The sequence below is a fragment of the Melopsittacus undulatus genome, chromosome 6 (genome assembly GCF_012275295.1).
Source record: "Melopsittacus undulatus isolate bMelUnd1 chromosome 6, bMelUnd1.mat.Z, whole genome shotgun sequence".
Taxonomy (NCBI): Eukaryota; Metazoa; Chordata; class Aves; order Psittaciformes; family Psittaculidae; genus Melopsittacus; species Melopsittacus undulatus.
Window position 1 is genome coordinate 35,619,669 of NC_047532.1, and position 109,104 is coordinate 35,728,772.

At 41.9% G+C, this 109,104-nt stretch overlaps 5 protein-coding genes and 1 long non-coding RNA gene across 9 annotated transcripts; 4 read left to right on the forward strand and 2 right to left on the reverse strand.

Annotated features, from left to right (window-relative positions):
- The first annotated feature begins 5,413 nt into the window (after window positions 1-5,413).
- Window positions 5,414-11,775, forward strand: LOC115947578 (uncharacterized). The gene is made up of 3 exons (XR_004081477.2): window positions 5,414-7,345; window positions 10,822-10,950; window positions 11,173-11,775. It is a non-coding gene; the product is annotated as an uncharacterized lncRNA (long non-coding RNA).
- A 35,476-nt stretch (window positions 11,776-47,251) lies between these two features.
- LOC117436257 (atherin) lies at window positions 47,252-47,938 on the reverse strand. Its single transcript, XM_034063781.1, has one exon. It carries the CDS (start codon window positions 47,936-47,938, stop codon window positions 47,252-47,254), a length of 687 nt encoding a protein of 228 aa, XP_033919672.1.
- TSC22D2 (TSC22 domain family member 2) lies at window positions 47,677-76,095 on the forward strand. Of its 2 annotated transcripts, XM_005141157.3 has the most exons (4): window positions 47,677-49,975; window positions 66,803-66,874; window positions 73,555-73,606; window positions 74,378-76,095. In XM_005141157.3, exons 1-4 carry the CDS (start codon window positions 47,982-47,984, stop codon window positions 74,636-74,638), a joined length of 2,379 nt encoding a protein of 792 aa, XP_005141214.2. In that variant the 5' UTR covers window positions 47,677-47,981; the 3' UTR covers window positions 74,639-76,095. The 2 variants fall into 2 exon arrangements, with proteins under 2 accessions (XP_005141214.2, XP_012986116.2); XM_013130662.3 differs by lacking the exon at window positions 66,803-66,874 and having other exon boundaries at window positions 47,678-49,975.
- A 4,473-nt stretch (window positions 76,096-80,568) lies between these two features.
- Window positions 80,569-82,570, reverse strand: SERP1 (stress associated endoplasmic reticulum protein 1). Its single transcript, XM_034063985.1, has 3 exons — window positions 82,380-82,570; window positions 82,219-82,294; window positions 80,569-82,096 (listed from the first exon to the last, which is right to left on the reverse strand). Exons 1-3 carry the CDS (start codon window positions 82,461-82,463, stop codon window positions 82,056-82,058), a joined length of 201 nt encoding a protein of 66 aa, XP_033919876.1. The 5' UTR covers window positions 82,464-82,570; the 3' UTR covers window positions 80,569-82,055.
- Window positions 82,571-82,695: 125 nt separating this feature from the next.
- EIF2A (eukaryotic translation initiation factor 2A) lies at window positions 82,696-98,691 on the forward strand. 2 transcript variants are annotated; one of them, XM_005141159.3, is made up of 14 exons: window positions 82,696-82,821; window positions 85,487-85,556; window positions 85,877-85,951; window positions 87,380-87,498; window positions 88,677-88,776; window positions 89,153-89,235; window positions 90,448-90,521; window positions 90,675-90,819; window positions 91,733-91,849; window positions 94,177-94,748; window positions 96,074-96,190; window positions 97,040-97,168; window positions 98,095-98,160; window positions 98,245-98,691. In XM_005141159.3, the coding sequence occupies exons 1-14, from the start codon at window positions 82,794-82,796 to the stop codon at window positions 98,308-98,310; spliced, it is 1,761 nt and encodes a 586-aa protein (XP_005141216.2). In that variant the 5' UTR covers window positions 82,696-82,793; the 3' UTR covers window positions 98,311-98,691. The 2 variants fall into 2 exon arrangements, with proteins under 2 accessions (XP_005141216.2, XP_030910796.2); XM_031054936.2 differs by lacking the exon at window positions 82,696-82,821 and adding an exon at window positions 83,215-83,387.
- A 524-nt stretch (window positions 98,692-99,215) lies between these two features.
- SELENOT (selenoprotein T) lies at window positions 99,216-108,901 on the forward strand. 2 transcript variants are annotated; one of them, XM_031054937.2, is made up of 6 exons: window positions 99,216-99,432; window positions 100,417-100,527; window positions 101,680-101,806; window positions 103,216-103,303; window positions 104,738-104,889; window positions 108,424-108,901. In XM_031054937.2, the coding sequence occupies exons 1-5, from the start codon at window positions 99,299-99,301 to the stop codon at window positions 104,860-104,862; spliced, it is 585 nt and encodes a 194-aa protein (XP_030910797.1). In that variant the 5' UTR covers window positions 99,216-99,298; the 3' UTR covers window positions 104,863-104,889; window positions 108,424-108,901. The 2 variants fall into 2 exon arrangements, with proteins under 2 accessions (XP_030910797.1, XP_005141217.2); XM_005141160.3 differs by lacking the exon at window positions 108,424-108,901 and adding an exon at window positions 106,644-107,456.
- Window positions 108,902-109,104: the final 203 nt, after the last annotated feature.

Here is a 109,104-nt window from a genome sequence, read left to right on the forward strand (position 1 = left end):
AGTAATAAAGAAGGTGCACAGCTCACTGTAGTGTACCCTGTGACCAGCAAGTTACAATAGGTAATGAACTGATGTGTTCAAAGACTCCAGGTTTCGCAGTGCAGCAGGATGATATTAAGGTGCTTTGCAGCCAAACTCCCCATCACTCCAACATTTGCCATAGAACCAGTGTAGCCTTTGGTTGCACACATGCACTGTGCATGGGCCTCTTGGTCTTGCTGGCTCTGTACCTGGGTTTCATTTTCATTAAAGCTGCAGCACTGATGAGATGTCTTCATCTTCTCCTGAAGTAGTGACCAAATGTGGCTGTTGTCTTACATACTCTGCAGGAGCCCCACAGGAACCAGTGTCTTCACACAGTGCCTGGTCTGTAACATGTTGAAGCCAGTGAGTGGCCTTTGAACAAACAGCTGGTGCTACAGCTGCTGTCCTGATGGTGCATGCTGCTAAAATATGCAGCTCATCCTCAGCATGGAGGAAATGGGGGGAAGGTGCCATTCATCCTGGACAAAAGTTCTTGGCAAGGGTCCCATCCCCGGGAGGTGGGTGATGGCTGTAGAGTCACAACGGGCTGGCAGCATGGAGGCACAGGAGCTATGAAACTGTGGGGTCCTCAAAACCCCTCTGCTCTCTCTCCTGATTTGGGTGCATTGTGGATTCTGCAGGTCCTTGGGCCAGTCCTCCAGTCTGGAAGGACTGTTCTCAGCTCTACTTTCCTCTGGGCCCAAGGCGAGTAAGCAAAGTGGTGTATGGGGGGAATTCAGACATCCAGCTTTCCAGGAGTGAAAGGAAGTTAAGGACATCTCTCTCAGCTTGCAATTTGAGCAAGTGTCAGAAAGAAAAGGAGTAAGTAAAGCAAGCTGGATTGCACCAGGCCCATTTTCAGATGAACACTAGCTATAAAAATGATTGGTATTTAGTGAACTGTGCAAAGTTGAACTGGTTTAACTGAAGGCATGTTTTGTAAATTGATTTCACTAAGCTGGTTCAAAATTCCCATCAAATCTTGCCCTGAGTTAATACAGAGCTGTCTCTGGAATATTACGTTATGCTCACTGAGAATAACTAAGCTAAAATCATGATCTGATCTAAATATGTCTGTGCTATTCTTTATGCCAATTGAATAGTTATTTTTAGTTTAAGAACCAATGATTGGTGTAACTTGTGGCCCACGGCTGTGATCATGTTTGTGGGCAGAGAGAAATGCTTATGGTTTGATCTAATGAGGCTGATGATTTCCATCAATGAGTCTGAGATACAGAAAAAAGCCACGGAAGAACTCTCCAGACCCACAACATTTTGCACAGAGGGACAGAGGGCGTTCCAAAAAAATGCCACTGGGATATGTCTCAAAGGGTTCCAGCTCTTTCTAGCTGTGTTGTAGCAAATAATGTTCTGTGACATCCTCATGTTTTAACACTCAAAGTAGCAGCTGGGGATAAACCACTCACTTTTGTTTCTGAGCAAGAAATCAGTGGGTGAGAAGATAGGACTGTATTTCAGAGCAGTGAAAAGGGCCTCAGAAAGCTCTGCTTTACCTCTGCTGGATGTAAAGAAGAAGTTGTGATATCTCAGAGGTACCACAGAAGGAGCCAGAGGGTGCCCATAAATTTCCAGAACTCTCTGTGCTTGTGTTTGTCCCACTGTCACAACTCCTAGGCTGTAAGGAGAGCTGAAGCATGTCTGCAGGGGAGTTCTGGAGAGAATGGTTTATATCAGTTATTCAGACTGCACAGTAATTGTAACAGTAAAGAAGTTAGTACAGGTGAAGTTTAGTAGCCGTCTACTTCCTTTTAGCAGATGTGTATCTTCGGGTTAAGCCACTGCTTTGGCATCCTAAAAAAGTTTTCCAGCAATGTTGCTTTGGTGACGTGGATAATCTTTGTGCATCTCCTCCCTTATATAAAACACGGGCAAACTTCCCTTCTCCTCAGCAGACTTGTTTGAGTCAGGGACTGCCTCTGAGGGTAGAAAAATCATACCCAGCACCCTAAAGAACTGATCTCAGAGCTCAGTTCAGCTCTAAGAGTGCTGCTGCAGCAGGAGCATCCAACAGGATGCAGAGATACCAACAGGAACATCCAGCCATGCTGGCTGTGCAATACTTGCTAACACAGAGGGTGAAGGGAGGCTGTTTACCTGACTGCAGAGGCTGATTTTGAGTATTCCTATAAACAACTTTCTCAGAAGCTAAAGTGAAATCTCATGCTCCGAAAGCATCTATTAGTATGTAATAATCAAATTATTTCTTCTTTTTAAATTTTAATGCAAAGGAATATATGTTTTGTACATTATACAAATCCATAAAGGTGCTAGAATGTAAGTACCAATCCTTGATTCTATTAGGCTTCAAAACAGAAATGCTTTGAGTTTTCTTTTAATTTCTATTTCAAGTCTTTTCTGAATTCTGTGGAAGTTTCCCATAAAAGGGCTTTGTTTTCAGCTGTAGTTCCTGCTTTTCCCCGAGAGCGCAGCAAAGGAGATGATTAGGTATGCTGTCACACTGAGTTGGTCATGTTAGTAAATTCTTTTCTAAAAAGAGGTGTCAGGTTGTTCAGCCAGCTGAAGTAATCCAGTTGGCAGGAGAGTGACTTAATTCAATAAGCAGAATTTTAAAAACACTGTGGTTCTTTGTTTAACAGCCAGATTCTACAAAATTAGCTCCAGCTCTGAAATAATTTCTCTCCCCACCCTGCCCATACTATCCCCCTTCTGTCCTGCATGTCACTACCTCTTCTCATTGCCTCATTTTGTCTGGTACTATTCAGCACTGGAGTCGTTCTGCACATCTCCTATGGTGATTTGCTCAGCCCAGAGTCAAATCAAGGCTCTTGATTTCAGCTCAGGGAGCAAGGCAGCTGGAAAGGATACAGGCATCTCGGTGTCCAGTACTGCTGTCCCACTGTGCATGCCCCATGCAATAATTCACTTCTCTCTGGAGAGAGTGCCAGGTGTCTAAAATAAATCCTCAGCTGGAATGCATGACTTGTGCAGGCAGATGACAGAGGTGTTCTAAATCTATCTGTAGACATGGCTGGGCAAGGAGGACCCATGTCCCTTCAGCACTGGGAGGGAAGATTATACACCCGCAGAACACTGCTGATTTTACACGGTCCTAAGTTTTCTACACTGCTGCTCCTCGCTCCTGGGAAAATGCGCTATTCTTTTCTTTTTTTTTTCCTTGTCTATTGGGGTGGATGAGCAGACAAGTTACCTGCCTGGTGCTGCTGGCAGTTCCTGGTAGGAGTAGGCTCCGCTAATGCTCAGAGATGCTTCTTAACATATTCTCTCTCTTTCATATTTTGCCTTTCCAGGGTACAGTTTGTTTGTGCACTGACCAGGTTCACGATTGTACATTTTATATTGCCAGCAGCCCTGGAGCTTTTTTCCGAAGATATTTCTTCCTTTCCCTTAACCTATGCTCCTCTTTGTACCTTTATTACTTTGAGAAAACCATCACTGTTGGTTAGTGTTTTTCTTCTTAGAGAAGAATATCACTTTGATCTATATTGCTTGAAGCCACACGAAGTTTGTTCCAAAGCACATCCTGCAGAAACATTCCCCAGGGAAAGGGCTCTGAGACTACTGATCACAGTTGGCAAGGGCATTTTCCCCTCTGCAGACCTCTGCTGGCTTTCTGTCCCTGCAGTGTGTGTCCAGAAGCAATGGCTGGGAAAATAAGAAATGGTGAAGAAAGATAGTGGACAAAATACCACTCCTTACTGGATATATGTGTATGGCAGGCAGCTCCCTGGGAGCAGCAGCAGCCTGTTCCAGGTCCTCAGTGCAAATCTGCCCACAGGACACTGTTGGAGGAACATCCCAGGACAGTGCCAGGGAAGGTGGGTGAACAGCACAGATCCACATGCTGTCTGCAAGGGGAGATGGCTTCAGGACTGCTCTCACAGCTGTTCTTCCTCCGAATTAACCTCTTTTTCTTGCTCTCCCTACCCCCATGGAAAGCAGAAAGGGATCAAGACAAACTGAAGAGAGTTTTCCTGGTGCTGCCTGCTCTCCCAAGGATGGTAGGGAAGAGTGGCATGTATGTCGCTACTGTGTTTGAGTTCACAAACCAGGAGAGCTGGAGAAGTGTAAAATGTTTTGCTCAGATCAGGTTCCTTCTGAGGAGACCTGGAGAACTGAAGCAGGGTGAATGGTCAGGCCCAGGGCACAAGTGCTCCAGCAGCAACATGCAGAGCAAGAGCAAAGCACCCTGTGCCCTGCAGCACCTGAGCTGTTCCATCATTTCAGGGAGGGGGCAGCCAGCCAGGCTTAGTCCCTTCAGAAGAAAAGTACCTGGAGGGGGTCCTGTGGACTTTTGTTCAGATTCATGAATAATACAAACACTCCTGAAGGTCATATTAATGGAAAATTACAATTTTCCTATTAGCCCTTGTTTCAAGTCATGTAAAGAGCACATGTTCAGAAATAGCACAGAGAAGTATATGACTGTCTTATTTATGTGCTGCCAAATTTTACCGCCCTTTTTATTGAGTGAGCCATTTTCCTGGCTGAATATGGTACCATTGACTGTAAGTATGGCAGAGAGCCTGACTGATGGAGAATGAAGGTATGCAGCAAGTATTGCTTGTCTCTCTCTGGCAACTGTGCTGTTATGATTTGTGTCTGTCATTCACAAATCCTTTACTTTCTTTTTCAAATGTACCTTGGTAATCTTAAGCACAGATGCAACTGAAATTCTAGGCAAAACAGCACTGAACATATTACCCCTTTTGTTCTTTTCTGCTGCTGGCATGTGATTTATCCTTTGCTTTTCATTTCAGGTCTGCTGTTTTGTTGTTGGAGTATATTTTCTAGTCTGCATTATAAGAAAACCCATACATGAAGAAAGGAAGAAAGAAGTAGATATAAAACAAACCACAGGCATGGCCATCGATTTTTCTGGAGAATGAATGACCTGCCTTCTTCAGGTGTCCAGACCTGCTGCAGAATATGCAAGGTAAAATTAGAAAGCAGAATAGTAAAACAAAGAGGGAATAAAGATTAATACAAGGGATGTGGTGGCCTAAATATAGACAATTCTGCTTCTCTCCAGTGACTTACAGTAACAGAGAATATCCTGCAGCCAGCATGATTTGGCCAGTACCCAAAATTTAACAGAGAGATCTGACAGTAGGGATTGCAGCTAGAAAATATGACATTCTCTTTGGCACAGCTGTCATATTATGTTAAGCCAGTTACTTCCCTTTAATCCTAATTAATACTCTCTCTTTCCACTCTGAGCCAGGTTCTCTGGTCAGCAGTAATTCTCGGGGGTCTGCTGCAGCTCTTCCTACAGGAGCTCTCCATCTTCAGTCAGCTTGTTCCTTTGTGCTCCTTCCATAAAGAAGCAGCTAAAATCATTCATTATTTTAGCTGCTTCTCTAATATCAGTTAATCTCATTAACTGATATTAAATAGAACTGGCATCCTCATCAGCAGAAGAAATCAATGTTTCATTCATTAAAGATATCCATACTTATATAGGGAACACATGTTTGCCAGATGGTGCCAGTTCATGGTTGCTGTTAGAGGGAGAGGTCTGCCCCTACTAAAAACTGGTTCCTGTCCTGCCTGCCAAAACCATCCCAGCCGCTGGGTTATGCTGAGCTGCTTGCTTGCTTCGGTGCACCCAGAGCAGATGCCACTGCACCTCCTCAAGCTTGGGCTACTTTGCAACCTCAGACAACTAAGTAATGTACAAAATGATGTTTTGTGGGAGGAAAGAATACAAGCTTATATCTAGTGTCTAGATGCCATACTCTTGTAACAGTGCTGATACAGACATTTTTTTAGTCCCAGCATTTTTCAAATTATGTGGTTTAATGCAGTTTGCTAATACATACAGTAACCAGAAGTTATTTTAAAGGGCAGTGTGTATTTAATAGATGCCAAATATATGTTATATAAGCACTGCAAATGTTAGACAGTGTATTTTAAAGTTTTAGACTGCTGTTAATGGGAACAAACATGTTTGTAGTCTCTGAATACTGAAATGGTTTGGTCTCTATTTCTTGTAATTATAAAATTTCATATGTACTCAGAGTAGATCTCCATGTACATGTTATGAAATATTTCATCCAAACACATGTACAAGATAAATGCAATGGGAGTGCACCTTGACTTGCATCAAGAAATCAAAGTGAACATGCAGGAAAGAGAGTACGGTACACCAAACAGCAGGTTTTTAACCTTTTTAACCTTTCTAACCATGCAGAAAGGACTGATTGAAAGATGTTATGTTTGTAGTTCAGCAGAGAAAACTCTGTGTGTGTGCATGTGATGGACGGCTATAGTATTAGAAATAATTAGAATTAACATACTTTTTCTTGTTTCTTAAAGAGCTTGTATTCCTGTGGAATGTTACGAGTGGAGGATAATGTGAATGTGCACACTGCTCACTGTGAATGACAGTGAGCAGTGTGCAGTGCATGCCTGGGTGGTTTCTTCTTCCCACAGCTTGTAGCCATATGCGTCAGGGCACTACTTAAAGCTGGCAAGTGTGCTGCACTGTGTGTTACTGTCACTTGGGGGACACTCCATCTCATACAAACCTACCTCAGCTAGGGTTTTCCTATCCCACTCACCATGGGAGAAGTCTGGTGATTCTTCCTGCAACTGCAAAAGGTACTGTGCAGCCCACAAATGTAATTTTTCCTGTGTTCCCTGCCACAGCCAAGCAACAAAAGCAGGGGGAGAAAGGAAGTTGGCTGCAGCATTGTGTGGCAAGCCCAATGTCAATGACAAAAGAGGAGGACCAGGTTTAGTGGGCATTTCTTGAGCTTCCCTCCTAATACTGCTAGACAAGTATCTTCAGCACTCCCTCAGCCTAGGAGCACCAGGTCCCTTTCCTTGGAACATGCCTATTGACAAAAGCACCCTGAAAATGTCTCATTCTGCCTCAGACTCTCTCACCTACAGCCCCTTTATGAAGTTGAGCAGTTCTAGCTCATCCACCATCTATTTTGGCACCCAAAGATCTTCCCAGCCATGCAAAGTAGCTTACTTACTGTGACTATTGCGTGGGGCAAGATGGGTCACCCATATGTTGGTATCTGTAGCATTATTTTTGTGTCTATGAAAGCTACCTAATTAAGTCTTTTCCTTAAATGTCTCAGATGGGGCTTCCCAGAAACTGTTTTTGAGCTGATGCTGATTGCTTCAGCCAGCACATGTGCAGGGAGCAGCTTAGCTGTGTGCACCACTGAGCAGCCCAGATGATGGCTGCAGTGCAGAAGGAGTGCCAGGGGAGGCACAGCTCTGAAATGCCATGGATCCCAGTGGCTGAGCCTCCTGTGGAGACATCCAGAGAGGACCATCTCTCAGGAGGAGCACACTTCATCAGGTGAGCAGGAGGATCCATCTCCACTTCAGCTGTCAGCCAAGGAGCAATGAATCAGTAAGCTGAATAACAAACCTCCAAAACCTAGTTTTTTCTTGCTCAAGAGTTCTAGAAGAATGTGAAGCTTGCACCACTCAACTAACTGCTGTGTGAATCTTTGTAAGTCAGCACTGAGGCTGAGAAAGGGAAGTCAGCAGGTGTAGCTAAGCCTTGTGAAAGGCTTCAGAGGTAATCCATTGACCTACTGATTAATGTCAAACTCTTTTACCAAGCAATCTATTTGAGAACTGTGTTTGTGTAATTATCGTTTCTGTTTCTTTATGGTTGGCAAAATGTTTGGAATAGCAAATCCTTTCCATAAGATTGGAAATGATTTTGAGATCTGATGCCTCTACTAGCAATCTTTGAAAGAGCCTGCAAGAATGTGGTTCAAATGATACAGTCAGCCCCAAGTACTTCAGTTGCCTTTCCCTGAGGAGCTGATAATGACAGCTATTGGACACACTGTTGGGCTGGATAAAACTCGGACAAATTGTGTCCCTGTGTCTTCAACAGCTTCTGAAGCCTGAGGCTGTCTGTGTTCTCCGGAAGAGCTCCACACAGAGGAGTCACTTTAATCACGATTTGTGCAGCATTTTCCCAGTAGAGGTGCAGATCTTTGTGCAGTAATGACAGCTTGTAAAAGTTACTTTTTGTGGAAGCTCTAGAAATAATCAACAGCTCTCCATAGTCCGAGGCCATAGGCAGGAGAAGGAAGGAGCAGTGCACTGCTACACTTTATCTTGATTTGCTTTTTTTTGGTACATGGCTTCAAAGGATATCCTTGAGTTTTTCCAGTCATTTTGTCCCTGACAGCTACTCCAAAACCAGCAAATATCCCTAGCAAGCTTCAAATGCCCTGAGAACCAGTGAGTTTTATCTTCAACCCAGATCTGGAGCAACAGTAGCAAAAAAATGCTGGTTTTCTAGATTTGATGAGGTGTGTGGCAGATGACTACTTTGCCCAGTATGGTTGGTAAGACACCTTGATGACTCCACACCCAGGAAGAGCAGCAACAGCAGGTTTGGATGACAGCAAGTAACTTTTGCTGAGCACTTAGCCACATGGATACTAGCCAGCATTAATCATCTGGAGCACACAGAAAGCCTCATGGAGTTTCAGAGGAGAGGTGTCAATGCTCCTTATGCTTCAGAGGTCCCTCAGAAGCATCCCCTAAGAAAACATGGTGAAATGAGTAGTTTAATTCTTGGTCAATAGCGTGTTGCTACTGAAGAGATTTCTTCCAACCTTGAATCTGCTCTTTTCATTTTCTGTCTCTCAGCCAACAGTATCAGTCCCCTTGCTGGGCTCTGCCCTTGCTGTACTGGTGAGGGACTTTTTCCCAGCATTCAGTTAAAGCCCATTGTTCCTTGGGAGCACAAGCCTGCTGGACTTCACTCCGATCACTATCAGTCCTTGCTGGACGCTGCATTCCTTTGGGATAAAGCTTTAGAAGAGCTTTTGTGTGAGCCATCAATGAGGCAAACAGCTCTGACAGCTCCTAGAGCTGGGCTTCATTTGGCCTCATCCAGAGCTTGGCGTCACTCAGCCTAATCCAGATGCGTTGTAATGAGGCAGTAACTGCTTTCCTTTTCTTTACTAGCTTGTGAGGACATTCTTGCAGCTTTGTTATTTTTTGTTAATTCTTGCAAAAGCTCTTGTGAGCAAATCAAGCACAGGGGCCTGAGCTTAATCTTTAAATGGAGTATGGAGTTTTTCTTGTATTTATGTATTTTAAACACAGTTTTAACTTTCTGGCGGGAGTGGACCACCACACTGGGGACAGTGGGTCCAAAACAGTGACTGGGCTGAGTAGGATAAGGCTAGCCTTGCCAGGAGGATGTGGACCTCATTGCAGCAGACACAGGGGAGGTGGGAGACTTCTGGAGGAACAGTGGAGAGGGTCAGGTGAATGGTCCTATGTCCCCCAGCACTGCATCCATGGGGAATGAGTCCACAAGGGGAAAAGGGATTTTGCCAGTTGGGGTTCAGTGCCCAGTGGAAGGTGGAGCTCAGCTGTCATAGAGTGCTTCTGGTGCAGGGCACAGTGTGCAGCTCTTCTTGGTTGATCTGCAGCAGCCACCGTGCTCCCCAGTGCAGCTGTACTGGGGGTTAGCAGTAAATGCACTTGCATTGCATTAAAATTACTTTGTTAAATATATTTGTCAGTTTTCATGTTTTCCTTAATTAAAACAAGCCAATTTCAACATATACTTGCCAATTCACCTGTATCTCTATGCATGTATCTGAGCAGAACTGCCATCATATTTGGGTCTGTGTAATGATTGCTGTCCAAAGTCTTGAAATACTTGTGCACATTCACAGTTACATGCAGGAAAGGAATCCTGTGAAATGCAAACTCTGCATAACTTTTGTAGTGTCTGGAGCAACAGTAAAGAATTTGGGATTGGGAACTCACTGCATTGTTATTTATTGGTACTACATTCCTAAGAGGACAAACCAGGGCCTCTTTGTGCTAGGTTTAGTAATTTAAAAAAGCTTTTGCTTTAATGAATTTACAGCCTAGTGGCATTGTTGTGTTCTCGATTACAAGTTGTTTTTCAGAAAACAAGTTCAGTTTATTAAATTAAAATCTCTCCTAAAATAGAAATTTTATCTAGCAAAGCTGCCCTGTGCTTCCATTTTTAGTATAAAACAGTTATTTAGTTCTGTAGTTGAAACTGCACATATGAAAGTAGAATGTAAAGTTTCTTTGATTTTATTTGATGTTCTTTGTCTAGTTTTGTATGAAGTTAGGATTATGTGACCATCTTGTGGCTGTAACACTTGTCAGTTCATTTAAATAAGTGTCTTAGTTTCATATTTATTATCACAAAGTTCATTAGTTTGATAGTGGTAATACTCAAATTTACAATGTCTGAAAGAAAAAGCTGCAGAGTGGAATCACCTATAACCCTTAACATCAGAGAAATCACGCAGAAGCGAAAATCACAGGTGTTCAGGTTCGCAAGCACTCCTGTTTGCCTGTCTGTGTATCTGTCTGTGTGTCAGAAATTATTTTTAGGTTGTTTTTCGTATCATGACACAAATGAAAAGTAAGCTTTTTTTTGAGAAATCTAAGAAGTGACTTAAAAGTGTAAGAATCTACTAAGAAGTGTGTTTGAAAATCTCATCAGTTCTCAGGGCAATAGTGAGCAGTACAAATTTTGTATAAGCAGGTGACTTGTGAAAATGGGTGTCTTGGAAAGAAAATGTAGAAGGAAATCATGCAAGGATATGGGACAGGCAGGTTCATGGGGCCAGTGAGTTAGAGACTTTTACAAAGCCACCTTGTTCTTTTCCTGGGCTTTCATTTAACAACAAAAGTAGCTGGAAAAATTGCCCAGAAATATTTGACCTTCAAAAAGGCCTCTAAGACACAATTACCTGATGTTCACTGAGCTGGTTCATGTGGTTCCCACTCTAAATTATTTTCTAGGTTCACCCATGTGAGAAAAGGGGTCTGATTATACGGAGGAGGGCAAATGAGTAAAGAAACTTCAGGAAGGAGAGAAATATTCCAGGGAATTCTACTGATAGTGTTTACTTCACCGGAAGGAAAGGGCAGGTAAGTGTAACCAACTCCAAGCAGCTTTTTGGCATTGAGCTTCAAAAGAAAGTAACATATGAGAGATCTGAGGTATCAACAGCACTGGATGTAAGCTGTTTCATGGAGTTGGGTAGGAATTGTAGAATACATCATACTCTGCTTTCTTACCCAGGTGGAAAATTCTTTTTTTCCCACAAGTACAACAAAAATATAACAAAACCTCACCTTATTTTCCCCCAGTGCCTTTCTTTCCTTCTGCCCTTGGTTGTCCTGCACACAGGAGGTCACTTGGCTGCCAGCGTTCACCCACAGTCCAGCCTCTGCAGAGTTCCAGCTCTTTCCACTGCATGCTTCTGACACTGGAACAAAGTGAGCGAGTTATCTAAGGCTGCAATCGCTATTAGGCTCCAGGCAAAATACTTTTTATTTAAGGAAATAAATTCTATGTTTGGCACAAAAGTGCCTCTGCCATGCACTCTTTTCAGTGGAAGATATAACCAGGTGCATATAAAAGTATGACTTCAATAGTTTAGTATTGGCAGAAACACAAAGCAGCATTTTAAATGCTGCCCCTCTGCTCTGAACTGCCAGCAGAATTGCATGGCTATGCAGAGATACAGGCCTTTGTGCAACGTGAAAACAGCAGCTCCTCAAAATGGGAAGACTTTGTGAACCTGGGGAACTGGATTTCCATCTTTGATGAGAGATTATAGTGTGTGATAAGTACATCTGTATGGAAGAAAATTATTTTAAATAATTGGGACCTATAGACTTTCATGAACAAAAGCAAGCAGTCAGTACCCCTCCTATCTGCATTACTGGACAAAAGGAACAAATTCTCTAAGACAGGGTAGAAAGACAAGAGCATCAACATGATGATAATTGTGCCACTGAAGCAGTCTTTCATTATTTGATCAAGTATCTTTATGTAAATAAAATATTCAGATTTCACATTTGGAGTAGTGGCTTGAAAATTGAAACTCTACATGCAGACAGGTAGCAAAAAGAGGTTTTGAATACTGCCATCTTTCAACCTTGTGTTGCAAAAGAGCAGTAACTTCCAGTATCCATAGGGCATTGTAGCCTGTTCTGCCTGAGAAGTCCTTTGAAGACAAGTTTTGACTGTGTCCCACTATGTGCCACAGTGTGTATCTGATGGTTGAATTTTTCTGAGTATTTTAACCATGGTTCACTAAGGACAAGTGGGCTCATACTCCAAGGCATGGCACTGGCACTTGGAACTGCAGATCAGTGTAAAGTTGCCCTGTGAACATAGCACCTGCCAGCATGGCTCCTGCAGCGGCCAGCACATGGCGTGGTGTGCCCTGAGTTGCCCAGCCCTGTTCCTGTTGGGACTCATGCTCCTGGCTCTTCTCTGCATCTCTCTGCTGGGGTGAGACAGCCTGGTGCTGCAGACCTGCAGCAGTAGGGTTATGCTGTGGCTTGTTAACCTGGTACCCGCAGTGCTCAGCTGCAACACGGGAAAACCTGGGATCCCATTTCTTCCGTGGCTGAGAAGGCCAAGGACTTCTGGGCACAACTGGTTTGCACTCTCCAGAGAAAGGAATCAGTCACCACAGCAGACACTGCTTTGCACAGCTATTGAAGCTGTCCACAGGGCTGGAGGCAGCAGCAATACCCTTGGTGCTGCCCCAGGGCTACTGGTGACTTTGCCTGGGACTTCCACACCCTGTGGCAGTGATGCTCTCAGCAATGCTGTGGTGCCAGGTGGAGCATCCACAGTCAGAGGCTGTGTGCTGCACAGTTTCTTGCCTTAGTACTGAGGCATGACTGGAGTGAGCAAGGTGTGGGACACAAGGCCCTCCAGGCAGAGTCTTAATTAGATCCCTGATCTAATCTGATTAGATAGATGAGCTCTATCTAACCTGTGGTCACTGGGCAAGAGGATGTTGCTTGTAGGCTGAGGCACCAACCTGCAGGAGGCACTTCATGGCTGTGAGTGAAGCCTCCATGGGAAGCAAAAGTCTGTGGTGGCAGGTGAGCAGAAACACAGTGAACTGTGGAGCGGCCATCTGAGCACAACTATCCAAAAAGGCTGGAACTATCACACCTTTCTTGTTGTCATGAGATGACTCCACTTGGCACTACGTGGGGTCAACACGCCAAGTTTAATTTTGGATTCCAACCGTTAGTGTTTCCACAGAATTTTGGGACTTTGGAAATGTTCTGTTGTTTTACAGCACAAGCTCATGGAGTAAAATCGTCCTTCAGGGACAAATCAAAATAGATGAAAAATAAGTGCTCATGTAAGGTCTGCAGGTTGAGGCAGTCTCAAAGCAGTGGTCTTTCTGCTTGTTTTCCATCAAGTTCAGGAACAACTCTGAGGAGGATTTGCCTCAGTTTAGGGAGGCAGGAAAAAAATTGTGTGCTTTAAATAGAAGAAGAATCCCTGAATAAGAAGATTTTATAAAAAGCCATTTATTTTCCTAGGCAAGACATCCAGATCAAAAGTGAGTGGTGATTCAGGAAAGTGCTCAAGCACATGGTTACAACTTCCAGACTCCCTCTGACAGCAGCTCCACTGGAAGGCCAGTTTAGTTTTGGTCATTGTAGCATAAATACGGGCTCATGCTTCCTTCGCTTGGAGGCTGAACAATGTGCACATGTCCATGCTCCTGAATTTATGCCTGTTCTGGCAATTGTTTGCCTGATCCTTAAATTTATGTGTTCAGCTTGGTCTAAACCAAGTGCCCCAAGCTCTGACAAAACTATGACAATTAGCAGTGGCCACAGATGGATGCCTTAACTTACCAGAGAGACAGCGTGGAAGCTTTCAGCCTTCCTGCAGTACCTGCTCCTTGTTAACAGCTGATCCCTAAAAGCAGCTGACATAAGGGCACTGAGGAGTATATGGCTTTACAGAAATACCCTGCATTTCTGACTAAGGATATGTGCTGAGTAATTATACTATGGCAGAGACACTGAAATATTTGAGAGGTTTTTACTGGAGTCTGCTTTTAGCTCTGTTTGGAAAAGGGCTGTAGTCAGTACATGCTTTTAGCTTGAATTTGCTCGTCTTAGGTCGTGGAGGAAGAATGGAAGAAATGTTCTGAGAGCAAATTCCACGTACGTCTTCTGCCATCTGCTAATATCATGTGTGAGCAGCTCTGCTGCCAGAAACAGAGGAACAAAGATAACATCATTGTTGAGAAAATTGCACTGCTCAGAAAATGAGACTCTTATTCCAGATGATTTGATAGCTCAGCATGCTCTGGGCCTGAATCTGGGGCCGGGTTCTGGTGACCAACACTTGCATAGGCCCAAGATAATGTCGCTCGAACTGCCGTGAGCTCTTACAGGGGCAACATTATTCCTGTTGAGCCAAAGAGCAAGTAAGTTTTATAATCCATTTAGCATGATGGCCTTACTGGAACCCCAGAAATGAGATTACTTAGGGCAGGAAGAAGGTTGAAAGCTGAAGAGCTTCTCCACTGAAACCACATGCAGGCAACTTGCAGAAAAAAAATGTGAGGAGTCCAGGCAGCAGTGAAACATGGAAGAAACTGTCAGCATTAACCTTCCATGTCTATCTCAGTGTCAAGTCTCATTTGTGCAATGCATGTGTCAGTGCACCCTTTAACACTGCAGCAATGGCAATGGGATGAGAGCCACCCCAGTCCCAGAGCATGAATCCCTGTATGAATGGTTGGAGCCACACACTTGCAGCATGCTGAGCTGCCTCCTTCTTGCTGTACAGCTGGTACTGCAGGGTAGGGGATGATCATGATTTACAGGTTTGAATTCTGACAGAGTATAATGGCAGAGTATGGTAGGTGTGCAGCTCTTCAAAAGTAAACATCCATTTACAGCAGGATCATCAAAATCTTTGAGGCACTCAAAAGCAAGTTGCCTCTGAATTTTCACCCTCGTATCTTCAGGAGTTATTGCTCAATGAGGGAGTATGTGGTGTTTTGTGTGAACCAGGAGGTAATTGTGAACAGCTACTTAAATAGCCCTAATTATGTTTAGAGAAGGTTGTTCCCTGAAAGCAACTAGAATCTGTGGATAGACATATTGCCATAGGTGACCACCTGAGCTATGCATATGGACCTAAAAAAGCCAGTTAGCTAAGTTTAAACACCTCAAAGTAAAGCTGAGCAGACACCAGACGCCAGCAGCAGTCTGTGCTCTGTATGCTACCAAAAGCAGCATTGTACAGGGGCTTTGTAGTGGAGGAGAGTGCAGCTCAGGTCCTTGTGGCATTGCAGACAACCACATAATGTCTAGCCAGCCCATAATGCTCTCCTGGGAGGACTAGTGGGCTTAAAATATAGGCCTTTAAATACCACATGGACAAAGCAAGATGAAGAAGTGACTAGGCCTCATGAATGTGGGGATGGAGAAACCCTATGGCTTATTTTGCTTAGTCCTTTTGCACACACTCAATGCCTGCTGAAGTCCAGGAGAGCTCTCTGGACATGGTGGGCACCCACTCCCAGCCCACAGTTGATGGGGCTGGGTGGGCACAGTCTTGGCCCTGAAGCTACCCCCTCATGAGTGGTGCTCAGACACTGTAAGGCCTTGTAGGGCACCCTACCCAGCCTCCTGGTGAGGCTTGGTGCTTCAAGCAGAGTTGAACCCATCCTGTTCTAGATCACCCTTGCATATAGCACCAGCCTATAGTCTGGCCCTTGGAGAGGGCTGAGACCTGCTCAGCTCTGCCAAGCCCACTGCCAGGCCAGAGAGGCCAGCAGTAGCATTAGTTTGCAGCACTTGGGTAGTGAGCTGGGCTCAGGTGAATGGGGCTCAGCCACAGGACCCAGCTTCCAGCTTGGCAGCAGCCCTGCGCTACCAGAATTTTTGGGAGTCTGTGACAGAGGGGACAAACATGAAGCTGGTTAACGTCTGTGAGGGTTGAAGAGTTCATGGTGACAGCTGAGATAGCGCCAGGCCTGGCTCCATGCCCCAAGCCCTCCCCGCACTACCAGCCTTCTCCTCCTCCTGGAGCAAGCGCCCAGCTGCCTCACCCCACCATTAACCATGTGTGGCTTCAGCACAACTTAAAATTAACAGCTATGTGTAAAATCGGTATATAATTATTATATATTATGACATGGAAGTACACCAGGTTTAGAAATAAACTCTGTGCCTTCTTGAATTAACCTGGCAGCCCTCTGAACAGCTGGAAAAATATTCTTAGTATCGATGGTAGACAGCTACTTTTTGTTCTGTTTAGATCAATAATTGCTTTCAGCACTCCTCATGCATGGCCATGGGAGGAGGCATGCTCTGAGCCTGTCTCCCTTCCCCAGGGCACTTGTTCCTGCTGGCAGTGCAGGAGATGCCAAGAAGATGCCACCTCCACCACAGCTCCTCAGGACAGGTGATGGCGATGCCAATTGCCTCGCAAGAAACTCTTGCCATTGCCTTGTACAAGACAGGTTCACCTTTCGCACAGCACCTACCCATTTTGGCACCAGCCTCCTCGTCATCACCTCAAGCCTATAGGACCCCTGCCCCATGCCCCTGCCGAGGCAGTGCGAGCTCCTGCTGCTGCTTTCTGGTGCTGGTGGAAGGCCTCCATGACAAAGGTGCTCCTGACCCACCCAGCTTTTCCCCTTCTCCTTCAGCTCCCATCTCTGAATATTTCTTTTCATTGCTTCCCTCTGGTATCATCCTTGTGGTGTGTTTTGGCTTACCCTACACGGAAACATACCTGGGTGGCACCTATGAAGCTGGCACAGTGTGGTAAGTCTAAAGGCATTTTCTGAGGAAATCAGGGACAGCCAGTCCTAAGTAAAAGACTCAGTAGAGGGTTGCTATCAACACTTGCACTACCATAAGGATCAGGTCCCAGCAGAGGAACATCTGGATGAAGATGCTGTCTGTGAAGGGTAAAAGCCTCACTGAGCCCTTTTAGCAAATTCCTCTGATGCCCCAGGACTTCAATTAGAAACTGTGGCTGAGAATGGAAACCTGTGTGAGACAAGACAGGACTGCCCATTCACTCATCACTCCTGGAGCAACTGTGCCACATCTTCCCACTGTCCCCCAGCCCCACTGCCACCTCGCGGCACAGACAAGATGTGAGAGGCTTGGATCCCACCAAAATGAGGATGAGCTGCTCTACTTGGAGAGAGGGCTGAGCTTGCCCAGCATTTAGTCTATGCCAGTCTATATTGCCTTGCACATATGAAGTGCAGAATTCAGTCAGCTTTTAGATTTTTTTAACATTTGTAAAAGAAATTCTTAGGAATGCAACTTAAAATACCCCATAGACAAAACCGTTTGGTAGAAAAGAGATTTTACAGACTTTTTTTAGAGCAATTATGGAATTACAGTTGAGGTACCTTAAAGAAATATAGTTGGAAGGGGAAAAATAGTATATCCATGCAAGTAAGAATAATAAGGTGATAATGAGAATAAAGGTAAGTTTTAGATTGATGAGTAATACGTACCAGAGAGATGAAAGATTGTCACAAGTCCTCTGGATGATCAGTTTGTGAGGGTCTTCAGTCAGGCAGCCCCTGTACCGAGGAAAGCCATAGGCTATTGCAGCAGATTCGGCAGTTTCAGGGAGTGCAGAGCTGTGCTGCTCTATCTTACACAGGTTACACTCCAGGCTTGGAGGCTTTCATAGCCCTGCTATCTTGCTGCTTATGCTTGAAGTGACACCACTATCACCTCAGGCTACAGGGGGAAAAGTCCATTGAACCACACTACCTCTTTGCTAGACAAAACCCAGAAAAGTGACTCACACCTAAAATATGAGGGTTTTCCTGACATCTTCCAAACAATCAATCTCATGCCTGAATTTCCAAGATAATATTTAAACAGAGACAATTATGAATCAAAATATCTAGTGTTTTCTTCACACACCATAGAACCTTTTAGCAGAATTTTGTGTGCATTGCACCAGGCAGGAGAATGGTCACTGTGTGACTGTCATCAGCTAAAATCTATGCCATTAGGGGACAGCTGAATCTCCAGTTATAACCTTGTGAAACTATAATGAAAAACACACAGAATACCAGAACACAGTAACATCCAGTGAAGGTACAGACGTGAACTCAATGTGCTAAGGCAGTCACTGCTTAAATAAAGATGCTGTTCAGCGGGATGTCTTCTGATGCTATTCCTGAGACCAGGGACCCACAATGCTAGTCACCATATGAAAGCAGATCTGTCTCCCTGCTTGTTTACACAGACTCTCAGTACAGTGGCTCTAAATAATCCACAACCAGCACCACATCCCTTTTTCAGAGAAGTGTTTTGAAACAATTATCAGAAGGAAAATAGCAACACATAATTAGAAAAAAAGCAAGCCACAGTGGAAGGGGTAGGCTGCCTGAATCTTCAGTGCATGTCAGAGATTTATCATGCTCTTAGCAGTCTTAGCTACATTTCTGCAGGCGGAAGGCCTAGAGATTGGATACATTTCAGTGTCTGTGTGCTTAGAGGTTTAGTTCTGGGGTAGCAACTGTAGCTATGAGCAACTGCAAGGCCACGTGATGAAGAGCTGACTGGCTCTAACATGCTTCTTCCTTCTTCATGCTACTTTGAACCCAACCCAGAGACATTTTTTTCTGCCTGAGCCTCACTGGGTCCCTGCTAGAGATCAGTCTTGTTTTTCTTTCCTGGTTTCTCTATAATTATAGAGCATGAGGCTGGTAAATGGAATACAGGATTGCTGCTGGCCAATTCCCTGCACTGAAGACGTGCAGGCGGAGGGAGGACTGTTATACTGACTTGTGATGGATGCTATTCAGTTCCTTAGTAAATCTACCATGGTGTGGTCAGATGATGATTCATGTGCAGTGGCAGACTGAACTGCATGCCCAAAGCTCTTATGACCACAGGCTGCCTTCCACACCACTGTCTTCGAGCCTGCCGTCCCTAAAGCAAGAACAGACTGATGGGACACACAAAAGCCTCAGGAAAAACACACTTTATAGTCTGGTGGACCAGGGCTCCTGTTAGTCCAGTGTCCTCTCCCCCTACTCAGCTGCAAGCAGACACCTACAAAACTGTAAGAAAATGGCAAACATATCTATTGTTTTTCCCTTTCTAACTTCCCAGCCTTTAATATTTTAAGTTCAGGGGATTTTATGAGCTGGTTGTGGCCCCTTTTGTAATTTCCACTGGCTCTGTTCCATGTACTTGTCCATTTTTCCCTTGAGTCCCTGACAAATTTTTGCATGTTTTTGCACATACCCTTTGCAAAGCATTCTGCAAGGCTAGTACTGCTGTTTGAGGAATGACCTCCTCCGATTTGCTTTGAACCTGGTTCCTGTGATCCTCTGCTCTTTCCAAGCACCCTTATCCACCCTGCTTGATAGCTTCTGGAGTGTCACCTTTCCCCAAATCTTTTCACACTACCTAGCATAAGGTCAAGGCCTCACTCCTGCCTGGTGATGGTCAGCTCAGTTTTTGTAGGTGAAGCTGTAACTTTGTCTAGTTACGTAACTTTACAGCTATAGTAGCATTAAATATAATTTACTGATTTATTTTCCTGTACTCATTTTTGCTACAGTTTTACACATTTCTTAGTAGGCAACTCTTAGTATTGCAATATATTGAAATACGTGCTAGTAATCTTTAATGCACTGAATCAGAAGCTGCTAGAAGCCTTGTTCAGCATTTTCCTTCCAGGATTAGCAACATCCAAGAGAGTCAAGGCAGGAAATGGGAGCTGGTTACAGCATCACTCATCTCAATGTAATTTACTGTCATATGTGAATCAATGCCTTAATCCCACTGTGATGAAAATCTTTATGAACTCTGCAGTGGATAAAGCTGTTTGGTCAGGAAAAGTAGCCAATTTTAAACCAGTCACTACAATCCCCTTTTTCACCAAAGAAGGTGATTTTGTAAGCATTGTAAATACTAGATCCCACCAGTAAATCATTATTCTGTAGCGTTAACTGCAACATTAAATTTACTTTGGACTTTGTTAGCATACATGATGGAGTTGTTAGTTTGCTTCATTCTAATATCACAGACTGTGCTGACATGTAACATACAAAGCAAAGTTTATGTGCACTGCTACCAAACAAAAAAGACTAGAGTAGCATCTTTTTCAAGAATGATGAGCAAGCATCTTTAGTTAGAGGAAGAAGGGAAGTGTTGCGGTTAGACAGCCACTTAGGAGCTGTAGAACTTGGCTTGTTTCCAGTACTGAACAGATTTTTTGTATTATCTTTGAGCCCCAGCTTCCCTATTCAGGAATTCTGTGAAGTTCAACTGATTCATATTTCCTAAATTGATTTCTGTCTTCCTCCTGTAACCATTTTGGCTGACTAGGTTTGTTCTTCTCTTGCAACAATCAGATTTAAATATGAGATAACCTGGAAGAAATCAGCAGCAAAGGATATACTGGCTTTTACCAATAGAATAGTCCGAAGTGCCTACATTTAAAGAGTTAGAGTTTAATTTTAGAGTTATGGCACTGTCCACATAAAAGGTCAACTTCACTCTTCTCAACTGACATAAGTCTGTTCAGCTCAGAAAAGCCAGGGATGCAGCAGACAATGGCTGTGATGATATCCATTTCCTTCTTGGGTAGGAATATGCAGAGCTCCTGTAAAGGAATGATTAACGTGCTTTTCTCCTGATGTGTTACAATAGCTTTCCAAAGATTAACCAATGCGAACAAAAGAATTCATAAGACAAGTACTATGAACCTCTAGACCCCTCATTTATTCCCAGGAATCTTTATCACTGACATACATAGTCATGAGACTCTCTTTTGCATTCCTCCTGGCACATCCGCTGAAGGATATGATTCAGAGATGGCCTCTTATTGTGGACAGGATGGCATTTCTTAGCTTTCACAATTACCAGATGTTAAAACATAGATGACTATGCCAGAGTGACCCTTTTTTTTTGAATGGCAATGATAACATTTGGCACATACCTCACGCTTCCAACAAAAAGCCCTTGTTGCATCACCCAGAAGAGAGTACAGCATGTGCTTCCCCTTCCTCCTGACATGTCCACTTACTACCACACTGCTCAGAGCAGGGCAGGAGCTTACGGGTACTGCAAGGGGGAAATACATCCCCAAGAGGCTATTTGCACTGTATAATTGATCCCTCCACATTGGCAGACCTGGGTTTATGATGAGGACCAATGCCAGCAGACACCCAGCGCAGCCACTGAAGATGTCTGCTGTCAGTAGCAGAGTCTGGCTACCTTTCTTAAGGAAACAAAAATACTGCCTGGTAGTAAATATTTTAAGTTACCAGGCAGAAAAAAACAAAAAACCAAAACTGAAACAAAACAAACAAACAAACAAACCACACACACCAAAAAAAAAAAAAAGAAAACCAAAAATCCCCACCTAGCCAAGTCTTTGGGATGGAAAAATCTCAAAAATCTAGATGAGATGGATGCAGCATGCCTCCTGCCTGGAATATCTGGGAGTGTTTGCTGGTAGCATGCCTGATCATGTACTGCTGGTTGGACATGGGGCCAAGACCACAGCTGCCAGCCACGTGATCCCTGTCCCTTGTTCTGTGGGAGGAGCAGGTGATGCCTGGGTGGGAGAGCTGCCAGGCATTAGGAAAGACCACTTAGGAATATGGTTTCTTTCCCAGGCAAGGCATGCCTGGTTCCCAGGTGTGAGGCACTGATTGCAGTCACCACGTCCACTGCTGTGCTGTGACTGTTCTCAGTAATGTGCTGCAGCCCTTCACAGCAGCGTGGGACCACTGAGGCTGACCATGAAAGCCAATGGAGCAATAAAGTGAATAGCACCAGACTTGTCAGAGGGGAAGCAATTTTGGTGCAGTATTGACCACCCATACTTCAGAGATGTGCTTTGCAGCGAGGCAAACAACAAGGTAGCCTGCATATCTTGCAAGTCAGGAACCTGCACCAGCTGCTGTGGCTGGAGGTCAGTCCTTCAGTTGATACCAAAGCATGGGTTGTGCTCCAGCTCTTGGACTCCTTCACCTGTGTGTCACCAGGACAGTCATTAACAGCTCACACATACCTGCCACACCTTCCAGCACACGCCTCTGCACTCCTCGCCCTCCTCCAAGAGATGCCTTCTTCGTGGGTTTGTGCTCTCAGAGCTCCCATTCACAGTCTGTCTTATTCATGTGTGATCAACTAGTCCTATGAAGTGCTCCTAAGTTTTGGTCATGATGAATTTAGCCCTGTGTTTACAAGAAGAGTTCAAGAACAGATTATCCTGTTGCCTCACTAGTACTTTTTGGAAGTATTTTACAATTTGCATAAGAAAAATAAGTGCTGGGAATACCTGATCTGTAGTAACTACCTCTAGACCTTACTACACACATAACACCAGCTAATGTCCATCATTTTTGCCTATTCTCTGATCTGTGGCCAGAACTCGCAAGCCTTTTCTCAGCTTATAAAGCTTTTCCTACCACTCTTATATTTACCAAGTCTCCAGTTCCCAAATGCTGTGAATATTTCCAGCTCTCAGAGTTTCTGTGACAGAGGCAGCTCTGCCTTCCAGAGGATGCAGTACCTGGTAGCTCTGACAGAACAAGCTGGGGTCACAGCACCTGACCCTGGAGGGCACCTTGACCCTGGACCTTCACACAAGCCAGCCAAAAAGTGATCCTACTCTCCCTGTCTCATTGTTCTTACACAGCACATTAAAACCTCAAATCAGCACAGCTCCTTTTGTTTCTTGATTTACAGTCCGGGGGGATGGAGTGGGGGGAATCAAGCTCCCTATTTCCGTGAAGCAAGTGGGAACCAGCAGTGGTTGGCAACTTTCTAGCCTTAGCCAAGAGCAAAGGAAATAGTTAATCTATCACTCCTTTGAAACACAAATCTCTCTGCTTCTTACTGGGCAAGGGAATGATCCTGAGTCCTTGACTAAGATTAAAACACTCAACTTAGGCTGATTTCATTTCCCATATTTCTGTTCTAGTCTCAAATTTTACACCTTGAGTTTTAGTATAATCCTTTAAGGTTCACCTGGCATCAGCTACTTCTCAAAACTATTCATTCTGTCCATTAATTAGACTTATGAGCTGTTAACCTAACATGTTACCTGATCATAATTAAAATGGTATTCTCTTTTGGGGAAAAAAACATCTAAGAAGGGATATCTCAAGAAGAGTTTGTTAGATTTATACAGTAGAGAAGGTGTCCTCAGGCTCTGGGTGGGAAAGATGTCACACTAATTACCCTTATTTTCTTCTGGTAACCTTTCTGCACATGCAGGTCCTGTCCTCACCATTAGATATGAGGGTCATGACAGATTAAGGTATGTATTTTGAGAACTTGTGTATAGTAAATAAGATGTTGCTGACAGATTCAATTCAGGCCCTTTGCAAAAGAGCTTCATGCAGGAGAGATACCAGGAAAAGGGATGGAGACGCATACAGGAGTCAGGCTGTTTGGGCAGAGAAGCTCCCACAGTTGCCTGCAAGAAGGTTTGCAATCCTGCTGCAGGGAGGCGCTCCACAAGCCTTCCCAAGGGAAGAATGACCTGGTGGTGGGAAAGGGCTTTTCTCTGGGACTGATCCCAACCCACGCCTGCTTTAAGGCTGTGGATTTCTTTTGTTGGTTTACTGCAATACTGTTTTGATTCAGGAAACTGACACACCTTGAGATGTGGTATCACTTGTCTGATTACAGCAGAAATTCTTGTGGCCACACACCAGTGCAAGGTTTGCCTGCTGTCTCAGTTTTATTTTCTATCTGAGTTTTGCAGTCTTACATCCATGCTATTTTGGCGTACACAAAACTGCACTTTAAAAACGGTCAGTCTGTTTTCACTGAAAAAAAAAATCAATTTTTTTTTCTAGCATCAGTAGGTATATTTTCTAGCATCTATCCAGAACATGATCACTAACACGGGGAACATGTTCCCCACTGATGTCAGACAAAAGTTCATGGTTTTGTCTTACTGAGAATGAAGTCTTGATTATTCATGCAGTTCCCAATGAGTCACTCCACACCCTTGAATTATTTCTGACAGATGTAAAATGCCTGCTGCTGAATTCCTACTCTGAAGAGCCTTTTGCATGACTGGTTTATCAGTGAATGTGAGCAGACTCATGATGTGCTTCATCTTCATGGTATGTGTAATATTAGATATGATGACTGTGGAAACCAGACCTACCTACTTTTTGCTATAGGCTCACAGCCTCCAAAATCTCCCAGCAGCCACACAAGAGGCATTGGTACAGGGCAGGTATGTGCACAGGAAGACCCTGTATTATTCTGTGGTTCTCAACACAGCTATGCAGATGAAAGAAAATGGATCGGCTGAGGGTATATGAATTCACTTGCTAAGTGCTAACCTGAAGGCTTATTTCTGTCAGTTTTCACTTTCTAGCCTTCTCTTTGCCTCCAAGAGTGTGCTTACCACTAGCTAAATACACACCTGTGGTACAGGTCATGCACGGTCACTGTCCTTGTGCACGAGCAGTGGTGACCAGATGTTTCCAGTTGTGAGCTAAACCTCAGCCCTGCTCCCTCAGTCTGGTGTGCTGGCCTCACCTCCTTCAAGCTGGAAGTGCAGTCTGGAAGTGCACTCTGCACTGTGCTTACCCACAAACATGGTTTGTACATATCACTCAGTACACAGGAGACACAGATGAACTTTCCCACAGAAGTCAGGTGTAGGCTGATCCCCAAAGGCTCTGTGGCTTCTTCCTGAAATGAGGGATCTCCAGACTGGCCTGAGGATCTTCACAGATCTGCTTTCTCCCACAAATAAAAGCTCTTTTGGGGGCTCCAACATTGAGGGGACATTTTCCAAAGAAGAGCCTCCTCCAAAGCATGAAGATAGCTACTATATGGATGCCCTGAGGGGAACCAACAGCTCAGAGCTCTCCCTGTGACTTGACACTGCTCTCGGGTGCAGCTCTGCTGTGCACCACTTTATTATGAAGCAGGAACATACCCATGGTAATTCAACTGCTGACTTTGAGATAATGCTCATGCTGCAGGGTTTAGTCTGGTCAGAAGTAATTGCTGTCCTGTACATGATGCTACATGTGTTTCACAAGAAATAGCATGGGCTCTTATAAAAGGGAGCTCTGTTAGGCAGCTGAGCACTTACAGTCAGAAAAGAACATATAGAAATACCTGTTATCCTACTTGCAGCTAGTGAAAGGGCAGATGTGCTTTCACTGATGGCTGCAAGTATTTTGATGACATTCTCTAGCAGGCAGGCAGTTCTGGCATAATGTGAGGCTGAAGACATTACCTCTGCAATGTGAGATTTTAGGCTGGGATTCCACGTTTTTCTTCTGTGGAAATCTCTGTCACTGTAAAACAAAAAACAGCATCCAAAATCATGTTAAAAAATTTCAAAATCTATTATTCATCTGGCTAATTAAAAACAGCCACCATGCATTAGACCTTACAGCTGTGAATTTTGTATTTTCAATGGTGAAACTCCCCCTTTCTTTTTATTCACAGATGGTCATGATGATACCTTTTGTTCAATAATTAACCATTTTTTGTCAGGTTTGACTTGTTCTAGGGAGAGGAGTGTCATGGAAATCTGTAACTGAGATACAAATCTGTGCATCTGGGCTTCTGTGAAAGACTTCCAAGATTTGTGCAGATGACTAAGTATATGTTTTAAAACATATATTTTACTACCTTAAAGGCATATACACATAATGTTAGAAGAGGCTGATCTGTCATCTCTCTGTCCTGTCAGTAGATCCACTGGATTCTGACAGCTGAATAGATGCTATTAATTAAAACCACCAAATTTTGCCAGACTTTTGTCATACTCCCTAGATAATTCAGTCTTATGCAATTCAAGCAGCTTCAGTTGGAACATGACCAAACCTTTCAATTTTCCCCCTAAATTCTATGCCTGTCTTTTTAAGACAGAGGATTTATTTGCACAGGACCAGCCCTTTGCATTTTGGGGGGTCAGTGTAACTCAGTGCTGCATTACAGAGTACCCAGGTTTTTGCAGACTCCTCAGGGAGCAGCCCCAGGCACACAGTTGAGAAGCAGCTGTGCAAAGGCTCTGGTATTGACTCCCCACCCTCAGAAAGGTTACAGAGGATAATGCCACAAGTTCTGCAGGAATAAAGAGACCTTTTCTTTCTTTTCTAAGGAGGATCTATGCTAGAATAAGCAAACAAAAATTGGACCTGATTTCACGTCCTTCTGCTCCCACAGCTATCCTCACTGGAGTCAGTAATTGGCTCATGTGGACATGCGATGCAGTATAATGACTTGTAGCTATTCATTCTTAAAGGAGAATGTAACTATGTAACTATGACCTATTTTTAATTTTTGCTATATAGGCAAACTCACTCTTCATGGTATATCTGTGAATCCTTTGAAATTCATGTGATACAGAGCAAATGACCAGACTGTAGAGGCATATTTAGAAAATGCCAGTTTCATTTATTTTGCATGTTTAGAATTGTCTCTGGCCATATTATCATTCATGATTTTCCATGGGTTCCCGTGAGTTTCCATAAGTAGCTCTCAAACTAATGTTGGTTCGTCTGGAGAATCAACATTGCTAAAAAGCACTTAAAATGTCAAACACAAAAACAATTGTTTGTGTGTCACACTACTACAGCCTAATACAGACTTGTGCCATGAGCCATCTTGTTACAGCTTCTGAAATCTAAATTAAGGTAGATTATTTATAGCACAGCACAAACATATCCTGTAAGGATACAGAAGTATCTTTCATAAATCCATAGCATGCAAGTGGGTGGAGCTTGTAATGTTCTCTCAAAGTCATTTAAAAATAAAATTGTTTGGGTTGAGACATTGGTTTAGGATGAGATGATAACCTGTAGTCATAATGGACATATCTTTTATTATGCTGCTTACTTTCTAAATTATCCTCACCACAACCAAGGCATTTCCTTAAACATTTAATTATCTCTGCTCCTATTTGCTCCCTAGACTTCATTAGTCAGCAAAGACTGAACTGGGTTAGGACCAGGAATGAATGTGTTCCAAAGGGAATTCATACAGCAGCTTCCCTGGAGGCAGCTATGGAGGCAAGAACTGGCACCTTAGGCATTCAAGAGGATTTTTCCATAAGTCACCTGAATTCAGGTTGTCTTCAGAGACTGTTGTCCATCACACTTTTTCTTCTGAGTGTCCTGTGCAGTAACTAATGCGATAGCCAGGTTTTCTGTTCTTGATCCCTTCTTATGGGACTGCCAAGGGAATGAAGGGCTTTGGTCCACCTTTGGGCTACCTCACATGTCAGAGTCAGTCTGCCTGAAGATCTTGCTTTTATTCTTGGTGCAGGTGGTATCTCGTAAGACCACCTGCTGTTACTCTCTGCATTGTGCAATGCAGTATAAGGGCTAAGTATAATGTTGAATTACAAAGTGTTGTGAATAAGAGCATCTGCCAATGTCTGCACATATATGAGATCAGTGGGTTTACATTCCTTCAGATCAGAAAACAGAACAAGTGTGATCTCATCCCCATGCCAGTTTCTCCATATTACGAAGTCACTGCAAGACGTGACAACACATTGTTCATGCTCTGGGAGAATGGGACTAAGGGCTTGTCTGTACTGCTTGGAAGAACAGTCTGGAAGGAACAACCACACACAATCTCACGGTCAGAATGCAGCAGAGAACAAGCACACTGGTTTTCCCACAGTATGAAACAGCCAAACTCACAGTATATACCTTCAAAAACACTTAAATACCTTTACTGTAATTTTACCACATTTATTCATGCTCTGTAGTAAAACTATACTGCAAGATCTTAGTGACCACATTTGCTTGGTGTCTGCCCACCTGGTGAGCAGAAGAGGTCTATTGCTTCAAAGTGATGTATATGACCCAGTGTCCAGCCCTGACAATCAGCAAGGGAGAGGAAAGTAGAATACTGGGAGGCAGCTATGCAAAATCTCCACAGAAGAATTGTATTTTCCCACTCCTCATTTGTTATTCTGTGTGCTAATGTATTAATTCTTTAACTAAACCCTTGTGATTATCTTCATAGCCCTTACTGATGTCACTCTTAATATTACTGTTATCCTTACAAATACACAATCCCCTTCCTGATGAAATTTTAGCCATCAAGCTAGCATGCCTTATGACTTTGAAATCAGTACCATGAATTCATCAGCAAAATTGAAAATAAAATGAAGCTTTGGATGAAAGCTACAATATATACCCCTAAGGCTTATAAATTTGGTGTGGTCCAAGGTGTAAATAAATGTCTTATGATGAATGTAATTCTATGAGTGTTGTATGTTGCTTAGAACTAGACAATCTTAGAAGCATACATATGCATGCAAAACAAAGCTATGGTTATAAAGGCATGTTCTGGGTTAAGGTAGCAAGCGTTGTATCATACATTAAGGATGTTTACATTAAGGATGGGACTTGTTTGTAATTGGTATGAACAAAGCATACCTTTAAGTTTTATCCACTTTGGCAGTGGGTCAGACTCTGTTTGCACACCTTTGCTCTCTATAAGCAAGCCAGCTGCAACATAATCTGTCTAGTGTGGAAAGAGTCCTACACCTAGATCTGAGTCTGGTCAGGGTGTATCCAGCTCTGATGGCAGCAAACTGGGAAGCTGACATCGGCACAGAGCTTGTCCCCAGCAGTGGGCTCTGCTGTGTGTGCCTGTGTGGACAGCCATGCTGCGATAGCTAATGGAGACATTTTTTCTGCTGAACACACACTGCAAAGCCACCATATACACAGTCTGTCAGAGCCAACAAGCAAGAGGGGCTGTAACACTGGCACTTTCAACACTGAGTTCTTGTCCTTACTGGAATGCAAAGCCACTGGACAATGTCTTAAAGTCATGGATGGTCTTGGTCCTAGAAATAGGAATGCATCCATTCTCCTTCAATTTAATACAAAAACACTGGACTCTCCTTAAGCATGATGTGTGAAAGTTAATGTTGATAAATGGTGGACATACCTCTGACACCTATCTGTATTATGTTTCCTTTCAAAATTATTGTCTTCACAGAGACTGACACTGATTAACTGTTCAGCACCTATTTTCCATGCTCAGAGATAAAAAATCCTATTTCTTTCCTTCAAAACCCACAAACCTTCAATATACTTGCTACCTTTGGGCCCAGCTGTGTAAATCATCGAATTATAGAATGGTTAGGGTTGGAAAGGACCTTGAGATCATCTAGTTCCAAGCCCCCTGCCATGGGCAGCAACCCCTTATACTAGACCATGTCACCCAAGGTTCTATCCAGGCTGGCTTTGAACACTGTCAGGGATGGAGCATTTACCACTTTTTTGGGCAACCTCTTCCAGTGCCTCACCACCCTCACAGTAAAGAACTTCTTCCTTATATCTAACCTAAACTTCCCCTCTTTCAGTTTAAACCCATTACCTCTTGTCCCATCACTATAGTCCTTGATGAAGAGTGTTCCTCTGGCACCCTTGTAGGCACCCTTCAGATACTGGAAGGCTGCTGTGAGGTCTCTAAGCAGCCTTTTCCTCTCCAGGCTGAACAGCCCCAATATTCATAAACATTCTCATGTAGTAAGGGAAAGTTTTTATGGAACCATGTTTTGTAAGTACTAGCAAAAAGCTAAGCTAGATAGTACCTAGATAAGGCAGTGATGAACACATGATAATCAGGTTTCTGTATTTATGGGCAGATCCTAACGTTCACAAAATGACCATCTATATTGAGCAACAGCCAAATGAAGGAGTCAATCTCTGAAGGTCTACTTGGATAATGCAATTAGTCTTTTCAATGCATAAAACTTGAATAGGTCTCTGGGTATCAGAAACATAAAAATAATTATGATAGCGATGAGTTTAAAATGCTCTCCAAACAAGAAATTGAAGACATCTTTAGAGAGGTCTTGTGGTGAACTTGATAAATCTCTTCACAGTTCTTAATTCTGAGTATTAGTTATTTCATAATCCGCAGTGCTTACTTTGCAATTGCCTCAGGCTATTGAATAAATTACCATGGCAGCATACAGTTTTTGCCATAGGCCAGGATCACAAAGCTGCTTGTGTATCATTTGTCATCCTGAATCTGCCTGTGCTGTAGTTATTTTATAACTGCAGCTCTCAGGACAATTAACAATACTAGATATTCATCAACCTTATTTTGAAAATGGAGTAACTGTGATGTAATAAGATGAAGAAATTTGCTTGACATCATTGACTGAATTAGCGTCCATACAAGGATTAGAATACATTTCCGTATTCCTGTTGCCATTCGTAATCCACCGCTCAACAATGCCAAAGCCAATTCTGTTCCAGCAGATCAGGGAACTGAAGGACTAGGCATTAAATCTTCTTCACTTTTCACTCTTTTTTTTTTGTAGGAAACTGTTATGACTAAAAAGAGAACTTGAGCAGCTGCAGAAAATAGTCCACAGTGTGCGTGTTTTCGCAATATAGTTCCTCTCACAGATTGACCTTCATTCTCTTGCTTCATCCTCTGGAAAAACCATGAATACAGTCGAGTGTTAAGGACATTGTGTGAGAAGTTGTGACATTGTGTGAGAAGTTTTTACAGTTTTTGACCCTCACAGGAGCACAGCACATAGCCAGCACAGCCATGATACAAGGCCTTTCTCTGGCTCACAGATCTATGGGGGAGTCACAAACTCCAGTTTGTTCTGAGTGACTTTACCACCACCACCACTGCTCTCTTCACCCCAACAGCCACCAGAGACAGAGCAATGCTTAGCACTATTTTTCATATTTGTACCTAGGAACGTAGGAAATGGGGAAAATCTGGCTTACTGCCATGGCACAAAGTCAAGTTACACTGAGAAAAAGCAATCACTGTCTGCTGACTAGAGTGACGAGAACGTAGCATGAACCTCCCCTGAGAGAGATAACACTTTTAGGATCACAGGTTAACAGGTTGGAAGGGACTGCAGTAGGTCTCTAATCCAACCTGTTACTCAAACTAGGGCCAGCTGTAGGGTCAGAAAGGGCAGTCAGGGCTTCATCCAGTCTGGTCTTGAAAACCTGAAAGGGCAGTGACTGCAAAAGGGCCACCCGCTCCACTGCTTGACTGTCCTCAAGCTGACAGTTTCTCCTTATGTCCAAATTGCCACTGTTTCAGTGTATGTCTGTTGTCTCCCACCTTTCCACTACACAGCACTGAAGAACTTGGTGCCATCTTTCCAATAACCTCTCTGTCTGTACTGGAGGGCTGCTGTTAGGTCCCCTTGAAACTTTCTCTTCTCCGGGCTCAGCAAGCCCCCGTCCATCAGCACAAGTGTAAGTGCTCCAGCCCCATGACCATCTTGGTGGCCTTCTGCTGAACTCACTCCAGTTTATTGGTGTCCTGTACTGATAATCACTCCCCTTGGTCGACAGCTGTGCTGCTGCTAACACAGCTCAGGATGCTGCTGGGCTCTGCATGCTTTTTCCAGTGATAAAGATTGAGATTGTAGCTCATTACAACCAGAATCCGTCAAGCACAAAGACCATGCCTTGTTCCAACGATGGCTTTGCTTGAGTGAGGACTGTTGTTATTTAGCTTAGACTGTCATAGCTTCTTAGGAACTTAAATTCAGATTCTTCAAAAGCTCATATAAATTCAAGACAGGATCATATTTATGCAGAGGTGATTTTACATATAAAACTGTGGGGTTTGGTAGTCTTTTTAGGCTTAAAGAAGCCAGTGAGGAGAATAGAATAAGAATATACAACCATTATATTTTTAGGACATTTGCTTTCTTGGGCTTTTTTTTTGTATGTGTAATCAAATATTTGGTGGGTAGTTGGCATATGGTTAAAAAAATTGTGGTGGAAAATGTAAGCATAGGAAATAGAAGCAACCAGTTTGCAAATCCAGCAATTTTCAGAGGTATCCACTGGGTACTTCTGTGTTATCAGAGGTCAAATTCTACACAGTCAGACTATACATAATTTCTGTATTACTTTCACTTGATAGTGCAGTTCTTACAGATAGATACCAGCACAATTAAGAGCAAGATTTGTCTTGCATTGTATGTAGTGAATTTGGAAGCAAACTTGACATCAAATTTCTGTGCCTTCATTGTTTTTCTTCTAAGCACATCTACAATGCACTATTGTGTTTTTTCTTTAAAGTCTGTTAATACTCATAAAATGTATGAAGAAAAACATAGCTGAATTACTCTTTTCTTCTTGTTTTATAACCTGTGAAAATAAACTCATAAAACTCTAACACTTTTTTAACTTCTATGTCTTCCAAGATATTCTGATACTTTTTCCTTGCAACACAGCACAGAGGAGACTGCAGACAAATGCTTTCAGGTTTACTCATTATCAGAGCTGCAATGTGGGCTTGTAATTCAGGTTCTGTCATCTGGGAAAAACTGCAGAATGCCCCTTGCGCCTACCCATATGTGGCATCAGATTCTGATCACTTTAATCATTAACACTTTATGTTGTTATTTGAATTAGCATAATGTCTAGGTAGATTTCTTACAAAGCAGCATGTTACTATGCTATCAGTTACACAGTTTCCTCTGCTCTGTATTTGTAGATCCCCACATGGCTTGATTTACCATGTGTTACACCCTATAAACATAACATCAAAATAAAAGCAGAAGGATTGTCCTACGGTCATGATCCTACCATCCGTGCTCTGCCATAAAGCTTTTCCTGTTACAGTTGAGTGGGCTGGTACCAGTAACTACTGCAGAGAGGAATTTGTCCAGGCTGGAATGAAGGCCAGCAGGGACTGTGAGGTGTGGGTTTCCATTTTAGAATTTCAGCAAGACAAGGCTGAAAAGTATTAAGTCTAATGATTTACAAAGCAAAAACAGGGTTACAGTGTTCCTATCTACGTGCAACTACAGATGAGTCATGGAAGGAAGTAATACATGTTACACATTCTACAGGGTAAAGTCATGCAAACTTGTCACTTGGGGTTTCTCTGTACATAAAACAAGTCCCTGTCAAGTTCCTGTTACTGACTCTTCCTCACATTCCACAGCTTGTCTTTGTAAATACTGGCCAAAGCAAAATCATAGATCTAACCAACTCCTTTCAGTTATGATGACATGATCTAAACGCACACTCTCATAAAAGATCTCTAGCCATCTGCTAGGAAGACAGAGAAGACTGGTTTGTAGTCTTCGAAGTGCTGTGCTCAAGAACTCTGATGATCAAGCATTAGACAACCAGCACTGGGAAGCCACTGCAGCTGCATGGAAATCAGAAGCACTGACTTTCCATGGAGAATCTTACACTGTGAAGCTAGCAAATTTCCTTCTGCTGCCACATGCAAAGGGGGAAGGAGGAATGAGAAGGCAGATGTCATAGGGAAAGATATAAACAGAAAATGTGGGAGGAACTGAAAGCATCTCCGTTCTCCTTGCCCAGCTTTATCTCCAGCTTTACAAGTTTCTGCTCTGCATCACCTCTATTAAAAGCAGAATCCTGTTCTTGTCAGAGAACACACAAAGAAGTATAGGCTCAAAAACCCTTTTGTGATTTAACACTTAAAATCACTTTTGCCTCCATATCCTATGTCTTGTCAATGCATCTGCAAAAATATAGATGCAGAAACAACACACTAGTGCAACATGTATTCTACAATGCATATACATGCTCAAGATAGCTTACATGTTGCACTGGTTAGTTTTACATTCTGCACAGTAGTAGGAATGAGCTCAAGAAATCCTAGATTTTAATTTTACTTTGAGCACTGACTTGGTCTGTAGCTTTGAGAGAATCATCTGTAGTTTAGTTTTCAGATTAATTACCTGAAGAAAGCAATGGGACATATAAGCCTTGTAAGAAATTCCCCTAAAATCCACCTGTGAATTACATACCATTCACAGAAGTGGTGCTACAGAAAAAGACAGTGCATGATACAGAATATATGCTATATTTCTTCTAACAACTGGATGTATGATGCTGTTGAAGGCCTGATTCTATGAAGTACATGAGAAGAAAAGTATGTATTTTCCTAGGTGTGGAGCTATAGACTAAGAAATTTGAATACATTAGCATTCTCGAAAAGAGTACTTTCAAATAAATTAAGAATTTATTTGTCGTGCTGATTTGAACAGCATGCCTGCACACACATTTTAACTTAAAAAAAAATCTGAACCTTCCTTTTTGCTACTTGCATGTATATTAATACTGTTTAACCAGAGCTCACCATGAGCTTTCCCACATGCTAAATCTATCATACTATGTATTTACTTACTGTTATAAAAGTCTTTTGCCACATAAGTAAATACTGAAATATTTACACAAGTTAACCATGATATTGGTCTACATAGAATAAAAATACAGTTCCACTGCACTGTTGTTCTGTATTTCAGCACCATTACTTCCACTATCATCTTTGACTCCTCTAGGTTGTTATGCCTTTGATGATACAACAATCTTTCAAACGGAGTAGGCTATGTCTGGACAGTCACCCCTAGGATCATCCTGGGAAGAAATTCTGTTTCTCTGAAGCACAATGTAGCCATCAGACCAAGAATAAATCCCTGAGTGTCTTTCCCTGAACGGAGCTGCTTGCCATAGTCAACCTTGGCCAGGGTGGAGGAGAGCAGGAGCGTGCTCACCGTCTCCGTCATTGCTGGCAAGGTAAGCCCCCATGCTGCAGCAGGACAGGAGCCACTTACACTCTGGCAGTAACTTTTTCTTGTAGTCTACATCCAGAAAACTTCCCTACATTCATTATACAACCTACATTCAGAAAACTTCCATTTATAGTTCACATCTTGCTCTCAGATTGTTTTGCATTGATTTACATACACCTGCATTCAGTTAGCATCTCTAAATAGTAGGACTATGCAACTTGCAAGCAAACTTGCCCATCAAAGTGTCTGAGATCTGGAGGACCACTGCGGATCTTTCAGTATTTTGTTTGATCCCCTGTATAGCGTTGTACAAACTGCAGTCTGTAATGGAGAACAATATTGATCTCACTTACTGTTTCTGCCTTTGTTATTGGCACCACAGGAGACGAAAAAAAAATCTACTCCAAGATAATTAGATGGAAAACTGTCCTAAAACTTAAAAAAAAAAACCAAAGGATCTTTGATCTAAACAGTGCCCAATTGATAATAATATATGTAATCCTCTGAGTGCCTCACTGAGGAGAAAAAAAGTGAGAAACTGAATGGCTTTTATACGGTCACCATAATGCAAACTGAATGTCCTAATGCTGAAAGACTAGGAAATTCAGAAAAAACTTTTCCCTTTTCCTTGAACTGATCTTCACTTTGTATGACTGTATCATCTAAAAATTGTGTATGACTTAATGCTGAAAAAAAGCCAAAACCTCCTATACTGGAGAGACCACAATGAAACTGCTTACAGGCTGAATTAGTCATAATGTACATTACCATGTGCTATTGAAGTGAGTTATCTGTGAAGTGTGAGTATTGGCCAGTAAAAATACTACTGTCCAAGGAAGGAAATCTACATTACTTGTGGCATTCAATAATCAAACCTTGTCCGTCTACTACTTAAGTAGAACAGTTTTGGGTTTTTGTTTGATTGGTTTTGTTTTTGCTTTTTTTGTGTGCTTGGGGTTTTGTTTTTTGTTTTCCATTTTAAACATGATATAAAATCTGGAAAAGAAAACAAATTAAAAATATGAGCCAAATTTGTGCTGACCTAGAACACAGTTATTCAGGTAGTAGGATAACTCCAAAAGCATTTCAGAACCATTCTCAAGGGAATGCCCATGTGAGTTGAAATTGTTATTGTCTCTAAAGAGGAAGGGAGAAAAGGTAGAAAAGAAGAAAAGGTGAATAGACAAGCATAAGATTTACTAATTCAAAGAACAATAGTCCATATATTTTCACAGAGCAAATCTTCTTGGAGATATTGGATAATATGTTGCATAATTATTGCCAAATATCTCATTTTATTAGGATGGCCCATTCTCAGATGAACACATATTTACAGATTTGTGACCACAGTGGTGAAATAAATCTAGCAGTTCACTCAGTAGTTACCTCTGTATTTTCTGTTTTTCCAAACCATGTTTGGTTTTAATATAAATATGTCTGAGACTTTTCCTAGAATTTAGAAGCTTATTAAAAGAACCAGTCATAACAATTTGATGCCTGCAACTTCAGGCAGCATTCAGAGTGATATTTCATCTTTGCATCATCTCCTGCCAAAACCTAACAATGCCACAGTATGGGAAAGGCAGCAAGAATCCATTATCCTCACTGCAGTTCCAGCAACTGTTATTACATATGTTATGTTCAAATGCTTTGGTTGTGTATTCATCTCTATTTCAGATCAAATTAAAAACTTCTTGAGAATTCCACAGGCTTTGTCACCAATTCACGTTTAAGTTAACTCATCAGCAATGCCTGCACTCGACTAGCATTTTAATGAAAGAAAAAAACATCAGTGTATCAGAGTGCAAAGCATTTAGAAACAGCTTCTTCATTGTAACAGACATTGTTAAAACTGGTGAAGTGTTTGCTCACACCTATTTCCAAACTGGATTTTGATGGGAATTCTGCTTGAACAATGATTTCAAGCTTGATTTCTGCATTCCATGTATGTCTGCTAGTATTATTTCAGTGACCCAACTCTACATTTTTTAGTAGAGAGCAATACAGCTTAAAGACTTAATTCCACATGAAATTTGCACTGTTCAGTAAATTTATCCACAAATAAGGGAGTCATAGTGTTGCTTCTAGTTCTATCACTAACTAAACAATCATATAAGAACTAAAGGTTTTGATGTCACAGAACTACTTTTTTTTTGTAATATCAATAAATGTATTTGGTTTTCCTAGCCAAAATTTATTAGGCTTTTATGGCTTTGAATGCATTGCCACATTAAATCAGCAACTTCCTCTTTTGCAAAGGAAGGATGGAAAATTATTTTCCTATGCATCACTGCAGAATTGCTATTAATAAATTGGTCTAGCCCTCAACTTCATTTACTACAGTAAGGCAACCACTAAGGAAAAATATACTCAGTGATGAAGACTTGGCAAGCCAGAAACCATATTTTGTTTTCCATGTTCTCAGCACATATTATTATTTACTTTTTGCAACCATTAATGCAAGGTAAATTTCACAGTTGTACCTGAGACTCAATGCGTGATTAAATAAAACCATGTTAAGCAGAAGGGGAAGCAATAGCTGCTTGTGAGGGTAAACTAAAAGCAAATATCTGCCTTTTTGCAATAGAATAGCATGGTCTGACATTAACAAGCACTGAAGTTGAATCCATGCTTTTCTTATTAGGATTACTCTCATGAGTGGGGAGCAATTAATTCTTTCTGACAAATATATTCTCCATTCTCTCATATAATGTGCTTGCTGATCATCACAAAAGCCAGTGTAAAGTGGACTCATGTGCTTTCGTCTTGTTGACACCAGCTACAAAAGAAGGCTGTATACCACTTTTTCAACTAGAACTTCACATTTAAATCTGTTTTAGAACTACTGTAAATGCTAGTAGGTGGGGATAGAGTACTGAATTGTGGGACTACTCCTGCTAGTGTAAAGGTGAAATACTGTTTTCTTATGGGATACTTCTTGGCAACGCTTGGTCTGGTCTGGTGGAAATCGTCCCTGGCCATGGCAGGGCAGTTGTAACTAAATGATCTTTAAGGTGCCTTCCACCCTAAACCATTCTATGATCCTAAAAACACTGTACCAGACAGTGCTTTTGTGCCTGCCCTTTGATTGGGTTAATGACAAAAGCCTGTTATAAGTTCTCTCTGGACCTTCCAACTGAGCTGCTGAGATCCACAACTACTACTATTTTGGAAATGGCAATAGCTAACAGAAATAGGGTTTTTACTACATTAAACACATCCTAGTTACACTAACCTCACATTTTTGACACCTCTGCTCTTCTGTGCTTTCTGGCCTCTGTACTGCTGTACATTACAAGAACATTTGGTCAGCTGCAGTACTAGGAGATGGTACACAGGTAAATGACCAGGTGTGCATTGCACAGGTCAGCACCACTAACAGTAACACTGCCACAAGATTTCCCTTGGAATAAAGCCAAAACCCCAACTCCACTGTTTCTGTATCTGATTTGTATCTACTGCATGTATGGTATATGTCCTTCCACACTTAGTCTTGACAGCTGTGATGTCATGACTGCTGCAAAGCCATGCTAACACTGTGCAGCCCATCTAGTAGTTCACTCCAGATTCCATCAAATTCATTCAAACATCAGTGGGAGTGTGACTGTAATTGGAAACAAATAACAGTCACCCCTCTGTTTCTATAAGAGGGAGTCACTAAGCCCTGACTACTCCCCACAGAGACCACAGGTTCACTTCTTGTAGGCCACTCTATATCAGTATCTCTTGATTTTCAGACGCCTTAACAGAATGTAAGCCTGTGAAGAAAAATACCCTATGGCCTTAACTTAGAATATTTACAAGCTAATTTTTATCCATACAGAGTGACTTACTTAGAGTTCAACTGAGAAAAAGCCAATCCTCCTCCAAATGAAAATGCTTAGTATATCACTGCTTATGCAATTTTTACTAATGAGTTTCCACACTATATAACACCCTCAGGACAATTTCACTGATCAGACTCATAATGAAGAATTTTTAGGTGATTATTATGGAAATACAATTAGTGATTTTTTTAGGTATTGTGATATTTTAGATTTAACGCAGAATTAAGTTTGTACCACTTCCACCAGTTCACTCGAACAAGCTTCAGAATACTCACCTCCCTAAATGTTCTGTTTTCTCATTTTTCTCAGGTTCCCAAGGCAGAACTCTGAAAGTGTTTTGAATTTGCACACATAGACATATACATAGATCACTTCTTTAGTATTAATAATGAAGGATAACAAATTGTGCCTATTCTTCTAATCGTGTGTATAATGGGAGTGTTCCATTATAAAATAATAATAATAATTGCAATACAAAATGCTGATTGTCAAACAACTATTGTTTTTATACTTCTAACACTTCCATTTTTGTTGACTAATCTCTCAATTTCACTGACAATTCTGTTTCAGTGGATTTCAGTGGAACTACTTATGTAAGTTTTAAAATTAATTTAATAGTAGAAAAAAATGAGACTTGTCTGAACAGAATTTAGGCTTATATTCACCACATCATTTTAGTGTTTGACATCATGAGTGTTTAATCAAGACATTGTCACAGTCTTTTATAGTATGTGCACAGTCTGATGAAAAAGCAGGAATTAGCCAAAGAAGCATCACTTTTTTGTATATATTTTGCATACAATTTTCATTTGGAGCCAGGGAATCCATAAATCCACTATCCACTACAAAACCAACATTTGTGCTTTTGTAGAAAAGTTGCAGATATTGTGGAATGTAAGGTTATGTGGCAAGTTTATGCAAGAAAGGCCAGGAATCAGTTTTGGCTAATTGGTACCCCACATGATATAGTAGCAACAGCTACCTGAAAATCTGAATGTGTTAATTCACTTTTTGCATAGATAACATCCAATGTTAATTAAAAAAGTATAAGTAAAAGCTCTGCCATTATTCATGCTTTTAACACTGACAGATAATTGATGTATCTGGTAAAAAAACTGAATAATCATTTATACACAAAATAAACTGATTGTTTACTGTTCAAAGAATTATTCAAGAAAATTAGCAAACTACGTTCCAGGAAATCCAGCAATGAATTATTGACATCTCCCATTAAAATACACGCATGTCAAATAGAAAGATTTAAGGCGTTCAAAGACTATCGAAGAGATGTGGATATTCTCAACTACTGATTTCAGTCTTTACTCAGTATAAGTTTGAAATATGTGAGAGAATATGCTGCTGAACTCCATGGCAGATATCTGAAACAGTTCACATTGCTCTTTTAACTAGGTTAAATGAAACCTGATCTGGATTCCACTTCACCATAAGACTGGAATGCTGAAAATGCTCTAATCTATTTATGCATCAAATTGAAGAATTTGTGTCTTTAAATTTCATTGCATTCCAATGTATTAACTAAATATCTACAGTTTATAAACTGTTTCAAATTCAGACTGAGAAGAAAAAGACAGATCAACCTGATTTACATATCCTAAAGCCATGATTTATTTCCTGGTTTTTAAACTACAGATAAAACCCAGGTTTGCTCTATGCTTTCCCTAGAAGCATTGCTCTGGCAGCAATAATTCATTGCTAATGCCCACACATGGTAGTTGCCTTATAATGACTTCAAAATACGTACTTTATGTCAGCATCAAGAAGGTATTATAATCCTAAACTGGATTTGCAGCTCAGGTTTCACTTACACTTCTTTCTGCCTTTAAACCACAAATGATTCAGAATTCAGCAGAGAACAAAGCTAAAAGCAACTATGCAAATGAGAACAGCCAAATCAAAGAGATGAAAACCACACTGGAGCTTATACAGCCAGAAGCAATTGACGATAACTAGTCAATTAACAGACAATCTCAGACTCCCCTAGTGAAACAGTGCTCTTTAGGCAACTGCTCCATACAATGCTATTATTTCCCTAAATTATTTATGTAATTGTTTAGGTATTCATAATGGGCTTTGGCACTTTATGGATAGAGGAAAAGTCCTGCCCCAGGCTGCTCCCAGCACAGCACCTCAGGTGCAGCACATGACAGTATGGAAAAAGTAAAAGTATGTGACATGAAGAAGGGCTTTTTATGCTAAAGACCTGTCCATTTATCTGTACAAATGTTCATTGTAGATTTTAATATATCTCAGTTAAGTAAAACACAGCTCCCACTGACATTCAATGGGTTTTGCTATTGACTTTGAAGGGCCAGGATCAGGCTTGCAGCAACTGATGAGATTTCATAACATTTGTTTATTTCTATTTGCACTTTAAATGCATTTCCAAGTGTGCATACAGTTTCCGTTTTGTTCTCAGATGTTGGTGATACTAATTTTTTCCATTAGTTGTTGGATTTAGTGCCTATTATATTCCATATAAAAGACAATGAAAACTGCGAAGAAAAAAAAGAGCAATTTTGTGAGGGTTAGGAAAGAGGAAATTTCCATGCTTCTTGTCACATGAGACTTTAAGAAGAGCCTAAAGCTAAATACCGAAGCTACTATTCACTGGTTCTCTTGATAGTTAGTGGCCTTTATAAATGCAAAAATCCTACTTAGACATTCAAGTAACTCATTTACCCTTTTCTATGCCCTTCCTCCCTCCAGCAATATGTAACCTGGAATTTGTCTTCCATGTCTTGTAGCCAATGTCTTGCAGCTTGAAATTCAAACGGACTTGAAATTAAAATTACCATTGCATCTCAGTCCAGTCTGAGATCATTTGTGGTCATTTAGATGAGTTTTAAAAACAAGAAAAGTTTGGATAGTCTTACTGTCTAGCACCACTAGTTTAAGAAAATGGAAAATGTGCAGCTTATAGTGAAGGAAAGGAATTTCTGACATTACTGTTTATTTTTGAATTTAAGATGTTAATGCAGGATCGATTGTGATACAAGAGTCACCTGAAAAGGAGTGCTCTCTTCAAGTGCTAAACTGTTAAACCTCAACTCACATACATGAAAGTTAAATTTTTAGTAACTCTTAGATTTCTGTTCAAATTTGAGAAGAATCTAGTGATAAATGAATTGCTTATCATTTATCCATTATTGTGCCAGTATGTTACTATTCCTAAAACATTATCACATAGCCTGACCAAAACTTAGGTCTCAGTACTCAACACACAAAAACAGGCAGGCAGAAAACTGAATACTTCCCTGTATCTGCAGACAAGCTGGTAGATGGGAGAGAAATAGAAAAGGCACGAAGAATGAAAAATAACTTGTACAAGGCTACACTGCAGATAAATACCAACTCAGGTGGAAGACTGAAATTAAAACTAAACCCCTGAACTTATCTTGCTGACTTCCATACAAACAATTTCAGCCTGAACTCTTGATACATGGGTGAACGCCCAATCTGCTAGATCACACTGTCTCCTCCGGCTAGTTTTTAATCTTCAACAATAATAACCTAATGATATTAATAATCACCTGATGTTATTAATGTTATTAATATTACTATTTGACCCCATGAAATCTAGATACCAATAAACAGCCCAACTCCCTTTGATAGTTCCTACATCTTTCTTTCAGAAAATATTGTATTCTTAATGTTATCATTAGGGATTTTCAAAATTTAGAATTTCCATATGTATCTATTATTATACATCTTTATACACCTTTGAGGCTGAGAAATTTTGCGAAAGATACATGTATTTTGCATGACTAGTGCATGATTCTTAAATGCCAAAATATGTGAATTCACCTGCAGTTCCCAAAGAAGAGAATCACAAGTGTGGAAAGCTTCTACTAGTTCTCATCTTCACTGAAACTCTGTCCAGGGATCCTGTTAGTGAAATGTCTAATGGTAGAAGGTGATGGCAGTAAACTCTCTGTCAGATCACACAGGAGCACTGAAAAGAAGTCTGCTGCCCTCACCACTACCTGCTAAATCCGTCCTTTGCAGATTTTCCTCTTGAAAAAACAGGAATACACACATGTACACACAGAAACCATGAGCATCCCATAGAGTCAACTCAAACAGCTCAAACAGGAATCATTTGGGAATTTCTTTGAACTGTGGCAGATGTTTTTCTTGAAGGCAAAAAAAGGAATACATACATGCTTGACAGGTAATAAAAATATCAGCATGTTTGTACCCAGCATACTAGAATATTGTTCAGCACTAATTCAACCTTGCAAAAATATTATCAGTGTAATGCTGCCAAGGCCATTGTGTGAATTGTTTGTGTATATCTTGGCTAACCTGGCCATGGTCTGTAGCAATTTTTATGCTTGACTTTTCAGAAACCTTTCTGGTTTGTTAGTGAATCAGTTTATCTTGTTTGATCTTATTTCTCATCCTTTCCCTATTTTACCTTTTACTAATTTCCCTGTCTCCCTTCCTAGACCTCACTAAATGTCAGCCAAATAGCCCATTCCCAGGGCTAACCCATTTTAGGTTATGTTAAAATATTCATATATACACAGTTCATGAATGGAGGGTTTAGTAAGTGTCTGTTTCAATTAAAATGCCCAAATGCTTTTCATCTGAAAATTAAGAAATAAAAAAAAAGTCTATACACAAAAGTAATCTCAAGCCTTTACTGTTTCCTGTAGCTAGCTATTCTTTACCCTTGTGAGATTTTCTCCAAAGATTAGCATCATTCCTTATAGAATATATACGTCACATACAGTCCCAGCTGCTTCACCTCCCTACAGTTTTCATACTAACCTGGAAAAAACCCAGAACTCCTGCTGACCTCACTGATGTCTGTGCTATAAAAAGTAGCGCTGTATAATATAGCATTATTACATATCTTTGGCCATATGACTTTCCCCTGGCTATTTAATCCACTGTTGCTATGACTAATTTAAAAACTCCCAGACACATCCATATGCTGCCTGTTAAAATGAAACTCAACTTGCCAAAGCAGCATCGCCCTCTCTGCTCAAATGCAGAATTCCAGTCTTTTATTAAATTATACTTCGTTGACTTGCAGAACAAGGAGTAATAGTTCTTGGGCTAATGGCAGGTTCAAGGTCTAACCGCAAGTCCCATGCCAAAAGTACATGTTCTCGTGGACATAAGAAATTTGTTAGATTGAAATACAAAGTTTTAACATTGCAAATTGGTATTAAGATAATGCTACTCATTTTTAGATATCTTTTACTGTGTACATTAAAATTCTTTTATAACATTTGTATATTTGAAATCATGCAGTGAAGAGAGTGCAGGAAACACAGGATTATGTGTTGGAGGGCATTTCCTTGGGAGGAAGTTTGGGGGATTGTCTTTATTCCTCTTCAAAGTCAGGGTTGGACAGAAAAGATGAATTCTAAGAATGTAGATTTTATCAGAGGGCTCAGAGATGACAGTAAACAGAAGATAAAAAATATTATTTATCCTCCAGTGAGTACCTGCTAGAAGCTACTCCAGAAAGTGTTGCCTGACAGAATCATGTCATAGCAGGAGCAAAAACTCCGTATAGCAGGAGAAAATCCAAGAATTACAATGGAGTTCAGACTGGAACTCAAAATCATTACGGAGGAAAAAGGATGCCGCATAGACAGTTAATAATCTAACATATACAGAACGAAGAAACTCTAGAAGGCAGACTTTGAAGAATATGAGGACAGGAAATAATAAGTCATGAGCTAGTACAAAGAGAAACAAAATGGAAAAGAAAGTTCATACTAGCATAAAAAGAAGTAGGCAGAAGATAAAGTGCCAAAGAAAATGAGGAAAGCAACTCTTGGCACACTGTATGCACACAGACATGATATCAAGTACGTTATAAACATAAGCAGAATTCACAAGGTACCACAGAACAGAATGCTTTACTAAAAGCAGAACAAATGGAGCATAACCAGAAATCCAGAACTTGAAAGAGACTACTCAATGTGTATGGTGACAGTCCACTGCTTGGAGCACAGCCAGGAAAGCTGGGGTTTCTTTCTTGCCAGGGTATAAACAGTGAGGCATTGACCTGAGTCTAGTGGAGAAAACTCCATTAGTTATGTTCTGTGCTTGGTCAAACAACACTACCAGATCCCCACTGACTTATACCAGAGCATCTTCACCAGGCTGGTGAAAATGATGGCAATGTTAAAAGAAATGGAGACTCAGGTGAATGTCAAAATTCTTTCCTCTCTGAGAAGAAATGAGAATGTGTGACAGGATAATGAAAAATTAAAGTTCAAAGATGGAGGCTCTGACCATGTGAAGTATCTGAGTAATGGAAGATGCTAATAACATGAATGATGCTTACCTCTTGCAGAATTTTTCTGGAATTTGGGCTAGCACAGCTAATAAGAACTTAAAGTTGAAAAAAAAAGGTGGAAAGACAATTGCCAAAGACTTGTGTAATCAGCGTGCCTGATCGTAATGGATAAATTTACCAAGGTGACTCATGCCAGATTAGCACGAAACTCTAATATATATGTGTTCTTACACTGCTAATGCATTAGGTTTAATCTCTGTTGAAGCTAGAGAAGTATTTGGTATGAAATCATATTAGAAAACAGATACAGAAGAGATGGATTAGCATGCCAAATTGCAAAATAAATTACAACTTGGCTGAACTGTTGCATTTATGCAACAGTCTATGATGATATTATCTATGATGTGGCTATGGAACTGATGGACAAGGGTAAAGCGGTTGATGTCATCTACCTGGACCTGTGCAAAGCATTTGACACTGTCCCACACGACATCCTTGTCTCTAAATTGGAGAGACATCAGTTTGATAAGTGGACCACTCGGTGGACAAAGAACTGGCTGGATGGCCGCATGCAAAGAGTTGTGGTCAATGGCTCAATGTCCGGCTGGAGACCAGTAACGAGTGGTGTCCCTCAGGGATCGGTGTTGGAATCAATCTTGTTCAACACCTTAGTCGGTGACATGGACAGTGAGATCGAGTGCACCTTCAGCAAGTTTGCCGATGATATCAAGCTGTGTGGTTCAGTTGATACACTAGAGGGAAGGAATGCCATCCAGAAGGACCTTGACACACTTGTGACGTGGGCTGATGCCAACCTCATGAAGTTTAACCATGACAAGTCCGAGGGCCTACACCTGGGACAGAGTAATCCCAGGCACAGCTACAGGTTGGGCAGAGAAGAGATTCAGAGCAGCCCTGCAGAGAAGGCCTTGGGGGTGTTGGTCGATGAGAACATGAACATGAGCTAGCTTCAGTGTGTGCTTGCAGCCCAGAAAGCCAACCATATCCTGGGCTGCATCAAAAGGAGTGTGACCAGGAGGTTGAAGGAGGTGATCCTGCCCCTCTGCTCTGCTCTCGTGAGACCTCACCTGGAATATTGTGTGCAGTTCTGGTGTCCTCAACATAAAAAGGACATGGAACTGTTGGAACAAGTCCAGAGGAGGGCCACGAGGGTGATCAGGGGACTGGAGCACCTCCCATATGAAGACAGGCTGAGAAAGTTGGGGCTGTTTAGCCTGGAGAAGAGAAGGCTGTGTGGAGACCTCATAGCAGCCTTCCAGTACCTGAAGGAGGCTTATAGGGATGCTGGGGATGGACTCTTCATTAGGGACTGCAGTGATAGGACAAGGGGTAACAGGTTAAAACTTAAACAGGGGAAGTTTAGACTGGATATAAGGAAGAAGTTCTTTACTGTGAGGGTGGTGAGGTACTGGAATGGGTTGCCCAAGGAGGCTGTGAATGCTCCATCCCTGGCAGTGCTCAAGGCCAGGTTGGACAAAGCGTTGAGTGGCATGCTTTAGTGTGAGGTGTCCCTGCTCATTGCAGGGGGATTGGAGCTAGACGATCTTAAGGTCCTTTCCAACACTAACTATTCTATGATTCTATGAATTATAGGGAAAAAATGAACTGAATGAACAGCTGTATTGAAGGGAAGCAAGTAATGGGGATCTTCCATATTGTAGAACCGGTCTCTAAAGCACTTTGTGATCTTTCACAAAAGCCAGGATGGGCTAATGTATGGTTAGTTGCAAGGTATGACTGTTCAAGCCAGGACCAGATTATCACACATGAAAGCCATAATGACACTAGTGGCTAGAAGAACTGAAATGGGACATAATGAAATGTTATACCATAACATAGAATCATAGATAGAATCATAGAATGGTTTGAGCTGGAAAGGACCTTATATCATTTAGTTCCAACCTCCCTGCCATGGACAGGGACAACTCCCACTAGGCTGGACTATCATACAATATATAAAATATATATCATATATTATGCATCATACAACATATATCATATCATGGATTTATGAGAGGTGAGCCCGTGAAGATGTCAAAGGTAGGCTTCTTACGGTTTGGGTATAACCACCAGTACGATGTAAGTATGGAACACAAAGAGGATCCAGCAGGAAGTAGACACAGCAGAAAACCAGCGCTGTAACGCGGTACTTAGCAGCGCCCCGTCGGCGAGCCTGCGTGTCGCTCTGCTAGGTGCTCTGCAACGGGATCTGATTCAAAATGCAAATGATGCGAGTCGGCCTGTGAGAATGACCACGGGAATAACGAGAAATAGTTATGAATTGATTGCCTTTATTAATATAAAACCATGACTAGAGATGGGCTGTAAATAAATTCAGGGTGGAAAATACGATTATTTTAATAATTAGAGGAGTTTCTGAAGTAACTTCCTAACGTATCGGAGCAATTGCCATTCCCCAGGAGATATGAACGGCTGAGGGACGGTCAACTTCACCTAGAAGCTTTGAGGACTGGGTTCCGGGGGCCCCGGCTTGAGGAGACCAGACTCTCCCTTTGTAGCGCGCACTGACACCCGCCAGCCTCAGACCCGAGCTGCTCGGAGGCGCTACCCCCGCACCCACCCGACGCCGGCTCGCGCGCAGCCGGGAGGGACCAAGCCGGGCCGGGAAGAGGGGAGTTGACGGCTGATGGCATATTCCAAACGGCCACCACAAGCTCCGCTCCACCCCTCCCTGCCCCGCCTATGCTTTGGCGGGGCGTGACGTCATCACGCTGTAGCGTCTGGGGGGGTGTGGCCGCCCCCCTTCCCAGGGTGCAGCGCAAGAGAAGTTGAGCCCCATCTTGGGCGAAGGGAGCTGCAGTTGGAGCCCGCGCTCCCCGGGCCGCTGCAGCGCAGCGGGGCCGCCGCGCCCGCCCGTGGAAGGGAAAGGCCTCCTCGCCTCCTCTTCCTCCTCCTCGCCGCAGCCGCGCCGGCCCTCCGTCCGGCGGGGCTGCCCGTGGGGCTTGCCCGCGGGCTAGTTCCGAGCAGGATGCGCCTGGCGCTGGTCTCCAGGTAGAGCGCGGAGACAGGGCGGGGGGGAGGTGGGGGGACGGGGCCGCCTGGGCCTTTCCCGGCCGCCGCGGGGCCCCTCGCGCGGGGCGGGCCACGGGCCCGGTGTTGCGCCCTCCGCGCCCGGGGCCCGCGCCGCGCCGCGGCCGGCAGGAAGCCGCGGGGCACTCGGCCGGTCCTGCCACGCTCAGAGCGGGGGCTGTGGCGGGGAGGAGAAGGAGGAGGAGGAGGCCCGCGTCCCGGCCACGGGAGGAGGGCTGCGGACGGGGAGGAAGAGGAGGAGCCCCGCCGCCCGCTAGCGGGAGTGCCGCGGCCCGCCCGCCTGTCGCAGGAAGCAGCCGGAGGATGTGCGGTAGTGCCGGGGGCCCGGTCGGCACGCCGTGACAGCCCGCCCCAGTAACGCATTCGCCTCGCCCCGACCGGTGGAGCCCCTCCCCGCGGAGGAAACATGTCCAAGATGCCGGCCAAAAAGAAGAGCTGCTTCCAGATCACCAGCGTGACCACGGCTCAGGTGGCCAGCAGCATCACCGAGGACACTGAGAGCCTGGACGACCCGGATGAGTCCCGCACTGAGGACGTGTCTTCTGAAATCTTTGATGTTTCGCGAGCCACGGATTACGGCCCTGAGGATGTGTGTGAGCGGAGCTCTTCCGAAGAGACTCTCAACAACGTGGGCGAGGCCGAAACTCCTGGCACTGTCTCTCCCAATCTCCTTTTGGATGGGCAGCTGGCTGTGGCTGCTGGTGGGGTAGCTATGGCTGTGCCGGCTGTGGCTCCCAGTGGAGGGGCTGTGCCCAAGAGCTCTGCTGTGCCCCTGTCAGCTGCTGTTTCTGGCACTGCCGTGGCAGGAGCCAGCAGTGCTCAAACTGCCTTGCCCTCCACAGGGCCTTCTGCATCAGCCACTCCTGGGACAATGTCTCAGACAGTGTCTGCTGCATGCAGCTCGCGCTTCAGGGTGATCAAGCTGGACCATGGTACAGGGGAGCCCTACAGGCGAGGACGATGGACGTGTATGGAGTATTATGACCGGGACTCTGATGGTGTTGGTGTTCTGGGCAGGACTGGAGATTGCATTAGGCACAGCAGCACCTTTGAGCAGGCCACTCAAGAGAGGGATAGTGGCCTCGGTGCCACAGGAGGTTCTGTCGTGGTCTCGGCTGTGCCAGCATCGGCCTATGGCCCCGATTCTGTAGCTGACAGTTCCTTGACTGCTGTATCACAGCTAATCCAAACAGAGAAAATGAACCAGTCCTCTCTACAGCAACCTAATATTGTCATTGGGCAACAACAGCAGCCGCAACAACCCATAGGTGGGGCCGTACCTCAAAGTACTGCTCAGCCTATGTTTTCTGGGGCATCAGTAGCAAATCAGCAAATGATGGTGCCACAGCAGTCACAGCCACAGGTAAATACGCAGGGTGTTGCACAGGCTGGACCCAATGGGAAAGGCATGGCACCTCCAAATGTGACAATAGGCCAGCCAAGCATTCCTGTGGCACAGCAGCAGGTGCAGCAGGCAAACATCCCAGTGACTCAGCCTCAACAATTTGCTTACTCTCAGTCCCAGATTCCACCAGTGCATCTACTGCCGACACAGCCTTCTGGTCAAACCGAATACATGCAGCACATGACAATTATGCAGTCTCAAGGAGCTATTCAACAGGCTACTACGGGCTCTGTTCCAAATACTGTGGCTTCCAGCCTTCCTGTGGGGCAGGTGACTGGCCAAAACCCCTCACCTGTGGGAGCACCAGTGATGGGGGTGTCAGCGCAGCCTGGTGAAGCAGTTGGACAGGGATCAGGATTAATGCAGAGTGGCCAGACGCAAGCTAGTCAGCCTGCCGTTCCACAACCAGGAGGTGTGGTGCAGCAAGGCATTGGACATGCAGGGGTTGTGCAACAGAAATCTGTGACTCAGCATCAAATGGGTGGAAGCAGCCAAGTGTCCGGAATGCCTGGTGCTCCCCATGGTGTGGTCTCCGGAGTTCAGAACGTGCCTGCGGTTGTGTCCGGTACAAGTGTGCCTACTGCATCTACCACCATTTCTGTTACTATGCCAAATATCCCTGTTACACTAGTCCAGTCCCAGCTGACGAGCCACACTTCTGTCAGCAGAAGTACCAGCGTTGTCCAGCCGCAGCACCTTGGACACTCGTTAATGCAGGGCACGGCTAATGTACCTGCAAATCTGCCACAGTCAAACCTTGGACAGTTTCAGACCCAAGCTCAGTCTTTAGTAGGCCAGATTGATGAGTCTAGAAGAAAATCGGAACCCCTACCTCAGCCACCACTTTCTCTTATAGCTGAAAATAAACCTCTTGTGAAGCCTCCCATTCCAGACACTCTAGCAAATCCTCTTCAGTTACCTGCAAGTACTCCTATGAACAGTCTTGCCAGCTCTGTGTTTGGCATATCTATTCCTGTTGATGGTGATGAAGACAGGTATGAATTATTTTATAATGCCATAAAAACAGCTTTTCTGAAGGGGGGAAAAATTGATTTTCAAGTTCCTTTCAGGTGTTTTTTCGTAAGTTCATCTTTTCAGGAAGTTGTAATGAAATATACCTTGACTACTTTTTTTTTTATTTTTTCCTGTAGGAGTACATAGCGAAGTGTTTAAGCAGGTGATGGACTGTACTTGTTCTTAGGCTGTGAGTGTGATTACTTTTCTCACAAAGCAGAAAGTACCCTGGAAGCTGCTTAATGCACACGTAGTGCACCTCTTCCGAATCAAGACTGAAAACTCCTTCTGCACCCAGTTGCTCAGTATGCAAGGGATTCTGCTCCTTTCCCCTGAACACATTGTAAAACACTCAAATGACAGCCAGGTTAAAATGAGTTTATTGACACCACTATATTTTCTTGTTGTTAAGAATAGAAGCTTAGTGCTTTCTTGGGGCCATTGGGTGAGGAATTTTGGAAAACTTTAACAGATCTATAACAGATACATAACTTCAACAGCTTATAACAGATTATTGGTTTTTATCCTTCTGTTGAGTTTGCACTTCAGAGTACCAGTTAGTGAGGAAAGTAGTTGCATTTGGATGTGAATTTGTGTGTCCTTACACAGTGAAAGCTCTTCCGATAATGGTTCTTTTATACTGAAAAAAAAATGTCCCCAGCTTACTCAGGCAGAGATACCTGCACAGTGGAAAATACAGTCTTACAATGGGTTTTCTTTATAGGAAAGTAATTTGGAATGATTAGTTGCAACAGAGTGTGTAGTATGAGCAGGCTCATCAAAGGGCCTGAAAGAGGAAGCATGGATGTTTTATTTCTGTAGACTTGTCAGACTGCTCTGAAGTAGTATGATGGCCAAAACTCCTCTTAATTGACTTCTTTCAGAGAAGACTTTCAGGGAAAGCAGTGTTAGAGCAGTGAATTAATGTCGTTAATATTTACTGTTAGGACTACAATAGTTTGGGGGAATTAAATACATGTGGGTTGTATGTATTTGTATTTTTTAAAGTAGGCATAACACCGTTATGGGAAAGTCTGATGAATTATCCTGAAAGTCCTCCCTCACCTTGAGAGAATACTAGGCTTTGAGATTACAGAGTCAGTGGTGCTCGGAGCGCCTTTTAGTAAAGCAGCTGCATGTGTGGGGTCAGCGTGAGTAGATGGAGAAGGTACCTTGAAGACAGGTTAGCATTTAGAGAGTTAAATGTGCACTAATGTGGGCCTTGGGCTCACCAGAGCTTTTGTCTAATGCTGACTAATGCAAAAGCCGTGTTGTGGAGAGTTGTGCTAGGTCTGGTTAAAGCAGTGAAGGGCTTAAAGAGCTAAACAGTTACAATATTTTAGCAGTTGTGCCTTCCTTAAGAGGATTGCTGACCCAGCTGACAGGCTCTTCCTTGTGCGAATAAGGTTAAATTTCAAGCTGATAATTTTTTTTCACAGTTCAGTGTATTATCATAAGATGATTTCATAGAATTACAGAATGGTTTGGGTTGGAAGGGACCTTAAAGATATTCTAGGATTTGTCTTGTGTTTAATCATTCTCATGATTAAGGAGTCAGAAAGGGACAAATGCATTTTACATTCCTTTTGTATATCTTCTAATACTTCTAATTTTTATATAAATTCTAGTAACAAATTATTATCTGAGACAAACTAATCGATATAATAACAAGGAAAAACTTGCCCTGCTTATTCAAAGCTGTAGGCTGTTCACTGTGTTGCGCACCAGTGAGACAGTTCTTGGTACTTTTAGCCCAGACAAGTGATTTTTAAAGTTACTTATGTAGTTTTGTCTTTGAACTTGAGCTACCTTGCAACATTGCTTCACACGTTGTTCCTTTCTAAAGAAACTTTTTCAGAAACTGACTGAGAACTGCAAGTAAGAAATAAGAATGGACTCTAGAAGTAGAGTGCTTTTTTGGCATGCCACATTATAATAATCAGTAGAGAAACTAAACCGTGGCTATCTGGAAAGAAATGTGTATTTCTCAGTTGTTTGCTTCTGCATTGGGTGATAAAACCTTGTTGTTTGCTGAAGTGGTATGTGAAACAAGGGGCTATATGGTATTTGAAAGTCTCTCCTGCATTTAAACAGCCCTAGGCTTCATAGAAAGTACATCCATGCAGAGCTAGTAGATCTAATTTTATTCTTTACTCCCCTCTAAGAGTAGCCTTTCACTGGTTTCAGACAGAGAAAGGAAAAAATAAAAACCTAGCAGCTTGTTAAGGCTGTTTTGCCACTTTGTTTTTATTTGCTCTACTTGCTGGGAAGGCTTTACTATAAAACTGTCTCCTGCTTGTCTGCAGTTACATTCTTGCTCCTGCTTTTTTCTTCTTTCCAGCCATTTATATTGCACATTTACTCCTGTGGGCCTATGCCCAGCTACTTTATCTACTGAAACCCATGGTGAAATAGTTAATGAAGACCTTCAAGTGTCATTAAAAGACTTGGAGTTGATACTCTGATAAAACTAATAGGACGCAAAGGGAGTTCACACATCATGAGTCACTGTTCCAGGCTCAGGAAGTTAATGCTTGGTTTTGTTCAGAGAGTTTACTTTGTGATCATGAGAGCTGGAAATTTTTTTAAGTTGTTTTTTTCTCTTTTATCTCAATATTAATGTGTAACATACCCAGGAAGAGGGGGGGTCAGTGTGTAGGCAGGTATCTGCATTTTTTCTGACACTTTCAATATATTCAGTATATTTAAATATTTGCACTTACTTGAAGCTTGATGAACCTCTATAGATCATTCTTCTATAGTCATCCTCTGAAATTCATCAAGGAATACTGTATAGCTCGAAATAGCTTAGATTTATCTAGTAAGTCATTCACTGTTTGTAATTTGGAGATGAACTGTTCTGAAGGTAAAATAGTTTAGGATGGGAATTCACTGAAAACAGAATGTTAGAAAAGGAGTAAGTGTGAGGCAGAGAGGTCTGATACAGAAAAAGCTGGTCAGCTCCCATCTTTCCTGTCTTATGGACTTCTGTTTTAAATAAAACTCTTGAGACAGAGGTAGAGGTGTAAGTTGATAAAGCCATAGTTCTATTTATCTGTAGATGTACAACTGGTTGTGGGTTTTTTTGTGTTTTTTTTTTTTTGTGGTTTTGTTGGTTTTGGGGTTTTGTTGGTTTTTTTTTTCCAAGACCTTGCTTGAAGATCTTTAATTTTATGTTTTGTTAATCCAGTCCACTTTTACACTGGTCTAGACAAAACTGTGGTTCCTTCCATTGCTGTGGAAGTTATGAAAGATCTACAAGATAACAGTTTTATTTTGTTTTCTTCTCCAAATGTGGCTACAGGTAGAATAAACTGCAACAGTATTCAAGGATAGAGGAAATAGTACTCTCCTTGAAACAGATGTGGATATCACAGTCCACTTTACATTTGGAGTCTGACAAATACTATAAAAACACACGAAGAACTGGATCTCAGAATTACCCTGACTTTGCTGGGCTTCAGCAACAGTACTGGTTGGTTTGGCTGGAGGGTGGTTATAGTATCTGAGAGGATTTTAGGAGCGGTGTGAATTGGTTTCTCTACCCACATTTATGCCCATGGATACACAAACTTGTAGTTAACAAGCATAATATTCCAACTGGCTTAATAGCTTTATTTTGGCTCTTGGGGAAAAAGAAATATGTTGCCTCTGTTAAAAGAATGTTACTGAGAAAGCTTGTTCAAACCTCCTACACATTTGGCAGACTTTTGGGGCAAAATATTACTAAGCATATTGGAAAAGGAACAGAGTATAGATCATTTTCCAGAGATAGCTGACCAGCTTGAACTGTGCAGGCTGTATTCCAGGAACACTAATGAATGGGTGCAATTGTGAACTGTCAACTACAGCAGCTTAAAACTGCTGAAAACCTGATTGTGCAGACTTCTTTACAGCATATATCTCTCCCCTCAGCTAAATCATGTATTTGTATAGTGTACTAACTGTTGATAAAACTGAGCTTTTCAGACCATGTTCATAATTCAAGGACAAAACTGAGCATGGGCATTAATGTAACTTTGATATGGGTTTCCTTACATGTTGCCTTAGATGCATGTTATATTGTACTCATAAAGAGAAAAGAAAGCATCCTGTAAATAATGAACCAGTAAGCAATACTTCAGTTGCATTATTACTGAATACTGTTCCTTGCTTTACTTTGCTTATAAACTTACTAGAGATTTGAGTTCTACTGCAGCTGCAAACTTCAGTGTTTTCAGTTCCCCTGAAGGACTGTGTTTTCAAGAGTTTGTAGAAGCAGGTGGAAATGAAAAGAGGATAGACATGCTACAGTCATGAGTGCCTTCAGTTTGATAGCAAGACTGCAACATTTGAAAAACAGTTGATATAGAATTGCCAAGGTGAACATTACAGTTGGCAACAGGTAAATGAGGTTAATGCAAACAAAACTCCAGTTAGTTGCATTTGTTTATGGCTGTCCTTTCTGTAACAAAATTTACATAAGGTAACTCCGGATGTACCAAAAGCACCACACCAGATTCTAGTTTATGGAAAACCTTGTCTTGTCATGCAGTCAGTTCTTGAGTGTTCTGAGACACCTAAAACGAAGTATGTGGTTTCCCAATGCTGTTTCCCAGTTTAAACATTGAAGTGCCTTTGTAAAGGAGGAATCAATACATAGAATCATAGAATAGTTAGGATTGGAAAGGACCTCAAGATCATCTAGTTCCAACCCCCCTGCCATGGGTAGGGACACCTCACACTAAACCATATCACCCAAGGCTTCATCCAACCTGGTCTTGAACACTGCCAGGGATGGAGCATTCACTACCTCCCTGGGCGACCCATTCCAGTACCTCACCACCCTACCAGTAAAGAATTTCTTCCTTAGATCCAGTCTAAACCTCTGCTGTTTAAGTGTCAACCCGTTACCCCTTGTCCTATCACTACAGTCCCTAATGAATAGTCCCTCCCCAGCATCCCTGTAGGTCCCCTTCAGATACTGGAAGGCTGCTATGAGGTCTCCACACAGTGTTCTCCAGGCTGAACAGCCCCAACTTTCTCAGCCTGTCTTCATATGGGAGGTGCTCCAGTCCCCTGATCATCCTCATGGACCTCCTCTGGACATGTTCTAACAGTTCCATGTCCTTTTTATGTTGAGGACACCAGAACTGAACACAATACTCCAAGTGAGGTCTCATGAGAGCAGAGTAGAGGGGCAGGATCACCTCCTTTGACCTGCTGGTCACGCTCCATCATGCTTAAAATTAATGAGCTGTGTTTCAGATGAGATAGTTACTATAAGGAAGAAAGGGGGAAAATACTTGAAATAAATTAAAAAAGTGGAACAGTGCAATTTGTTTTGAAAACAGTAGTGTACCAACTCTGACATAAATGGTTCTCTGTACCTCGAACTCCTAAGTGTTCTGCTCAGCTGCTGTGGGTTAATTTTTTTTTCTGCCTCTCTGTAGAAGAGTGCAAGTTTTTCATAGTCAGCTCATTTCTGAATGCTGTCTTGTATGGCAGAAATAACAGCATATGTTTCATGGAAGGTTTTTATACTTGTTAAAAGCTAAATATGAAAGCATTGAGTTCTTTTGAGCAGGCAGGGCTGTCAAAAAACGGAAGAGCTGAAATTTGTCTCAGGCTGTGCCTTTTTTTTACAGGAGTTACCGATAATATTTTATGACTTCAGGTGACATAGTGAAAAATAATTGTTCTCGATTGAAATAGGTTTTTCAGTATTGTCCTATTGCATGTTGAGGCCATGTATTAGTTTTGTCAGTTGTAAAGCTGGTGACTAGCAGCTTCTCTTGCTCATGGAAAATGCAAACCTTGTTTGTATGTTCTGTGTGTCAGTAAAGATTCTGTAAGAAACTTCTGTGAGACTCCTGATAAAGTACAACTGGTTTAGTTCTGGTAGATAAATCTAGATTGTCAGCCACAGGTGTCTGCTTTTATTCCTATTTTTGACAAAGTTTAAAGATAGAAGTATTTATAGCAGCTGCTAAAGCTACTGTCTTCTGAGAAGGTTCTCCAGACATAAAAGGTCACTTGAAGTGCAGTGTAAGGTTGTATCTTCATTCCTTCTCTTGAAAACAACTCCAGCTTTAAACTTCCATGCTGTATAAATACAGATGTGTATTGAGAGCTGGTGAATTTTGCACTATAGAATAATCTATTTTTACTCATTCTGAGCAGGTGAGTTATTTAGCCAAATGGACTTCTGGATGCTTGTCTTATTTTATTTTGCATGATAATGTTATTCCAAGAAGTTTTTTGTGTATATTCTCTGATAGAAGCTAAAAGTAATGCATTTGTATCGTGACAACTTGCTTGAATGCTTTTTAACAGTGCAGAGAGAAGGTAGAAGTATTAATTAGTACCATAGAGAAGTGTCAGCTGTCAATGGCAACTGTGATGTTTGTCTAGTACTCCTTGAAGATTTCAAACTAAAATCGGGATCTATGTCAATAGCAGACACCAGTCAGAGTTGTAGACTGGTTGAGGTTGCAAGGGACCTCTGGAGGTTATGTGGTCCAGCCCCGCTGTTCAAGCAGGGTTACCTTGAAATACCTGCTCAGAACCATGTCCAGATGGCTTCTGAGTAGCATTTTGTGCCAGTGCTTGGTCATCCTCACAGTGGCAGTGTTTCCTGATGTTCATAGGGAACCTCCTGTGTGTCAGTTTGTGCCCACGGCCTCTGGTCTTGTCACTGGGCACTTCTGGCAAGAGCCTGGCTCCATTTTCTTTATGCCCTCCCTTCAGGTACTTATATACATCAATGAGAGGACCTTGAGCCTTCTCCAGGCTGAACAGCCCTAGACTTCTCAGGCTTTTTTTCATAGAACAGATCCTTCCTTGACCCTTCGTCATCCTTATGGCCCTTTGTTGGACTCTCTCCAGTATGTCCATGTGTTTCTTGTACTGGGGAGCCCAGCACTGGCACAGTCTTTCAGGTGATGCCTCACGAGTGCTGAGTGGAGGGGAAGGATCACCTCTGTCAAACTACTGGCCATGCTTTGCCTAATGCAGCCCAGGATGCCATTCAACTTTGCCTTGCTTTGCAGCAAGGACACAGTCCCAGTACTTTGATTTCTGGGAAGGAATGTGACATGTGACATGGCAATGCAGAAGTGTAGCGTAGAAAGAAAGGAGGTAATTGGCCAAAACCAGTATCTGAAGATTTTGTATGCGTCTAGAGCAGGATTAACTTGTCTGGTTTATTGGAGGATGAGGTGATCAAAAATGAGGGTTAAAAAAACCCCTGCTTGCTTCTCTGTCAGGTTATTTCAGCTATTTTTCTAGGGGTGTAGATGACAACTCCTGGAATTGTCTCATATGGAGAACACTGTTCAGTGGGTGCAAAGACCATAAATTCCTTGACCATCCCTATGAATGCCTTTTTAAAAATACACTTTCTTTAAGCCAGGCAGTAAGCTCTCATACTGACAGTGCTATAGTTAGAAGGTCAGCTGAGTGCAGCCTGAAACTTGGAGTCATAATGAACTTGTAAATGATGTGGAAAGGCAGACAAATACGCTTAGGCTATGTAATAAACCATGCCATACGTGGTCTAGGTTCTGATATCTTTTCTAAAACCTAAGTATGTAATTTAAAATGTTTGCTAATAGATGCTTTCTTGACCAATGTTACATAGGTAAGAACAGGTGTGGTTTGGCTCAGTCTGTTTGAATCTGTTTTATCCACTTGCTTTTTTGCTCAACAGGTATTGAAATACTTTGCTTTCAAAAACCAGGAACCACTTGTAGTTACAGATAATTGAAACATCTGAAACTTCTGTAGTGCAACTTGGGGGGGGGAGTGAAAATCTAATTTTTGGGCTGTTTTCTTTGAAGATGAATACTCAAGCCAGCTGTTCTACTGTGCAAGACCACTTTCATGAATAATCATGAACAGCTTTCCCTTTCATCAGTAGGTTTGGAGAAGTGTAGCATTTTGGGCAGAGCAGGCAGTAGAAGCCTAATCCTGTACAATAACATGTTCATAGATATGAATAAATGTCTTTTTCTTTACCAGTCAAGTTGTGTAAAAGTCAATACTTTTAACAGTTTTGACATCCCTTCCAGATTTTTGTACATATAATACAGTACAAGCAAATGTGGATCTTTTAAATTCAGAAATAAGGAATTTATGCTCTTTTTTTACTGCCTTCTTTCATGCAGCACATTAGGGTCTTCTTTTTGAATGCATTCCAAGGTTTCTCTCTTGAATGGGATAATTTGCAAAAGAATAATATGGCCTAGTGGTATTAAGTAGTAAATTACAGTGCATGCTGAAGGACTACCATACCTTGTGAGGTGAAGTTCAAGATGTTTGTTGAGACCATGTAAGTTATTTTCAAGAGGTCTGATGTTTTGTTTTGTTTTGTTTTTTTTTAAACTTGTCTCAGTTCATCAGAACATGGATCATACTAATGGACCTTTCTATGGGTTTTCTTGAAAGCTTCTTAATACTGGCAAGAATCTCTGACTGGGTCAAGCAAAAGACTTTCTCTATTGCCATTAAGTTTGTCAACTTCTAATCTATAGTTGTTTCTCTTTGAAGATGTGGTTTACTGTGTTTTGGTTTTTTTCCTTGAAGCATCACGTGAACTATATTTCTTATATCCCCTGCCTACAAGAACTGAAGGTTAACTTCAACCAGTGAGATGTCATTAGCATGTGAAATCTTACACTTCTTACGTGTTTTGATTTGAGAACAGAATCACTCAGATCAGTCCTTACACAGCCTGTAATATTATGTAATTAAAATTCAGCCTGACTGACAGTCATGACAGTCTTCACAAAACAGCCTTGCTTTATTAGCATGTAGTATTTTATTAAGTGTGTGTCTGTGGGGTGGAAGAGAGCAAGAGCATCGGTTGCCTGGTTGGAACAGAAGTACTAGTCAAGAGTGAACTAAGGGTTCACAGAGTCTGGCTTTGGAAAGTGGGAAGATGGTATGTAGACAATGGGGAAGATCATCAGCGAGTCCTGAATGACCTTAAAGTTGTTATGATTACAGGATTGTCTACTGTACAGGACTGCTGAGGTTAGAGTTTTGAGTTACAGATGTTGAAATCACAAGTAAGGAGAGATTTGGAAGATAAGCACCTGCATTCTTCTATCTGTAATTAGTATCAAATACTTATATCAGAATTTACTATTTGAACTGTTCAGCAAAGCTTCTTCAGAAATACTGAGTGATTATTACCTAACACAGCTAATTTTTGTTTTAATTGATTAATGAAATTATTGCTGGCTGATGTTATTTACATCTTAAGGCAAGGTACCACTGTTTTATCTATCCAAGGCTTTGTGAACAGGAAGTGTGATATCCTACTGGCCTCATTAATTTTTGCTAGTATATGTAAACTTAATTTCTTTATGGAAACTTGGACTTATGCTTTCAAACAGTGTAATAAAATCAAGGGAAATGTCTCATTTTTCATGTTCCTGCGCTCTGCTGATTTAGTGTCTTCCAGAAACTTCAAATGCAGAAACTTCAAAGTGATGTTAATCAGAGAAGACTAAATTACTAGTAGCAAAACTCGGTAGATTTTAGCAAGTAACAGGGTGCAGCTCTACCTGAAATATGTAGGCTAGTTAGCTTCTGTAAAGCAAATCTTTATGCAACATGTGTGCTGAAGAGTGTTTTGTAATATCTGTTCTCTGGAATATATAGTGGAAGAAACTATGCTGATTTTTCAGTGAGGAACTCTGTTTGCAGAAGATTTGTTGATACCAAATTATTACCTGTTAAATTAGCTTAAATTTAGTCCTCTGTCAAAATACTTCTTGTTTTTTTAGACCAGATTTTCACAGTCAATACTCAAATCCTTGGGGGAGGGTGGGGGAGGGGAAGGGGAGGGAAAAGGAAGCTTACTGCTATTTTATCAGAAAATGAAAAAGTGAAGTTACATAACCTTTTCTCTCAAATCAGTATCACTTCAATTCTGTCATAATGGTATAACATGGCATAGTGCCTCTGCTCTAAGTTGGTATAAGACTGTTAAAGGCTTTGAGTATGTTTTAAAATGCAATCAGGTATAAAAGTGTCTTCTACAACTATTCAGTGCTGGGACAAGAGAAGTTGTTGACATCTCTCCTGTATAACTGAGAAGAATGGCGATTTTCCTCAGGTGAGGGCATGTGGTGATACCAATGACTGCTCTTGTTTCAGGGTGGGATGAAGCATTTGAGATGCTTCCAACCATCCGCTAAATACTCAGGTTAGTCACTGTGTTCCTCTGGTCTGACCATTATTAATGTTGATATAACATGCTCTGTCCATGGTGCAGTCTTTGTAGAAGTTTTTTTTTTTTTTGCTGCAGTTTTTGTAGAAGTGGTTTTACTCTTTTTCCCTAGTGTTCATAGGGACTAAAAAAATTGTAGTGATGTCTTTTTTTAGAGAGCCAAGCCCCAGTACAGGGAAAAGCTGGTGCCAACATCTTGACGGGGCAAGCAAGTGATGAATGAAATGCCTCTGCTGGAATTCCTTGCCCTGTGCACTTGAGACAGTCATCTCTTATTCACTTCTCCTTAGAGATGTCTAATTACTGCATAAGATTATTTTCCAAAATCGTCTTTTGAGAGCAAGGCTAAGAAAGTATGGGCTACTGCTCTGATCTTTACTATGGAAAGGTGATGCAACTTGTAGCAAAATCTAGCTCACTCTTTTCTGATACTTGAAATCTGAATGTCAGGAGTTTGAGATACAGCTGAAGTCAGACTTCCATGCCTTGTTCCAGGTGGTGTATGCTGCTTTAGTTCTCTCAGTAAAGTTACCTTAAGGTGATTTTAATTGTTTCTGTGTTGTATGTAGTTTGTTTGAAAGCAGCCTGAAACCGAATGTTGGTGCTGCTCATACTGTCTTGCAAATGATTCTGTAGTACATTTGGGTGTTCTTTCATCTCCTTCTTCCTGAATTCAATTACAGAACTATTAAGAGTGCTACTTTGGTGGTTTTCAGCACTTAAATTTGTGTATCTCTTGATTTTTCAAGTGGAGGTCGGATTCATGCAATATGCTCTCTCTCCAGTGTACAGTATTTTCATATAGAAGTAGGCTGTGAACCCCTTTAAAGTCCAACATGGTGATTGAGAACTGCTGTTTCAAAAACTGTCATGCAGCCTGTTAAATGAGTCAGCTTTTCCTGTCCTCTGCAGGTAGAATGCACCTAAAACTGAATGTAACAGCATCTAATTCTTGTTGGGGTTTTTTTTTTTCAGTGCATTTCAAGTATAATGGCTTTAAGGAACTATGAGAACAGAATATGTAGTTAAACACAAAGCTTAAGAGCTTTAATCTTGAGACTTTTTTTTTCTTTAATTCCGCATTGACTTCCCCACGTTTAGTCATTGTCAAGTTTCTCCTGCAATGCTTTGTACTCTAGTTACTCTGTTTTGAGGGTAACCTACTCTGTAGGTGGTGTCTTATGAAATAAAGCTGATTTGAAGTTGCAGTTGCTTTAAATAGAAGGTGATATAAATAACAAAGCAAAATGTCTTCCTAGGAGGGATGGCAAAGGAATTCTGTTACTAGTGTAAATGTATTCTTGAAATGCCATAAACTTTACTGGGAGTTTCTTGATAAGCTGTGATAAAGTGATTGCAAAACCCCTTGTTCAGATCTTAAATAAACTGTGCCAAGTGTTTTAATTTGGAGACCAACTGTAATCAGTTTCCACTGCAGGTCATAGCTAGTAACCTAGTTAAGCACAGCCCTTTACTGGTGTTTGGTAAGACACGTAACTAAAAGCTACCTTGGGTTTGAAATGCTTCTGAGTACTAACACATCCGATTTTTTTCTAAATTTTATAAACAAAGGAGGGATTAATTTCTTGTCCTTTAGTGCACATCAAAATAGGCAGTTGATGCTCTCTATGTTTTTATTTTCAATATCTTGATTCCTTATTGATCACTCCAGTGAAATACATCTACCTATGCTGATAGCTGTCTTAAATAAGCTCAGACTGTTCTTACTGTCAGGTCTCTTGACTTAAAAAATTCTGATGTAGCATACTTTTGTTTGCTGACTTCATGTTCAGGCTAGTTTTGAGTCACATTTCTCAAACTTTAGTTCACTTCTGGCGCTGTAGAAATAATGTAGATGTACAAAGTGACATACTAGGATCTTTTCTTTGATAAATGCGGCTGAAGAGCACAGTTTTATTTACAGATATACTGTCAGGTTCCTATAGCATTCTGTGGGAAGGATTGGAAGCTGGATGCTTGCTGTTCAATTCCCAGTCCCAGTTCTTCTTTCTTTTCTATTTCATAGTTAGATTTAGTTCCTGCAAGAGTTGATCCTATTCAAAGGCAGACTTCTGCTTTAAAGTTTGTGCTAGGGCCTGAAATCTTTTGGAGCAATAACAGTTTGTTATCTTCTAGAATGACAATATGGAAATCCCACCATTTCTTTAAGAAGTCTTTCTGTTCTTTGCTGTTTGTGTGAAAAACAACTCTAGTGTGTAGTTTAAACTTTCTTTGCTGCAATTAAACTTCACAGTGTTTGTACTTAAACCTAACAGGAATGAAAACAAGTTTTCTTCCCTTCACAGATTCTTTAAACTGTGTAAAGTCTTCCATCTCTTTTACATGTTTAATTCTCCTACTTAGTGATTCTGATTTCTGGAAAATAAATAATGGAATATAACGTGCCTTACAGTGGTCTTACCTGGGTAGGCCCATATCCTTCTGGAGATCTGGTATCCAGAACCGGCCATACAATGTAAGTTAAGGACTCAGGCCAAATAACATAAGACTTCAGTTAGTATGCATACCTCTTGTGTAAGAGGAGTATTGCAAGTTTGCCACCTTTGCAAGGTTTTTGTTTTTAACTTCTGTTTGTATTCTCCTCTATCAAATTGCATTCAGCTATTCTTTCCATGTTTTGTACTTGTGCAGCTGATTATTGCTACCAGAGTGTAATACTTCATGCTTATCCTTATTGAATTGCATCCTTTTTATTTCAGACCATTGCTCCAATTGGGCAAGATCTTCCTGAATTCTATTCCTGCTGTCCAGAGTGCTTGCAGATCATCTGCAGGTAGAAAGATAGTCTGTACGCTACTGTACAAGTCATGGATTAAAGTGTCCCATAAGACATTTGGAGGAGACCCCTGGAGAGCTCTGTTTGATGCATCCTTCCACTCTTTCACTGAACCGTTGGAGAGCCACGTGTACAGAGTAGTTATCCATGGTGGACCTGCTTTGTTTAAGTCATGTTCTTATAAAAATGTCATGCAAGATGGCATTAAAAGCGCTACTAATTTTATGACAATGTTTATCACATCTTTTGTGGTTTCTCTATATGAGGTCAATTAATTTTTCTCAGAAGGAATTCTTGTCTGATAAAAGCTTCTGAAAGGCTATCCATGCTGGCTTGTTGTCTAGGTAAAAACAAGTAGGTGGTTCTGCTTTGCTTTGTTTTTCTTCTGAGGCATTGAGTAGAGATTACAGGTTGTCTGATCAGGTACTTTCATGTTCTTCAAAGGCAGGCACTTAGGCCTTTTCAGTCTTCTGTATCATTCCTGTTCTCAAAGACGATGAAAATAATAGTGATACTGAGAGAGAGAGAACTGTCTGAGATGGTCTAGTGTGAGTTTTTTACTTTTCCACCTTGGAGTAAAAAGTGTGGTATTCTTCACAGGTTCCTCTTCTTGTTGCCCTTAGTTGCTGAAGTTGATCAGTAGTTTGAAGGCTGAAACACGGCTTCAGCTATATCGTGAACAATGATGTTACTATTCCTCCTTCAAAGGTAGTAGATGGAAAAAAAGGCAACCATGCAGCAATTTTTGCATGCCAAGCTGATACCCATGACTTCCAAAGTCAGTATCATTATTTAAACTAAAAGGCGTTTATCTGTGTACTTGAAAATTTGCCAGCTTTCATGGGCATGGTTTCTAGTGAAGCAGAGCTCTCTAGAATTTGTATTTGGCATATGCTGATTAATGGCAGTGGGAGGACACTCTTGAATATGAGATGAGACTTTGGATGTGTTTTAGATTTCCCTTTTAAAGGGAAAACTTATGAAAGTGTTCTGAAAACTGAACTTAGATCAAGATTCAGTTGCAGGGAAACTGTTGTCAGAAACCGTAACATCAGGTTGTGTTGTGAATATTGACACTTGTGAGCTTCTAAAGGGAATAAATATGGTATGAGTTGCAGGACTTAAGAGGCACGGAGGCAGTTTTTACCATCAAGATACAGTTTAAATGTGCTAAGAAAGTTGCCTGTCATAATCCCTGGGACTGGAATTAAGCCTCTCTGTCCTTTGGAAATACCTGTTCTTCTCTCTTATCAGAGATGGAGGAGGGGAAGCACCTGGTATACCTCCTGTGGAACAGGAGGTGGGCTTTCACTTCCTGGTTTGGCATCCCCTTTCTGGCTGACTCTTTGCTCCTCTGTGACAGTCTACCATCAACTGGGACTGAGACTTGACCTCTGAGATGTGGCCATCTGCTGGGAGGGCAATGGAGAAATCTGCTTTGTTGGTCTGGGCTGTCCCTACATTCAGTTTGGGCATTGTCAGAAGGACTTCTGCTGCTTCAGTCATGATGCAGCCCCAGCAGGCCATGCTATACTACTACTGTAAGCTGTTTTCTCAGTTGTTCTGCAAACTTCAAGAAGTTTTTAGTAGTTCTCAAGCCTTTTACTGCTTGTGGTTAAAAATAGATATCTGAACAGTTTGAAACTCGGTCAAAGTAGTTCAGACCTGCACATGAGGCATCATTCATGTTACCTCTATGGATCTGCTTTTCCAGTTTAGGTAGCATCCTTTCTCTTCCCCCAGTTAACATCTTGTTAGAATATAGCTATCTAGTAAAAAATGTTCTCTTTAATTGTCTGAAGTAATGCAAAAGCTATTTCAACAACAGGGGGTACAAAATGAGCAAAACTTCCATACCTTTCCAGAGACTTGCTTAAGAATAGCATAAGCATATATAGCATATAGGGTATCAGTATAAAAATAGTATGAAATACATGCCATGTGGTTATAAACCACAACTTCTTATACTTAACAACAGCAACAAGATTTTATATGTTGCAAGTAAATTTATCTTGGAACTTGAATAACTTTCTATTTACAGTCACATTCTGAGAAGGAGAATTTTACATACTCCTCACAACTGAATTAGAAGAGCTTGGGTCTTGTCCTTCCCTTCCACAAAAGAACATTCTCTTGATTTGCAGATGCCAGTTGTTTTCCATATGTTAGACCCTACATCACTCGAATGTCCTTTAGCTATTGTGTTGCTCTTCCTATAATTAATTGTATTTAGTTGTCACTCAAGTGTGCAATACTTCTAAAAGCATAAATAGTACCAGCATAGGAGTATATTCATCAGTTTGGTCAAACAACTTCTGTAGCAGGTTTTAAGCTAAATTCCAGGCTTGCTATGATATTTTCGTCTTTTTGAAGGATAGGGTGGTTGAAGGTGGAAGGGGGAGTAACAAGAACTTCAAACAAGTCATTCCTGATCACTGCAAATGCACAAATACTGGTACTCTTGCAAGGTTTCTGGTATACACGTGCCATGGGAATAGGATTACTTCTGACAGTGTTTTATTATGGCTTGTGTGTTTTGTGATTTATTTTTTTTGTTGTTCTGTCATTTCAACTATACAGTAATTGTGCTTAAATGGAAGTGTTAAATATCTTGAAGACAATTTTAAGTATACTTGCCATAAACTTAGAAAAAGGATGGGCACCTGTGCTTCTAACACTGGCATAAACATTTAATTTTAAAACTGTATTTAAAAGGAACTTGAACTAATACTAGCTTTTCTGAAGATATTTCAGCTAAGTTGTTGTGTCCTTCTATAGGACTGGTATAACTATACCAGTGTAAGGGTGAACTGTGGTATTCAGAAAAGGAGTTTTTAAGCTTAAGTATCATGCTCTTATACAACCACTAGCAGTAGAGAACTTTGACTTTGTGTTTAATCCAGTATCTTGTAAATGGTTAGTGTTTAGATGAGACTTTTGAGAATTAAGTTCTTCAAATTGCACTCTTGGTATGCTGCCAATTGTGGGGCAAATGCATGCTGGATGAGGAAGGTCAGACTGTCTCAGGGGTCTGGCCCTGGTGGCAGAATTTGTGCTGTCCAGTTTGCAGCAAGGTTACTGGAGCCTGTGCTGAAGGCTTGTGAGGCCCAGGGTAGTAGCTAGAGTGTTCTGACTGTTTGGCAAAGCGCCTCCAAACAGCAGTTACCCTGTTGCACATACAAAAGGGGACATGTCAGGATAACAGATAACCGCTTACAGAATTGGGAATATTTTAGATTCTGCTTTTCAATTCCAACTTGATCAGGTTTTCAGTTGCAACTTAATCTGTCATAGCTTGTATGTGGCATATTTAGCTCTGACTTCTAGGTTCCCTTGGAGAAGATGTGTGTATAAAGTAGGGTGTAAAGTAGAATAGAAATACTGAGTATTGTTTGCAGAGATTTTTTTTTGGTGAATTACAAAAAGTGTGAAAGGTATCTTTTGAATTTAGCATTAGAATCATAAACAGCTTACCTATACAAGATTGTCAGTATGACATAAGATATTTCATTAATGGCTTTACAGTTGTCTTTTTACAGTAGAAGCTTGAAATAGCATGAAAATCCATAGGACTTGAGGATTACTTTTTCCTTTTGAATTGGGATGTCATTAATGGAAAGCCATAGAAGCAATAAGGTCTTCAGTCACTAAACTATTCTTCAGGCATTCTGTGAAGTCTGTAAATTTAACCTATCTGGACAGTTAATTTGCTTTGTAATGCAGGTTGAATAAGAGAGTATTTTTCTTACGTGCCCATTTTCAATATGTTTGTTTGATTCTTGGATCTCATAGGAATCCGTCAACTGCATTCTACCAAGCGTTCCATTTCAACAAGTTACGCGAGTCAAAGACCTTCTGGGATAGGTATGAATACTTAACTATGGAATGCATACGTGCTGAGGTATGCATGAACAGCTTCGCTCTACGCAAGTTTCTTGTCGTTTTTGTTTGCACAGAACTGCTGCTTGTGTTTAGAACTTCACACTGGGCTTCTGCAGCCTGAAGATCTAAAAGTAGTCATGGAAGTGAAGTATTTTTACTGAATTTTAATACTAAATAAGTCTAAAATACATTACATGACATTTTTTACTTCCTTCCATTATGCATGTATCGTACATAATGTGTAAGCTGAAAGAGTTTAATGCGCTGCTAGCTGACCATCACTAAAATATTTGCAGCTTCCTTTTTCAAAAAAAAAAGGAAACTTTTTGGCATTATGGTTATTGAGTCCTGTATCAGAAAACAAGTTGTGTAAATACTATATTTAAACACAATTTTGGCAGAGTTAAAAATTCCTTTGGTCTCAAAACCAGGAAAGGAAGCTTTCTGGCTTTCTTTCATTCTGCTTAAGTAAAGCTAGATGGGGAGCAAACATGAACCATGACAAGATATGATGGCAAAGTAAAACTACTAAGTTAGCATTGAACTCATGGCGAGAAACTGCAGTGAATTGCAACAAAGTCATATCTGTCACAGATATGACTTGTCAGAGATGCATTACTAATTCATCAGTAGCTGCAAACTGTTTTATTTCCTGCATTTTTATGATTTTGAAGGTTTTTTTTTTTGTCAGCATTAAGTTGAAGTCCTAGTGATTATGTGACTTCATGCCATGTGATGCTCTGGCTTATCACAATACTTCTGCTTAACAATCACTGTAGAATATTAAGTTTTGTTTAGCAACTGAAGTATTGATAACTATTTCATCATTGTACTGGCTGTGTTTGACTTGAGAGGCTTTTAGAATTGCAAAACTTAACTGAATCCTTTAAAGTTTGCTTGGCAACAATTTGTATACTGTACAACACAGATGGTTTAAAAATGCTGTTGCATCCTGCTTTTTTTCTTTTAATTGCTGAAGTGCTAGCATTAGTTTCAAAAGCACATCTTCCTTTTGTAGCAGGAACTTGGACAAATTTGCATTTTTGCTTTAAGCTCTGGATGATGCCACTTTCCTGTATTTATGGGACAGAGTTGGTATTTAGGTTCCAAGGACTTCACTCTTTAATTTCAGGTCTTTGAATACAAATTTGGTATATAGGCTAGAAAGCTCACTTTAAGGTCTTGCATTCATCTGTTTATCTTTTTTTCATGTCTTAATTTAAAATATTTCTTAAGATGAGTAAGCTGATTACAAACAAACCCTAAAATCAAATAATTAGTGATTAAGGCTTCACACATATGAAGTTTATGTACAGTGTCTGAAACAAGTACTGGAGACATGGGATATAGAAAAACATTAAATTCAGGTAGAAGAGTATAAATGGCTTCCTATAAAATAGTCTTGCCTCTTTGCTGTTAGAACAGTTTGTGGTAAAACCAAGTATTTGTAAAAACATAAATTAATGAGGACTGATAGAAACTTTAAAATTCTGTTCCATCCAAATTCTGAAGTCTTTGATGCTGTTTAGCAGGTTCTGCATTTATACCCCACTTGCTAGATTTTCTTAAGGTGATGTTAGGTAGTTTTGCTTTACTAAATGACTGAAGCTAAAAAGCTTTTAATGTGAAACCTAATGAAGGTTTATAAAGGTGCCCTCCAAGGGCACAGCTAGTAAAGCTCATTCTCGGGAGCTCCTCACAGGCTCGAGGTATGATGAACCTCAGTTGTGCAGCTCTGCCAGTGATGCATGTCCTGGAAGCAGCAGGGCAAGAGACTGATGGCACCCTGGTAGCTCCAAGCTGCATAGGCAGTGTGGCATCTGATGCAGGTGGGGATCTGCTGTCAGACTTGAATACTTTGATAACTATAAAATTGTTTGTTTTTTTTTTTGTGATCCCCAGTTTTCGAAAGAGAAATCTCTGCTGTGAATATTATAAGCTCATTTAATTTCCTCAAAATCCCTTTGTTTCCCCATCACAAAATGTGGGGTTTAACATGCTGTGAAACATAAGGATCTTAAGTCTGTTGACAGTAGACTCTTAATTATGTTTTGCAGCTGCTTCAGAAGTAGGTTGTGAACCTCAGGGGCTTGAGTTATACTTAAGTGTAAACATAATAGAAAATCTCCCTCTGAAACTTCACTATTTTATTCTAACAAATGTGGATTATTCTCCTATGATCAACTATCTATTGGGACCATCTGAAGGCAGCAAAGCTAACCACATGCTATTGCAGTAGACAGTAGAAGATTGCTAAATTGCTCCAGTAAAATAGAGACTTGTTTATTTTTCACTTGTTTGGGGTTTTGTTTTGTTTTGTTTTTTCAGGGCTGGTAATAATCAAACCAGTAAATATTAGTGAAATACTGGTTGTTACTGATATGTTTTCAGGAAGCCCGCAGATGTTTTCTGCGTAGTGTTCACATAAGTGTTCCTAAGGGCACCAGTTTCATCGGTCTGTCTTCTCATATGACATGTTACTGAGAAGATTATGAAGGAGGATAGTGGCTTCTTGGCATATTTGCCTGTGTCTGGGTGACTGCTCTTCTGTGTCCGGGTTGCCTTTGGATGGTAATAGTACCATAGGAACTTTAGATGGGTTTGCCCAAAATATGGACTTTTTTTGGTAAATTTGGATTTAAAGGAGTAGCTACTGAACACTTGGTTTTTAACAATATTACAGCTTGTTGATGGTACTGAAACATCTTTCCAGTAATACCTTGCCGTACTCCTGGGATGCCATGTCTCCACAGGAAAAATTGTTACAGCAATGAAGTCAGAATTATACCAAAGCTTTGAAGAAATGTGATTCATTGTGAAAAGTGTGATTACTGTATATTGCATAACATGCACTTAGATTTAGAAGTTCTCTTCCCATTTTCTTAACCTGTATGTATATGATTGTTCAGGACACTTCTCTCAGTTTGTTTGAAAGATATTTGAAACAAAAAAATTGCAGATCTGTTTTTGAATGGTAGGACATAGGAAAAATATACCTAAAATACACCATAAAGAAGTCTGAGGTGCATGCTGTTAAGTATTTGATAAAAACCACTTTGTTCCAAATGCTGCGTACTTGATTGTGAGCTATAGCTAAGCCATGTTATTAGCAGTCAAAATCTTTTTTTTTCCTTTCAAAGTAAAATGTGGGGAAAAAAAAAATTTAAGCCACTAGGGTTTCTTAAACAATGAAAATGAGGATTTCTCAGACTAAGTTGTTTTGCCTGACTGGTAAGGTAGGAAAACATAGGGTTTGCCATCCATCTCTGGAAATGGTAAACTGTGCATGATACTCTTTGTCAGTTTTGCTGACTGTAAATCTTGCCTTGTGCTTAATGAGCTTCAGAGTGATCTTGGTACGGCAATATAACTTCTTTTTGGTCAGAGCCTTCATTTTTGTAACCTTAACTTGGATTTCCAAGTCTGACCAAATTGTTCTCATCAATTACTGTGTACACATGGTAGCTGGTTGACTACAAAAGCTCAATTTGAGGGAGGGTATGTAGGAAGTTTGCAGTTACAAACTAAAATGTTATATGCATAATGCATCCCTTGAAACTGCCTACCTTAATGTGGGATTTTGTTCACGTATTACAGCTTTGATAATAATTGTCAGACTTGTGTAGTTCTTGGAGCAATCAACTTTGTCTGAAAGCACAACATAGTAATTGGTCCTTTGTAAGAGCTAAATAGTGTCTTTCCACTTCTAACTCAAGTGCTTTCAAGTTCAGGCATTGGATACACAGTGGATGGAGCACCCACAGAATGTATCAAACTCTTTCAAGTTATGACATCCAAAAAGACTCAGTTCACAGTTAACTTCTTTTCTTCTCCTGGCTTTTTTGTAAGGACTGGATTGAATCTATAAATTTCATTCTACAGCCATGGGATAAAGTATTTTTATGCAAACTGGGATTTGGTATCAACAGCCAATGATTTGAAAAAAAAAGACAAAATCTTGAGATTTGGCAGCATACGTGGCCTGTACTGTAAGAACAGCTATCACTAGAGTACTCTGCTTCTGAGTGTCTCACAGGAGCTGTTTTCTGTGGGGAGCACTATAAAATGAACGAAGAAATTTCAGAATCTTTTGAGAGTTATGCTAGCATAAACCCGAACTCTCATATACTTTTAGAAAGTTAAATGAAATGGTTAGATGTGGTTTTTTATCCTGATGATGAACTGGAGGCCACTCTCTTAGGGAGGACCTTTTCCTGGGTGGGTGGTAGTCTGCATGGTCCTGGGCTCTGCCTGCATGAAGGTTTGTGCAGGAAGCAGGTCTGGAATGCCAACTCTGTGCACCGGTAAGAGTGCAAGCTGCTCTGGGGTAAGGACAACAAAAATAATGAAACAAATTAGTGTATAAACTACTTATGGCTTTCAGCACTGTCCATTAGTATAATGTAAAGTGTAAAATATGGGTGGGAGGATGACAGCTTTCTGGCTGCATTCAGATCACACGGGGAGTTCTTATACCCACATAGTGAACCTTGTGCTCCATTAAAAGGCAGACAAGAATTTGGAGCACAGAGTACAGCCTGGGAAAGGTACTTCTGCAGCATGCAATGCAGGTACGAGTGTTTCAGGTGATCAAGGAGAAGACTGCCTATCTTCCACTTGAGAGATGTTCTTATGGAACTGATGGAATGCCCTAACTTTTGTGTAAGTGAGCTTTGGTTTTTAAGTAATGTAACTACAAAATAGGAATAGTAGAACAAACCCCAGTCTCAAATTTAACTAGAAGAGTATTGACAAAAGGTGTATCATGCTGTAAAAATGCAGTAGATCCCACTGTGAAGTTTGCTGTTAGCTTTAATTTTCCTCCCCTTTATCTCTTCAGAGCTGCCTCACCTGACTTAGGGTGGTGCTGATGAAAGGCTGGGACATGGGGGTTTTGATGACTCTTGAACACAGACGTTTTTGATAGTTTCCGATAGATCTGAAACATGTTAAGTCAAGGTGGAAAGAAATACTTAACTTTTTAATGAGTTACAAATAGTTTTTAATCCAAGGAGCTTTACTACAAGTATGGCTTGATAAAGGCTTAGAAGACAACAAGATACTGGAACAATTTTCTTGTGAAATGAGTGTTTAGCACTTCTGATTTAGACTGCAAGCTTTGTTCAGTTTGGAAACAGAGGCTGCTGCTTCCTCATTTTGAAAACCTGATTCCCTCACTTATAAATGCTTGATGCTAGGTACTGTCAATTCTTGTGAGTCTTGTTAGGGTGGCTTTGTCTAAATAGTCTCTCATTCTTCTAATAGTCAAGCTTTCTTTCTCGTATATAATTAATACTGCTGAACATATTGCCAGTACTCATTTTAGAAAGCCTTAAGTAGCTTTTTTTCTTAACACTTGATTTTGGTGAATGTTACATGTTTTCAGAGAGGCAAGTTTCCAAGCATGACTGGAAGCGTTGCGTTTTTCCTGGACATTTACTTTGTAAACGTAGCTGCACACTGCTGATAGCAACTTCCATTGCTGGGGGAGCATTATCAGCAGTTATCACTGACGGGGCTGGTAAATAGCCCAGGAAGTGCCATCTTGTGTCACACACGGCACTATGGAGTAAAATCAGACCACTGAGACCTAGTGTGGGTGGGCAGACTTGGAGCATATGGGACCTGTGGATGGATGGAGCATTCTGTGGCTGCCCTGGGGGGATTCCTCTGCTGCAGCTCTGGCTGACTTGTCTGACCTCCTGGGGAGAGCTGCAGCTCCCTTCCTGATCTCCCAGAGACCAGCATCTGCCAGAGAACAGGGACACCCTGGCCCACCCAAAATTCCAACTTGAGAGCTACCTGTGAACAACTGGCTTATGTTCCTGTATTGGGACTTGAATACAGGCCAAATATATTAAGGCCTGGATTTCAGTAACCTGGGATTTAAAGATGCAGTTCAACATCTTGCTTTGCACAGTAAATATACACTTTTATAGTGATGACTGAGATGTTTTGCTGGACTGACCTGTGTTAATATGTCTTCAGATAAAGACTGACCCTAACTGTAACCAGCAAACTGCAGTACTTCTCTTAGAAGTGGGAAGTGATCCGGGGAGGATTCACTGAAAACAAGTTTGTCTACTCATGGAGTTCAGAGCTTTAGTCATGTCTTACTCTTCTGTTGACTGCTGCCACTTGCTCAGAAGTACAGGGCTGAGCCAGGAACTTTTTAACTGGAAAGTAGTCTTTAAGTAAAGGCAGATAACAAACATTATGACAGTTTTTTGTTTTTGTTTTTTTTTTCCCCACAATCTTTATAAGAGCAATTTAGCAGAAATAAAACTAGAGGTAAGGACCCCATGAATATCCCATGAAATCCCTGTTTTCTCCAGTGATGAAAGCTGAATAATTACGCAAGAAATCAGAGCAGTTACTTTACTGTTTATTCTAATGCATTTTTCTGGTTATGGGTGTCATAAGCATAGTTTGAGGAATTATAAACTGAAGGAGCAGTGTCTCTTAAGTGCTGTAACTGTACTGGGCAATACAGTGGGGGGTACCCACCCAGTCCCCCCCTCAACGTGTACTGAATTCTTGAATCTGAAACTTTAGCCTTCCAGTGACAGCATGTTCTAAGAAGTCCTGCGGGTGCCAGTGGGTGCATGGTTTTAACTGAATGATACAGTAATGCTCACAAAGTTTTCTCCTTATATTTACAGTGCATCTGGTGCAAGTGTTGTTGCCATTGACAACAAAATAGAACAGGCAATGGTAAGTAAAAAATAAGTTATTTCTAATAGGATTAGTGATTCGTCACTGAGCATAAGTTTCTAGCTGTATTGTGGTTTTGTGAGTTTGTAACATCCTTTCAGTTGGGTCAGACTGAAACTGAAACCATAATTTGAAAAAAAAGATGTTCAGGTGAACTGTGGGATGCCCATAAAACATGATTGCCTTTACTGTTGGCCCAGAAATGTTCCTGAATTAATTTTCCTACGAATTTCTTTGAACAAGCTGATTGAATTTAAGGGTTTGTTTGAGTCTCTTCAGTGAATTAGTTTGTCTTAATGGTCACTTAAACTATCCCATCTTTGATATTTTGTTCAGCTTTGGTTACATCTGTTCCATTTTTTGGTTCTGCTGATTTAAAGGTTTTCTTATTTCCTGCTTCTTGTACACCTCAGTGCTTGGGTCTGTAACGCAGACTCCCCCCTCCAGGCCAAAGCTTCAGAGTTGATGTTTTTACTCTAAGTAGGTGGAGCGTAATTCTAGTCCCTGTCTTCTGCGCAACCAAGGTGACTAGAACTTAATGCTGAATGCTGAAAACAAAGCTTTTGATGTAAGGGCCACTTTATAGTAAATAAAAGGGCTGGGTTATTTGATCTTAAAGGCTAATTTATTCATGTCTTCTTAGTGACAGTGCTTTAGTTTTCTAAGCTTACGCTTACTTAAGCGACACTAATAAAATAGTAAATCCTGGGGTTGGAGTGGAATGAAACTAATTTTTTGCTTGATGTAACCCTTAACTTTTACTCTTCACAGGATCTAGTGAAAAGCCATTTGATGTATGCTGTAAGAGAAGAGGTGGAAGTCCTGAAGGAACAAATAAAAGAATTAGTTGAAAGAAACTCTTTACTTGAACGAGAAAATGCACTGTTAAAATCTCTCTCAAACAATGATCAGTTATCCCAACTTTCAACCCAACAGGCCAATCCTAGTAGCACTTCACAAGCGCAAACAGCGATAGCACAGCCTCCGCAGCCAACGCAACCTCCACAGCAGCCGAATGTCTCCTCAGCGTAAAGCTTTCTTGCCTCCATTGAAACACAAACCCAAGAGCAGTCAGTCTGTCCTTGTGTGCCACTGATGTTCTTTCCACTTTATATGAAAGCGAGTAGCCATGCTTCTGTTGTGTGTTTGGCCTTTTCAGTATTAGACAATCATTCTACAAGAGCTGTCCCTCACTGGTGTGTCCTGAAGTGCAGTTGGTGTCTGTTATGTCATCAGTGCACAAGGGAAGTTGTAGAAGGAGTTACTAATGCAGAGAATGCATTTGCTTGGTGTGCAGGAGTGAGGTCTTTAAGAGCTTTGGTGGCTCTCCAAGGTTTCTATGTCCCATGGATTACTTTGAGCCTTGCTGTCTGGTAAGAAGTAACAATTCATCTTCAGAGCCACTGTTCTTTCAATATAAGTAACATTTGCCTACATTAGTTTCATTTATTTGTTTTATTTATTACAGGGCTGCTATTTTCATAATGTACATGAACAATGTCACAGAACTTTTTAATTTTTTTTATAAATGTATGTATCAATAAAATGATAGATGGGATTGCGTTTAATAGATAAAATGTTTAGGCAATAATTGAACAAAAGAATCCTGGCATATTTCTAACACTAATGGCAATTTATCTTTGGTATTTATTTACGGTAGTAAAGATCCAGCTTGAATGTAAATTTTGTATAGAGTGTAAGTATGAAGACCATAGTGCATCTGTACAGGTAGTCACCAGTTATTGTGATATAATAAATAATTGATGGGCTATTTTGATGAAGAAAACTTTGCTCATTTCTGTTTCTACTTTCTAATAGGGAGAAATTGCCATGATTCCTCTGCTTTTTGACATTTCGTATAATTTCTTTTTTTTTCCTTTTTTTTTTTTTGGGTGGGAATAAAAAGCTGTGAAATTGTTCAACCTACTTTGTAACCAAAGAAGCAAAGCTGTGTAATTGAGTTGTTTTGTTGTTTTTTTTTTTTTATTTTATAATGCACATTCTTTATGTATTTTTTATTTAGTGTTTTCTCATTCACAACTTTCTTTGCTGTCTAGCATGATCTGCATGACCTATAATCTTTGAACCACTTTCGTACCTCATGTTTTTATCCAGCACTCTTATTGTAATATGTAATAGTCTGTGAACAATGTCAAATAAAAAAGAAAGAACAGCTGGTGTTGGTGGAGCTGAGCTAGTGTGCTATGCACTAGTTGTTTAAAAAAAAATGAAGTGAGCCATCTTTTGTTCATTTAAAATGGTGTTTTGAATTTCGTATGCAGAAAACGTTTTGTTACATTGCAGATTTTAATGTATTTAATAAATGCAACATGCAGATTACATGCAGTGTATACTGAGTATTTAAATTAAAAATGTACATTTCATAAATACAGTTTCAAGAGAGACCATCTTTTGTGTAAACTAACACAGTGTGTCAAATTGATGTATAAATATATATATATTTTAACACATTTTTTTCTGAAATTAAACTGCAGTTTTGTTGAATTTTTTGGCTGTAGAAGTTGTTACAGTGTAACTAAATTAACTGGTACTTTTTCCTTAACAAAATTGAGAAAGGTAACCTCAGGGAGCCAGTAACAGAATAATGCCAAAATTGTAACTGCTTCTCTTGCAAGAGACTAATTTTCTTTTATTCTAGGAAATGTGTAATTGCGATGCTGTCAGTGACCCTGTTGGTTTTGAGCTTGCACTGAGATGTATATACACACAGATACAGAGAGAGACATTAATGTTTGGCTATGTGCTGGGGTGTTGAGAAAGTTCGGTAAGTTGTGTTAAAACCAAGAATTCACTTTTGAGGAACACCTGTACAAGTAAAGGATGCCATGTGCCTTCCCGGCACACAGCATGAGGTACTTGGTTTCTTCCAGTCTGTATCGGTTCTGTCAGGTGGCCTGCAAAAGTTTGCTGCAATATCTTACCCTTGTATGTATCTAACTCTTGTCAGGTTTGTGTGTTAGGTAAAACAAGAGAAACAACACTGGAAACTTCAAGGTTTGTTGTCTTCAGGTCTTGAGGAAGCATCTCCCATGTTCCAGAAACTTGGAGAGCACCACACTTTCCTGGTAAGCATCAGTTCATGGCACTCTTCAAAAAAGGCACAATGTGTGTGTGTGTATATGTGTGTGTATGTGTATGTATAGGTACTTGCTGAAGTAATATATTAAAACAATCTTCAGTTGTAGCTTGGTGCTCTTGGCCTGCTGTAAGCAAATACCTGTGCTACTGTAAATCCACTAGTGAAATAAGAGCTTTGCAAGTTGGAAAACAACACATTTCAATAGCAAAATGTGTTCTTCCCTCCAGTGTGATCAGTAGCTCACTGCAGCTATACTGTAAGGATGTGTCTGGTAAAGTAAGTAAAAATGACAGATCAGGGGACCTCAGTTAACAGAGGTCCTTTAGATGAATAGTTGATTAAAACTATGGAGGGAAGTTACTAACTGTTGGTTTGCTCATAATGAGCAAAATGGAAAGGAGGCATTTGAAGCATGACTGGAGTTGCTACAGTCCTGCTGCTGGCAGCAGCTGAGAATCAAACAGATGAGAAGATGGTCCCAAGCACTTCAGTGTTCCCATGGAGCTGATGTCCGTGTGTCTCCTCTCTCTTGTGTAATGCTTGGGATCTTGTAGTCTTTGTGCAAGCTCTGCCACGCAGTGACATATCTGCTTATGCACAGGCATTCTAGAGAGGTTTTTTCTCCAAAATAAAGTATTGAGAAAATCGTTGAAAAATAGGAGATGAAACAAAGATTAAAATTATATTATTAGAAATCCTTTGTTTGTTTCACTCCACTCCTGTCAGGTTCAGTTTTTCAGGTTTTAGTTTTTTCCTAGTGGTAAGTTGTGTTCAGCTCTAAATGCCAACTCAGCTTGCTGTGTAAGAGAACTATAAAATGGCAGAAGAGGGTCTCTGAATTGCTGCCATCTCTTCCTGAGAGGTAGTCTGAGGCTGCTGCCTGGGGAGAGAAAGGAATTGTAGTTCCTCGATGTGAGAAGGTCATCTTGATGTTCTTGCAGGTTTGATTTCAGACAGGGAAGAAAGGCTTGTTGACAGATGAGTATGTTCCTGTTGGGCTGTACTGGCTGCTGCACGGCTTTGTGCACATGGTCAGTCAGCTTCCTGACACTGTAAAGCCTTTCTTTGTTGTCCTTAAGTGTGCCCTGCCATGTGCTGGCATCAGTGATGTCAATCAACTGCCATTCTGCATTTGCATCGCATGAGGCTTCCTGTTCGGCTGATGCCACTGCAGCTCCTTCTGCTCAGTGCTGGTTGATTGGTTTTGGGTGTTCTGTCAGGGAAATGACTGTGCTCAGGGAGCTACATGTGAGAGTAGGTTCTTAAGATGCGATGCCATCCTCTGGGGGAAGTAGTGCTGTTGCATATTTCTGTAATGGATGTCTTTGAAATAATTCCATGACATCAGCATAAAAAACAAGGAAGTAATTCAGCTACTGGACATGCTGTGCTTTGAAACAGGACTGACTATATGATCGTGTGTGTGCAGTTGGGTGGGAGGGAGAGTGCAATCATGGCATCTCAGCAGCAGAAACACCAAGAGCAGAAGGATCGCAAAGTGATGACACTTAGCTTAGTGGTGGCTCTGAATTAGCCCTTGTGTTTCAGAAAGGATGTGGCAGAACAAGCAGGGAAAGGCTACAAGGATGATGGAGGATGCTTCAAGAGGAGAGCCCACACAGGCTCTGACCTTGTTTTGAAGTGGGTAGTCTGTGGGAAGGCTCAGAATCCAGAGAAGGTGGTGGGTGAGGTGAGCACAGAACCAGATTTCACCTGCAGAGAATATGTATCTTTTCATGTAGCAGAAAGTGGACTTTGAAGCTGGTTGCCACAGGGTGTTGTGGAGGCAGGTGGGATGTTCCCAAAGGTGGCAATTCTAGGCCACCAGGTTGATGAAAAGGGATGTACGCTCTTACTACCCCTACACAAGGCTTCAGGGTGTGAGGAGAGGAGAATGAGCTGTAAAGGGTGGCTGAACTTCCCTGTCTTCCTTCATAGCAGTTCCTGATGCAGTTGCTTGGCACAAAGTGCTGGGCCAGTTGTGGCCTGTCAGAGCTTTGCTCTTCTATTACAAACTCACGGTGTTTGGTGGGCTATGGTAAGATTTCAGTTGAGCAACAGTCCAGCAGTCAGCCCCTTCGAGTTTGAGCCAAATTCGCTGCGTGTCTACTGATATGCCCCTGGTATGGTAAGTAGCCTGGGTCACTGAAGTGCCGTTCCAACATGACTGGGGAGGGAGCAGCCTCTGCTCCACGAGGGCTAAGGAGAGGATTGCACGTTGGATCTGGAAGGAGCCTGCTGCCTTCCTGACTAGAGCTTTCAGTGGGATAAGGCTCCTCCTCGGGCCACCACCTGCGGCGACCGCGGGGCAAGGGCTGCGGGCTCCCCCCAGCTGGGTCCCGTGCCCTTGAGCGCTTTGCAGCCGCTGGGCGTCGCTGTGGCAAGGAGCCGCCCGGCCATGGCGGCCGCCAGCCACGGGGCGGCGCAGTGAGAGGCGGAGCAACAGGTTGGCTGCGGCTCTGCGGTGCCCCGCGGCCCGTCCCCGGCCGCAGGCGAGGCCGAGCCGGAGGCTGGACGGGGTTCCCGGACGTTACTCTGAGGAGCTCCGGTCCTGCGGGCCCTCGATACCGGCCACGCGTTGTTCCTCGTCCCTTGGGGTCTGCGGCGTCCCCGGGCCCCGCGCTCTTCCCGTGCCTGCCTCGCCCGTCCCGAGGAAGGTTCCCCGGTTGCCCATATCGGCTGCACGGGCCCTGCTGCTCTGACAGAGCAGCTGCTGTGCTCGTCCTTCCAGCCTTTGGGTGCACTGCGCCCTGTGCCCCTGCCACTTGTGCTATCCTGTTGCTCGAAAATAACAACCTCTGGGCTTCTGAGCAATAACTGCTGCAAAGGGTTATTATTATTCCCTTTCTGAAAGTTGTTTGATTGCCTCAGCTCTTCTAAGAAAGTATGTGACACGATGCGGTGTGCATGCCCAATGTGCTTATATCCGAGCAGATACACATGGGCCATGTCAGCTCAGGAGAGCAGTTCTATCACCAGGTGTTTTTCATGTCAGCAATGGCCCGATCATTTTCCTGTTTGTGCTGTACTGAGATGAGGGGAACCTTGCAGTGTGGTCCCAGCTACAGCTGGTGCAGCATGACAGGATGTTGGGGGTGTGCAGTGCCGGAGATGTGGCAACTGCCTGTTCATGGCTGTAACTACTCTTTTGCTGCTTGTCAATCCAAGCATCCCCAGAGCATTTGGGTTTCAGTTCAACAGTGCTTTTCAAGTAGAACAATACACCAAACTGCAACAATCTGAACTGCTGTCACTGGCCCCTAGTCTGTCAGACAAGGAGCGCTCTCTGTGCTGTAATTACAACACAAACAGCTGCTGCACATCCCTTTATTTACATGTGACTAACAACGTGCTTCTGTTCTGAATCCAGCAATGCTTGAAAACATGCACTGAGCCACCATAAGGGCAAAGCACTGCAAAGACCAATGATACATGCTGGCTTTGCACCAAAGCAAGTCTTGTGCAAATTTGTTCTTTGAAGTTCAATAAAATCCACCACGAAGTTTCAGGTCACCACAGTCCCTCATGAGGCTGTGTAAATGGCTCCTGTGGAAGCAGGAACCAGTCAGACCTCCCTGGGCCCCAGGGACCAGAGAACAGGCATGTCAGAGAACAGCCACCCACTGAACCCCCACAGGGAAGGGGAACAGCACTGGGTTGCCTCTGTGGCTGGAGCCCCTGCAGCCAATGGTTCCATGGCATCACAGCACCAGCACAACCCAGACCCCAGGTGAGCCAAATGGTGTTTCCTGCAGCAAAAGGGATCCTCTTGGAGAAGCTCAGTAAGCTGCACTAATTGTGAAGTGGCCCAGTTTCAACACCCAGTAGGGCACAGTTTTGCCAACCTCAAAACGAACACATCTCGCACTTGAAAAGAACTTTATTTTAAATCAGAGGTTATACCACTTACAAAATATAAGCGTCCGAGCACAAGGGATGCATGTTACCTTGTACAGCTCTGGGGCATGCTCCTGGCCATGCCAGCTTACACCAGTCCCAATGATATCATATGTATATGACAACCCATACGAAAGATCTGCTCCTTCATGGCTAATGAGCATTTAATTAATCTCTACAGAAACTTTTTTCTATTATCTCTAATGTAACCAGACTTAAATTTGCCTTTTGCTAAGAAACCTGAAAAAAAGACATCTTCCTTTAGAAACTGTACAACAGCAGACCCATTGCAAACTGCCTTTGTTACCACAGACAGCAAATGGCCAATGTAAAGCCTGGGCCATCAGCAACAAAATACAATCAAATAGCAGCATTTCCCACTGTGATCTTGAGTTACAGTCATCTACAAGTGTAAAGAGGGCTTTTTTTTTTTTTTCTTCAGCATCACTAAGAAGGAACTGTGATTGTTCCTAGGGCAGCAGTTAAGTACTGGATCCATTGTTAGATGAAACTGAATTAAAAGCAGGATTTACCTTAAATAAGATTAAATATATATTGCAAGACATAGCACACGCTGCCAATGCTGCACATAAAAGCAGAACTGGGCACAGGGTCCCTGTACCTGCATGAAACATTCCCATACAATATTGTAAAGTTCAAAATTATCACCACGTGTTGAACGCTGTCCAAGAAGTATTTACAGAACGGTCACAACCCGCAGCCTGGGGAGGCTTGGTCAGGTGGTGGCAGCTCCAGTTGAGCCTTTCCTTTCAGCAGTCTGTGGAGCTTCAGCATCAGGAAGAACTGCTGCTTGGTCATGCCACTTCCTAACCAAGCAACACCCACTAACTTTATACAAACAAGCACTGCATATGCATTAGGACAAGAGGTGTAGGATAAAGTTTTCCGCTGTGAGAAGCATTTGGGTGCTAGCACACTGCCACATGCTGCAGTGAGGCTACTCTACGTGTACAGAGGATGATGTGCCTGGCAAGCTGCAGGACGTGGCACGAACCATCTGCTTCGTTAGGAGCATGCTTCAAACTTGTACTCCAGCTACTATAAAAATCCAGGCTTTTGACGTTAAATAAAATAATTTCCAGCTACACAGAGGCTTAAACAGATCTCCAAACCGGTGTTCATGACAGCTGCCAACTCTTAAGTATCTACATCGTGACAGCGCAGCGTATCCACAGAGAACGTGACCGTGCACCTCACTGAATAAGGAGGTCCACGATTGTAGATCAACAACATACTTTTATTGCTTTGTACATGTAGTGCTGTTCAAGGCACTGTGGCACGGGCTAGAAAACTCGGAATGGCTGTGAAGGGACCTGGAATGCGATGTGGCCGGTGCCGCTGCACAGAGTGGGGCTGGAGGGCGCCGGCCGGGGGGGGGGGGCAGCTCACGGCAGCGCCGGGGGCGGGTGGCCCCGACCGGTGACGGGCCCCTCACATGCCCATTCGGATGCTCTGGATAATCTGGAAGATGGCTGCAAGAGAACGGGGAGGGGAGGGAAGCGCTTGCCGGCAGCACTTCACGCGGAGAAGAAGCGGGCGGGCCGCAGCGGGCTCTCCGCGGGGCCCGCCCGCCCGCGCCGCTCCGCCCGCTTACCTGATCCACAGACCACGAAGATGAACAGCGCCAACAGCCAGGGCCCGACCGACGCCTTCTCCTCAGGGGCCGTCCTCTGCAGGCACAGCAACGCCGTCACCCCCGCCCGTCACCCCAGTTTGCCACCCCAGCCCCAACCCCCGCCCGGCCCCGGCGCGCACCGAGGTCTTGGCGACGTTCCCGCGCTGGGTGATGTTCTTGCTGTGCTTCTCGTTGGCCATGCGGATGCGCTGCTTGGCCACCATGGTGCGACCGACCGACCGCCGGACGGCCCGGCCGCCGGTCCCCTCGCGAAGCTCCCCGCACCGCCCGCTGCCAGCGTCAGCACCGCGCGGCACCGCCCGCCGGAAACACGCGCCGCCGCGGGCGGGGCCGCCACCCGCCGCCAACCCGCGCTCCCGGCAGCACCCTTCCGGGGCAGCGCGCGCCGCGACGGGCGGAAGAGCCAGTTCTGCGTCACGCGCCGGCGTCCTCACCCCCGCCCGCCCCTGCCCCGCTCGACGTGGACGTCTCTGGGGTGGCCGTGTGGTTGCTCACCCGGAAGCGGAAGCCGAAGCCAAACCTGCCGCGCCAAGATGGCGCCTCCTACGCCCCTGCTGGCAGGTGCGTAGGGATCAGGTAGTGGTGGTGGGGCGAGCACGAGGCCTGGGTTGCTGGCGGCAAGTGGGCTCCCTGGCTGGGCGCCGGGCCGAGTGCCCAGTGTCCTCTGCAGGTCCCCTTCCCTGGCTGAGTTGCTGTAGCGTGGCTGGTCCCGGCCCCGAGTCTTGGGGGCTCGGCTCTGCTCTGCTCGCCAGGCCGGGTCCGCTCCGCTCCCGGGGGCCGGCAGTGCCTCGCCGGGCCGTCTCTGTGCCTCGTGGGCACAATCATCTTTTGGCCCGTCAGCTGGGAAGCGGCTGGGGCGTCAGTGGGCATCCTTCTGCCCTGCCGTGGGGGAGCTGTTTGGGTTTCTAAAACGTGCTCGTTCCTTTATCTTGGTTGCCTGCCTCGGGTGGCCTATGATGGGAGGCACTCGCGGAGGTGCAGTGTTGGAGGGACCGGACGGTGGGTGCGGCAGGGCAGGACCCAGCCCTGGGCCGCGGCGGCAAGGGGTGCGGCCTGCCGGGAGCTGAACCGCTCGACAGCCGGGTGGAGCTCGTAGCTCACAGGAGCGCCATCACTGCAGTTTGTGGGAAAGTGCCTTTCGAGAGTTCTTTTTCTTTTCTCCTGTTTTTATAAGCTTTTAACGCCAACATATTTATCTTTGCATGGGTGTGATAGGGGCCTGCAGCTGTTCAGGGTGGGTTTTGGACTAGCTACTGTCTGTAACTTAGCTCTGAAATTTGGATCTTGATTTTTCTTGGCAGCCTGACAAAGACCTGGGAAATAGACTCTGGGCAGGGGTGTGAAGCTTGTGGATCATATATAAAGCATTGCTAAAACATACCCTTGAGGTATGTTTGGGGTATGTTGTACCCCCAGGGATGTAAAGGGCTGTAGAGCATGTGGAGGTTTGAAACCTATCAAACCAGTATTTTCCCATGTAATAAACTGCTGCTTATGATGATTTCCATTTGTTAATTTCTAAAGTGCTATGAGAGATGGAGTAAGGACCCCCAGCAGTTAAAGGGGCAGCTCCAAAGAGCAGCACAAGGACGTTTGGTGGCAGACATTACAGTTGTCCCAGGTGTTGCGCACTGACATTCTGCTCCCAGACCTCCTGTTGCACTGCTGCTGGCCGCAGTGCTTCATTCAGATAACACAGCTGCAGAGCCTGCAGCTTGGGCTTCTTGATCCTGCTTCTTGAGTCATGTTTGACAGTAAAGAGTGCCACCTCAGCACACTAAGAAAACATATAAAGCGCAGCTAATGCCTATGTAATAGTTGCCGGTTTCATGGTTCAACTCTGAATTTGAATGTGCTTGTAATAGAATTACCTGGAAAAAAAAACCAACCATATGTAACAATCTATATAGAGCTGTCCCACCTACACAGTTTTGCATGAGTCCATCTTCATTTCTTGTTTTCTAGTGCCATAAGCATGGCAAGGGTCTGAAAAAATGAAATCTGAAACACACTTTGTGCTTCAGTTCAGTGCTTCTTTCACACAGTTTGTGAAAGAAACTGCACAGTTTCTTTCATGCTTTCTGTTTTCCCAGTTGAAGTTCAATGTTAAAACTACCAGCTGGGCAAATCTTGCCTAATATCAGCAAAAAACTAGTCCAACGTAATCTTCCTTTGGCAAATGCTGTTCCTGTGTTCAGACAGCTAATTCTCACTTTGACAGCTCTTTTCAACTCCATTGTGTAGGATGCTTGAGTGGCTCTTGCAGTGATGAAGCATTCTCAGCTTTTGCAGGTTAGGCTGTAGGAAAGTGCTTCCTGCAGCAGGGTTGAGAGCTGTCACCATCAGCCATTTCAGGATGAGATGTCATCCAACCCTCCTTCCTTAAGCAGGTGCAGCTCTTTTGTAGTTTGAGGTCATCTTGTGAGGTGAAGCCAGACTCTTGATTTGTGGTATCCCGTGATGAGACAACAGGCAATGGGCTCAGGCTGACATCCAGGAAACTGCATTTAAACATAAGAAAAGCTATTTTACTGTGAGACTGACCTTGGGTGCAGGCTGCCTAGAGAAGCCATGGATCTCTCTCTCTGGGGATACTCTTCCCCCCACCTGAAGCAGGGGTGGGCTGGGTAGCCCTAGGGGTGCCCCCTGCATTGGCCCCTCCACCATGCACCTGATTTGGGTCTGTCCTGCTCTTCCCTGCTGCCCTTGGCAGTGCTTATGCTCCCTGGCATCTGTGCTCCCATTGCAGAGGGACAGACTAGTTCATGGGCTGACTCTGTTGGGAAGGCTGCCCTGAAAGGGCTTTGCCTGTTGAAGCAGGGAGGTGATTGCATGACTAAGTGCAGGAAAGCTGGGACTGGCAGCAGTTGTCCCACTTCGGTCCTAAGCTCTGACAAAGTGCTGGCTGGTTGCTGTTGTGTTGGCAGTGATGTCCATCAGACTGGTTCCTCCACTGCTGTTGTGTGCTGGAACTTCTGGTGCTGGGGCAATAGCTCAGCTCTGTTTCTTCATGCATCTGCCCTATGTTTTAATCCTGCAGCTGCCATGGATGAGCCAGGAGCCTGGCATGTGTTACGTTCTGAATTTCCTTACCACCCTCTCTCTCACTTTGAAATGTAAGCAGGGAAAAAGCATGTGCAGGTCTCAAGGTGTATGGATTAAAAGAAACTTTTGCTTTGGGCAATTATCTGAATTTGAAATGATAGTTATTTTTTCACTCTTCCAGTGAGAGGATCAGAAGGGCTTTATATGGTGAATGGGCCACCTAGTTTCACAGAGAACACAGCCTTTCAAAGGTACAGTTATTCTCACTAGTTTTTATCTTTTGCACAAAAGAAATTATTTTCTAAAAAGTAAAGGTAGACTGTAGAATTGAAAAATGTATAAATATAAGTGATTTTTTTTCTTACTGGTAGTAGTTCAGAAAATTGATGGTTTTGAAGGCTTTATGCGTGCCTGACTTATGGTCACTGAACAACTGCAGAGTAGACTGCATTCTTAAAAAGTGCTACTCAGAAGTGCAGCAGGGAAATTGGTGTTTTGCTTTTTATTTGTTAAAAATACCTTAACTTATGCAGTATCTCTGAATCCTGATGTGCATTTCTTACTTCTTTAGGGACTCTGGAAAAAATTGCAAAGCTGTTGCTTTTAGCAAGGACGGTTCCCTCTTTGCCTGGTGCAATGGAGAAAAGTAGGTGCATTTTATTATATTGTTTAGTTTGCATTAAACAGGATCAGTTGTGCCCCATTTACTCTTGTCTGTGTAAAGACTATTGCTATTATGTGTTTGCATACATGCTTTAAATTCAATTTATTTTTGCATTATTTGCCATAGTGGCTTTATTCCCTGAATATTTGATAAAATATTTACTGTTTTCTTATATTTATAATGCACCCATTCCTGTGGAATCTGGATAAGCTTTAATTAGGTTTTGTTTTTCTGTTCATATTTCCTAGTACAATAGTACCTGGTTTTCTGGGATTAATCTGTTGGTAAAGTTCACAGAAGATGAAGAATTTATGCATCTTGCATACAAACAGCATAAAGTTCCTTTTCTATAGACCCAGTGCATTAGAGAGTTCCCTAGAGATAATCCTTTACGTAAGAGTGGATCATGGGGTTGCTGCTGTAAAGACAAGGCTTCTTCTGATATGCCAGTATTCTTACTAATAGGTTAAAAAAGTATTTAGTAATTTCATGTAACCGTTTTCTTTTAAGCAGGTAACATGTAGGATTCATTACTTTCTCTTTTGTTTTTGGTTCTGCAAAATATTTAAACCTAACCCTAAATATTTTTCATTAAAAACTTAATTTTTGTCAACTGGAAACATCCACTTGCAGGAAATGTTTGTGGGGAAAATGTTTTTCAAACAGCCAGGTTGTGTATCCAGGTACCTACACTTTAAGTAAGAATATTCCAAATGGCAAATCTTTCCTGTCCTGCTGTGCCTCTTTGTTTTGGGGGCTGTCCATTTCTGAGAGGGAGCAGTTAGGGAGATGGTAGAAACAGGCTCCTAATGCAGCTTCCAAGAACAACAGTGACTTGGAAGTATCTTGATGTGATCTTTTTTGTTTCTTTGGATTCCATATGTGGCGGATCTTTAATACACAGCATTCAGAGATGTTGCTTGACCTTGTTTGTTCAACTTTCTGACCTTTGCTTTTTATTGTCCCTGTCTCCCTGCATCCCCAGTCTCAAAAAGCCCAAATCATAAATCATATATTGTTATAGACAGAAGGCTTTTAAAAAATGTGTGATAAATATGTGTTTTAATTCAATTAGAATCTTTCTGTTGTGCTCAGCTTCAGCACTGTGGAGGTGTGGATAGACTCTACGGATGGCATGTATCTTGTCTTGTTTAGAGTTTAAGTATTGCAGATAAAAATATGTAATATATTTTGACCAGTGCTTTCACTCAGTTCCTGTTGGGTATCTAGTTTTAAAAGGTATTCTTGCAAAAATTTAGTAAAAGCAGGAGGGGAAAAAAAAGCTCTTCTAACTTTATTACATTGGCCAAGTTTGGGACAGATGTAGGAGAGTCATATGCAGAAAGTTACCTCAGCTATTAATGAAGTATTTTAAGCGTGTTCTATTGAAATAACATCTTCTTGTTCCAGAGTAAATGTTGTTAATGTCACCAGTGCTGAGTTACTGTGTTCCTTTGATCTTCCAAAGGCTGTTTGCCTTCAATTCTCACCGAAGAATAATGTTCTGGCAACGTGGCAGGCCTATACAAGTGAGTGTTTTACCAGATGTACAAGTACATGGGGTAACTTCGTGTTTTAATTTGGTTTGCAGGCTTTCCATTATCTGATTTGTCACTGCAGTATATTTATTGGCTAAATGAGCAGTACAGGAAGTGTACAGAAAATTATATGGGTAATCAAGTATATAGTGGAGGAGGGAGCGATGCCATCTTCTGAAAGCATCTGCTATCAACCATTCTTACAAACACTGAAATTAAGTGCACGTACTAACAATTACTCTATTAAAGTAAATAACATTTCTAAAAATGGCTAGCTGATCTTAGTGCAAAGAGCATTTTAACAATACACTGTTCAAGTGGTTTATATTCATTTATAGACAAGGAGAATTGCAAGCTGACTCACAGTAATCATGTTCTCCATGAGGCATAGCTGACTTGAGTGCTCTCCTTTGTCCAGAAGGCTTTATTCCCTCCTCTCCCTCTCTGTGGAGTTTATGTTCCTAAGTTAGATAGCCTAAGGCTCATCCAAGTTGTGTGTCTGAAATAGAAGGTATAACTGCTTCTTCTGACAGAAGGACCTGGCCATAGGCTGAGTATGTGGGACATGATCTGGGACAGATTGTACGATAAGACAAGGGCAGCACAGCTGACAGAACTGTTGCCAACTGTGGACTGTTAGAGAACTGTTAGGAGGTCTGTTCTGGAGCAGTGGTAGACATAGGCAGGCTGTGTGTAGTATCCAGATCATTAGGAAGGTATAGGGAGCTTAAAACCAGCAGAACCATTTTGTATGGCTTGCAGATAGAGCTGTGACTTCATCCTGATGAACAAAATGTATCTCATCCTTACGAAGACAAAATGTAGGAGGGGAGAACAGCTTAATTGTTTGCCAAGGGGGTAGCTTTTGATTAAAAAGTATGCAATACAAAAGCTGTGCTAGTGTTGGTGGCCCTAATATATAATGGAGAGTAGAAATCCTTCACCTAAAAATGTTGTTCTTTCTGCAGACTGAAAGATGGTAGAAAGACTTATGTTAGTAGGTAAAGCAATTAACAGTTTAGGGTTTAGTCCTTCAGGGCGTAGGATGGTTCTTGTAAGAGGTTTATGCATGCTTAGTTGCTTGTAGAATTGTGAGGTGGAATGTCATCATGGTGAAGCAGGTTTAATCTCCAGAGACCACTGTACTGTAATGTATATTTTTGTTGCAGCTGCTATAGATGGCACAGCAGGAGTGCCCAATTTACAACTTCATGATGTGAAAACTGGAAGGTGTTTAAAATCTTTCATCCAGAAAAAGATGCAGAACTGGTAAGTAACATTTACAAATACTAATTGCTTGCAAAGAAATGTGGTTTCCAAAATCTGATCTGGTAAATAGAGCTTTTACTGTGGTGTTGGATTTTAAAATACGTCTGCTACTAGTTATTTGTGCTTGTAGGTATTTTTTTTATGTAGCTACAATTGTTTCTCAGTGTAAATTCGCTATCGTTTTGCACCACAGAGAAAGCTGGGGGGACAATAACTAAGTTTGCTTGCGTATTTTTTACTATGCAGATGTCATTTGTCATTTTGAATCATGGATCATGTTTGAACTTGCTCAACTGTAAAAATGGAGGAAAAAAAGATCATATACTAGTAAAGATGAGCATCATTTGGTGTTTCTAATTTTTTTCATTAAATGTAGGTGTCCTTGCTGGGCAGATGATGAAAGCATTTGTGCCAGGAATGTAAACAATGAAGTTCACTTCTTTGAAAACAACAACTTCAGTACGCAAGTATTTCTATACATTTTATTGTAGTCTATATATGCATCTTCTTTTGGGTGTTGCTTTTTTTCCTTTTTTTTCCCCCTCATGTCTTCTTTTGCTTGCTTTTTATTTTAAATATTGCCTACACTCTATTTGAATTTGGCCTTCAGAATCATTATTTTAATGAAGTATGTTTTCACCTTCTTGTTTATCTTTTCAGAGATTTCTCTAATATGAAATGTGTTTAATTTTCTATTAGAGAGGCCTGAGTCTGGATTGTTTCTCATTTAATGAGGTCCAGGATGTTGTTAATAGAGAATGTGATCTGTGATTACTTATTTGCTTTATGTGTATTCTGTCAATGAACTATTAAAAAACAATTCATTAGAAAATATATGAATGGCAAAAATGAAGTTATGAGGCTAGACCATTGGTTTCAAGAAAGTTTATGTCTAGCAGTAGAATATTTGGAGTCAATAGAGGTTGAAAAGGGAAGGGAAAGAGAAAAGCAGAAAGATAAAAGATGAATTCGAACAAAAATTGAATAAAAGAAAACTGTGGGAGGTAGTGGTGTCTGGTTTTTGGTTTTGGTTGTTTGGTTGTTTTTTTTTTGTTTTAAATATATAGCTGATAGAAGAATTATTGTGAAAAAGTACTGCCTGTGAGAGATAATTTCCTGAGAATTAGCCCTGCCGAGGTTAACAAAGCTATACTTGGAAAGCATGGAATGTGCTGGAATGAGGTTGTGGGTTGCTGATGTTCATTTGATTTTGAGAGATGCATTTCCCATAAGTTGTCTGTGGAAAGGGGCAATGTCCAGCAAAGAGCAGGCCTTTATGAATGCTTCCTTTCAGAAAAAATCATGCAGTAAAGCTGAAGGGTAAAACCCTTGGCTCTGTGATGGTGCATGTTACCTGGATGTGACTGATACTGCTTCCTCTGAAGTCAGCACAGATGAGATGAAGAATTCTGTGCCTGGCTTAAGACATGACCTGTGTTCACCTGGGGTTCAGAAGCTTCCTTGCTGTTCGCACTTCCAAACACTAAATACTGGTTTTCAGACCTAGGCTTGGTTCAAGTTGGTTTGTAAATAAAAATAAATGAAAGCAATGGTTGTTTGCCTAGTAAAATAAATCCTTTTATTATCTATGATACAGACCCATGAAAAGGTATAGTGAAGTAATCCAGGCTAACAAGTTTTGTTATTAACACCTCTGGCTTTTTTTTGCAGACACTATTGCAAATAAACTGCATTTGCAAAAGGTGAATGATTTCGTGTTATCTCCAGGAGCGCAGCCAACCAAGGTACTTCTGAGGTTCTTTCACAGTTTTTTTCTTGGTTTTCTTAAAAAAAATCACCTTGAATTTAGTGCAATAGATATCACTACTAGTACTAGTGTATAGACATTGTGCTACCAAGAATATAATCTGCAATAAAGTCTTGTGGCTTTGTTTTAGGTTGCAGTATACGTTCCAGGCAGTAAAGGTGCACCATCATTCGTTAGACTGTACCAGTATCCCAACTTTGGTGGCCTACAGTCTGCATTAGCCAATAAGAGCTTCTTTAAAGCTGATAAGGTGACAATGCTATGGAACAGAAAAGGTAGAGCAGCTGTATATTTAACCTTTTTATATTCCACATTTTGGATTTAATTACTTTGTTTACTGTGTGGCTTGTGCTTTTAAGTTGCATGTGCTGAAGTACATTAGTATTGAAGATAGCTGTTAATGCTAATACAATGTTATGGTTACAGTTCTGAATACCCTGAGGTGCTCGTAACTTTCCTGTGTTGACTTCTATGGTTTTCAGTATTGTAATTGAGAATATTTTACGTGTTGGTAAATTTGCAGTTGGATAGTAAATTAAAATTTAATTTTGCATTCTGTGATGATGTATTAGACTGTATTTAGACTGTAAACATAAGATTTTAGCAGAGCACAAACTGTTCTTAATCTGTATAATGGTATGTATGCAGATGTATCACAATTAGAGTGACTTGCACAGTACTCTGTGGGCTTTGCTGTTTGTTAGATGTGAGCTGTTTCAGAATAATTTTGTAAAAAACACTTTACCTCATGTTCTTTGGAATACAGGGAGGGTGTTACGTACACATAGAGACCACAGGTGGCTACGCAGCTTTGGATGAAATAGATATACGTACAGAAGCTATTAATAAAACATTTTATGTAAGGGCTTATATGGATGCTGTTTCTGCCTTAGTCAGATGAATATATTTTTATGGCTGCAAAATAATGTTCACTGTCCCCATAATTGAATTGTGAATGGACAGACTTACACTTTTTGTCTGAGAAAAGAAGATATTTGTTCTGTGCCTAATATTTAGGAAAAATCAATTCAAAAGAGAATAATAACAGCACTGTTATGCAAGGAGCTAATTAGAATACATAATCAAACCAATCTTTGAACAAGTGAATCTTTGTTCATGGTAGTTTGTGAAATATTTTATATAATTTGCAATAATTGTATTGAAGTAATTGTGTTTCTTTGCTGTTAGCCACTGCTGTGCTAGTAATAGCTAGTACAGAAGTTGATAAAACAGGTGCTTCGTACTATGGGGAGCAGACTCTGCATTACATTGCAACAAATGGAGAGAGTGCAGTTGTGCAGTTGCGTAAGTATCTCTTGGGCAGTTTTGTATTGTCTTACAGCTTTTGATAGTGAGAATTCCTTTACCAGCTTTCATTTAATGTATGAGGGCTTTCTCTTTAGCGTAATGAAATAAACTTAAAAAAAAAAAAACTACTCTTAACAAGAAATCTTGACTAGATTTTTTTTTTTCCATTCTGGAATGGGGGTATTTAGTTTTTGTGTTGTTTTGTTTTTTAATAACTGAATTACCTTGTCATCTTTGGTATACTTGTCTTAAGGTCAGTGGCAGAGAGCACACTTGCAGTTAGTATGTACAAATAATTTGCTTGGGAGGGTTTTCATGTGCACAGGAAGGGAATTGTGCATGTTTGCTAAGGAAACCCCTGCACAACGGAGGCACCTTAATGTCTGAGAATGCAAAATGCACGAAGGTATGTTACCAAACAGAATAATCCTACCTGCACTTCTAGACGTGCAACTGGTACTGTTATTCAAGGAACTGGGGTGAGAGCAATTTTTTTAAGTATACTGGAAAATAGAATCATAGAATTGTAGACTCATAGAATGGGTTGGAAGGGATTTTAAAAACCATTTAGTTTCAAATATAAGTCCTTTATTTTGTGTCTTGGAAAGTGTTCCAACCACTAAAATGACATGTTAGAGAGAAGCAAGTGGATGCACTTAATTTCTGTATCTTATTTGAACTGGAAGCCCATTCATTAATTTTCTGTATGGTGATATATTTTCATTATCTTAAGATGTTGCTGTTTATGTTAAACACTGGGTTTGTTTGGGATTATGGAGAGGGTAGTTTGCTGTGAAACACTGGGGATGGGGTGATGTAGACTATCTATGCTTAAGTGGCTGTAGAGGGATTGTGAGCATATTCTCCTGAATATAATGCTAACTGGAAGAACATGTCCATTTTGCCTTTCTTAGCAAAATTTGTGGTAGCAAGTAGTGTGAACCATTTCCTTTTGTTGTCAACTTCACTGGAAAAAAATCAGGATTACAAGTCAGTATCTAGAATCTCTCTGGAGCAGTTTCCTGCATTTAGAACACTAATTGTTTGATTACATGCTTCTTAAAACCTTCTTTGCCCTTTGAAGTTATTTATTTCCAATGTGTCTTTATTTAATGGGAAGTTTATAACTAATTTCCATTTCATTTAGTTTTTCTTTTTCAAGGTAACATCTAAACTGATTCTGTTTTGCAAAACTTTTTTTTTTCCCAACAAAAACAAGTGGTAGGCACTCTGAGTAAGTCTCATTTTCTGTGGGTTTGTATCTTCTGTTTGCATTTGAGGTCCAGTTTTGAAGCCTTTTTCACATAATTTTTGGTTTTGCCTAATCCATGCTCATGCTGCAGCCTTTGCTTTAGCTATTGAACCCGTATAAAGCTGCCCTCATCTCTCCAGCTGCTTGCTACCATGAAACGTGCAGAAATGGAGTTTTCTGTCAGACCTCTGGCTCTGCAGTTGCATTTGATTAATGCCATCTAAACCCCCCCTGATAATACCTTTAGAAACTGGGCTGTAATGAGGCCTCAGAATGACAACAGGAATGGATGATTTAAATCATTTGATATTCTGGGTCAATGGCTGGATTTGAGAATTGTCAGTAACGCACATGACATCTGAAATACAGATAAAGATATCCAGATTATGAAAAGTTTAATGACTTGCAGGTTTTGTTTACACCTATGTATTTTAGATGAGTTTCCATCACTAATTCTTCATTGTTCAGTAATCCCATATGTTCTAAATGCCAGAATAGCTTCTAATAGTATCAAGTTTTTATCATCATGTGTAAAAGCAGCTTTTGTGTGCTCTTTTACTTTAAAATCTGCCTTTTAAAATGCCATACGTGAACCTGGCCCAGAGATAACTTATATCAATATTACTTAGGTTTACAAAGCTGAGTTATGCAATATTTCTTAGAATAAGAAAAAGAGGAACTAGTATTGAGCTGGTATAAAGGTCCTGGGTTTTGCAGGTTTCCAGTGGAACAGTTTGAGAAGGTCCTGAGGGGTCATACTTGAATAATGAAGGAAAATAATACAGGATTTTTTTTACATGAAAAAAAAGTATGATCACTGTGAAGTGCTGATGCTGAGCCTGCAGAAGTAATTTGGAATGGCCGCAGTTATTGTTGCCCTTTAAGTAAAATTATCAGAAGATAAAATGTTGGTTTTACCTCTGTCATCAGCAGAATTCATTTTCACTGTCAATAATTAGATCACAGCATTTTAGCAAAGCACAATGTTATGAGTTACTATTGATTTTAGTTTTGCTTGCACTGAAAAGATACAATCCCCTAACAACAGCTGCCTTTTTTCCTTTTCCTTTAGCAAAAAATGGTCCTATTTATGATGTTGTTTGGAACCCTAATTCTGTTGAGTTCTGTGCTGTGTATGGTTTTATGCCTGCCAAAGCAACAATTTTTAATCTGAAATGTGACCCTGTGTTTGATTTTGGAACCGGTCCTCGCAATGCTGCCTACTACAGCCCCCATGGACACATCCTAGTGCTAGCAGGATTTGGGAATCTCAGGGGACAGATGGAAGTGTGGGACGTTAAAAACTACAAACTCATTTCCAAACCAGTAGCCTCGGATTCCACATACTTTGCTTGGTGTCCTGACGGGGAACATATTGTAACAGCGACGTGTGCTCCCAGGCTGCGCGTCAGCAATGGGTACAAGATATGGCACTACACTGGTTCACTACTACACAGCTATGAAGTTTCATCAAATGAAGAAATGTGGCAAGTTTCCTGGCAGCCCTTCCTGGATGGGGTGTTCCCAGCGAAAGCAGTAAAATATCAAGCGGTTCCTACTGAATTGCCCAGTGCTGAGCCAAAGCCTGCCCAAGCATACAGGCCTCCAGCCCTGAGAAACAAACCTGTAACAAGTTCCAAGCTCGTAAGTAGACAATGTCATATATGAACCAAACTGTTCTGCTTCATCGCTTTGCCCATCTTTGAAACTTGGCATCAAATTTGTCTGTATTTTTAATTAGGGATGTGGGAAGGAACAGTTGGACTGATAACAGTGTTGTTTGTTTTATGGGAGGTTTTCTTGATAACCTTCTTTGGTACTTTGTTCACTGTTTGCAAGAATCTATGCTAGAAAACGCAAATTTCTTTGGTCTAAATACTGTCCTTTTACACAGTTGTTTGCAAACTTTAAAAACACTCTCTCCAACTTAGAGAACAATAAACCGCAAATTTGTTTTGCGGTGAAATTCTGCCCTCTAGTTAAGATTAGAAGCTTGCAATTTGGGTGACCTGGCTTACCATTACCAGTCTAAACTCAGCTGGACAGGTGGTTGACTGTCCTCCCAACACTGCCTTTTTGTTTGTTTTTTGTTTGGTTGGTTGGTTTTTTTTTAAGGTAAATTTACTTGCCAGAAAGAGGTTTACTTGTTAGCATGGCTGTAGTTTAAAATGGGTTTCAGTATAATGACCTACTTGTCTAATTAGCTTATTTTCTGCACATTTTCAAAGTAGGCTGAGTAGCCACTAATTACATTTAACAGTTGCACCCTTGATGCTTAAGTCTTTTGAGAGCTTTGGTTTTGAGCCCTGTGCTACTTGGCTTGTTAGGAATTGATTAGTCATGCTAATGTTTGATTTCACAAATGATCAACTAACAGAAGTAGTAGAGAAAAGAGGTGTTAAATAAAATTTTGTTTTCTCAAATGGGCAAGAAATCTTATCATGTGCATTATAACAGTCCAGCTCCTAAATTAAGAGTTATCTTTAAAAAAAATCCCAAAAGGCTAATCAATCCCTTCTTTTCACACACCCTTCCCAGCAACCCATTTTTCCTTACTTGACAACTTTTTAACTCAAACTCCTAGTGACAGCAAAATCAAAATGGCAAGCTTCAGTCATTTTGTGCTAGTTTATTTCTCTTTTATTTTTATCCCCCCCCCAAGAAAAGGAAATGTGCTGATATTGTTATTTCATCAGAAATCCATTAAATCTGTAGAATATATAGGGTAGTCCCATCCAAACTTGAGAATAGCTGAGTCTGAAATCCTTTTCACACTGCCTTCTGCTATTTGAAAAGGCACATACCTTTTTTCCTCTTATTTTATTTCTTTCTTTGTTTTTCCTTCCTTTATAGTTCATCTTTGAGTATAATATTGACTTAAGCATGTTGGCTGTTAGGCCTTTTGTACTAACACACTTGCCAACATGGAGTACTTGTTTTGTTAACTGTTAATTTTGCGTATCTTGCAGCATGAGGATGAGCCACCTCAGAACATGAAACCACAGCCAGGAAGCAGTGATAAGCCGCTCTCTAAAACAGCTCTCAAAAATCAAAGGAAACATGAAGCAAAGAAAGCTGCTAAAAAGGTACTGCAGAAGTAGTTATTTCAAGGATAACATTAATTAGTTTTCACAGTCTCAGAGAGCAGTAACTGTTAGTGGCACAGAGAGCCCTCAACATCTTGCATGTGCCAAGTTGTGAGGAGGGTGGTAGACTTCTTAATTGGACTAAAGCAGATACAAAAGGATAAAACTAACAGCTTTGGTTAGTTGCTGTGAATGTTAGCTGAAACCAACCTTAAGACTAACTAGTTCTGACTTCTTACCCTCATTTAGTTTTCACAGTGTTTTTCAGTGCTGGTGAGAGTTAGGAACGGATTTGCTGCTTTGATGTGTCCCCCAGCAGGTCAGAACTGAGGCATGTTATCAGGGTAGATCCAGGACAGCCTGTTCACCTGTTTGTTTGCTGTTCTTTGGCTAGGTAAATAAAAATCAGCTTTTGGTATTAGCCTTAAGATTTCTACAAATTTGGGAAGCAACAATTTCTTTAAAACTTTTAATTTCTTACACTGGTATTGAGCCCTTTCTTTTTCTTCAGAGACAATAACCTATCAGTCTACTTTATAAAATGTTTGCTTATGTGTTTGTCCTGTCATCCTTACTGATATTTCCCTATGCAGTGTATAGTTGGTGTCTTAAGGAAGCAGAAATTAAATAAGAAACAGCATGTGAGTTGTTACAAATAACCCTTTCTCTGTTGAAAGCGTAGACAGGTAATGCAATACATCAAAGCAAGTCACAAATTTTGGAGTACAGCAGCAAACTAGTAAAAGAAGAAATATTAAATGGATCCCTCAAAATTATTAAAGACATGTCTCAGTCCTGTTGTAATCAAAAGTATTTTCTAGGTAATGTGTTTAGTCTGTTTGTCTGCAGGAGGCCAAAGCTGATGTAAACCAGGATTCTACGCAGTCCTTAGCATCACAGAATGCACCACGAAGTGTCATGCCTGCCGTTACATCAGGAGATCCTGAAGTTGACAAGAAGATAAAGAATTTGAAAAAGGTAAGGGGATTTCTTTTTTTTCTAACAAACAGTAAATTTCCCTACAAAGGTGGTCCATAAAATCGAGTCTGGTTATAAGGTGACTTGAGTTCTGCATTTACATAAGTGGTAATTCCCTGAATTTGTAAACAAGCTTCCTTTGCTTTTCCATCTGTTAGAACAGTAGAGATCAATGTCTGCCGGGCTGCTAAAGACCTTACCAGAAGTGGCACTGTAAAAGCCTTAGCCAGGTGCATGGAGAAGTGTTCCAGTCTCCTGTTACAAGTACTGTTGCAGCTTGCACAGCCAAGTGGCAGAGGGAGTTTAAAGGTGCTCAGAAAAGCAGCTGTGTGGGCTGACTGTTACTGGATTTTGGATCTGAGAAGGGAACCGTGCTATGTGGTTTCAGTTTCTTCCCTAACTGCTAAATGATATGAGGCCAGAGTTCACTGCCAATCCTGGAAATTCTTGGCCTAAATAATTTCAGAGTGGGAGTTGTTTGGTTCAGGCTAGAGAATCTCCCATTTCTGCATAACCCATCAGGGTTTTTTTTCCTCTTGTCTGCTTCCAGCTTTTCATGGTCTCTGATGGGATTAATATTCCAGGCTTTCTGAGGAAAATGTGTGGTGAAGAGGGATAGTATAGTGGAGGGGTATTTCTGAATTTGGATCTTGCCCTTCAGGGAGATAATGCATGGTGTTTATGTTTCAGAAACTAGGAAGTGCTTCTGTCCTTTATGTTTTGTTCTTGAAAGAAATGTCCTTTTTTGGTGGGAAATTCTGGATTGAGCATCTGGGGATGCTTAAATGAAATGTGTCTTCCAGATTAAGACCTGCCTCCTGGTAAATCAGGCAATTGCGAGTGCAGGAACTTCTAAGACTGTTTTTTCTATTCGTGGATCATCAATATCTTTGTGTTAGTGTGGGATTTTTTATTTTGTTTTACAGAAACTAAAGGCAATTGAGCAGCTGAAAGAACAAGCAGCTGCTGGCAAACAGCTAGAGAAGAATCAGGTACTGTTAAGATGTATGCAACTAATTCAACTTCCATTGTAAAATAAGCTACATCTGTGACATCTTGTGCCTTTTTTGTTCTAGTTCGAGAAGATTCAGAAAGAAACTGCTCTCCTTCAGGAACTGGAAGACCTAGAACTGGGCCTTTGAAACTTCACGGCAATTCAGTGTTAACACAAAGTTCATGCAAAGTTTAACTTTTATTAACTTGAACACATAAAATGTTTCAGCAAATGACTGAGGATGCAAAAGTCCACAAATTTGTTGCACACTTGCCTTTTACAAAGCTTTCCTAAAGGTTTGTGCACAGCTGAAACTGTAAATGAGTAACAAATATTGCATCAGACAGTTCTGCCATTGTTCAAACCAGAACCATGATTATGTTCTCAAAGCCTGAAAAACCCAGAAGCAGCCTGTTAGTTTCTTTTCCTTGTCTGGGTGTGAAGATGGAAAGTGATGAGGTTTACCCATTTGATAGCTTTATTATATTTAAAAAGATGTAGATAAAAATAAACAGCATTTAATAATAAAGGTACTTATGTTTTGTTACAAGTGCAGAGTTCTAAAGCAAAGAGTCTGTGCTACCACAGCCAATTTTTATTATTATCAAAAGTAATTCACTGCTCAGGAAAATGAGGCTTCAGGTGCTGCAGCTGTTGTAGGGACTCTTGCACCTTTTTTTACTCCAATTTTTATTCTTTCTTCCGACTCTGGTCCCCGTCTTTGCTTCTTTACTCATGACCAGTCAGACCGAAGCGCTGAGTGCGCAGGGCAGCAGTGGCAGCCTGTCCCCGAGGGGTGGCCAGGGGCGGGCTGGGCGCAGTGCTCGCGGTGCTCCCTTTACTCGGGCACCGCTGCTGGGCAGCGGCGAGCGCCGGGGGCTCCGGCCTTGCTGCCCGCCGTTCTTCTGCGGCTGGTGCAGCGTGGACGCTGGGCGCTCACTGTCGCGTAACGTTTGCCTAATTAAAACGGAGCGTTTCAACCCGCCATGTTCTGACGAGCCCCGGGCGGGGTTGGCTCCGGGGCCGGACTTGCGGGAGTCACGTGACAGGCGGCGCATGCGCGGGGCCGGACGGCGCTCGCGTGACCTTGGTGCGGCGGCTCGGTTGCGTTCCCGGTGGCTGCGGTCGGAGGCGACATGCGGGCGGTGCTGCTGCTGCTGCTGGCCCTGGCGGCGCGGCCGGCCGGGGGCTCGGCGGAGCAAGGTGGCCTGCCGGCCAAGAAGTTGCGCATGGCCTACGCCACCGGGCCGCTGCTCAAGTTCCAGATCTGGTGAGGCGCCCGGCAAGATGGCGGCGCGGACCGGGCCTACGCCTCCCCGTCGCTCTCCCCCGCCTTCCCCCTCAGCGACGCGGCGGCGGGACGCGGCTGATAGGACGGCCGCGCTCGTACGCGGCAGCGGGGTGCGGGAGGGCCCGGGGTCGGCCCGGCCTTGTGTTCCAAGCTGCCAGCAACAGGGGTCGGCGGAGGCACCGGCCAGCGGGTGCCGGCCTTCTGTTTCCGGTGCCGTCCTGCGCGGGGTTCGGGTGTGGGCGGTAACTGTTAGTGCTTGCGAAATGACCGGGAAAACGGTGGCCCGCGGTAAACCCTTTTTTTCTGAGGCCCTTTTCATATAACCCGTGACTTGGGATTGCGTTTAGTAGGAGCTGATACTTTAGCAAAGATTGCAATGAAGGGGGTTTTAGAGGTTTCTGATGATTATTGCCAGCAGTCAGGGAGACCAAACACCTTTGCATCATTCTAGGAACGTTACTGATGGTGTTGGCTGCTCAGTACCAGGCCGAGCAGGAGGAGTGAAGTAGTTCTAGCATGTGTAGCCCGCCTGTGGAAACCCCCGAAGACCTCAGTGCCTGTCACTGTGTCCTCATGGTCCTTTGAGGACGGGCAGAGCTGCCGGGGACCGGAACAGACCGTCTGCTGCTCCGGGGAGGAACGGGAACATTCCCTGTGGTTCCTAGAATCTAGGTTGTGTCAGCTTCCTACAGGGAAAAAACACGATTCCTTACGCAATGGATTTTGCTAGAACATTGTCTGTGCTGTGAAAACAAACCTGTGTAAACCCAGGTGCCCAGCCAGGTGCCAGGGTTTGGGATGTGTAACTCAGCTGCAGATAAGTTTTCTTCATTGGAGTGAAGAGTTTTAATTTTGTTTTAAACTGAACAGCTCATGAACAGCACAAGTGCTGGTGTTGCCAGTTCAGCAGCGACTTTAACATGCAGCAGTTCAGTTTCAGTGACAATCGCTGTCTGTGTTTAGTGTCTCCTGAGGCTACAGACGGGTGTTTGAGGAGTACATGCGGGTTATTAGCCAGCGGTACCCTGACATCCGAATTGAAGGGGAGAACTACCTTCCTCAACCTATATATAGGTAAGCTAATGGCCAGCAGTACTAACTGTCTTTTTTTTCAGTATGTGAGCTCAGTGTGGTGAGTGGTGAACATGAGCATTTACACTTGAGTAATACTGAAAATAAAAACTGAGGGTTTTTTTCCATTATGATTGCATACAAGCTTGGTTATGTTCTACATTCCAGATAGCCACTTTAGTTTTCCATACAGATATTATTGTCTGGATACGTGTATGGTGGGGTCTGTCGTGTCCTAATCTAAAGTAAATCATATCATTAACATTTCCACAGTTAATTTTTTTAATTTTTCCACATCTGGGCATAAATTCACATTTGACGCTCATGTTTATGTACCTGGTGACTAATTCCTGTAATAAGCTAAGGTTTGAGATGAGGGAAGAGTTTGATTTTAACATCTAAGTCAGGGGAGTGCTAACCTCAGCAGAAGGACTACCAGGATGTCCTTAAGTAAAGTTTGGGAGGCAGGGGGAGCCCAAAAAACTTGGAAGAAGGCAAAATGAAGAGAGTGTTTTTCCTGTTATTTTAAACCACTGTGTATGTGATAGAGGAGTGATGCCACAGTTACTGTGGTAGCTCCTGAACTGCTTCTTGACCTAATTACTGTAATAATTACGATGGTGAGAATGTTACAAGATTGAATACCTCAATGTTAACTTTCTGTCTGGCTTGAGGTTTGATTCTTACAAGAAGCTGTGGGGTTTTCTGCATCTGCTGGGAAAATATGAGGAATAAGTGCATGTCACTCTCAAGTTAGTGTCTCTCTAATACGGGACAACTTCTTTAGGAAATTAAATGTATTATCCATTTTGGACAAGTATAAGTTGAAAGCAAATTTCTGCTTGAGGTCTGCCTAGGAGGAAGAAAACCCAAAACATCTGCGAGATTGATGTACCAGAAGTGTATCAGTGGTATCCTTCTGAGCATGAGTGTGTTTGGTGAGGTGTGCTGCTGTTTTGTGGGGGGGATGTTTTCTTAATTCTCTTGCATCCATACCCCTCCCCCAGGAGATAACCTTACTTGAAAAGTTTTGTATTTTCTTAGAAACCAGTTGCACACTGTCAGAATTCTTCCATTAGGTGAATTACAGCTGTGAAGTGATGAAGTAGTAATTGTGAACCTTCTAAGTCACTTTTATATGTTGTCTTTTGATAGGCATATAGCATCCTTCCTGTCTGTCTTCAAACTAGTATTAATAGGCTTAATAATCGTTGGCAAGGATCCATTTGCTTTCTTTGGCATGCAAGCTCCAAGCATCTGGCAGTGGGGCCAAGAAAATAAGGTAAATGGTATACTTTCTTCTTTGATTTTTGGAAAAGCAGTTTTAGAATTACTTCATTCTAAAGTGCTGTGCGAGTACTTCACAAGTCTTACTGACAACTTTTGTTCACTGCAGCCTTAACAGGATCTTTAAGCTTCTGTAACCAAATATACTGGAGAATTTTAGCATAGCATAATTATTCTTAATAGTAGTGCTTTGTATTTTTGTCAGACCCAAATTTGATTCTCAGCATCTCTTTCCAAGCTGATGGTGTTACAATAGGGGCAGCTGAGGTTAATATTGCTGACAAAAATGATTAAAGATCTGTTTTTAGGGCACAAGAGTAAAGTTTCAAGCCTGTATTGTTGGTGTTAAAATTACAGCTTCCCTTTTCTATTGTCTCATAACTATTTTGCAGGCGTTGCTTTCATCAGACTTGATAATAGATTAGGCATGCAATTACATGGTGGTTAGGAAAAAGAAGTTGCAATTTTGTGGATGTTTTTGCAGAACATACTTGGGCATAACAGACTGTGCCTTGTGGGATGAATATCTCTGTGAGTCAGTACTGGTGATGCTAACAGAATAATGTTGTTGTGCTCTGATCTGTAGCGACCTTATTCCAGATTTATTCTACTAGACAAAAGCAATTTATAATTGCTTTATGTATGCTACTGGTGCACAGATCCTTGAACTGGGCTACCCAATGCAACGGGTCTCTGTAACCTGTTAGTTTGAATGTAGAGAAGCTGCAATGTATACTGTTTAATTAAATGGGCCAAATGCACTACCCAGCTAGGTGGGCTGTGGAGTTGACTGATCTCCTGTGCTAAGTTCTTCAGTATTTCAGTAACCCCTGTGAATGTGCCCTCATGCCTGAAAAGGGAATTATAAAGGTGCTGGCATTGGAGGGAGACGCTGTGTTGCTGAAGATTGCATCATATCATCCTGAGGCACCAATGCACAAATGAAAATTCCACATGATGAACTGGAAAAAATGCTTGAGGATTAACAGTTCTTATGAATAAATGCAGTTTGACTTACTTGAGCTGCTGTTTGTGTCTCTCCCTGTGGTTCTTTGATCTGGAGTGTTAACTCTGACAGTGACTGGCAATATGTAGGAACAGTTGGGTGTAATCCTACAAGTACCATTGTAGCTACATACTTCTTCACGTTGGCTGTTAACAAAGGACGTGGATCTGTGAAGGGAAGGAGCGAGAAGATGTGGTTTGAATGAGAGCTGAGTTGAGTGGTTTCAGAGTAGTGCTGATACCTGTCTAGGGAAGGCAATGCATACGATCTTTATGAAAAGAGGATGAAAGGAAGATTTGTTTGTGATTGGAAGATTACTTGTTAACTTGCCTGTAAACTGCCAGTGTTTGTTAGGAGTGAATGAAATAAGCTGTGGGATTCTCTCTGCTCTCTCCTAGGTTTATGCTTGTATGATGGTCTTCTTCCTGAGCAACATGATTGAGAACCAGTGTATGTCAACAGGTGCATTTGAAATAACTTTGAATGGTGAGCTGAGAACTTTGTTTAAGGGAATCTCATTGTACTGCATGTATATATACACATAGACTGTGAGAGCTGGGGCGGGGGGGGCACGGGAGAATGAGGGATATATTTCAAAGTGTGGTGGGATGTGGAAATTACCATTTGTTTTGAAACTTCAGGTGTTCAGTACCACAAATTATGAAAATCATAGGAGTCATAAGGCAGTTCATACAGATGGCAGTTACATATATTTTAAAACACCTATGTAAAAATGTACTTGCTTGGTCACTTGGAATAATAGTATTATGTTTCTTCTTTACATGTGAATGGGCATTAAGTAAGAAATGATCAGCTAGGGAAGCATAATCTACAGTTAATCATGTGCTTTCCCTATTCTGTTTTGTAATGTGTTTTAGCCTTGCAATCCTGTTGAATCCATTGCTATTCCCAGATTTTTGTACTAGTGAATCGCTGTACTGATTTTTCAGGTTAAGAGTTTATGGGCCTTCTGCCTTCAAATAATTTTATAATTGTAAAGATTATGTAAGCTTGATTGAGAACAGGATTTTTCAAGCTCTGTGTCTAAGTATGTGATCTAGCTCTGTGCTTTAACCTCATTTTATGATTGTGCAGAGTGTGTTTCAATATAGTACTTTCTAAAATATATACTGCAAAACCTCTTAAAGATAACTATTGCATCAAAGTAGTTGAACTCAATGCACTTACAGTCCTAAATCTCAGCTTAAAATTGACATCAGAGTCTTCCCAGGGTGAACAGTCACATCTGGGCTTTTGTATGTTTCTGGTTTGTGTTTTGGGATGCTGTGGTTCCAGTCTGGCTTTTGGTTTATGTCAAAGACAACAGTTATATTTTTCAGTGTGGGTTCATGAAGTGCTGTAGCAGTGGTGCAGATTTGAGAGAATAAGTGTTTGTCAACAGCAGAAATGAATCCTGTGCTTACCCTTAAGTGTTTATGGACTCTGCTGCCTTTTATATTTGGGGTTGGGAATAATGTTTGCAGTTGTTTTGAGTGGAACCTTTCAAAGCCAGATCGTGGTAAGCAGAACTTTTGAGGGTCAGGCTTAGATGTTAGCCAGAGTGAGATGAAGACAAATGAGAACCACAGAGATTTAGCAATGGTTTAAAAACTCAGTATGCTGGTTTTCCACTCACTAATCTATTCTTAGGCATTCTGTCAGTGCATACTTTGAACTTCTAAATCCGTATGATGTACTTCAGAATTGCAGCATTAGACTCTGACTCTCCTAGCTGATCCAGCCTTTAGTATAGCCAGGGGTTTAGAGTGCTTTTGATCAAGATACTTTCCTCAGTATACCATAGTACTGACTTGCACAGCTTCCTAGATCTTCTTAATTTCATGTTTGAACTAGCCCTACGTGTTCTCTGACTCTGCCAGTATAACGGTGCTTTTCTCCCTTCTGTGTATTTTGTGGTAGATGTTCCGGTATGGTCTAAGCTAGAGTCTGGCCACCTTCCTTCCATGCAGCAGCTTGTACAAATTCTTGATAACGAAATGAAGCTCAATGTGCACATGGAGTCAATGCCCCATCATCGATCATAGCGCCATTTATCAGCACTGAAACATCTTGTAAGTCTTCTTCCAGTCACCAGTTGTATGTTGGCTTGGGCAAGGGGGACCATGTGTTGCAGGCTGAACGGTGAAACTGTATTTGCTCATTTGAAAGTCTCTTGCTGGAAAGTCAGCTCTAGTGACTTTAAATTGGTGCGTGTGGTTTTACTGTTTTGGTGTGTGGTTTTGCCTGTTTCAAAACTGGAAGCTGGTGTTCCTTTGGGCAGAAGGTGATGGGTTACTGTGTGCAGAAGGCCTTAAGTTAGTGAACAGTATTGTGCTGAGATTGGAAAACACTGCATTATGTGCCTTAAAATAGCTTGTGTGCCAAAGACTTCTCTGTAGCTTGTAACCTGATTGAATTGCACGACCCTGGAAAGTAGAATATTTTCTTGCTCCCAACCATGCACGGTACTGTTTTAACCTTTTGCAAACAGTCCTTGCCTGAGGAGCAGAGGGTTCACATCCATGCTCACATATTTTATGACAAACCAATTCCATGTTCCGGTGTCACCTGTTTAGCTTACAGTTCTTCTGGAACATTGGTGTGCTACAAAAAGACTGTCTTGGTGCAACAGTTGACCCTTAGGAGACCACTGAACGGAAGTATACCGGTTGGCTGCGTTGCACGTTTTTGCTGCACAAGAATGTTTTGGCATGAGACATGGGTTCCCTGGCCTTGCCTTGTAACAGAGGCCCCACTCCCAGGTGACCAACCCTGTGCTGCTTTTTCAGTCAGCTGACATCTTGCAGCTCATCTCATTGATGATAACCAGACTGATCAGTTGGTCCCAGCTGTAGCAGTCAATGACCTGGCTCTGTTCAGACACCTGCACAGCTTCCTTTGGAGCTCTCTTTAATCTGGTTTTGCTTCTGCAAGTTTGGATTTGCGTGAGCAAGAACGTAGCAGAGAGAAGTGTATGTCCAGAGATGCTCAGCTTTATCAGAGCCCTGCAGGCAGTCTTAGTCCTTGCAGGAAACCATGCTATGCACCCAGGGATGGCTTTGCTGTCCCTCACTGCTACAGAGCTCAGGCTTCAAGCCTCCTGAGGCTTCCTGAAGTAGGGGGAGCAATTTGGAGAGATAGCTACCTTGTGCAGGGAATATGAGAAACAGTTGACTTCTGCTTCCTGCAGACAGTGTCCTCCAGACATTGTTTAGCTCAGTCTGGTTTGTCCTCCTAATTTAGTAGAAGTCATCTTGAATATGAAGTAAGTTGGTTTGTATTTTTAAAATACCATTTAATATTAAAAAGTTTGGTGGTCCTGTCTTTCAGATGGGCTTGCAGAAGCCCAGCATCCAGCATGTATGGACTTGGGAGGGTCTTAGTGTTCTTTGCAGAGTAGATTGATGTCACTTTAAAGCTTTCAAAACATGCTAAGATTGTTGTTATATAGAATTTAATTTAATGGGATGAGTTTAGAAAAACAGCAACAAAAAAACCCTTCAGTTGTATTTGCATGTGGGAAGTAACACTGGAGGTGAGGAGGGGTTGATAGTGCAGCTCAGTGACTGTTTCAGTGTCTTCTTGTCAGTTCAAGCTAACTACGTGTCATTCTGATGATATCCCTGGGAGGTCCCCAAGAATTAAATACTGAGCAGCCTCCCAAAGGACAGTGCTGGTAGCTCAGGTTTCTAACCCAAATTGTGCCTGGCTGCTGTTCTCCCAGGATACAGCAACTGCCTCTGCTCTGTTTCAACAGTGTTGTGGGCAGTTTGCTCTATGGGGCCAGCGTGGCTGCCAACTGTAACGCTTGTGTCTCCGTTTCCAGGCATTAAGTGGCAATTTCCAAAGGCAGCGCGGCGCAGACCCATGAAGGCCTGTACTGAAGACAGCATGCTGTTAGTACAGACTGGATGCTTCTCTTGCAGCCGCGTTGTGCCTCCTGAGAAAAACTTAATGAAAGAGCTGTTTCAGTGCTGTCGTGTTTCCAGGTCCTGCACAGTCATGGAGTGCAATAATAATGTATAGTTTTTTTAAGATTTCATTCGACCAGTTCATAGCTCAGCAATGCAGGCATTACTAACTGTAACTTATTTTATATTCATGTTTCACATGATTGCAGATTGAGTTGATACCTAATTTTTCCTTGGAAAAAATGTTTGTTTAATCTGTTGTATTTTATATGAATTTATGTTCTTTTTGTAGTTTAAAATGAAGTTATAGGAGTGTCTGATGTTGTCCTAAACTGTTAAGTGACAGCTCTCTGGCAGATATCTCTAATGTGGTTAAAGCAAGTTTGTATATTTTTCAGAATATATGGCAGAGTTGAACAGTGCATTATATACTAAATTATATAAACAAAATTATTTGCAGAGTAGTTACATTGTTTTGTGATTTCAGTAAAAATTAAGGTCAACTGCTCTTTAAATTGTGTTGGCCAGTTCAAGAGGTTTTTCCTTGACCATTCTGAAGAGAGGAGCAGCTGGGCCTCTCTGCTGTCCTAAATAGAAACCAGGAAAGTTAATTTAAATAAAGAGTTCTCATTTACTGTGTGAAGTACCTTGTTTGAGTCACTGATGGATATTCTTAGAAATGCAACTGAAAGAAAAAGCATAAAAAGCCTACTTTCCAAAATCATTAATCTTGTGTCTGTGTGGTTGAAGCCCCTTCCAGCCTCTGAGTGCCTTGCCCTCCACCCTGGTTTTTGTCCTGTTCTGAGCTACAGGGTTTCACCCTCCTTGTAAAACCAGCGGAAGTACCTCCTGGACCCAACATGTCAAATGTCTGAAAGGGGAGGGAGATTCTCATTGTCAGGACAGTAAATTGGATGATCAGGGAGTCTGGGGGTAGCTGCCATGGTCTGGAGGAATGGTTTTTGACACTCCCTGAGGCTCTAGGGACTGATGTAGGGGATGTTGTGTTTAACCAAAGCTCTGTCCACCCAGCTGAGGGAGGAGTCCATGCCAGTTACATTGCAGCTAAGGCTGCCTTGAGGCCACTCTGCTTTGACTTTAATGAAATCATCCCTTCAGATAATTTGTGACTTCTCTTCTGAAATAGATTAACCAAAATTTTCTAGTATGGATAGAGTTTTAGTTTCTCACTAATTTTGCACTTCTGGGAAATAATTAGACAGAAAGCAAATAAGTGCACAGATGTGTTGCTAGGTTAAGATTTTCCGTGAGCTGTTCTCAGTGTCACCGTAGTGATGATAATTGCTCACCTTCTGCTTGCTGCCTGTGGTTGTCTGTTCCTTCCCACCTGGGTGGCTGGTTTGTCAGTGCATGAGTGTTGGGTGTGTGAGAACCTTTGCTGAAGCCTCTCCAATACAGAAGAAGCTTTTTTTTTTTTGGCGTGGGGTGATGTCGCAGGCAGGGCAGTGTTTTGGTTGTATCTGTAACTGCTCTGGGCTGTTGGGTGCATAGTGCAGGCTTGGGTGTATGGGCTGGACCAAGGCCCATGATTGCCATTCATAGAGCACTTAGGAAAAATGGAACAGTAAAATGGGATTTACAAAACCTTGACAGTTGCTTGACAGACCTGCCAGCCTTCTGGTAAACCTTTTGCCAGACACTAATTGTTGACTCTCTATCTGTTGTTTTAACCAGAACTGGTTCCAGTGTGAAATGGGTGTTTCCTGAGATCAAGCTTATGCTCAGCGGGGCAGTTTCGGCTGACAGGCGGCTGCAGCCTGGAAGCCTGCTTTGAGCAGTTCCTGGGAGGACAGACCTGGATGAGTGTACACTGCTTCTGTTCACTGCTCTCCTGGCCTCCAGAAATACTCAATGTGGGGCTCTCCACACGTTCTGTGTGTTCAGTAGTGCTGCAAGGGTTTCTCCTCCTTGCATCATCTTCCTGAACCTGTCTGTCTTTTGTGGAGGAGGGTCCAACTGCCAGCATTGCTGCAGGGCAGAGGGGAGCCCAGGCACCTTCGTGTTGTCCTGGTGGTGACTTTGCAGCTATTTGCTCTTCCTTCCTACACAGCGCTGCTTTGTGATTTTAAAATGAAGGTGTAAAGACACATTTATCTGAATTAACTTTGTGTGAACGCTTAACTGCTTTCAGCCATGTGTAAAGTTGGTATTAAATAATAGATCTGAGGAGATCAAGCTTGTTGATCTTGGCTTGTTACACACAAGGGTAGATGATACAGCTCTGGATGCAGACTAGAGAAGGACAAAAAAATGGGTCTCATTTCCCACTCACTGCGAGTGTAGAAAAATGTGACGTTACAGGTAAGCCATTCGCAGCAGATCTCTGCTTACGTCTCAGCTCATGCTGGCGTAAAT

Coding starts and splice junctions, on each gene's coding strand:
- LOC117436257 (XM_034063781.1), bottom strand. CDS start 47,938: ATGCGTTACTGGGGCGGGCTGTCACGGCGTGCCGACCGGGCCCCCGGC.
- TSC22D2 (XM_005141157.3), top strand. CDS start 47,982: ATGTCCAAGATGCCGGCCAAAAAGAAGAGCTGCTTCCAGATCACCAGC. Junction 66,875..73,554: donor TCAAAGACCTTCTGGGATAG/GTATGAATACTT, acceptor TTATATTTACAG/TGCATCTGGTGCAAGTGTTG. Junction 73,607..74,377: donor ACAAAATAGAACAGGCAATG/GTAAGTAAAAAA, acceptor TACTCTTCACAG/GATCTAGTGAAAAGCCATTT.
- SERP1 (XM_034063985.1), bottom strand. CDS start 82,463: ATGGTGGCCAAGCAGCGCATCCGCATGGCCAACGAGAAGCACAGCAAG. Junction 82,295..82,379: donor GGAACGTCGCCAAGACCTCG/GTGCGCGCCGGG, acceptor CTGTGCCTGCAG/AGGACGGCCCCTGAGGAGAA. Junction 82,097..82,218: donor CTTCGTGGTCTGTGGATCAG/GTAAGCGGGCGG, acceptor GTTCTCTTGCAG/CCATCTTCCAGATTATCCAG.
- EIF2A (XM_005141159.3), top strand. CDS start 82,794: ATGGCGCCTCCTACGCCCCTGCTGGCAG. Junction 90,522..90,674: donor CAGGAGCGCAGCCAACCAAG/GTACTTCTGAGG, acceptor GCTTTGTTTTAG/GTTGCAGTATACGTTCCAGG. Junction 97,169..98,094: donor AGATAAAGAATTTGAAAAAG/GTAAGGGGATTT, acceptor TTTGTTTTACAG/AAACTAAAGGCAATTGAGCA.